The sequence below is a fragment of the Sorex fumeus genome, unplaced genomic scaffold, assembly GCF_029834395.1.
Source record: "Sorex fumeus unplaced genomic scaffold, SorFum_2.1 ptg000155l, whole genome shotgun sequence".
NCBI classification, from domain to species: domain Eukaryota; kingdom Metazoa; phylum Chordata; class Mammalia; order Eulipotyphla; family Soricidae; genus Sorex; species Sorex fumeus.
In genome coordinates this window covers 74471-217330 of record NW_026606212.1, presented here as the reverse complement: position 1 = coordinate 217330, position 142860 = coordinate 74471, and the positions used below count along the sequence as shown (strand labels likewise).

General features: G+C 53.5%; 1 protein-coding gene and 1 pseudogene across 1 annotated transcript; both read right to left on the bottom strand.

Moving 5' to 3' along the window:
- Positions 1–63633: 63633 nt before the first annotated feature.
- Positions 63634–97271, bottom strand: LOC130016460 (CAP-Gly domain-containing linker protein 1-like). Its single transcript, XM_056107174.1, is given in 16 exon segments — positions 63634–63653; positions 63745–63895; positions 64939–64993; positions 70480–70585; positions 71130–71256; positions 79775–79987; positions 81877–81936; positions 84093–84548; positions 85373–85415; positions 86012–86115; positions 86470–86489; positions 86492–86666; positions 90281–90503; positions 92273–92397; positions 95891–96432; positions 97164–97271. Coding segments are annotated over 16 exon segments (2505 nt in total). The 5' UTR covers positions 97249–97271.
- A 2404-nt stretch (positions 97272–99675) lies between these two features.
- On the bottom strand, positions 99676–139906 carry LOC130016459 (vacuolar protein sorting-associated protein 33A-like; annotated as a pseudogene).
- Positions 139907–142860: the final 2954 nt, after the last annotated feature.

Genomic DNA, 142860 nt, shown 5'->3' with positions numbered 1-142860 from the left:
AAATAAATAAAAGACACAAAATGACTAAAGATAAAATTGGTCCTCGTCCTGCTGAAAAGTCTCACCTTTGGGGGCTGGAGATAGTACCGGGATGGAGGCATTTGCCTGCAGGAGGGATATGCTTCATGTGCTTCAGCCCCTGCAGCCCCCCAAAGAACGCTGATGAGTAAGGCTCAGTTGGGGCCAGGGAGAGGCGCCAAGCTTCGGAAGCTTCTGGAGCGTGGGAGCTGACTCCCACCACAGCTGCCAGGTGAGGCTCTGCTAGCACCGCTCACCAGCCCACTGCACTGCTGCTCGCTCAAAATTTCAAGATTGACTTAAATTTGTTTTGTCTTTTTAAAAATGTTATTTTCTTTGTGAATTTTTTCAATCCTAGTGAAACACACGGAGTTGATCGTGATTGTTGGATTTCAGTCATATCATGTTCCAACACCTCTCCCTTCACCAGTGTACATCGCTCACCACCAATGTTCCCAGTCTCCCTACTCCCCCAGGCAGGCAAGGCACCTCTCTCTCCCTCCTCCTTTCTGCAGTGCTCTCTCTCTCCTCCCTCTCTCCCTCTTTTCTGTCTCCCCATCTCTCTCACACACACGCCTTTTGGTTTACAATACAGATATGGAAAGGTTATGTATATCTCTTTACCTACTTTCAACACCCAGTTCCCGTCCAAAGTGATTTCCAACCATTTCCAAGCATTATTGCCAGACTGGTCCCTACTCTATCCTAACTACCCTCTGTCCCCGATGCTTGTGGGAGCTTCCAACCATTGACCAGTCCTCCTGGCCTCCATTTTCCTAGCCTTGGATATCAATCTCCTGTATATATGTGTGTGTGTGTGTGTATATATATTATGGGCTGGAGAAATAGCACAGCGGGTAGGGCGTTTGCTTGCACGCAGCCAACATGGCCGACCCAAGTTCAATTCCTCTGCCCCTCTCGGAGAGCCTGGCAAGCTACAGAGAGTATCTCGCTCACACGTAAAGCCTGGCAAGGTACTCGTGACGTATTCAATATGCCTAACGCAGTAACAAGAAGTCTCACTATGGAGACGTTACTGGGCCCGCTCGAGCAAATCGATGAACAACGGGAGGACCGTGACCATACATATTATATTCCACGAAATGGGTGCTTATATTTGTCAAGGGAGTTGGGAACCATATCCAGCAGTGCTGAGGCTCCTCCTAACTGCGCAGGCATCACTCCTGGAGGGGATGCTAGGGACCATATGAAGTGCCAGGGAAAAGACTCTGGGTTTGCTGCTTGCTAGGCATCAGCCTTGCCCCAGGGCTCTCTCTCCAATCTACAGTTTACTGACTTACAACCTAGTATTACAGAATATTCACAGTACGATGTATTATTTGGATATCCTGCAAAGTAACCATGATTCCTGTATAGACCGTTTGAATTCCCTACCATAGATTCTAAAGTCAAGGACTGCTATTGGGGATTATGTAGGCTAAAAGTAACATTCTTGCTCAAGTTCTTTTTCCAGAAAAATCAACCTGAGGACACGTGTGCTTCAAACGTACAGGAGTTGGTGCTTATAAACATCGTTGGTTCTGTTAATTTTGGGTTAATAATATAGCAACTTCCAGTTTCTTTCCCAGACTTTAGGGATTGATGGTGTCTGTACTGCATGGTGTCCCTTTATTTTCGTCTTGTCAAATAGCTATGGAGAATCACTGAAGGTATTCATTTTAGGCTACATTGGTTATGAAGCTTTGCAATAATGCAATAGAGGTTTTATTTGTTTTGGTTTTTTTGCCTTTAAACCTCACCCAGTGGTTCTATTTTTTTTATCTTTTATAATTTTATTTATTGAATCACCATGAGAGCAGTTACAAAGCTTTCGGGTTTAAATCTTGGTTATAAAATGAAAGACCCGTACCTTCACCAGTGCCATTCTCCACCACCCAAAATCCCAGTATGCCCCCATCCCACACCCTCCCCCTACCTGTGGAGAGATGATTTTCACATTACGCTCTCTCTACTTTGATTACATTCAATATTTTGACACTGGACCCACCACTATTATTTGGGATTTTACCCCAACACTCAGAGCTGCTGAAAAGACAACAGTAGACAATTTGTTTTCTATTCCTGGTTATGAATAACATATGATGTCGCGTGGTTGTAGTAGTGGCTGCGCGATTTTGAAATTCCAAAATTTTAACAATTAAATCTGGAGGGATTTCTTGCCCAAACCTGCTGGGTTCCAAGATTTGTTCCTGAGTCTGTGGGATCATGGCCATTAAGCAGATTGATCGGGAGCCAGAAAGGCCGTTAGTGGGCGGTGACTAGGGGTCTTGCTGGGATGGGGAGGAAAGGGCTGGTCCCACCCCTATCCCGTGAGGCCCCACATGTCTCATCACTGAGGGCCCAAACCCGACTGTCCAATGGCTTCTGGAGGATGGCGGCCACCGAGCCGTCAAGGGGGAGCAGGTGGAGGGACAGCACCCTTTCCTCCCTGGAATGGCCCAGCGACAGTAACCTACTGCAGGGTTCAGATGCATTTCTGCCAAAAGCCATTGGATTCCGAGATTTGTGTCTGAGTTTCTGGGATCATAGTCATTAAGCACCTTAATCAGGACCCAGAGAGGCCGTTCATGGGTGGCGACTTGGGGTCACGTTGAGACGGGGAGGAAAAGGCTGGCTCCACCCCCATCCCATGAGGCCCCACATGTCTCATCACTGTGGGCCCAAACCTGACTGTCCAATGACCTCTGGCGGATGGTGGCCACTGATCCCCCAAGGGGGAGCAGGCGGAGGGACAGCACCCTTTCCCCCCCGGGGTGGCCCGGCAACAGTAACCTATTGTGCGAGCTGGATGCATTTCTGCCAAAAGTTGCTGAGTTTCGAGATTTGTTTCTGAGTCTCTGAGATCATGGCCGTTAAACAGCTCGATCAGAAGCCAGAGAGGCCTTTTGTGGGTGATGACTTGGGGATCTCGTTGGGGAAGAAAGGGCCAGCTCCACCCCCCATCCCGTGAGGCCCTACGTGTCTCGTCACTGTGGGCCCAAACCTGATTGTCCAGTGGCCTCTGGAGGATGGCGGCCAGCGGGCTGCCAGGGAGAACAGGCCAAGGCACGAAATCTATTCCCACCTGCGGTGGCCCAGCGCCTCTAACTTACTGCAAGGACTGGACACATCTCTGCCGAAAACCATTGGGTTTCGAGATTTGTTTCTGAGTCTCTGGGATCATGGCCGTTAAGCAGTTCAATCAGGGACCAGAGAGGCCATGCCTCTAATTATATAGCTGAACTGGAGGTGGTGTGGGTGTATCTCCCACATACCTAACTTTTCCCTGTTTACTTTCTTGGTCAACTCTGCCCCAACTTTTTGGGGTCTGGCCAAACGCACGGCAGCAATTTGGGGGTACCTGGAAGTCTGAAGGCGCCATCAGGCTGCTGATGCACTTGCCTCACAGGTACAGACTGACCTGCTGGTGGCACCATACCCCCATCCCAGTGCTTCTTAGGGTTTATTCCTGCCTCTGCACTTAGAGATTGCTCCTGCCAGGGCACAGATGACTGGATGGGATTCCTGCCATTGAACCCAGATCAGCTACCTACAAGGTAAGTACCCTACTCACTGGACTATCTCTTTAGCCCAAGATAAACGCTTTTAAGAAAATGGTTTACAGGTCCAGAGCAATAGTGCAGCTGGTAGGGCATTTGCTTTGCGGGTGGCCAATCTGGCTTCAATCCCTGACAATCCAAGTAGTCTGCCCGAGCACTGCCAGGAGTGATTCCTGAGTGCAGAGCCCTGAATAAGCCCTAAGACATCACCAGGGGTGGCACAAACATAAAGAAACAAGAAGAAATTGGTGTATCAGAATTCCATTGTAGAAACTGTTTGACTCATTTGACTCTATAGTTCTTCATTGCTAGCCAAAAATCTTTTCTAAATAAACCTGAGAATAATCAGTTATCACTGGCAAAAAATAAATAATTTTATTAAAGTAGATATAGAACACCTGTTTGCTCAAATTTTAATACTGCTTTACATAGTTTGTGAAACAATTTCAATAATGGTTATTACTAAAAATTTCAATGGATCCAGATCTTTCACTTGTCAGACAGTTGAGAATCTCCAGAGGAAAATACATCAAAATCATACATACAATTATAGAAGTTCTTATACATGTAGCCTGGATGGTACATTATTTATCACTTTTTACAGAACTAGAAAACATTCAAATAAAGAAAAATAGATTGAAACTGGATGATAAACTTCTGATTGTTGAGGTCCTTCATTCAATTTTTTTGTGGTAAGAAAATCCAAAATTAGTAATGTTGAATTTCTCATCATACATTCATCTAAAACCACAGTGAAAAACGTAAACCTTGTAAAGACAGTAAATTGGTTAGTTTAGGTGTTTCACAAGTAGCTTGTTATGTCATCCTTCAAGTGCTAGTGATTGCTGCACAGTGCAGAGAATGGGGTGGCCGGGCCGAAGTCGTTGTCGTAATTGTTGAGGTCGTTCCCATTCCCGTCGAGAGCCACCTCGGATATCATCTCCACTTTCATCTTGAGGTCCTGATTCTTTCTTTGGAGGTCCACAATCACGGAATTCAGGAAATCAATCTGTGTTAAAGGAGAGCGTGAGACGGTGAGCCATCTGCGGGAGCCATCGGAGCCCGCCACAGAGGAGGCTGGGCCCCGCTTCCAGTCCCCGCCCCAGGGTTTGAGGCAGCCAGAGCTCCCCTCTCCCTTCCTGAGCGCAAGCTCCCGGGTGCCCCAGGGAAGACCCCAGGAGGACATGCTGGGCCCCCTCGGTTCCTCTCAGAGCAGGGAGTCAAGAGGGCCTTCCCTGTCCTACAAAGACAGACTCACTTCTTTAAAATCCACGGGGGGGGGAAAAAATCCCACTTTGCAAAAGCAAGCATGACTGTAGGCACAAACATTCATGTTTCATTTAAAAACTGGCAGGTTTGGGTCTGAGTGATAGCACAGCGGGAAAGGTGCTTGCCTCGCACGCAGCCAACCCAGGTTTGATCCCTGGCATCCCACAGGGGCCAGCGGAGAGCAGCCAGGAGTGATTCCTGAGTGCAGAGCCAGGAGGAAGCCCGGAGTATCGCCAGGTGTGGCCCCCAAAGAAAGTAGAAAGAAAACCATAAAGCTGACTGATTCTTTTTCTCCCTCGGGGCAAGTTCTGATGAGGAGTCTCTGAGAGTGCCCAGGCCCTCCCACACTGGAGCCAAGAAACACAGATCTCTCTTCCTCCAGGTGAAGAAAACAAACAAACAAAAAAAAACAAATCATGGGAATGTTCAGTTCCCAACAATCCCATGCAGGGTCCACCTCCACAGCCCACATGCAAAGTTCACTTCAGCCCACATGTGCCCTTCAGGGCCTCCGGCTTTTAAGTACAGAAGTGCAGGAAGTGAGGAAGTGAGGGTGTGTGGAACTCCTCAGGGCACTGGGACGCAGATGGTCCCCTTCCTCGGAGAGGAGAGGATTCAAACTATAAAGTGTTGCAGACCCGGGTGGGATGGAAGTGGGGTTGGGGAAGGAGAGATATCAAGGAGGCCCCAAGGCTGACTCCTGCCGCAGGCCAGACCTGAGCCTGCTGATGGTAGGTGCGGGCACTGGGGTCTGCAGCCAAGTGTGCACACCCCAGAGGACCCCACCCAGCTGTCTCCCTCGACAGGAGCAAGAAGCAGGAAGGCGGCCCAGAGGACCAGACTCCCCCAGCTCTGTGCCCAGAGCATGCGCAACGTGGCCGGGACAGCCACATGTTGGTGGACGTTTCCGTTGGCAACCGGACCTTCCTGATGGGAAGGAGGCCCTCCAAAGTGGTGTTCGACTCTGGCAAAGTGAAGATTTGCCAATTTTATGGGAGCCCGAAGCCCAGGTTCTGGGAGAGCAGCAGGAGTAAGGGCAGTGGAGGGGTCTGGCTTCTCGGCTCTGGCAAGGACGTGACCCCTTGACTGAAGGGATGTGTCCTTGTCCATGGGGCCTTTCACTCCATAAGCATCACCTCTTGTGCTGGGAGCATGTGGGGATGGGGTTCCGGCAGCGTGTGCCCAGCCCCTGGTTCTCACGCGCGCCAGGTGAGCACCGCCCCTTCTTCCTCAGCTTCCTTCTTTTTGGCTTCTTTTATTGTGATTAATCAATTCATTTGGGGGGGGGCTTTTGGGTTACAACCCATCGTTGCTCAGGAGTGACTCCTGGCTCTGCACTCAGGGACCATATGAGATGCCGGAGATGGAACCTGGCTTGGCCACGTGCAAGGCAAACACCCTACCTGCTGTGCTGTAGCTCCGGCCCCACTCTCGGATATCTTAAATGGTAGATATTCCCCGACTCTTTTGAAGCATACACGCATATATACATATGTACATGTCTGTGTATGTATACACGCTTATCTATAACCTTTGTGGGTAGTCAGTTTGGTTTGTTTGGTGGGGTGGGGACTATGCCCTGGCTCTGTGCTCAGGGATCACTCCTGGCGAGGGAGGAGCAGCCCAGGCCGTCAGCAGTCACTCGAGCCCGGGAAAGTGGGGCTGTGTGGTCAGAGGGCAGTGGCTGGCCTTCTCACGGTCATCAAAGAGCCTTGAAATGCTGCGTATGTCAACACATGTGGCTTCTCTTCCTGTCCCGGCCCAGGCTCTGGGCGAGCTAACTGGGGCGTCCAGTCCCTGCCGGGCTCCTTGCTCCTCCGAGCAGTCTGGGAGTGGTCAGCTGTTCAGTGGTCTCGCCAGGGCGCCCCATGTCCCCCAGATCCTGTGTTGTCACGCCGCACAGCACCTCCCCAGGGGTCATACAGGGGTCACGCAGGGGTACACTTCCCCTCCTGTCCCATGCCAGAACCAGGGACCAATTACTCCTGGCGGTGCTCAGGGGACCATATGGGATGCCGGGGATTGAACCTGGGTCTGGCATGTGTAAGTCAAACGCCCTCCCCGCTGTGCTATCGCTCTGGCCCAGGATATAGTTTCTCTCAAGGCTGAGGCCGGGCCTACACGCCCTGGTCACCACCATCACCCACCTCATTCTGCAAGTTTGCATTGGTGTTCCTGGTGTCCTCCAGGGAGGCCAGGGTCTCTGTCTTCTCCTGGGACAGTTGCTGCATAAAATGCCTGGCATCTTCCGCTGTCTGCACAGCCTGGAGAGAGAAACCTCGTTGAGCCACGCCGGGGGGGGGGGGGGCAGGGAGGGGTTGGCAACAGTGGCACAACACAGCGCGAAACGCCCCACAAACCACCCACACCTGCCACAGTGGCTCCGGCCCCGCTGGCCGCCGGTTCATCCTACGGGGACTCGCGTCTGAGCCGCTCAGCAGCAAGACTGACACCCAGAAACAGCCCAGGGCTCCCAAGAGCCTCCATTCCTCACACAGAATAAAAATGACATGAGCGGACAGCTAAGCAGGCCTGGGTGGAAAGCGTGGGGGGGGGAAGGAGAGGAGATGTGAGCAGTGAGCACCGGTGTGGGAGTGGGAGAACGGCAAACCCTGAGTCAGCTGGGAAGAGAGAACACCTGCCCGGCACCAGGCACCCTCGAGTCCAGGCTGCCCTGCACCGGGCACACTGCTGGTGGCACAGGGCACCCCCGAGTCCCAAGTGAGCAGACTCAGGGCAACCGCTCAAAGTCCCCCCGGAAGACACTGCTTTGCTTTACAACTTAGTGCCTCTCTCATGCCTTCCCTTACGTCTTGAAGAGCCACAGTGCAATCTTCCGTGAGAACTCCCCCCGGAAATGAACATACTGTCCTTTCTCGGTTTTATTCACACCTTATGCCTTGTCCTAGAGGTCACCAGGCACGTGGTGACGAGCTGTCCCTGCGCCCGCAGCAAACAGCCCGTGACACACGGGTTCCGTGGAGGTGCACCTCTCCTTGTGCCGACAAAGAGCAATCCTCTTAACCGCTAAAAGGGGGTGCCCGGGGCCAACGGGGGTCGGGCCTGCTCCACTTTACCGTAAAAGACTGCAGCGTCTCGAGCTCTCTGATCTTGAAGGTGAGCCTGATCTTGTCCTTCTGGGCCTCCAGGAGGTTGGCCGAGACGTGGCTGCTGGTCTGGGCCAGCCGACTGACCTCTTTCTGGAGGAGGAAGTAACTGCCGGCCAGCTGCTCCTTCTCCCGCAGGATCTCGGCCACCTTCTGTTGTGACCGCGCCTTCTCCTCCAGCAGGTCCAGGTGCTCGGCCTGCAGCCCCTGGGCACGCGCCCGCAGCTCCTCCGCCTCCTGCTCCAGCAGCCCCAGGCGGCCTCGCAGCTGGCTGGCCTCGTGGGCGGCCGCCTGGGTCTCCTTGGCGCGGGCCTCCCGCTCCTGCGCCAGGGCCTGCTGTGCCGCAAGCCTGTCCTCGGCCAGCCGCCGGCACTCCTCCTGCCGCTCCGCATCGAGCGCCTCCTTGGCCTGCAGCACGCTGGCGTGTGTCTTCTCCAGGCTGCGGGCTGCGTCCCTGGCCTCCTGCAGCGCCGCCTCGAGGGCGCCCTTGCTGGCCGCCAGCCCCTGGAGCTCCTGCTGCAGCGCCTCCAGCTCGGCCTTGTGCACGGTCTTGGTGGCCTCGTCCAGCTGCGTGCGCAGGCAGCTGGCCTCGGTGCCCAGCAGCTCCTTGGCCTGCAGCGCCGCCTCCAGGCTGGCGCCCAGCTTCTCCTGCTCCTGGCGCAGCAGGTCCTTCTCGCGCTGCAGCTCCCTGTTCCTCTGGGCCAGGCCGTCACGCTCCAGCTTCAGGGCCACGCACAGGCTGTCGAGCTCCAACTGCTTCTCGAGGGCCGACTCTTTCTCGGCCGTGAGCTCCTCGATCTCTTGCACCAGCGACTTCTGATCCCAAGCCAGCTCATGATAGGAGCACTGCAGCTTCTGGATGATGTTGTCCTTGTCCTTGGCCAGGGATAGGTTCTCCAGAACCAGCTTCTTGACATGCTCCTCCAGCTGGCCCCTCTCCTCCAGGCCCTTCTTACACTCGGCCTAAATACCAGAAATGGAAATGGCAGAGTAGTCTTACCTGCACACGGTGTATACGCGCGCGCGCACACACTCACACAACACACACACACACACACACACACACACACACTCGCAGGATGGAGAGGCTCAAACACAGTTAGCTTCTTGGGCTCAACATATCTACCTGCCTATTTTGTGGATGGGGGCCCCACACCTGGTGGTGTTCGGGTCTCGCTCAGTGTTCTGTGCTCAGGGATCACTGCTGGCAGGGCTGGAGGACCAGATGGGATGCTGGGGATCAACCCCGGGTTGGCCGAGTACAAGGCAGCACCCTACCCATTCTACTATCAGCCGATTTTATTTTTGAAATGCCGTCTGAAATTATTCCTGACAGCTCCCCGGAAGTTTTAAGTACAGTTGGATCTTGACATTGGGGCATAAGATTTTTTCCCCCCACTTCAATTATTCTACTACAAAATCCATCACTCTGTCATAGAAGGGATGCATTAAAAAACTAGTTTTCAGTACAATTCAAAGAACCACAAAAAGTATTTTGTTTTTGAACTTTGTGCAGAAGGGGAAGGGAAAAGCAACCACTGGTTGTCAAACGATTTTCACAGGGACAAACAGAGGCAGGAAATGGACTTAGTCCCAAAAGTTATACACTTTATAGAAAATCCAGACTAATCCACCAGCTTTGGAGACTGAAGCCAACAGGTTTTGCTTGCCAAACACAGTAACAACAAGTCTCAAAATGGAGACATTAGTGGGCCCGCTCGAGCAAATCGATGAGCAATGGGAGGCAGTGTTTGCAGTAATTTGGGAGGGGCCCAGGGGCTCCAGGAGGAGTGGCCGCACACGGGCCAGGGTCTCCCTCACCTGCTCTCCCTGCCCGTCAGCAACGGGTTGTGCGTCTTCGTTTCTGAGTCTCAATGCACACCATAGTTTAACCGCCATGTACTTTCCAGAACTTTCTGCAGCAAGGGCTATCTTCTCTGTCCAGCTCCACGGCCATGAGCCGCAGCAGGCTACTCGCATGCACTGGGCAGCTGACCGCTGACGGTCAGGTTACCGGAATGGGACTGGCCTGAGCATGCACACGAGGCTGCTGGCCACAGAACTGGGCCGTGCAGGTGGTCCAGAGAGGAGACGTAGCCCTGGCTCTGGTGCGTGGTGGAAAGAGGCCGGGCACCAACACACACGCGGGCCATGGCCGCCACTCAGCAGCCCTGGTTTCCTCTGATGTAAGCTCGCTTCCGTTTTCTTTCCATTGGCTTATAGGTATGTATACACACACATATACATACAAGCACATATATGTATAAACTATACATGGGACCAAGCGTGTAAAACTAAAAATGTATCAAAATATGTACATATGAATTAAAATACACTTATTATATGGATATAAAGATGTACACATATGTACATGTTATGTATGTACACACATATATGTGTGTGTACATTATTTTCCTTCTTGTTTTGGGGTTCACACCCGGCAGAGGTCACGGCTTCCTCCTGGGTGCTTGGGGGACCCTGGGGGATGCTGGGGATCCCCCTGTAGGTCACGTGCACAGCAAGTGCCCTCTCACTGCACTAGTTCCAGCCCCTTTATTTCTCCCCACTGAGCTTCGAACCTTAACATTTCTTTGATACATGAAAAAATGCCTTTGAGCAATCAAGTGAAAACACGAAGGCCTGAACTTACTGAGCAAGCTAAAAACAAAACAGACAACCCAAGCTGGGGTCCCTGGGCTTCTATGTGCTCTGCCGGGCGCCCCGGGAGCAACCCCCTTCCGGCTCTCACAGGCGCCGACGGGCAGAGGAAGTGTCTGAGGCTGCAGGCCGAGGCCCCCAACAGAGCCCGACCCTGAGACGGCGGCCCTGCGCCCACACACCTTGGCCTCGTCGGCTTGCGTCTTCAGCTCGGCCACCTCCCGCAGCAGGCTCCCGTTCTCCGCCTGCACCGCCTGCAGCTTCTCCTCCGCCTGCAGCAGCAGCTTCTGCAGGGCCTGCAGCGCCTCCTCGTGCTGCGCCTGGCTCTCCGTGGTGGACTTGGCATTGTCGTCCTGCAGAGCCTGGGACTGGCTGTGGCTCACGTCCACCTTCTCCTCCTGCGGGGAGTCGGGGGCCACCGTCAGCCGCAGGCCCCCTGCCTGCCCCCAGCACACACGCGCGCGCACACACACACACACACACACACACACAAAACGCACACAACGCACACAAACACACAAACATACCCGAACACACACGGCGACTCTGCTCACCAGCACACACACACAATGTTCGTGAAAATGAACTTGCACTTAGAACATAGATAGATACTGGGGGCTGAAGGGCTGGCACAGGGTCCAGGCGCTCGAGAACAGCCAGCCGGTTAGACCCTGAGCCAGGAGTACCACCGAGTTTGGGGGGAGCCCCAATAAACATGGTGATCATCTGGGGGCTGGGAGAGAGAGAGCACTGAGTAAGGCCACTTGGCCCCGGTCTGAATCCCGGCACTAACAGGAATATCCTGAGCACAAAGCCAGGAGTCGCCTCCAAGGACTGACAGGCATGGCACTAGTCCCCCACCACCACCACCACCAAAAAAAAAAATATATATATATATATACACACACACACACCCCAGGGCCAGAGCAATAGCCCAGCGGGGAGGGTGTTCGTCTTGCACAAGGCTGACCCGCCTTTGATCCCCAGCATCCCATAGGGGATGCACCGTCAGTAGTAATTCCTGAGTGCAGAGCCAGGAGTGACCCCTGAACATCCCCAACTGTGACAAAAAAAAAAAAAACAAGAACTACAACAAGAACAAAAAACCCAGAAAACAAAAATAATCCACCCCAAACTCAGCTGTCAATGCCCAGTGTGTACCTGCCTGGCAAACACGATTGAGTTGTGCAAGTATGTATGTATTTGCTTGCATGTCCAAGGACACGTATGAGTCTGCACATGACAGGAGCCCATGTGTGTATACTGGGGTGTGTGCATGGCTGTGGATACATGTGTGTACACATGTTCTCGAGCATACACAGATAGACTGTGATGCTGCGTGTGCTGGGCCCATGCTGCCCCGGCAAGGACGATTCCCTTGGAAGCCTCCCGCAGGGTTCTGAACGGCTCCTTAAGGGCTCAGTCCCGGGTCCTGACGGGGCCCCGTCAGTACCATCTCAACGGAAAGGCCCAGTTCATCAAGGTCCAGCGCCAGAGTGATGGGAAAGTGGGGAGGGCGTTTGCCTTGCACGTGGCTGACCCAGGTTCAATCCCCGGAATCACATGTAGTCCCCCAAGCTCCGCCAGGAGTAATTCCTGAGTGCAGAGCTAGGAGTAACCTCTGAGCATCACCAGGTGTGACCAAAAAGCCAAAAAAGAAAACAAAAACAAAACAACCAGATACTTTAGGTGTTTTGCTTTGTATGTGTCCAACACAGGTTCAATCCCCAGCATTCCACGTGGTCCCCTGAGGGCCACCAGGAATGATCCCTGAGCACAGAGCCAGGTGAAGGTCTCAGCACAGCTGAATACTAAAAAACCCAAGACACAAACAAACACACACACACACACAAACATCCTAAAAAGAAAACCAGAAAACACACTTTGATCCAGTGCAGGACGGTGTCTGGAAGGTTCCAGAAAAGCAGCCTTCCCAGCGCATGTCTCTCACCCCCTCCCCTTGCTGTGAGCCCCCAGGGCTCCTGGCTGGCAGGGGAGACAGAGCCGAGGGGGCAGGGGGCACGGGAGAGGAGCCTGAGGCGCTGCTGAGGGGAGGAAGGAGCCCGACACTCCGGGAGCATCGCTGGCCACTCACTGATCAGGCAGAGGCGGAGGGCACAGCGCGGACAGAGCAGCGCACTTACCTTTGCTGCCCCAACGGGGGCTCGCGCAGCCCCTGGGGTTTCCAGCTGACACGCTCGTGAGCCCCAGAGGCGATAGGGCCGAGCTCGCCTGAGGAGGCTTCGCTTTGCCCTCAGCAAGGTGAAGATCAGCGTCCGACTCCCCTGGTACTCACCAAACTCCGAAGCTCTTTCTCCAAAGCCTCCTTCACTCGGCCGGCTTCGTTCAAGTTCTCCTGAAGACGACGAAGCGCTAGCTCCTTCCCCTGCAGCTCCTCGGCCAGGCTCTCGGCCTACCAGAGTGACAAGGATGGAGTGAATGGACCAAAAAGACGAACAGGAACAGGAAGGGGAAAACAAAACAGAAAGCACGTATGAGAAGCCCATGATCCAACACAACCCCGAAAAACAGAGGCGTGAGGTGAGCGTGATTGCCTGAAGCTCTCGAAGCCAAGGCCTTGGTGCCGTCAGTTCTGGTGATGACTGTCTAGTGGTTACGGAAAACGGCTCAAACAGAGGCGTTTTCTAGACCTAAATTTGGAGCGACCAGAAAATAAGAAAGCCTATGAGAAAGACTGACTTTCCAGGGGCGGGGAGACGGCACATAGGGCTGGACTACACACCAGGCCCGAGTTGGAACTGCAGCACCACTGGGCGAGCCTGAGATCGGTCCACAAGCTGAAAAGACCCACTACTGCTGGGCGGGAGGACCCCAGAGCCGAGAGCATGGCTTGGCGAGGAAGAAGGACGTAAGCAAGGGAGGAAGGAGGCTAAGGATACGAAGGAGGGAGGGAGGAAACAGGGAAGAAAGGGAAAGGGAGGGGAAGGAGGGAAGAACAGGTTATCTTTTTTTTTTTTTTTTGCCCGCTCGAGCTAATAGATGAACAACAGGAGGACAGTGACAATGACAGTGACCCTATGGGATCCTGGAGATCGAACTCACGTAGGCCGTGTGCAAGGCAAATGCCCTTCCCACTGTACTATCACTCTGGCCCCCAAGATTTACTTTCTTGTAGTTTCTTGTCTGTGACTTTAAAAGTCTGAGGGGTTTCAATATGAAATTTAAATTGAAGAACCTCTAATCCACTAGGCAGCAGTCACCAGAACTTGACGTTTGTTACATCTTGATGCGAACAAGTGGGTCAACTATCCCCTGCTGTGTCCTAGGAATTGATTCCGTTTGTTTCTGGAATGCCAGCTAAGGAGTCCTGAGTCCTGAGAGGAACTCCCGGGGGTCTCTGGGTCCTTCTGTTATGTCTGTCAGTCCTGTCTACAAATCCCACAGCCCTTCCAACTTGGCCAACAGAGAAGTTTCTCCAACAAAGCGCACAGCGCCAGGGGGGTGGGAGGGGGGCGGCTGGGAGGGCGCGTCTCTGCCACCACAATCCTATAGGAGGAAAAGGGCATTTCTCGGGGCCCCTTGGTGAGAACTGCAGCTTCCTCGGCTTGGCCCAGATCTCACTGTCTTGTCCTTCCCCAGGGTCAGGGCTACCATGAGAGTCCATGCCCGTGGCCAGCAGGAGGCCATGCTGGAAGGCGGACTTGGCCCAAGCACCCCTTAGAGGCTGAAAGGGCTGAAATCTCTGCAGGGCTGGGCTGGGGCTTGTGCTGCAGGCAGGGAGGGGTCGGGAATGAGAAATACCAAGATGGGCCACGTCACCAGCCCTGAGGGATCTCAGAGGTTCAGAGGCATTGAGCACCAGCTGGAAACTGAGGCACCTCGGGGAGAGGACAGCAAAGCAGTCACACGAGCAGGTGGTCAGCAAGGTCAGGGAAAGACCCCTGCGGCCAGCCTCGAGCCCAAGGGTCTGGGTGGACTCAGCGAGTACGCAGGGGGCCCAAGGCGAGGGGGCCAAGGTTTGCTTTGGGGGCTCCTATCTTGTTTTCTCACTGGCCTTGTGAAGAGTTCTCTGTTTCAGAAAGACCCCAGATGGGCCCGATTAGCCAGGGCCTAGGCTAGCATGGCATCCGGGTGCTGGGGACCAATGACCGCCCCAGAATCATGCCGACACGTTCTCAGTCCCATCAGAGGGAACCGCACGGGACGTGACCGGGAGACCTGTCAGCACCAAGCCGGAACACGGCGGCAAGTACACAGAGACACAGCATGCAGGGAGCGAGCGTGGAAGTGGGCGAGGGCGCCCGGGTACCAACCTGCCGCTCTCGGCCCGCTTTGCATTCTCTAACTCCTGAATCTGCCGCTCAGCCACCTGGAGCTGCTGCCTGAGCTTCTCCATTTCCAATTTACCTTCGGAACTGGCCTTCCAGAGCCCATCGAACTGCAAGAGCTTCTGCTGGGTGGCCTCCAGCTGTGCCGTGGCGTTGGCCAGGGCCTGGGCTTGCTGACTACACATGGCCCGCAACCCCTCCAGGTGCTTTACCTTCATCTCCGCCTCCTGCAGCTTGTTCAGGGCGTCCTCCATCTCCACCAGGTGCTGGTCCTTGGTCTGGTCGAGCTTGGCCTGCGCTGCCTCCAGGCTGTTCTTCTGCTCCTGGGCCATCCTGACCAGCCGCGACCTGAGCGTCTGCAGCTCAAAGGCGTGCGCTGCACGCTCAGCCGCCAGCTGGGCCTTCAGGCTCTCTACCTCCTGCTGGGACTCGAACTGTAGCCTCTCCATCTGCATCTTGAGCTCGGCCAGCTCGGCCGCCTCGGCGCCCACGCCCCGGCTCACGGCCGCTTTCGGCTCGCCCATGGCCTGTTGGTGCGGGGCGATGGCCGTCTCCAGCTTGGACTTCCACGGGGCGATCATGTCCACGTTCTCCTCGTTGGCATGGTCCAGCTTGGTCCTCCCCGACTCGTTCTCCTTGGCGAGCTTCTCGGAGGCCGCCTGCAGGGCCTTCACCTCCTTCTGGTGGGAAAACAAAATTTCCATGAACTTAAAACAGGAAGGAAAAGAAGCAGAAACAGAAATTATTCTTTTGCAAACTAACTGTTTGCTTCTTCTTGTTTTAAGGAATACCTTCAAAAAACTGGGGTTCTAAAGGATTTGATTTGTGCTGCTCGACTGAAAATCAAAGCTGAGGCAAACTCGTAGACCCAACTGTCAGAACGAGAGAAAAACGCTCATCAACAGCAGCCTCCAGCCCCACGGAGCAGAGGTGCCTCAGCCGGGCCCTGCCAGGTGCATGACCCCAGGTATCCCTGTCTGATTCGGAGTCTCCAGCAGAAGTGGTCCCGGCGGGGTCGGCCAGGCCACCCCGCATCCTTGCCTGCACCCTGCAAGCCTCTGGGACCTGCCCGGGCTTTACCTCCAGGTCGCCTTTGGTGATGGACTCCTCTTCGACTCGGAACTGGAGGTCCTCCACTTTCCTGTGGGGGAGAGGGAGAGTTGTGAGGGGCGTCACTGCTGCCCCCCATGAGGGCCACCACCCTGTAGATGCGCGCCCGACCCAGCCCCCGGCTCCACACACAGGAGGGCTGAGAGAGTCAGCGAGGGCCAGAGAGAGAGTACAGCGGGCAGGGCGTTTGTCTTGCACGTGGCCGACCTGGGTTCAATTCCCAGCATCCCATTATGGTCCCTTGGGCAATGCCAGGAGTAATTCCTGAGCATCGCTGGGTTGACCCAAAAAGAAAAAAAAGAAAGTCGGTGAGTCCCCTCGGCTGCGAGCACTGGGTGGGACCCGCAGGCTACAGGAGGAAGCTCTTTCGAGCCAACGCCAGGCGCAGTGTCATATCAGCCTTTTCTGCCTCGAAGCTAACAGAGGTCATTAAAGACTGACCTGGGGCGCATACTAGTTCCTGTCAGCCAGCTCCTGTCCCCACATCGGGACAACAACGGAGCCCCTGGGGGAGAAGCAGCAAACGACTCGGGGCTGGGGGGGCAGGAGGGGCTCCCAGGGGACGTGGAGTGTTCGGCATGTGCGCTGAGGAGCTGAGCCGGGCACTGGCAGTGCCCCTGGACACCACACTGCCGGAAGACCACCTGAGAAGGCGGTCTTGGCCGGCACCCCGTGTCCGTCTCTCTGCAGCCAGGCCTGAGGCCCGCGTCCATCTGTCTGCAGCCTGACCTGAGCCCTGCCTGTCTGCTGCCGTGCCCCATGGGTGCTGCGGGTTTCCTCCCGCCCAGGACTTAACCCCAGGGACTCCCACAGGGCCCCACTGGGATACGACAGTTCCCAGCCACCCAGCACAGGCCTCCGGAACACCAGGCCACGTGGACACAGCAGTGAGGGCCGGGGGTGCCTGGGCTCCAGTGAGCTCCCCCCATTCTCCCCCATGACGCCACGCTCAGGACAGGGCACCCGGTGGTTTCTGGTCCTCACAGCCCTGGAAGGCTGGGCGCGCCCCGCCCGAGGCAGTTCCCCAGCTTGGGGCACGGCCTCACCTCTTCTCCTCCTCCAGCTGGTTCAGCAGCTCCACCTTCTCCCGGTCGCTCGCTTCCAGCATGGCCCGCTGCTTGTCCATCTTGGCCCCTAGCTCCAGGACGTGCTGTGGAGGCAACTGCGCGTGAGTGTCCTCGCCCGCCCCCGACAGCCCTCTGTGGGCTGGCACCGCCACCTGCCACCGCGGCACACTGAACGCGTCTCCCACCTAAGCTGCAGCGTTTCTGGAAGGCCGGAAGGGAACCACACCACGAAAGCACCAGCAGGGACAACTTGGCGCTCCCGGAATCCCCACGGGGTGAGGATAAGGGGCATGTGATCAAACCACGCGCCGGATGCCACCGCAACGACGGCAGACGGGGACCCACGGCCTCTCCCTGCACTGCCTGCACCAAGGTCGCGCCCAGCATTTGCCGCAAGCGTCTCTTGGCCCCGGCACTGTCGTCTGCACAGACGTCACCTGGTCGTGCCCGTCCCGGCCAGGGCCAGCTCCTGCTCTATCACCCCCACATGGCTCGTGGCCTTGGCCACCTCCACCCTCTCCAGGTCCCGCTGGGCCAGCAGCTGCTGAATGTGCTGCTGCTTCTCCTTCAGTGCCTCTTGGAGGGCGGTGGTGCTGGAGATCTTGCAGGCATAGCGAGAGGAGGTTTCTGGCAACTGCAAAGGAAAAAGAGACGTGAAGGGGGTGGGGGTGGCGGACGCGGGCATGCACACGGCTATCCTCAGCAAAGCAGATGGAGCAGCGCTGCATCCGTGCATATGGGCCAGCGACTCTCAGCAGAAGCGTCTTGAAACCTTCCCGAAGATCCTTGGACAGGACCTGAGCTCCACTGACGGGCTTCGTGGGAATCCAGAGACTCTTCTGGAGAGCCGGAGGCAGCCCCCTCCACAGCCCACTCTGGCTTGAGCTTCCTTAAGGCTGAGCCCTTGGCATGAGCTTGAGGCCGGCTCCAGCATCTTCAGCCTTGTACGTCTGTCTGGGTCTCCCAGGGCAGCCTGGCCCTTCTCTCTTCCTCTTCCTTCCAGCTCACCTCGCTCTCCCCAGCACCCGCCCCAGGCCTGAATAGCACTAACCAGAGACTCTTGTCTCTGGGAATGGCCCCGTGCCCCTGAGGGTCACTGGGTGTGACCCCATAAAAGACCCCTGTGCCATCTGCCTTCGAAAGTGGGGGATGAGAGGCTAGAATGGTAAAGTTGCGGGGAAGGCGCTGGCCTTGCACGCCGCTGCCCGAGCTGGATCCCAGGTACCCACCCCATAGGGTCCCGAGCCCACCAGGAGTGAGTCCTGAGTGCAGAGCCCGGAGGAAGTCCTGAGCATTGCTGGGGTGTGGCCCAAAATCCAGGAAAAAAAGGAACCAGTGGTGGGTGAGCATGTGTGAGGGCTCACGCCCAGCGAGCAGGACCGCAAGGGCAGCTCAGGGGAAGACCAAGCACAAAGGGAAGGAGAGAAGAGGCAAAGACAGTGAGGAGGGGAGGGGGTGGGCTGGAGGGCCGCGGGGACCGGGGGTCCTGTCCGTTCTGTCCTGGGCTCGTCGTCGCTCATGGTCGCTCTGCAGACCCAGTTTCCTTGCGGCACAACGGCCCCTGCAGGCGGGGACACAGCGGGACCTGGTCTTCATTCTTCAGGCACACGGTGGCGGGGGCTGGGGCGGGGGTGGCCGAGGACGTCCGCTCCTTCTGCCCGGCCACGCCTGACCCATCGCCCTGCTCTTGCCGCTTCCCTGCATCATCTGAGCTGCTGCCAATTGCCTGCTGACTGATGGGCCCAGCAGGGCCCAGGCTGTCCACTGCTGCTTTGCCTGCTGGGAGCTCTCGAGCTACCTGGTTCTGTCCGGGGAGCGGCTCATCCTTGCCTCTGCGTAAGGATCTGGCTGTGACTTCCCAATACACTTAAAGTATATTGGTCAGATTAAAAGCCCGGCAAGCTACCGAGAGTATTCGATATGCCAGACACAGTAACAATAAAGTTTCCAATGGAGACATTACTGGGCCCACTCGAGCAAATCGACGATCAACGGGAGGGCCTTTACTTACTTTAGTTACTAAATGCTCTCCCCAGGGCCAAAGAGTCTATTGTGGGGTGGGGGGGGGGGAAGGTACTTTCAGAGGTTCAAGATCCAGCAACGTCAGGAGTGACACCACCCCCCTGCAGAGAGCCAGGAATAAGCCCTGAGCACCCCTGAGTGTGGCCCCAAAACCAAATAATAAATAAATTAAATTTCTAGGAGCACACGAGCTCTCGGGCCCAGCCATGTGCAGTGCTGCCGGGAAGTGCACTCAACTCTGATTTCAAGGGGTGGCTGGGAAGAGCTTGACAGCCTTGGGGGTCTCCAACAAGACCTGGGCTCAAACCCCTCCACCAGGAGCAGCCCCCAAGCACCACGCCTGGAGTCCCTGAGCACTGCCAGGTGAGCCCCAAAACCAAAGAGCAAAAATAAAAACTAGGAAAGGCGGGCGGCGGTGTTCCCTGAGCCTCCTGGCCTGAGCGGTGGGGCACGCACGCGCTTCCTGGGCCCGAGACAGCTCCCTGAAGAAACCAGCCCGGGAGCGAACGGCTTCTTTCAGCCAACCGTGGAGACGAACGAGACTGTGAGTTCAGGCGCCGGAGCAGAGAGAAAGCAGCACCCCTGGCATGGGGGGAGGCGGGCGCTGAGGGGCTGGGCAAGGTGGGGGCCACGAACTGAACTCAGGATGTTGATGCCAAAGCCTCTGCCCTGTGCGTGGTGTGTGAGGCCCCAGGCTCCATGCCAGCAAGGCCAGACCCTCTGTGGGAGCCTGGTACCTCAGAGAGCAACTCAGCCAACAAGCGAACCGGGAGGCTCCCACAGGGCTCGCCCGGACCTGTGTGCATGTATGTATGCATGCATGTACGTTCCTCTGGGCATGTCTACACACACCTGTGTGCACACGCGCATTGTGTCTGTGCAGGTACGTGCCTGTGTGTATACACCCATAAGCCTGTGTATATACGGTATGCACTACGTGTACATGTATGAGTCGCTGTGTGTGTGTGAACGCTTGTGTGTGCACGTATGGAATTACGTTGTCGAGGTATACTTCCATGAAGTCACACAGAATCATTCTATATTCCTGTCATATGTGCTAACGGTGATGTGCAGTGTAGCAGTGAGTTCCACCCTGCGTAAAGATATGCAAGGCAGGGGCCAAAGGGCTGGAGAGCGAAGCCCCAGCGCTGCCCAGGCTCAATCCCGGAGGCCCGCCAGGAATAATCCCGAGCACAGAAGCGAGAGAACGCCCTGGGCTCTGCCAGGTGTGACCCCAGAACAGAACAAAACAAGACAGCGGGGGGAGGCTGGAGATACGGCTCAGGCGTGGGGCTCTTGCTCGGAGGTGGGAGGCCCCGGCTCAACCCCCGCACTGCAAACGGCCCCTTGAAGCACTGCAGGGTGTGGCCCACAGTCAAGCAGAGAAACAAAACCAAATTCCACAAACGGGCTGGCTCGCGAGGGAAGGCGAGGGGCTTCTGAGTCTGCTCCCCTCCTAAATGGTGAGGCGAGGGGAAGGAGGAGTCGGACGTGAGGATGGAGGCAGGGCAGGGAAACCTGGTGGTGGTCAAGCAAGACAGGACTGGCCCCAGGCCTGTGCCCACGGCGGGTGGCCTCCTGGCTCCCGTTCCCATGTCATCTGTTTTGTATCTTCCGTTGCACACACACTCACTCCCTCCTCTTCCGCAACGAGGGTCAATGCAGGGAGCAGAGGAGGCGGCAGGAAGCGCAGCCCCCAGCAAAGCCAGCCCCCCGGGACACATCTCCATCGTGGGCCCGTTTCCCTGTGGACAATATCTCAGGACACCCTTGCACATTCGGACACACTTTAGTGTTTAGGACTCAGAGAGACGTGAGGGGAGAAGCCACGAGGCCCCAGCTTTGACTTGCGGCCCCGCAATGGACAAAAGTCGAGGCCCCTCTGTGTCGACAGGGGTGCAGAGGGACAGGAGGGAGCAGGGAGGGACGGAGAGAGCAAACAAGCAACGCCAAGCGCCAAGCGTTCCCCAGATCTCTGGGTCCCGCTCTGACCCTCCGACGCCCCCTTCAGCTCCCCCACTTCAGCCCTAAGGCGGCCTGAGCCCTGAGCACCCGAGGAAAGGCCCATCCCTGCTCCTGTCACCGGTGGTGGCTGGGAAGCCACTCGCCTGCCCCCCGGAGCTGCTCAGCCCACCCAGTCCTGCTCCGCCTCTCACCCCTGGGGCCGTGGAAGTCTGTGGGGGCCTGAGCACCGCGCGGGGTGGGGGGAGCTTCTTACTAGTCCCACGCGGCTGAGCCTGCTGCTCACGGATGAGGCCACGGAGCTCACGGAGCTGAGCGAGGAGGCCGACGGGCGGCGCTTCAGGCTGGCGGGGGTGGTGGCCATCACACGCCTCGCGGGGGCCGCCTTGGCCTTGGCCGGCGTCGTGGAGGGGAAGCCGATCTTGGTGACTTTGTGAATGGGAGCAAACAAGCCGTACTTGGGCTGACACTGGAAGTACCTGCGACAACGAGGAGGGGGGACAAAAGACCCCTTTGGCAAGAGAGACAGGCGCCGACCGAGGCGTCCACTGAGTCCCACAGTCTCACACGCCCACAGACTAACACGCTCCCACAGCCCCACACTCCCACACACTCACACCCCAACAAACACTCCCACACTCTCACACCCCAACCAACAGTCCCACACTCTCACACTCCCACTCACCCCAACAAACACACTCACACCCCAACCAACACTCCCACATTTCCACAGCACCACACTCACACACACTCACTCCCCAACAAACATCATACCCTCACACAGCCCCCCACACACACTCTCACCCAACAAACACACACTCACACCCCAACCAACACAAACTCACACTCATACCCCAACCAACACTCCCACACACTCACACCCCAACAAACACACACTCACACCCCAACAAACACTCCCACACTCACCCCAAGAAACACACACACTCACAACCCAACCAACATTCCCACACTCTCACACTCCCACCCCAACAAACACACATACCACAACAAAGACTCCCACATTTCTACAGCCCCACACTCACACATACTCACTCCCCAACAAACATCATGCCCTCCCACAGCACCACACTCACAAACACTCTCACCCAACAAACACACACACTCACACCCCCAACCAAAACTCCCACTCACACCCCAACCAACACACACTCACACTTACACCCCAACCAACACTCTCACACACTCACACTCCAACAAGTACACACTCAGCCCCCAACCAACACTCCCAAACTCTCACACTCCCACCCCAAAAAACACACACTCACACCCCAAAAAACACTCCCACATGTCCACAGCCCCAGTCACTCACACTCACTCCCCAACAAACACTCCCACACTCACCCCAAGAAGCACACACACTCACAACCCAACCAACATTCCCACACTCTCACTCTCCCACCCCAACAAACACACACACCACAACAAACACTCCCACATTTCCACAGTCCCACACTCACACACACTCACACCCCAACCAACACTCCCACATTCCCAATGTCCCACACTCACAAACACACCCCCTAAAACACACACTCACACTCACACCCCAACCAACACTCCCACAGTCCCACAGTCACACACTCATATACACACCCCTCATACATACATATCCACACCCCAACAAATACTCCCACATTTCCTCAGCCCCACACTCACACCCCAACAAAAATACACTCACACTCACACCCCAACCAACACTCCCACACTTCCACAGCCCCACAGTCACACACACGCACACCCCAACCAACACTTGCACGCGCTCAAACCAACAATGACACGCTCTCATTCCCTCACAAACATGCTCACACCCCCACCAACACTCACATGCTCATGCCCTCACCAACACTCTCACAGCCCCACACTCACACGCTCACATACACACACCCTCATACATACATATCCACACTCCGAAGCACACACATTCATACGTTCACACGCACACTCCCGCGCACGCCTCCCACCCGCACCGCGCAAACCAAGGGCGATTCCAAGCAGCCTCCCCAGAATCTGAAGGGCGACAGCAGGCCCGGGGGGTTCCTGCGGGCCGAGCACAGCTGCATGTGGGAGCCCCAGGCTGTCCCCACATCCCTGCAGGGTCCCCGAGTGCCACCGGAAGTGGCCCCGCCTAAGAAGCAAGTGAAGTGGCCTGCAGTCCCCTCAGCGCCTCCCGGGCACCGTGCATTGCCCCAGGCTGTCTGGGGGGGCAGGAGGACCCACCTCGTTCCGGCCACGGTGCCATCGTTCTTGCCCAGCGGCTTGTCCAGCTCCACGCCACACCAATCCCCCTTGGCGAAGTCCATCTCCCCGAGGAAGCGCACCACACCGGCCTTCACGCCTCCCACCTGCCGGAGGGACGCGGGTCAGGCACCCTGGACTGCGCACAGCGCCCCCACCCCCGCAAAGGAACATTCTGGCTTCAGAGTAGGGATTTCCGGAAGAAACCCCAAAGGTCAAGGTGCCACTTCCCCCCCGCAACCCCTACAGCGTGAGCAGACGCTGCTGCTCAGTGTCCATGCAAGGCAGTGGCGTTCACACCCACTCGCTGACACCGGTGGCCTGGCTGACCACACCCCCGGGAATCTCTGACCCAGGCCAGCCACCTGGTGTGGCGAGGGGGTCGCTGCCCCGTGGGTGTGGGAGCGGAGCCGTGGCAACCCCACCGCTGGAGAACAATTAAGCCAGAAACCAGCTAAAGGAAAATGACTGTTCTCATATCTTAGCGGAGTTCGATTTTCCAGTTCTCCTTCACTATGCCTTGGCTTCACGCTTGGCCCCTGGGACGCAGAGCAAAGCAGAATCACAGCGTTGGACACTGACGGGAATGCTGACAAATAGGGCTGGAGCACTGGGGGAAGGGCACTTGCTTTGTGTGCGGCCACCCTGGGTTCAATCCTCAGCACCCAAGATGGTCCCCCTAGCCCGCCAAGACTCATTCCTGAGTGCAAAGCCTGAGTGACCCCAAAACCAAAAAGTCAAAACAGAAAGGAGAGAGAGAGAGAGAGAGAGAGAGAGAGAGAGAGAGAGAGAGAGAGAGAGAGGGGAACCTCAACTAATAATGCCCGAGAGCGCGGTTTTCTTTTTTCGGGACTGGGGCAGGACTGGGTTCACGTGCTCGGGGGTCACTCGCAGCACGAGGGGTAGCAGCGTCACCCAGGACTGTCTCTGCGAGTCCTGAAGTGCCATCTGCAAAGGCCCTGGCACAGCCTCCGTGGCCAGGCGTGGGCCCTGGGCACTGTGAGTGTGACAAGGAATAAAAGAACAAGAGACAGGTGGCTGGGGTGGCGGCCCTGGGCTGAGAAGAGGCTGCAAAGTTCCTGTCTCACAGCTGGTCATCGGCGAAGAATTTGGCACAAAACATGCCGTCCCCGACCCGGAAACAGCCTCCTCTAACAGGACAACTGGAAGCCAGTCAATTCTCTCAAGACCCTGGCGTCATATCCTGGAAATATCATCTGCCCAAAACTGCTGCAAGCCTGTCTCCAGAACATTCTGTCAGAGCTCAGCTGGAGAGAAGGGAAGTGATCTCCCAAGGTCAGGAGAACCACCGCACATCAGCCCAGAGAAGCTCTTCACGGTTGGAGTCTGAGACGCCACAGGACGGACAGAGTGACCTCCCGCTCTGAGACACCATAAGACTGACCAGAGTGACTGACTGTCCCGCTCTGTGACCCCTGCCTATTTGCGAGCACAGACGGGACTTGAGGTCAGAGCTGGGCATTTCCAGTGACCCCAATGAGGGTCCCTGAGTCTCCAAAGAGAACCAAAGTAGCACAAGCATGGGGGCAACCTGTCCACTGCCAGGGATGGGGAGTGCCAGGGGCAGGGGACCGTCTTCCACAGGCCTAAGCCTGGAACAGCCATGTCAGAGCCTTTTAAGGGCTCCTCGGAGGTCAGTCCCGTAAACATTGGGGCCAGCTGGCGCAGAACCTAGACTTCCTGTGCGCAGGGAAGAATGGGGCAAAGGGCAGGAGGCCCTTTGGAGAGCCGGGAGGGCGCCAGCCCTGCATGAGAGCTTCGCCTCAGTGCCCCGAGGCCAGCCCCCACTCGCCACGGCCTCCTGACCACGGCTCCGTTAGGCCGTGGAGCGCCAAGCAAACCTTCCTTGAATTAGGAAAAAGACCAAAGAAAGTGTTTGGGTTTTCTTTTTCCCTCTTCTTCTTTCAGAAAACAGCCATTATCCTGGTTGTGGTCCCGCAAAAAAACCCTCAAAAACTTTTTTGAAAGGCGTGCTCTAGCTGAGGTATGGAGCGATGGAACAGCACAGCGGGCAGGGCGTTGGCCTTGCACACACCTGCCCGGATGTGGTCCCTGAGCACAGGGCCAGGACTCAGCCCTGAGCACCACCACCAATAAATGAATAACTGATCAGAGTTATTCACCGCAGAGCCAGTGGCGGTGTCCCCGCTCCCTTGTTCCAACGACATGGTGTCCCTGTGTCCGGGTGTGGACGGTTGTGAATGCAAGTTAAAAAAAAAGTCTTTTTTCTTCTTTGGGTCTTTGGGTCACACCTGGCGATGCTGAGGGGTGAGTCGTGGCTCTGCATTCAGGAATCATTCCTGCGATGCTTAGGGGACCCTATGGGATACCGGGGAACCCGGGTTTGCTGAGTGCAAGGCAAACGCCCTCTCTGCTGTTCTACTGCTCCAGCCCCCCAAACAGTCTTTAAACCGTGAGTCTCCTCCAGCTCCAATTCCCTCCCCGTGTTACTCTTTGGCCATCCCCGAACCCCGACCGTGACCCTCCAGGACTCTCCGAGGGCCACCCTGCGCCTGCAGGCGGGTCACCTCACTGCTCTCCTCTCCGGCCTCCACAGCTCTGACACCGGCCTGGCGGTGGCCATCCCTGTGGTCCCCGGGAAGCCACTGGCTCCGGGCCAGCCCCCAGTCTGTCCAGAGCCGCCCGCCTCAGACGTCCCCGAGGGGACTTTTCCCGGCCGCTTCCCACGGGTTCTGAAAGCGTAATTGAGTGCTTCTGCTGGGGGAGAACAGTTGTCTACAGCCAAGCGCCTCTGCTTTGGGGACCTGTGCAGAGGAATGGGCTTGGGGTGGACTGAGGATGCCACGTGCAGGGACCTGGTGACCCCCACCAGAAACTCATCTCATGGGGGTGCCCCCTCGCCCCCACCTTCCAGTAGCTGCTCAGAGAAACACAAGAGCAGGTGCTGTGTCTGAAGATCGAGCAACCAAGACAGCAAAACATACTCTTGAGAATGTTCGGGAGACGGGTCCCGACCCGTGGCCTACTCAGGGTCCATCCCCGACACCCCAGATGGTCCACTGAGCCCTACCAGGAGTGATCCCTGAGTTCACCACCAGGAGGAAGCCCTGAGCACAGCCAGGTGTGGCCCAAACACCAAACCACACACGTCTGGAGAGACGGCTCAGGGCTTGCGCACAGCCGGGCACGGAATGGCCCGAGCGGCTCGGGGTGAGCCCTGTGACGCCCCAAACACAAACATCACAAACCAGAGAAATGGAACCGATTTCCAAATTTGTTCGTTGGTTTGTTTTCTGAGTCACAGTCAGAGTGCTCAGGGCTTACTTCTGGCTTGGTGCTCAGGGATCACTACGGGATGTGCTTGGGAGACTGTACATGGGACCAAGACGTAAACCCCGGGTCAGAGGCGTGCAAAGCACGCGGCCTCCCCACGGCATGACCCCTCCATCCTGTTTTGGCTAAAAGGTAAAGGCCCTCCCGTTGATCGTCGATTTGCTCGAGCGGGCCCAGTAACGTCTCCACTGGAGACTTTGTTGTTACTGTGTCTGGCATATCCAATACTCTCGGTAGCTTGCCGGGCTCTCCGAGAGGGGCGGAGGAATCGAACTCGGGTCGGCCATGTTGGCCGCTTGTAAGGCGAACGCCCTACCCGCTGTGCTATCGCTCCAGCCCTGTTTTGGCTAAACTGGTAAAACTGGTAGCATCCCCGCACGCATCCATCACGCTGGAAACTGCAGGACCAGGCGTTCCGGCTGCTCGTCCTTCCACCCAAACCGTGAGTCTGCAAAACCTGATGGACCAGACAGGCGAATGGACACCCACCCGCGACCGCTGCCCTCGGCACTCACCAGCACCCGGTCCCCGAGCTTCAGCTCCTGCTCCCCGTTCTTGAGGGAGCCAGCCTCCGAGAGGTTGGAGATGGACTCGCTGGCCGTCCTGGTCAGGTTGCTGATGTGAGGGGTGGCCGGTGCCTCCTTTGTGGAGGGCTGGGGCGCCTTCGGGGCGGCGGCAGGGGCCGGGGAGGCTGACAGGGGCGGTGTGGCCTGGGCAGCAGGCGCTGGCTGCAGGCCGTTGGTCTCATCGTCGGCCTGCAAGCTCCTGCTCAGCTTGGACGGCCGGGTGAAGATGCCCTTCAGCGGCTCGCACTGGAAGTAGCGCACACCCGCCACCGAGCCGTCGTTCTTGCCGATGGGCTCGTCCAACACGATCCCGGCCCACTGACCAGGGGCAAACTGGGTCTCCCCGAGGAACTGGATGAATCCAGGCGTGTTCCCCTCCACCCAGACTCGTTCCCCGACCTGGAAGTCGTCCACAAACTCCTCCTGCGTCTCCGAGGAGGGGGCGCTGGGGGTTTTCTCCCCAGGCACGGACTTCTCAACGGGAGCAGCCGCTGGAACAGCAGAAAGGGTCAGAAGGGTCAGAAGGGTCAGGAAGGGCCTGTCCAGGTCCAGTTAAAGTGTGGTTGGGGGGGGGAGGGACACCCAGCAGTGCTTGGGGCTACTCCCAGCCAATGCTGGGGGCTGCTTGTGGCGAAGCCTGGCCGGGCCCGCCGTGAAGGGGCCGTGCCTACCTACTGCAGCATCCCAGGCCGCAGTCATATTTGGGCAGCTGAGGGGAAATCTTTGGACACACCCCGTGATGCTAGGGACCAAACCAGGCGAAAGCTCCAACCCAGTGTCTTATTTCTGCTGTGTCCACTGGCCCATCTTCTTTTTCTTTTAGGGGGGGAGCACCCCAGCCAGTCCGCAGGGCCTATTTCTGGCTCTGCGCTCAGGGTCACTCATGTGAGGTTGAGGCTGGAGAGTCCCATGGGGTGCCGGTTGCCCTCCCCACTGTACTGTGGCTACGGCCGGCAATGAGGCCCTTTAGTCCAGGTGAGTCCACCTCCCTCAGCCTGTCCCCAACCCGGGCGAGGGGGCTAGCAGTTAGGAGGGAGCGTGTTGGTCGCCTCAGCTGACACCAGTTGCCGTGACACTAAAGTCACAGAACGTGACACTCGTGTGTGAGAGCTGTCCCCAGAGCCATGAACGTGCCTACAGCTCAGGGAGCCCTTTCCGGGCGAGGACTCGGGAGGGGGTCCCGGGTGGGAATGAGTGTCCCCTGGCCCGGGCTGAGCGCACTTACCGGCCGAGGGCGCCTTCAGGGCCCAGCTCCCATACTTGAGGATCTTGGTGGGGGCCTTCAGCCCGCTGGGCCTCAGCAGACTCATGGTCAGGTGGTCAGACGCTGCCACGGCCACTACCGGGCCCTGACCATCGAGCCCACTGTGGGGCCTTCTGAGGCGCACTCGTTCTCAGGGATAAATCTCTGAAGAGCAGAGGAGAGAGTCTGTCTCAGGGGAGCGACCACAGCAGCTTCCGGAGCCCAGAGAGCTGCCAGTCTGACACTCGCCACCCCGAGTGCGACTCCCAGCCTCCCACACAGCCCCCTGAGCCCACCAAGTGTCACTCCTGCGCAAAAACTCAATCCCAAACAGAGAAGCAAACAATTGCAGATTCGGGGCCAGAGGGCAGAGGGGACAGGTACTTGCCCTGCGGGCAGTTGACCCTCACGCCCTCCCTGGCATCACACCCACCCCCAAACACATTCAGGAGCCAGAAATCGTCCCTGAGCACTGCGAATGTCACTGACCACCTCCCCGTCCAGACACTGACTAGCCGGGAGGCGACTCAGCAGTGATCACTGGACATGTGTGTGCGTGTGTGCGTATGTGTGTGTGAGAGAGGCCCGTGGTTACACACAGAAGCTAAGGCAAGCAACACACACTTTTTTCTATGGGCTGAGAACTGCCAGGGAAAAGGGCCCAGCAAGACTGCGCCAAAGGGGGGCTGGAGAGCGATAGCACAGTGGGTAGGGCGTTTGCCTTGCACGCGGCCGACCCAGGTTCGATTCCCAGCATCCCATATGGTCCCCTGAGCACTGCCAGGACTGATTCCCGAGTGCAGACCCAGGAGTAAATCCTGTGCATCACCAGGTGTGACCCAGAAAGAAAAAAAAATTGCGCCAAAGGGGAGCGAAGGAGGTTTTGGCGTTTCCTTCGTTCCCTGTGACGCTGCCCAAGTTTGATAACCACAAGCCAGTATTAACTCCATTTCTTAACCCACAGAACTGAGGCAGACATGTGGATGGGGGAAGCGTCGCCATGGCAATGGAACTCCGAGGAAGTCAACAAAAGCTTCATGGCCACCAAAAGACCACCTGAGGGCACGGGACCCAAGGTCTGGTCAAAATTAACCCACATTAGGAGGCCCAGAGCAGGCTGGACCCACCGAGGGAATAGGAACAAAGGCCAGGAAAGGAATTTCTAAGAGGACCTTGGGCCACTCAACTCTACCCCCTTGGCAACCACCCTAGCAACGGACTCTAGGTAGCTAGAAACTCCCACCAGGGGCAGCCTGGGGAAAACCCGAGATTAGCCACCTTGAACCAAAGGAGGTCGCTCATGTGTGCCCGAGCCCAGGGACTGCTCTTGCCTACGAGGTCGGTCATGTCACGGGCTTCTCCCCTCCTGAGGTGTGGACTTTCGGACCGAACGCAACCAGGCAACCTAACGTGTTCAGTGGCTTTCTGCGCCTCTGGAGAAGCCGCACTCTCTCTCGAGCGTGTTACTCCCTCCCTCATTTCCCCTTCCTAAAAGCCTCCAAATAAAATGCTCCTGCTTCAAGCTCATCTCCTGAAATGCTTTTCTGCGAGAAGGACAAAGGCCCGGGGGCCTGAGGAGGTCGAGGATCGACTCCCTTTCCCTGAAAAGGGCAACCCCTCACTCCTGCATGAGACCCCGGGAAGGCCTAGTGGGCGTCGTGTGGCTGGTAGGGCTCGTCGCGCTCATCAGTGCCAGCGCTCCAGCCAGTCCCGGGGGAGTGACATCTTCTCCTCTGCTTCTCATCAGCCCCCCATGAGGGCCCACTAACTTCAGAGTCATTCCATATTTAATAGAAAAGTCCGCAGGGGGCAGAGAGGCAGGACAGTGGGGAGGGCACTTGCCTTCTATCCAGTTGTCCTGGGCTCGATCTCCGTCAGCACAGGGACGTTAGCGGGCCAGGGTGACCCCTGGGCACAGCCAGGTATGGCCACCCCACCCCACCCCACCCAACCCCCAGCCCAACCCCCCAAAATATATATATAACTACTAAAAAAACTTAAACTAAAGATTAAAAACTATCATACACTAAAGAACTGTTAGAGAAAAATGCCGCCCCCACGCGGGCAAAAAGCCCTAAGACTCAGATTCACCTGTGTCACACTGCACTCGCAGCTTAGAGAACTGAGCTCTGCCAAACAGGCTCGTGCCAGTCTCCTGCAGAGACTGAAAATGGCACTTGGAGTCTAGAACGTTCCAAGGTAGAATGAGAATTCAGCAAGGAGGAGGGCATCATGGGCCCTTCTTAAAGGGGCAGGCGCCACCCTTCGTGACGCCAGGGTTCGGCTGAGGCTCCGGAGGGCTGCCCTGCAGACGCCAGCACTAGCTGGCCAATGTGCCTCTGGTCCCTGCGGGGCCCAGTTCTGGACCCCTGGGCCCTGAGAAAGTGGTTTCAGAAAACGTTTGACAAATGTTTGGCAGTTACAGATCTCCAGCTGAGGTCATTCGGCATCCCCCAAGTGGGACCTGGACCCAGTGACCGTGCCCAGGGCCCTCCTCAGGAGCCGGGCCATAAAATCTGTGGACGGGAGGGGGGGGCGAGGGGCAGGGCGACAGGGCAGAGGCCCTGAGCCCGACCCTGACAGCCCTGCTCTCTGTGACCCCAGTGCTGTGAGCAACACCTGCCGCACCGTGGCCAGGGAGTGGCCCAGCCCACTAAGGCCTGAGAGCTGTACAGAGGTGTATGGCCTGGCCTGCTCCGATTGGGAGCACAAGCTGAATGAGTGCGGGTCCCCTAGAGGATGAGTGAGCAGGAACGGGGGAGTGGTGGGGAGGAGGGGAGGGCGGAGTGACCTAACCTAGGGGCTGAGGGCCGACTCTGATGCAGTCATCGGGGCTCATCCTGGCAGGACCTGGCGGGGGGGAGGGAGGGTGACGTACAGGGTGGGGTGGGGTCAGCCACAGGCAAGGCAGGCTCCTTGGCCCTGGGCTACCCTTCTGGGCAAGGATACCTATTTTCTTTCTTTCCTTTTGTTTTTTGGGACACCCGGCAGTGCTCAGGGTTACTCCTGGGTCTGCACTCGGGAATCACTCCTGGCGGTGCTCAGGGGACCTATGGGGTGAGCCATGCACCAGGCAAGCGCCAAGTCTTGATGCCAAGGTCCCCACGAAACACAGTGTGCAACAAGGGACTCTACAGAGAACGTCAGGGCCATCAAACGCTACGAGGAAGTCAATCAATTCTGAAAAAACACAAAAAGATGCAAAAGGAGGGGCTGAAGTGAGAGCACAGTGGGGAGCAGTTTGCCTTGCTCACGGCTGACCAAGATTCGATCACCAGTCCTGAGCACTGCCAGGAGTAATTCCTGAGCATCACTGAGTGTGACCCAAAAAGCCAAAAAAAAGAAAAAAACAGTGCGAAAGAAAATGTGTTTGAGCTTCACACCCTACCGAGCGGCTCTCCGGTATGGCCACGGCCCCAGTAGCACAAGGACTTAACACAGAGAACCAGCAGCTTGGAGCAGAAAAGCAAATGGACTATGTGTTAAACCGCGCCATCATGACTGACCGGAGGGGAAAGGGTGTTGCCCCCTTCGCCCTCTCCTCTCTGGAAAGAAAGGTGGCGGCCGCACGGGAGCCTGGTGGACAGCAGGTTTGAGCCGGGGGTCGGGGGCGGCAAAAACATCACGAGAAGGGGGGCGTTCCGGCCCGTCCTTCACGCCCTACCAAGGTCGCCAGTTGCCCCCCACAAGCGGCTCTCCAGCACGGCCACGACTCCAGAGCACAGAAACCAATCTCTTAATTATCTAACATTTAATAGAAATACTTCCAGGGTTAATAAGTAAAAGAGCAGAAATCCAAACCCAGCTGTAGAAAGCAAATCATTTCACAACGCTTTTTCAGCATGTCTGATTTGGGGGGGGGGTTGTAAACTCTAAATAATAATGGTGCATCTTTTATCGAAACAATGAATCGAGTCAAAGTAGACAGAGTGTTAACTAGAACTCATCTGCCTCACAGGAATTGGGAGGGGTGGGAGGTGGGGTTCTATTGGGGTTCGCGGTTAAAAATAAGTATTGGTAAAGGGAAATGTGTTTGATATTTACACGACTGAGACCTAAACCTGAAAGCTCTGTAACTTTTCCCACAGTGATTCAATAAATAAATAAATTATAAAAAAAAAAGAAAAAAAAGAAAATGTGTTTGAGCCTCACTGTCTCCCTGAGACTTGAGCACTCAGTGCCATGTGTGAGCCCAGTAGAGTCTCCGGCCTGAACAAGTCCCGACCCCCTCACCCCCATGCTCCTGTGTTTGGACCGTGACCCTAAATCCTGTGATGGGATCAAGTGTGTCCATGACAAAGACGCTAGCAGGCTCACGCCCCAGAACGTCCCTGCTTCACACAGGCGTGGCACACGGGTCCTGGCCTGCTAGCGGCCGGCAGTGATTCGGCAGGAAGCAGAGGTGTGAGCCTGAACGTGGGTCAAGTCCGTTCCTTCAGCCTGGAGGGGAGGAATGTCCGAGAGGGGGTTTTGAGCACTGCCTCACAAGCATGAGGTCCAGAGTCCAAGTCCCCGGGGTCACACGTGCACCTGGCACAAAGCTGGCACAAACCCGGCAGCTCTGCTGTCCCAGCACCACGCAGGAAGGTGGGTGACCCCAGGAGAAGGGCCACCGAGACAGGAGGGGGACACCACAGAAAGGAGGAGGGAACACAGGGCAGGAGTTGAGGGCTGCAGGCCCAGGAGCACTGGGCAGGGAGTAGCCCTGGGGAGCAGGAGGCCAGGCGGGCGCCCCTTGTCACTGGCCACTCGAGGCAGTCGCACAAGCTGTGTGCAGACCCACGAGGCTGACAGGGCGCCAGGGACAGGGCAACCCCAGCAAGGATTTTTCTTTAAGTTTTGGGCCATGGGGCCAGAACTCTAGTACAGCGGGGAGGGCGTTTGCCTTGCACACAACTGACCCGGGTTCAATCCCGGCATCCCATAGGGACCCCAGAGCACCTCCAGGAGTAAGTCCTGAGTGCAGAGCCAGGAGTGACCCCGGAACATGTCCAGGTGTGACCCAAAAACAAAACAACAGCAGAGCAAGCGGAAGGGCCCGGAAGCTTCGAGCCACTGAAACGCCGAGGTTGGCGCCCACTCGCCCCCGCCCCCCACCAGGCCAGGCCGGCCTGGGATCAAGGTGCGCGAGCGTCTCCAGACAGGATCTGCCTCAGCGGCTCGGTGCGTTATCTCAGCCTATCACCCAACTCGACTGGGACTGACTCTGGTTATCTCCTTGACTGGCTCTCTTGGGCATCTCCGGGGCCAGCCGCCAAGCTCCGTCCTCCCACCTGGCCAGGGCGGGATCAGGTGTCAGCAGCTGGGCCCTGAACACCCCACCTGTCCGTCCAAACGCAACGCAAGCACAAAGGCCAGGCTCGCCCCCAACTCGTAGGACATGACCAAGCTAGGGGCCCCGGAGAGCACTGGGCCCGAGGACGGGTCCCAGAGATCCCCAAATTTCCCTTGCTCGACGGCCCGGCCCAGCAATCTGCATCAACCACTGGGCCCGAGCTCTCTGCTTTCCTTCTGCTTGCTCAGCGAAACGCAGCACCTCACACCTGTGTTTGGAGGGGAGGAACACCAAACTTTTTTTTTTTGGCTTTTTGGGTCACACCTGGCGATGCACAAGGGTTATTCCTGGCTCTGCACTCACAGGGGTTACTCCTGGCTCTGCACTCAGGAGTTACTCCTGGCGGTGCTCAGGGGACCATATGGATGCTGGGACTCGAACCCGGGTTGGCCACGTGAAAGGCACACGCCCTACCCGCTGTGCTATGTCTCCAGCCCCGGAACTCCAAACTTTATATAGAAAACAACGTATTTCACAATGCCTTTTCAGCCATTCTGATTGTTGGGGGGTAAATGCTAAACAATCATGGTGCATCTTTTGTTGAAATAATGAATGTAATCAATGTAGAGGAGAGTTAAGGAGAAATCATCTACCCCACAGGCATTGGGTGGGTGGGAGGTGGGGTATATTGGGATTCTTGGTGGTGAAAAATGAGCACTGGTGAAGGGTGAAGGGAAAGGAGTTTGATCATTGCATGACCGAGACTTAAATCTGAAAGCTTTGTAACTTTTCCCACAGTGATTCAATAAATAAATATAAGAAGAAAAATAATAAATAAATAAAATTATGAAAAACAAAAAAAAGTAAGGTGGAGTTCAAGCCCAGTTCAATCAGCTAATCAGTGGCTGAATAAAGAGCAGTACTCCTACATTAAAAACAAACAAACAAACAAACGAAAAACACTACTTGTGAGGCGAGTGCATCAGGAGCCTGATGGCACCTTCAGACTCCAGATACCCCAAAATTGCTGCTGTGCCTTTGGCCAGACCCCAAGAACTTGGGGCAAAGTTTACCAAGAAAGGAAACGGCCAAAAGTTAGGTATGTGGGAAACACACCCACAAGCCCCCTCCGGCTCAGCTGTATCATTGGAGGCCTCTCTGGTTCCTGATTGAACTGCTCAATGGCCATGATCCCAGAGACTCAGAAACAAATCTCGAAACCCAGTGGCTTTTCGCAGAAATGCGTCTGGTCCCTGCAGTGCTGGGCCCATGGTTTCATGCCTTGGCCTGTTCCCCCTGGCGGCCAGGTGGCCGCCATCCTCCAGAGGTCACTGGACAGTCAGGCTTGGGCCCTCAGTGACAAAACTTGTTGGGCCTCACAGGATGGGGGTGGAGCCAGTCCTGTCCTCCCCGTCCCAACGAGACCGCAAGTCATCGTCCATGAACGGCCTCTCTGACTCCTGATCAAGCTGCTTAATGACCAGGATGCCAGAGACTCAGGAGCAAATCTCGGAACCCAGCAGGTTTGGGAAGAAATCCCTCCACATTGAAGTGTTCAAATTTGGAATTTCAAAATCGTGCGGCCACTACTGCAGCCACACAACATCATAGGTTATTCATAACCAGCAATAGAAAACAAAGTGTCTACTGTTGCCTTTTCAGCAGATCTGAGTGTTGGGGTAAAATCTCAAACAATAATGGTGAGTCTGGTGTCAAAATACCGAATGTGATCAAAGTCGAGAGAGAATAATTTGGAAATCATCTGCCCAACACGTAGGGGGAGGGTGTGAGATGGGGGCATATTGGGGTTGTTGTTGGTGGAGAATGGGCACTGGTGAAGGTACGGGTGTTTCATTGTATGACCGAGACTTAGACCTGAAAGCTTTGTAACTGCTCTCACGGTGATTCAATAAATAAAATCATAAAAAATGAAAAAAACAGTTAGGTGGAGTTCATGCACAATTCAATCAGCTAATCCGTGGCTGGATAAATAGCAGTACTCCTAAATAAAAAAAAAAGAGAGAGAAATCCAGAAAAACACGGCAAATCTGTACTCCAAGCACACTCCTCCCCAAACGATCCATTTTCCCCCACCCGAGATAAAGCCGACATGCTATGGGTCACATCCTCCTGCCACTGACCCCCAAAACCCGACGCTCCCTCCTCCCACCCCGGGGACTGATGGCACAAACTCCATCTTTGTGTCACGCCGTACATGAGACATTTGTCACTAGAACCTGATGACTCACTTCAGAACCTCAACAGAAGCCACAAAGATGGGGAGCACTGCTCGGGGAGCACCATGCAGGGGCTGCTCAGACCCTCTCTGCCTCTGTCCCCCACCTGCTCTGGGGACGATGCATAGACAAGTGGCCAGGGCTTGAGAACAGAGGAACCAAGCCTGGAGGAAGCGGGTGCTTGTGTTTTGTTTTCTCTGGAGGCCTCGAACTACGGCTCCTCTTAAGAGACAAAGAAGGCCGCAAATAGGCAAACACTCTGAACTCGGTTAGCACCCAACTGATCTACCGCCAAGATCTGCTAAATGAACCTTGAAAGGGTAAGCTAAATATCTCGCAGGGAAGCAAATAACCTTAGGGGATTGTCTGCGCTGGTACTAAAAATGGGGGAAAAAAAGTCTGTTTTGTATTTCTTGAAAATGTCAGCTTGACTCAAAGCTGGGGTTTCCGAAGGCAGTTCTGTTTCATCCCGCAGCACAAATGCTTCCTCCCTGCTAGAGCTTTGGCTCACGTCTGTCCAGCGTCTTCTGGACAGGGAAACACCAGCCCTGGGAGGTGTGGCGTGATGGGACACTGGCACACAGGAAGCACCTCAATTTGGGTCATTTTCCCCCCTTAGGACTCCGAGGACCCCTTACCCCTCGGGCAGCACTGCATGACATTCTATCAGGAAGTTACATAAAAATCAGTCTTTCGTTCCAAACAAAATTTCAGGAGCTGCAGACACAGTTCGAGACTATATACAGCCTGAAGGCACAGGATATATGCAAACGGCATCTACTCACTGTCATCAGCGAGCCCCGTCACCCGCCTCATGCTGGCATTCAACTTCAAAATATCCAGATAGAGAAAATTTTTATGTTTCAGGGGGAAAAATCAGAGTTAGCAAGAGCTCGAAGAGAAGAGCAAGCCGGCAAACAGGACTGAGAGAAGGTGACCGGAGGTGAGGCCGGTCTCTGGCCTAACCCAGGTTCCCAGCCCCAGCTGCCCTGCAGAACCCGCCAAGGGACACCCCACATGTCTCGGAAAACTCACGGACACCCCACATGCCATGGAATCCCCCCAACGCTCACAGCCGCTCAGTTCTGACTCACACCCGCCCTTCCATGCAAAAGACCTGAAGGAACAAGGATCCCCAGGTCGAAGCTTCTAGTGTCGGGGCTGGAACGATAGTGCAGCGGGGAGGGCATTTGCCTTGCATGCAGCCAACCTGGGTTCAAATTCCGGCATCCCATATGGTCCCCTGAGCACCGCCAGGAGTAAATCCTGAGTGCACAGCCAGGAGTAACTCCCGTGCCTCTCCGGGTGAAAAAATTAACAATAAAAAGATAACACCGTGGAGGTGTGCAGACTGGGGGCGGGGTGCAGAGGGAGACCTCCCAGAGAGCCTGGCCCAGAGTGAGCCTAACATCCCCAAAGACCCCGGAGGATGGCTCCGCCAGGTCTGGGGTGCAGCCTCACACTTGAGTCTAAGCTACCCTGGTCAGGATGTCCAAAGAGTCCTCAGAAAAGAACCAGAAACTCTGCATTGGAGCAGACCAGAGGATGATGCAGGGGAAGGAAAGCATTAGGGGGCCTCTTTCGAACTGCTCAGGGGCCCAGGTGACGGTTCAGAGCGGGAACTGTGTCTGCCTGCGGACAGCTAAGCCGGCTCCTGCCCGGCCCTGCCCAGCCCCGAGCACCCAAACAAAACATTCATTTTTAAAAGTGGCGTATTACTACAGAGACACCTCTAACAACTCCTACCCGGCGAGGCTCAAGGGATAGGCTCTGCACTCAGGAATTATTCTGGTGGTGCTTCGGGGACCATATCGGTTGCCGGGGATTGAACCTGGGTCAGCTGCGTGCAAGGCAAATGCCCTCCCAATGTATATTGCTCCAGCCATTGTAATTCCTCTTTAAAAGCCCCTAGGGCCATATCTGGTGGTGTGTGGGTCCCTCCTGTCCTGAACTCGGGGCTCCCCAGGTGATGTTGGGGCTCTAGCCCTCTAAGCTATATCCCCACCACCCATATTTCCATATTAAAAAAATTTTTTTAATACGGAATTATGGGTGGATGTGGGGGGAATGTGGGGCCCTTGGTTCCGACCTGTCTCGGGTCTGTCTGTTGGGATGGCCCCACCCCGCCCGCACAGGGCCAGGAGCAACCCTGGGTGTGACTGAGACAGCCCCTACCCTCAGCTGGGGTGACCAAGCCGCTTCCTCAAAGCTTCCGCACTGCTGACTGGGAACAGAAGGAGCAGAGAGGCCTATCCCAGACATGCAATGACTCGCATGGAAGGTGAACCCTGAGTCCTGTCACCACATAGGGCCGGGTAGGCCCCTGTCCTGTCACCACACAAGGGCATGCAAGCCCTTCCCTGCTCCAAGACTGGGGTGGGGAGAGACCATCGGGGGAGCCCAGGAAAGTTCTGGATTCCACAGGCCGAAGCCCAGGGATGTGAGCAAACCCACGGGGAGCTGGGTGACAGCAGCCCAGAAACCAAGCGAGCCCCAGGTTCTTTCTCTTAAGGTGCTGCTGAGACCAACATGCTGAGGGAAAGGGGGCCTGGAAATCTGGTGATGCACCTGCATTCTCGAAAGGTTAAGTCTTGAGACCAGCAGTAGCAGTACCACAAATCAACTCACACGCCCAAGAACGCAGGGAAATGCGATCGTGTCTCAAACACACCTGCACAAGCTTCCAATGGCAGAGGGCGCAGAGGGCGCAGACAGGCACCAGGAGCGCTGGGGCCATGCACGGGTTCAAGCTGACAACCTAGCTTGGCACTGGGGGTCACACCAGGCGGGGCTTGGAGGACCATATGGGTTGTCAGGGAACGAACCCGGGTCTGCCAGGGGCAAGGCAAGTGCCCTACCCACCTTACTATCTCTCTGGCCCTGGCATGCCGTTTTTAGAGGACATTATCAAGCTGATGTGTTTCTCCCTTGCATCTTCCCCTTCATATGTGCTGAAAATAACCAGTAGGAAACAGGCTGGGACGGGCGTGTGGGAGAAACAGAATTTCCCGCACTCCCTGCACCCAGCCCTGAGGTCACACTGCAGAACCTCAAGAGTTTGAATGAAAAATGTAGGCAATTGTATTTCTAGAAAATGAGAATGTAAGATTAGAGTCTTCAGGTCTTGCCAAGACTCAATCAAGGGGAAAGGCGGTCACGAAAACAAAATCCCTCACAAATGGCTAACTGGAAAAACGCAGTGACAGACTTGACTATTTCTGGCTGGAGCGGCCCTGCCTTCCACTCTCGAAGCTTCCTCCACAGCCAGTCAAGTCAGGGTGGGACGGGCACAAGGACAAACATCGACCAGCAGCAGAGAAACACCAGAGATAAACACATTTAAGGACAACTGATTTTTGAGAATTCATTAAGGGCATTAACAATTTTAAGCGAATTCGTTGAAACAGGAGGGTCTCCATAAGCAAGAGGAGCAGCGGCCCGAGAGACAGCACAGGGGAAGGCGCTGGTCTTGCACGCAGCCAACCTGGGTTCTATCCCCGGCACCACATATGGTCCCCGAGCATGGGCAGGGGTGATTCTTGATCACAGAACCAGGAGTAAACCTTGAGCACTGCTGGGTGTGGCCCAACTCCCGTCTCTCCCCAAAAGGAAGAAACTGGAGGCTTCCAGGAATCACTGAAATGCCAGTGTCAGTGTCGCCATCACAAACGAGGCAGAAACGAGTGTCAAGTTCAAAGGGCAAACACTGAACTTACTCGGAAGGCGCCCTCCGACTCCATGGAGAGAAGGTCCCCGTCGAAGGGAATGAGGTCCAGGCTGTACTCGTCCCTGTGGATGAAGGAGCCCAGGACGCCCAGGTCCTTCAGCCGCTGCTCACACAGCAGGCTACGCCGGGGCACAAACAAGATGTGGAAATCTCTTGTGGGGCCACGTCTGTCTTCACTGCAAGAGAAGGACCGTGCGTTGGCCGAGGCCCCGAGGTGAGGACTGCTCCCCAGGGCCCCACCTGCGCCTGACACACAGTGGGCTCTAAAGAGACGCTTATGAGCTACCCCCCACCACTGACTCGGCCCAAGATTCTAGTTTTCTTGCTCTCTTGATTTTGATGCTTTTTCTGGAAACCGCTGACCTGTGCTCTGCCAAGGGGCAGTGTTACTTTCTCTTGGGCCATTGATGGGACATGAAAACTCTCAGGGTTGGGGCTGGAGCAACAGCACAGCAGGTAAGGCGTTTGCCTTGCACGCGGCCGACCTGGGTTGGATTCCTAGGTCCCAGCATCCAATATGGTCCCGTGAGCACCACCGGGGGTAATTCCTGAGTACAGAGCCAGGAGTAACCCCTGTGCATTGCCAGGTGTCACCCAAAAAGAGGAAAAAAAAAAAACCCTCTCAGGGTTATTGCAACGGACATCTGTTTCTTGCAGAAAAAAAGTGTTTCTATTTAATCAAGCGATGTCTCTAGGAAAATAAAAGGTTGCTCCACACCGTGCCCGATTTTGCGCAAATACCCCGCATGCTTTTAAGTCCTTAGGGGCCACGTCGATCAAACGTAATGCAGACTGGGCTGGTGCACTTCCTCCATAGATGCTGCAGCATTAAATTTTAATCAGCTTCTCCTGACTTTGCTTATGAAGTTTGAGCATATGGTATTCAGTACTTGAAAAAGAACCGTTAGCTGTTTTTCTTTTTATAAAGAAATTTGGGTCCTTCTACTGAGACAGGCCGGAGCTTTCTACTGTCCTGAGACAGGGGGTTTATGTGGTTTGCCCTGCCTCCCCAAGCCCCAATACACAAAGTTTCCCATTCTCTATTTATAGTTTTTGGGCCACCCCGGCAGGTGCTCAGGGCTAACTCCTGGCTATGCACTCAGAAGTCACTCCCGGGAGACTTGGGGACCGCACTGGGTTCCGAGGATCTATCCTTGGCTGACTGCAGAGTATCCTGCTCCTGACCCCCCATTCTCCTCCGACACACTCTCACATCTGTCCAAAGATCCACTTCCCAAAGCGCTGGCAAGCAAAGGTGTCCTGATGAGCACTCAAACCACTAGAGGAATGATTCCGTATGGACCCAGCATCAGCTCTGAGATACCTAAGCACATTTTCAGCCATTATATCCATCAGTTCTAGCCGGGGTCTGACGAAAAAATTGATATTCTTGACATCGGCTGCTGGCAAGAGGCTTCCTTTGAGTGTGAACATTTTCTCCACCTCATGTTCCTAGGAAAGCACACATACAAATAAGGTAAGGTAAATCCCGTTGATCGTCGATTTGCTCGAGCGGGCCCAGTAACATCTCCATTGGAGACTTTGTTGTTACTGTGTCTGGCATATCGAATACTCTCGGTAGCTTGCCGGGTTCTCCGAGAGGGGCGGAGGAATCGAACTCGGGTCGGCCATGTTGGCCGCTTGTAAGGTGAACGCCTTACCCGCTGTGCTAAATGGTGAACAGAATTCCTAAAACTTACCAGCTGACCCAACCTTGGGCATCACTGCAGGCAGCCAACCTGGGTTGGACTGCTGGCCTCCCACACCATCCCCAAACACCACCAAGAGTCAATCGTGAGTGCAGAGCCAGGGGTAAGCCTGAGCACTGCCAGGGGTGGCCCAAACAAAACAGACCAACAACAAAAACTCAGGTGTTGTAACACTCCCACTCCAAAGCACAGTATACTTTAGTGTTGAGTCGGAGAGTGCAGGGGTTAAGGTACATGCCTGACACATGACTGCCAACTTCGCCCCCTGGCACCACAAGGGTCTTGAGCATTGCCGTGTGCATCCCTGGAGAGGCCACTGGAGGTGCCCTGGGGCAGTGCTCAGGAGACCAGGGGCCAGGGAGAAAGTAGAGTGGGGAAGGTGCTTGCTTTGCATTCAGCTGACCCGGGGTTCTATCCCCAGCACCCCATACTGTCCACTGAGCACTGCCAGGAGTGATCCTGAGTGCAAAGCCAGGAGTAAGTTCTGAGCACTGCCTGGCACGAGCCTCCAAATAAAATTCAGAACCACTTTAGTATAAAAATTTAGATTCCCCAAAGCCAGGTGTATAAATTCAGGCTGAAGTAACCAATCCTGTGTCTGAAAAACTTTGAGCCACATGAAGTAACAATCAGAAGACATGCCGCTCCGTCGAGGAGAAGGGGGGGGAGCACACCCACCCTTGAAAGGTCCACTGAAGGCTCCTATGCTGCCCGAGCCCCTGAGCTGCGTGTGCCCATGTAGCCGAGCCAATGCGGTGCCCGCAGCTCTCCTTGACATGGGGGCTTTTGTGCTTTCCTGTCTAATCTTGGGATGTGTGTAGGGGCTCTCTCTGCCTTTGGAGAAGCCCACGGTCTCTCTTGAAATGTTACTCTCTCTCTGCTCGTCCCCTTCCTAAAAGTCACCAAATAAAAGGTTTTTTCCTTCAAATAAATAAACAAAAGGTCCACAGAAGATAAAACATTTACCACTCATAACAGTGTCAGTGATTTTAAAAGCCAGACAGAGCTGCACACCAGTTATTCCAGAAGTGGAACATCACATTACTCTTGCTAGAGTCCAGAATGGCAGTTTCAAAAAAAAAATAATAACCAAAACCCTTTTACCTTTAGAAGTGAGTACTGTGCAAGCAAGCCAAACGGTCCTGTGAGATACTCATCCCAAACTATTGCCTGCGGGAGGGAGAAGCATCCCGTTATTTGAGTGAAAGGAATTTCAATAACGGCCAGCAGCAAACAACAGCCATTTGCAAACTCTGGACAAACAAAGCTTGCAGTGAGCAACAGCTGACACACTCATATTCCGTGGCCTGAAGAAAAACAGCATAAGGGCAAGGGGCGCGACTGGCCACGGACGCACAGTCACTGTCCTCCACAAAGAGTGTGTCTGCAGGGTCCTGGGGTCAGACTGGGGTCATGAACCCGCGGGTGAACTGCCAAGGAGACCGTGGAGGAGCAGGCAGCTGGGAAAGTGGCTCCAGGGTCGCAGGCGGCGACACCCGCACGCGGGACAGCGGGGAGGGCCTGGACGCGGGGCTGCGCTCGGCCTGCCAGACGGACTCGAGTCGCCCCGTTTCCCTCCCAGGGCCGGGCCGCAGGGCGGGAGCGCAACGCCCCCTCTCTCGGGCTGCACTGGGGGCGCCCCCGGCTCCAGAGGCCGCCGCCCGCCCCGGCCCCGGCCCTCCCCTCGCTGCCCGCGCACTCGCCCGGGAATCGCGCAGGGAGTCCAGGTTCTCCCGCGCGGCCTCGGAGCCGCCCAGGCCCGCCGCCACGTGACGCGCGGGTCACGTGACCATCGTGACGCCACGCCTCCGCCGGAAGCCGGAAGCGGCCGGCGACCCCGTGCCTCTTCCGGGTCTAGGGCTCCACCTGTTGGTTCCGCCCAGCCCCGACTATCCCACCCCCGGCCCTAGGGGTGGGCGTGGCTCAGGCCAATGTGGGCGTGGTTCAGAGAGATGGGCGTGGCTCTGCCCAGGGAGGCGTGGCCCGGGCGGAGATGGGCGTGGCTCGGGTCCAAGTGGGCGGGGCCGGGGCTCGACCTCATTTCTCAGCTTCTCCAGCTCTGCTCTCCGTGAGCAAAGCACTCCTAATCCTGATGGATTTCTGCAGGGAAACTTTCTCTTCATCGGAGTCTCTTATGAACTCAGATTCTCTAAAAGACCAAATTGTTCAAAATGCCAGAAATCAAGCCAGAGAGAGGCCAGTGCACAGCTGCCCTAGAACATAAGCTCATCGGCTCCCAGGACTGTTGCAGGGGGAGGGGCCGAGGCTTTGATGCTTGCAGAAGTTTAGTGAAATTTTACTGACTGTGAGGGAGAAAAAGTTTGACTATGTGTACATGCCAGAACCTGCGTATCGTTGTGTCCATTTGAATTTAAAGAAACAAGTTAATAACTTTGGGAGATGGAGAACAGACAGAGACAAAAAGGATTTGTTGCACCCACACCCCACTCCCCCAAAAAAGAATTCTTTTGAACACCTAATCCCAGGTTGAAGTGCGATATCTTGAATAAATTATTACCAAGCTATGACAACAATTAAATCACACACACATGCAAAGCAATTATACGAATGTCTTGCAGAGCGGCTTTATGCTGGGAGTATCCATTGGTTCTCACTCATTTCAGCAACTTTCAGCAAGTTCGGAGATTTTGTTTTTGAAACCTTTCTGAGCCAGAACAGGGGCAAAGATTGTTCCGACTAATCCAACAGAGAATGATTTTCATCCAGACTCTGGAGAGGACCAAAGTGAGTTGCTCTTAAACAAAAAGGCAATTCGCAAAAGGCCAGAACAGAAAGGTGAACATGGGTTTCCGGTAGAGGATGAGAGCTCGGGACATACAGAGTGGGTGGCCTCACACCCTCAGCCAGACTCTCCTCCGGGCTGGTTTGCCGAGCAGGAGGAGGAGGACCTGGCCTGGGGAGAGAGGGCGGCAAGACAGAGAAGGAGCAAAGACACAATAGATACAACCCAACGGGTGCGTGTGTGGCTGTGTGTGTGTGTGTGTGTGAGAGAGAGAGAGAGAGAGAGAGAGAGAGAGAGAGAGAGAGACCATTTACACCACAAAAGGACGTGTGTGGGAGAGCACAGGGCGAGGACGGACGGCCAGTCAAGACTGGGCAATGCCACAGCCTGGAAAGGACATGAGAGGGGACAGAAGTGTGGCTCCTGGGATGCATATTTGGAGAGAGACAGAGGTGCGTGTGAAGTGGGGGATCTCATTAAAGTCTGGGGTCCAGGACAGCTGTGGATGTTCGTGTCAGACTCGCTGGTTCAAATCTGTGTGCCTTGGGGACAGAGGGAATGTGCAGCCCTGGGAGAAGTCGGGAGGGCCAATGGGAACTCCCTCCATCCACCTTGCGGCACTGGGTCATGCATGTTTAGATCACATGCACTGGGCCATAGCACCAGTGATGCGGGCAGGTGACACAGTGAAGGAGGCGTAACTTACAGCAACAAGCCGAGTCTACCTGGTCCACGGGTGAGTGGGTGAACGAGGAGCATGTTCCTAGGGTCGGATCCCTCCGAAAACTGACAGGAGGAATCGGAGACTGAGGCCCACGTTAGAAATGGCAGAATGTACGTCTGGCTAGTGAGATCCAAGATATCTGCACACACATTACAGAATTCTCATGGGTTTACGGCAAACGGAAATTCTCACAGAGATGAAAAGAGAACTGTGTATTTATCTCAGTGTGTGGCTCACACTTACACTCCAGATCATTAAGTAGTAAGAAAAGAATCTGAGACTAACAGAGATCTCTTGAATTCAACGCCAAGGGCTGGACGTACACCAGAAAGGGTGGACTTCTGTGCAGTTAAGCTATTACATGAGTAACACCTCGCTAGGAAATAGGATCTTGTTTAGGTGGAAAAAAGAGGGTTTTAGAGGAAAGGAAATCTCTGATGCAACCCCGTGGGTCAGGAATCTTGACTTTCCTACGGCATGTGTTTGGGGGCTGGGCTGGGGTCTACACTTCACAGACAGGAGAGCTGGGTTGGTCCCCAGCACTGCATGGTCTCTGGAGGCGGGAATGACTGCAGAGCACTGCGTCCCCAAAGCAAAGCAAAACAAACTTATTTGGTAACTGATGCCACCATAAGATTATTTTAAGAGTTCCTTGCTCTAAATCTAACACACACTTAGAAAATCTGATTTTGAATGTTTATTCAAAGTGAAGGGGTTTAAGGAAGATGAGCAGATTCCAATTTTTTGGGGGGGTGGGGTTATGCCGGGAGATCTCAGGGGTTCCTCCTGGTTCTGCACTCAGGAATTACTCCTGGCAGTGCTCAGGGGGACCATATGTGATGCCGAGGATCGAACCCAGTTGGCCGTGTGCAAGGCAACTGCTCTCCACACTGGAATGTCGCTCCAGTCCCAGATCCCCATTCTTTGGTCAGGACTATCCAACTTGCCTGAGCCAGGAGCTCTGAGGCAGGAGGAGAGGGCAGCTTCCTTGGCGTGTTCCTGACACAAGCCTGGAACATTGCACAATCCCCCGGCCGGCCGGCTGTCCATGACAGGGCATGTGTGGCGACCCCTACATGGACACGGCCAAACAGACCCCGGCAGCTGCTCCTGCTGACCAGTCCTCACGGCTAATTCCTTTGGTCTCCTCTCAGCTCTGACTTCTACCGTGCAGCCACAAGTGGCTAGAGGACATCGGGCCTCTTTACCGATGCCCGGGTCACAAATACATGGGCCCCTTTAAAGCCACACGCTTTAGAGTTGGTGTCCTGAGCAACAGCAGAGGGAGGAGAGCCGGAAGGGAGGTCTCCGGGGCCAGAAACCTTTCCCAAGGGATCACACTATCCAGATTCTTTCCTTACGACTTACATAAGAAATAAATCAGTCATGATGCAAACACCTTAAAGTGTTACTGGGCAACCTTTCAAAATGCAAATAACGAGAACCAAATATTAGAAACAGGAAGAGAAATGCAAATACAGCCAGGAGAACTAAATTGGCACTGAAGTTCTTTGCTGTGGCTTGATCTTAAAGGGTGCGTGCTTGTGTGTGTGTGTGAATGTGTGTTGTGTGTGTTGTCCAGAGTATTTTGCGAAACAAAAGCAAGACACAGAGGGACGAAGGCAGCCAAAATATAGATATACAACGACTTGGTTTACTAAAAAATATATATGAAATTTATTTATTATAACGTGGATAGACTTGCTTTAGTCTTACCATCAAAGACACAGAAAGAGAGAGAAGGAAGCAGGAGTGGGAGGGAAAAGAGAGGGTGAGGTGAGCACGGCAGCGAGCGAGCGCGGAGACAGCCAGACATCAGCACCCACAGTGAGCTCAGGACCGCGGAGACTGCCTCCCGGCCCCGCAGAGTTCCTGACCAAAGGCCGCGCCTGACATTCTGGTTCTGGTATCCGTCCTTGGCCGTCAGGGAAGTGGGGGACACAGAACAGGACCACCCCCCCACCCCGTCCGCTCTGGCTTTAGCAGTGGTCGGAGCAGTGCAGGACTGGCCCTGCCTTCCGCTGCTGGACCTGTTTTGAACCTGTCTGAAAACCTAACTTGGAGACAAGCTCCCGAGAGAAACGCTGACTTTCACAAAGTGCAGAGACACACCTTTGGCACATATCACGTGCAGCTAAGCTGGAGATAACAACAGTCTGGGGAAAACCCGCAGCAAACCCAGGGGCTGGGTGAGTGTAGCCGACTTCCTCGCTCAGAGGCAGCAGTTCTGCACCTCCCTGTGGGAGCCCAGGATGGAGAGAGCCTCCGCCATCAGGACTGCACGCCACCAAGGCCCTTGGGGGCAGGCGGCGGTTTCTGCATGAACCCAGCGAAAATGGACCTAAACCCTTCCTGGGCTTTCAACCTGAGAGCAGAGCAAATTCCTTTTAGCTCTTTATCTACCATCACACTCAGACCTACATCTGGATCCTTCACAATCTCTACCTGGCGATTAAGATCCTGGGATTAGCTACAATAGAGTCGTCTTCAGATTTCTAAATCAGACACAACTTGCCATGAATAAGGAGAAGAAACAGTTCAATATTTGAGACCACGTTTTAATTTTTTTTTAAATTTTTTAATTTATTTATTGAATCACTGTGGGAAAGGTTACAAAGCTTTCAGGTTTAGGTCTCAGTCATGCAAATATCAAACACATTTCCCTTTACCAATACTTATTTTTTACCATGAAGAACCCCAATAAAACCCCACCCCCACCCCTCCCAGTCCCTGTGGGGCAGATGAATTCTAGTTAACACTCTATCTGCTTTGATTAGATTCATTGTTTCAATAAAAGATTCACCACTATTATTTAGAGTTTACCCCCCCCCCCCAAATCAGACATGCTGAAAAAGCATTGTGAAGTGATTTGCTTTCTACAGCTGGGTTCAAGAATTAAATGTTGGTTTTGGATTGCTGCTATTTTACTTATTGACCGTGGAAGTATTTCTACTGAAAGTCAGATAGTTAAGAAATTGGTTTCTGTGCTCTGGAGTCGTGGCCATGCTGGAGAGCCGCTAGTGGGGGGCAAATGGTGGCCTCGGTAGGGCGTGAACGCCCCTCTTCCCATGAGGTTTTAGTCGCCCCCACTCCCCCGGCTCATACCTGCTGTCCACAAGGCTCCCATGCAGCCGCCATCTTTCTTTCCAGAGAGGAGAAGGTGACTGGGGCAACACCCTTTCCCCTCCGGACAGACCTGATGGCCTGGATTAACGCATAGCCCGTTCACTTTTCTGCTCCAAGCTGCTGGGTTCTGCATTAAGTCCTTGTGTTTCTGGGGCTGTGGCCGTGCTCCAAACTTAACTATGATTTTCAGAGAGAAACGTTGGGTGGTTTACTTCTCATGGATCACTTTGTATATAGAGAGATGTTGCGAGGCCGCTTATGCGGCCGCGCGGTTTTGAGGAAAAGTCCTAGTTCCTGCAGACTCGAGCTGTGCTTGTAGAGGCTTCTGGTCACCAGGGTTCCATCTGGGGGAGGCGGGATGCGGCACCTACCCCATCTGGGACTTCCCGATGATCTTGGCTCTTTTCGGAACCTTTTTTTTTTTTCCTTCGGGATCTGTGGATCCCGCCCTCCATGTTGTCCTTCTCTTCCACGTTTTAATTTTTTTTTACTCCCACACACAAAGAAAATAAAGTCATCATTTGTTCCTTAGATTCACTGTAAGTTTTCTTTCTTCAGGGTGGATGGGTGCACACCTGGCCATGCTCAGGGTTTACCCTGGCTCTGGGCTCATGGTACCACATGGGGTGCCTGGGATTGAACCCAGTTCAGGTTTGTACAAGACAAGATCATACCAGTTCTAGGACTTCCCCGGCTCCTGAAAGAGTGACTTTCCATGGATGGCCACATAAACATTCCTGGGACATCGGGGTGTGAGTGGGGGGCAGGGAGCAGAGGCGATGAGACAGCAGAGGGAAATGGACAAGTGGTTAAATGGGTCATTTATTTTTTAAAATTTATGTATTTATTTTAACCGGGGGTCACGCCCAGCGATGCACAGGGTTTACTCCTGGCTCTGCACCAGGAATTACACCAGGAATTACTCCTGGTGTTGCTCAGGAGACCATATGGGATGCTGGGAATCGAACCCGGGTCGGCCGCGTGCAAGTCAAACACCCTACCCCGCTGTGCTACCGCTCCAGCACTAAGTTACATGCCAAGACGAGTGTCTTAAAAAACAAAACCTAAATGGAACAAAAAACTGCTTCTCCTTCTGACGGATGGTTGCCTCCTCAAGCCAGGGCACCAGTCATGATTCTGGGGGGCTGTGCGCTGTGGGGAGCGCAGGGGAGGATGGGACTCTGGTGTTTGTGTGCCCCCAACGTGGGAGCTGTCTCCTGCAAATAGCACCAGGGTTGAACCGACCATTTGGGACCAGCTCTGGGGGGCTGGGAGGATGAGCAGATGGAAGGAGCTGAGACAGACGGCAACCATGGACGCGCAGCAAACCCCGACAATCGCCACTCAACAGTACAGAGGAGGGGGTCGCCCCGCAAGCAGAACTCACAGTGGGGTGGGGTGGCGGGTGCGCTGTGTCACAGGGAATTACAGCACAGTAGGTTTCATGGGAAACGCATTTCCCTTCCTTGTGTCCTCCATCTTCAGCAGCCTGGCAGTGGGCTGGCCTTGGGGATGCTCCTGGCTCCTTGCTGGGGGCTGGGTGGAGGGAGGGAACTCGGCCTCCTGCAAAGCCTGTGCTCCCTGCGGCCCCAGACTTCAGAGCAAAGCTCAGATATGCTTAGGCCCATCTGCCTTTTTCTTTTCTTTTCTTTTCTTTTCTTTTCTTTTCTTTTCTTTTCTTTTCTTTTCGGGCCACACCTGGTGATGTGAGGGGCTTACTCCTGGCGGTGCGCTCAAGGATCACTCCTATTACAGAGAGGAAAGACTTACCTAGATTCATACAAACCAACATAGTGCCATGGAGCATTAAAGAACATACTGAAGGTATAAAAGAAGAGAAGAGCAAGCATTTCACCTTACTCACGGTGAGGTGCAATCCACCCATTTGCTGTGGGTCCTAGTCAAAAGAAGCTTAAATCTGTAGCGATAAAGGATACAATTTGACATCATGTTTAAACCTTGACTTCCATTTTCTAAGAGCACTGTACCAGGAGTCTAGCCAATCTGTCCAATATCTTTTCCATAGAGCTTACCAAAAAGGCACTAGAACAATTCTGCGGGTGTAATTTAAAGTTTCTTACAACAATACAGTTTGATCAGTTCCTTTTCTTCAAACACAACCTCTAACCTTCTGCACATTCCTTAACATTCATTCTGTCCTGTAAAAACCCTCTTCACTTTCACAGGATCCCTTTCCTTTTTCCCACCTACGATATCTCCATCCATTATCTTTCTGACTTTAGACACACATCTATATTCCTGTCATCCCACAAGTTTTAACTCTTATTTTACTGACCTTAGTTCAACAAGATTTCCCAAGTTTGGACACAGCTACCAATAATCTCACTTAACATAACAAAACTGTACTCTGCAGTGCTATTTCAAAAGCATTAGATCAGTTCTAGGACTATTCAAAAAGTCTTAAAAATGCTCACAATTAAAGCTCTTACAAGGTATATTCACTGGGCGGAAGATCACTTGACATTGGAAGTTAAGCAGAAGACGTCTTAAAATTTTGATTTCCAGGAAAAAGATTAAAACACTCCTAAAATTATCAATCAACATTAAAGATTTCACACTTGTGTACAATGCTCTCTGGAGATCAGGGCTGGTGACAAGGCTTTGCATGGAATAAAGTTATCAAAATAGTAGCATGTACTTTCAAGCACTGGACAGGCTGACTCACAATATAGTTAGTAAAATTTCCCACCTTTCCCATGAAATTCTCCATTCTCAGAAACTATTACAGCAAGCTGACATCTGCGATGAACCCATTTTATAACTCTAGAAACTCATGTTGAAACGAAACCATTAGCAGCCTCCCTGACTTTGCTGGCAACGAAGTAGCAGAACCCGCATCCTAGGAGACATCCAGGCGTTCCCAAGGTCCTTTACCACACCACCAGGGCGCCCCCGGGGGCGTGACCTGTGGCTCCTGGACATGACTGTCAGCCACAGTCCGAGAAGGCTCACGCCTCGCACCAACAGTCACCATGCCAGTCAGGACCTGGCCTTACGCGATGACGATTCCTAGTTTCGGGGCGCCTTACTTACCCCGAGAAGAGCCCGTTGGAGACGGCCGGGGCAGCAGAGCAGATCTCGGTGGGACCTCCAAATGTTAGGGTCGAGACGCTCGCCGCCCGTGAAGGAGACTCCAAGAGACTTTCTCATGCAACACGCACAGGGTTTATTGTCCAAGCATGCTGGGGCTCACTACGTGTCCCGAAAACAGGACAGAGGCAGAGAGCCCCGAGCCAAAGTACAGTGGGTTTTTATAACCAAGAGTAAACAAAGGAATCTGACAGTACAGCAACCTGCAGCTTTACCAAGAACAGCGAGACACTTGCACAAGATGAACTTCTTCGGAACATCTGAGCACATGTCCCCATATCCGGCCCAGCCACAAGGTCATAGCAGGGTGTAGGTGGGAGCTACCTTATGACTCTTTTGAGCCAGCTTTTGCAGCTCTAGTTTCACAGCTTTTACAGTTCTCTGGTGAACTCTTTCCTACCACTTAACTCTTTCATGACTATTAGCCCGGGCGGCCCTTACATTTCCATCTCTGGCCTTACAATAGCACAGGGATTAAGGCATTTGCCTTGCAGGAGGGATATGCTTCATATGCTCTGCCCCTGCAGCCCCCAAAGGAACGCTGATGAGTAAGGTTCAGTTTGGGCCAGGGAGAGGGCGCCAAGCTTCGGAAGCTTCTGGAGCATGGGAGCTGACTCCACCACAGCTGCCAGGTGAGGCTCTGCTAGCACCGCTCACCAGCCCACTGCACTGCTGCTCGCTCAAAATTTCACGATTGACTTAGATTTGTTTTGTCTCTTTTAAAATGTTATTTTCTTTGTGAATTTTTTCAATCCTAGTGAAATACACAGAGTTGATCATGATTGGATTTCAGTCATATCATGTCCCAACACCTGTCCCTTCACCAGTGGACATCGCTCACCACGAATCTTCCCGGTCTCCCTACTCCCCCAGACAGGCAAGGCACCTCTCTCTCCCTCCTCCTTTCTGCAGTGCTCTCTCTCTACCCCCTCTCCCTCTTTTCTCTCTCCCCCTCTCTCTGACACACGCCTTTTGGTTTACAATACAGATATTGAAAGGTTATTATGTGTATCTCTTTACCTACTTTCAACACCCAGTTCCCGTCCAAAGTGATTTCCAACCATTTCCAAGCATTATTGCCAGACTGGTCCCTACTCTATCCTAACTACCCTCTGTCCCCGATGCTTGTGGGAGCTTTCAACCATTGACCAGTCCTCCTGGACCCATTTTCCTAACCTTGGATATCAATCTCATATATATGTATACATGTATATTATTATCATTTCTGCTCAGGGGACGCAGCTGTCAGCAAAACACCTGTGAGTGATCTCTCGCTGTGTGTGTGTCTCTCTCTTCCCAGAGTTCTGGAGCCCAGCAAGCACCGGACTGTCATCAGTGATCATCAGAGAAACTGGCTCCCTGAAGCTGCCCCATTTAGGGGCCCCTGAGAGCAAGAAAATGGGCGTTCACCCGCACCCCTCAGCTCAGAATGCCCACGCCTGGCAGGGGGCAGGGACGTCCCAGACACACAGGCATCCATCTCGGCACAGCAGCACTCGTCATGGAGGGAGGCACCCCCCCCCCCAGCACATCAGTCACACTCATGGGTGGCACTGGGATAGGCTGAGCTGGTGGAATGACAATGGTGACGGTTATTGAGGCAGCAATGGCAATGCCAAAGATTGTGGCGGTGGTGATGGTGGCAGGAATAGCTGTCGCATGGTGCTGTGGTGATGATGCTTTGGTGGTGAAAATGGCAGCTTTGTTGGGGATGTAGTTGCGGTGATGATGGTGACATGGTGATGCGGACAGAGCTGGCGGGACACTCTGCCGATCAGATCATGCTGGTGATCAGGTGATCATGGTCTGAGACTGGTCATGGTCATTTTGGTGGTGGTGGTAATCATGATGTCGGGCATGAAATGAAGTCATGCACAAGTTTGATGAATCTTGGTGACGATATGGTGAATTTGGCGATGAGATGGCAAGTTTAGTGACTTTTGGCGTGGCTATTATGGGGGCATTTCCGTTTTGGTTGACTGTGGCAGAAATTTGGTGAATTTGGCAATGCTATGGCAAATTTGGTGACTTTGGCACTAGTGCTTTTGGGGTAGTTTGGTTTTGGTTGGCTGTGGCACAAATCCGGTGACTTTGGTGATGCTATGGCAAATTTGGTGACGTTTGCCTCTGCTGTTTTTTGTATTTGTTTTGGTTGGCTGTGGCACAATTCTGGTTAATTTGGTGAACTGGTACATTCAGTGAAGCTTGGCATTGCTATTTTTTGCTATTTCTGTTTTGATTTGCTGTGGCACAGATCTGGCAAGTTTGATGATATTATGGAAAATTCGGTGATGTTTGGCACCACTATTTTGCTATTTGTGTTTTGTTTGAATGTGGCACAAATCTGGTGAATTTGGCACATTGTGGTAAAATTTGGTGAGGTTTGGCACTGGTGTTTTATATTTCCGATTTTGGTTGGCTTTCACAGATCTGGTGAATTTGGTACACTGTGTCACAAACACGGTGAATCTGGTGTTGGTATGGTGAATTTGGTAACGTTTGCCACTGCTGTTTTGGGGGAGGTGTTTCCGTTTTGGTTTGCTATGGCACGAATTTGGTGGGCTTGGTAACATTGGGACAAATTTGGTGGAATTTGGTGGCTGTATGGTAAACATGGCCATGATACTGGCAATGTCGGCAATCTAATGCAAGAATTATGATGTCTTTTTATCGAAAAAAGATTTCAATAAAATTCTTCAGTAAAATGTTTTTATTGAAAGAAAGTTAGAGATGTGAGGGGGTGAGAAAGAGATCACGGGGGGCTGGATGAAACAAGGCAGGCAGGGTCACCTGGGGGCAAAGGCAGGGGTGGTTGGCCAGATCTTGACTCCCCGGCCTTTGACTAAGCTGCAGTTCTCCCAAGCTGCCACGGGAGGGCGCGCTTCTCGCCGGCGGGGGTGATCTGGCCAGATCTTGGTTTGATCCAGCTCTTGTCTAAGCTGCAGTTCTGTCGAACTGCCACGGGAGGGCGCCCTTCTCGCTGGCGGGGGTGGCCCTGGCCTGCTTTTAATTATCCAGCTCTTGTCTGAGCTGCAGTTCTCCAAAGTTGCCACGGGAGGGCGTGCTACTCGCTGGCGGAGGTGGCCCTGGCCTGATCTTAATGTTCCAGCTCCTGTCTGTGTTGCAGTTCTCCAAAGCTGCCACGGGAGGGCGCGCTTCTCTCTGGTAGGGTGGCCCTGGCCTGATCTTGATTCTCTAGCCTGTGTCTGAGCTGCTGTTCTCCGAAGATGCCACAGGAGGGCGCCCTTCTCGCTGGCGGGGGTGATCTGGCCAGACCTTGATTATCCAGCTCTTGTCTGAGCTGCAGTTCTGCCAAACTGCCACGGGAGGGCGCCCGTCTCGCTGGCGGGGGTGGCCCTGGCCTGATCTTAATGTTCCAGCTCCTGTCTGAGTTGCAGTTCTCCAAAGCTGCCACGGGAGGGCGCGCTTCTCTCTGGTAGGGTGTCCCTGGCCTGATCTTGATTCTCTAGCCTGTGTCTGAGCTGCTGTTCTCCCAAGATGCCACAGGAGGGCGCCCTTCTTGCTGGCGGGCTGGCCCTGGCCTGATCTTGATGATCCAGCTCTTGTCTGAGCAGAGTCTCCTGCCCCCGCACCTGGCTCTCCTCACTGGGGCCCCTTGGAGGGGGGAGGGTTGAGTTTCTCCACCCCCCCGCCCCGCCCCGCCCCGCCCCAAGCAGAGCCATAGCAGCTGAGGACCTCTGGAGCCAGCCACGGCCATGCTGGGCCCACTCTCCACACGTCCGGACGGGCCTCATGCATGAAAGAACTGGCAGAGGAACCCAGGCATGCGGGTCCCGGGGCTGAGGTCTCCAAGCCTACTCAGATCGGGACTGGGCCTTCTCCACCCAAACCCCTTCCCCATCTTCCAGAAGGTAAACGCCACACCCACCAGCTGCCGCCAGCGCCAGGTTGGTCCCATCAACGGCCAAAATCCAGAGACTATAAAACCCAGCTCCCGGAATAATGACATCTTATTATCGTGTTCTTACTTTGGAGAAACCAGCACACTAACTGAAAGAATCCTGCCCATATGGCAGAGTCTGGCAAACTTCCCGTGTCCTACTCAATGTGCCAAATACCAGTAACCACGACGGGGCTCATTCTCCTAATCCTAAAAGAGCATTGAAATGGCTCTTTTAAAATCTCAGGGCTAGGAAGAAGGAGACGTTACTGGTGCCTGCTCAAGGAAATCGACGGACAACAGGATGATCCTGATCCTGATCCTGATGTATATTATGGGCTGGAGCAATAGCACAGCGGGTAGGGCGTTTGCCTTGCACGCTCCGCCCCTCTCGGAGAGCCCGGCAAGCTACCGAGAGTATCTCGCCCGCATGGCAAAGCCTGGCAAGCTACCCATGACGTATTCAATATGCCAAACACAGTAACAAGTCTCACGATGGAGACGTTACTGGGCCCGCTCAAGCAAATCGATGAACAGCGGGAGGACCGTGACCGTATATACTATAATCCACAAAATGGGTGCTTACTTATATTTGTGAAGGGACTCGGGAACCATATCCAGCAGTGCTGAGGCTCCTCCGAGCTCTGCTCAGGCATCACTCCTGGAGGGGATGCTGGGGACCATAGGAAGTGCCAGGGAAAAGACTCTGGGTTTGCTGCTTGCTAGGCATCAGCCTTGCCCCAGGACTCTCTCTCCAATCTACAGTTTACTGACTTACAACCTTGTATTACAGAATATTCACAGTACGATGTATTATTTGGATATCCTGCCAAGTAACCACGATTCCTGTATAGACCGTGTGAATTCCCTACCATAGATTCTAAAGTCAAGGACTGCTATTGGGGATTATGTAGGCTAAAGGTGACGGTCTTGTTCAAGCTCTTTCTCCAGAAAAATCAACCTGAGGACACGTGCGTCAAACGTACAGGAGTTGGTGCTTATCAACATCTTTGGATCTGTTCATTTTGGGTTAAAAATATAGCAACTTCCAGTTTCTTTCCCAGATTTTATGGATTGATGCTGCTTGCACTGCATGGTGTCCCTTTCATTTCTTCTTGTGAAATAGCTACGGAGAATCACTGAAGGTATTCATTTTAGGCTACGTTGGTTAGGAAGCTTTGCAATAATACAATAAAGATTTTGTTTTGGGTTTTTCTTTTGCTTTTTGGGTCACACCTGTCGATGCACAGGGGTTACTCCTGTCTCTGCACTCGAGAGTTATTCCTGGCGGTGCTCAGGGGACCATGTGGGATGCTGGGAATTGAACCCGGGTCCGCTGCGTGAAAGGCAAATGTCCTACCCGCTGTGCTATCTCTCCAGCACCCTGTGTAGGGTTTTTTTACCTTTAAACCTCACCAGTGGTTTATTTTTTTTCATTTTTTATAATTTTATTTATTGAATCACCATGATAGCAGTTACAAAGCTTTTGGGTTTAAGTCTTGGTCATACAATGAAACATGCGTACCTTCACCAGTACCCATTCTCCACCACCAAAACCCCTAGTATACCCCCATCCCACACCCTCCACTTACCTGTGGAGGAGATGATTTCCACATTACTCTCTCTCTACTTTGATTACATTCAATATTTTGACACCGGATCCACTATTATTATTTGGGATTTTACCCCAAAACTCAGATCTCCTGAAAAGGCAACAGTAGACAATTTGTTTTCTATTCCTGGTTGTAAATAACATATGATGTCGCGTGGTTGTAGTAGTGGCTGCGCGATTTTGAAATTCCAAAATTTTAACAATTAAATCTGGAGGGATTTCTTGCCAAAACCTGCTGGGTTCCAAGATTTGTTCCTGAGTCTGTGGGATCATGGCCGGTAAGCAGATTGATCGGGAGCCAGAAAGGCCGTTAGTGGGCGGTGACTAGGGGTCTTGTTGGGATGGGGAGGAAAGGGCTGGTCCCACCCCCATGCCATGAGGCTCCACGTGTCTCATCACTGAGGGCTCAAACCTTACTGTCCAATGACTTCTGGAGGATGGTGGCCACCGAGCCGCCAAGGGGGAGCAGGTGGAGGGACAGCACCCTTTCCTCCCTGGAATGGCCCAGCGACAGTAACCTACTGCAGGGTCTGGATGCATTTCTGCCAAAAGCCACTGGATTCCGAGATTTGTGTCTGAGTCTGTGGGATCATGGCCGTTAAAGAGCTTGATCAGAAGCCAGAGAGGCCGTTTGTGGGTGACGACTTGGGGTCTTGTTGGGGAGGAAAGGGCCAGCTCCACCCCCATCCCGTGAGGCCTTACGTGTCTCGTAACTGTGGGCCCAAACCTGACTGTCCAGTGGCCTCTGGAGGATGGCGGCCAGCGGGCTTCCAGGGAGAACAGGCCAAGGCACAAAATCTATTCCCACCTGGGGTGGCCCAGCGCCTCTAACTTACTGCAGGGACTGGACACATTTCTGCCAAAAGCCGTTGGGTTTCGAGATTTGTTTCTGAGTCTCTGGGATCATGGCCGTTAAGCAGTTCAATCAGGAACCAGAGAGGCCATGTCTCCAATTATATAGCTGAACTGGAGGTGGTTTGTGGGTGTATCTCCCACATACCTAACTTTTGCCTGTTTACTTTCTTGGTCAACTCTGCCCCAAGTTTTTGGGGCCTGGCCAAACGCACGGCAGCAAGTTGGGGATACCTGGAAGTCTGCTGATGCACTCGCCTCACAGGTACAGACTGACCTGCTGGTGACACCATACCCCCAACCCAGTGCTTCTTAGGGTTTACTCCTGCCTCTGCACTTAGAGATTGCTCCTGCCAGGGCACTGATGACTGGATGGGATTCCTGCCATTGAACCCAGATCAGCCACATGCAAGGTAAGTACCCTACTCACTGGACTATCTCTTTAGCCCAAGATAAACGCTTTTAAGAAAATGGTTTACAGGTCCAGAGCAATAGTGCAGCTGGTAGGGCATTTGCTTTGGCCAATCTGGCTTCAATCCCTGACATTCCATGTAGTCTGCCCGAGCACTGTCAGGAGTGATTCGTGAGTGCAGAGCCATGAATAAGCCCTAAGACATCACCAGGTGTGGCACAAACATAAAGAAACAAAAAGAAATGGCTAATGGTTTATTTTTTTTTGAGCAGAAATAATTTTATTGGGAATGTCCAAATAGCTTTTCTTCTGAAACTGTGAAACCAAAAATCTTCCCTCTAGAAATACACAGATGCATGGAATGTGCACGAAATGCCCAAGGTTTCAGAAGCAGATGCTGAAAGGACACACCTCATCCTTAAGTCCAGTATCCCAGACCAAAAGGGCGAGGATTCAAGAATGAAGTGAATCGAGTGTTTGGAGGATCCACTTGGGTTGTGAGATGCATACTGAAAGTAGACTATAGACCGAACACGGTGGTGAACTCAATTCCTCTTTTGAAAACCACAACATCCAAAACGAGAGAGAGAACAAAAGGGAATGTCCTACCACAGAGATGGGATGGGGGGGATGAGGTGGGGGGGATTGGGGGGGTGGGAGGGTTACTGGGATCATTAGTGACGGAGAATGGGCACTGGTGGAGGGATGGGTACTTGATCATTGTATAACTGAAATCCAAGCACAAAAACTTGTAAGTCCACAATCGTACCTCATGGTGTTTCACTAATAAAACTTTAAAAAGAAAAAGAATGAGGTGAATCTATTTAATACTCATTGCAACGAAAACTCCTATGAGCAAACAAACAAAAAAAGCCCCCATTTTATTCCTAAATGCATAAACTTAAACATAAATGCATTTTATTTATTTATTTATTTATTTATTGCTTTTTGGGTCAGACCTGGCGATGCACAGGGATTACTCCTGGCTCTGCACTCAGGAATTACTCCTGGTGGTGCTCAGGGAACCATATGGGATGCTGGGAATCGAACTCGGGTCGGCTGTGTGCAAGGCAAAAGCCCTACCCGCTGTGCTATCACTCCAGCCCCCATAAATGCATTTTAAAGAGGAAAAGAAGATGCTGAGATACTGGTCAATATTTAATGTTCAAATAAAAAAACAATCTGTCTGATTTGCGTTTTATTTTGCGAGGGATTGGGGGGTGGCCGTGCTTAGAGGCCCGGGGACCAAGTCTGGAGAGTCTCTGTCAAGACCAGGCCCGATCTCTCGATGCCACCCAGCCAACCTGCCAAACGGGCTCTTCCATCACCCCTTTACACCCGCTCTATCGGTGAGAAAGGACAGGCCTGAAATCAGCAACCTCTGACCCGAAACTGGATCCTCAGACACTCGGACACACTGCCTTCGCCTTCATGCTGACGTTGACTGGCTCTGACCCTCGTCTTCACTCTGTTCTGAGACTTTCACACACCTCAGGAGGGTTCAGAAGTGGCAAAGTGTGGGTTGGTGATGGAGCCCAACATATCAGGTGCCTCCGTGTGTATGCGTGTTGTGGGGGGGGGCGCTGGGTTCCATCCCGACCCTACACCCCAGAGACATCAAAAGATGGTGAAGTTCGTACCAATAACCGTGCCGAGAAACAGAACTCCAGCCCTTTAGTATAAAACAGACTCAGGAGCACAAAGTCATTCTTCCGGTCAAAATTCTTACTTTGGGTGGTGAGGGCAAAGTAGATTCACAATTCAACTCTTTTAACTATGAAAAGCAAAAGTGCAGTCGAGAGATGGGCTCAAGTGGTAGACTCATGTGGGGAACGGCTCCAGTGGCCCCAGAACCCCAAAGAGTAAACTTGAACCCCATGTCGGTGGAACAGTTTCCTTCTTTCCTCTTTTTTTTTCTGGGCCTCACCAGGCTGTGCTCAAAACTTGTTCCTGACTGCACTCAGGGGTCACTCCTGGAGGCCTTCAGGACCCTATGCCAGGCCAGGGATCAAAGCCCCATCAGCCTCAGGCAAGGCGAGTGCCCTACCAGCTGCTCTCCTAGCTCTCGGGCCCCCATGTTTGCATTGTCATCCACAGACAAACGCTTCGCGCGGGCAGGATGAACCTCTGGACCTCCGAGTCCAAGCTGCGCCTGGGAGCACGCAATCAGGCAGTTACGTGTTCTGGCTGCGAGGCTGATGCTGGTGGTGCCAGCTGGACTCACACGGAGACACGGTGGGAGGCGATGGGGAGGGGAGGAGTTACACCATCACAAAGCAGTAACAGGACACACTGGAAAAAGTCCCTTTTCCCTCGAAACCACTCAGGAGACAGAGAACCGCAAAGCACACGCTGACTCCGGCATGGGCCTTCGCTCACACCCAGAAGTGTCACACTGCTGAAACGAGGCCTCTGGCAGAGCTCACCACGGGCACCGCGGCTGGCCTGGGACGCGACTCCGGTTCCAGGCACAAGATGTTCTCAGACACAGCAAACACACAAGCCCACGGAATCCGGGACTCAGGCAGCTGATTTTTCTCCTGGTGCCACGGCAGCGGCGGTGGGGACACAGACAGGAGACTTATTACCAAGAGTGATGGCATTTTTGCCAAATCAGAGCCTAAACCGAGGACATGGAAAAACAGGATAAAATATCAGAGGGACTGCATTAGTTCATACTTCACCCTGAACAGAGACAAAGCTTGTTTGCTATAAAAGCCACAACTTCAGAAGTACTCGTGTAGGTCATTGAGAGAAAAGAAATGAGGGCTGAGCAGTGCCTGCCCAAACAGCCCCCCACTGCCACGCACTCCCACGGTCCGAAATTGCTGCCACGGCCCCCATGGGCAAGACTCCATCTTCGCGGGATGGACCCCGTGGAGAAATTAAATGGATGCAAACTCAGGTATACAGGATTCGTGACTGAAATCTCCAGACTTTTTCAGAGTTGGGATGGGCTACCTCCCCCTCCCCCATGTCCTTGTACTTCCAGAAGCCCCAGCAGCTTTTGGACATCCACACTCCAAAGCTGCCACCCAGACAAAACATCAACTCCAGTAGTACCTTCCCGACAAAAAGACTTAACTTTCTGACATCTCAAACTCTAAAACACTGATAAACCAGTAGTAGCACACCAGATTGGAGAAGGAACCAATCTCGGTTAACAAAACAAACACAGGAGGCTGAACCTATCACAACATTTTACAAGGACTCAATGTCTCCATAAGAAACAACAATTTATTGATTGGCCCGTGGTTGGAGGCCTGCCCCAAGCGCGGGGGAGAAGGCAGTTGGGAGAGAGAAGGGATCATAAGGACAGTGACAGTAAGAAACGATCACTGGGTAAGATCTGAGTGCTGAAAATCCCGTAAGGAACAGAACACGATGACCTCTCTGTGCCCGAATTGCAAACCATCACGCCCCAAAGGAGAGAGAAAGAAGAAAGGTGCCTGCCTCTAAGGCAGGGTGGAGGGGTGGCGGGAGGGAACTGGGTGGGAAACATACGCTGGTGGAGGGATAGGGGGCGGGAACATGGTGCGACTGAAACCGGATCTTGAACAGCTTTGCAATGGTGCATCCAATGAAAGGAACTTCAAGGAAATAAGTGAGGGCTGGGAGGGTCGGCCCCCTGGGGTTTGCATGGGGCGGGGGAGGCAGGTTCCACCCCGGCACCGCAGTAGTTCCCCCCATCACCGCCAGGGGTCCGTAGTGAGCGGAGCCAGGAGCAGTACCTGCGCTCCAGGTGTGCCCCGGTCCGCAATACAAAGAGAGAGAGATGAGAAGAGTGGGGTGGGCAGGGGAAGAGGCGACAAAAGCCGAAGAAAAACAAAACAAGAAAACAAAACAACAAAAAAACACCAAACTGCGGGAGAAAGGAAAACAGTCTGAAAGAGCCCGAGAGAGGGGGGCGCACCCTCTGCGCCCTCGGAGACCCGGGCAGGGCTCTGCACGGAGGCGCGCTTGCACGCGGGCGGGAGCGAGCCGGCCAAAGGGAAACAATGTTGCAGCGGGCCGGGCACCAGGCGGCGCTCGCGACACTCAGCTCGCGGCCCGCCAGCTCGCGGGCTCCCTCAGGGCTGAGCTCTGTCCCCACGTGGCACAGGTCAGCCCTGCGCATCCTCGCGCTGCCCCGCCTGCACTTGCACAAAGGGCCACGCTGAGCCCCCGCGAGGCCCCGCGAGCGGGCACCAAGAGGGACCGCTGGTTTCCCGACAAGAACCCAGAAAAATCCTTTCTGGTCTTCTCGGAGCAGGGACTGCGGGTGGGGAGCGAAGGGGGGTGGCAGGGGTGGGGAGGGCGGTGTTGCGGGAATCTGGGCTTTCTGCAATTTCTCCAGGAGGGTCCAAAGCCCCCACTCCCCACCCCGGCAGCCACTGGGTCAAAGTTCCCTCTCCCAGAGCAGTGGGGGGTGGCTCCCTCTCGGGGCGCCAAGGTTTGGAACTCGGAGCTCCACCTGGGAGCTGGAGGGCGAGGGCGAAGTGTCCTGAAATCAGGAAAAGTCGGGGCGGCCACCCCCCACCCCTCCTCGGGGCTGAAGCTGGGGGGCTCGCCCGCCCGCGCCCGCTCGCCCCAGGCACGCGGGGGTCACTCGGCCGGCCAGGGAGAGCGCGTGGGAATGAGCAGATGGAGCGGGAGCCCCCGCCCCCCACCCTCTGCCCCGAGGCGCGGGGAGGGGGGCTGCGCCCCGGCCCTTAACTCGGCAGCCCCGTTGGGCTATTCTTCGGGCCCATCCCGGGCGCTGGTTCCCAAGGAGGCCTGGACTGGCTCATGTTTTAAATGCTGAATGTCTTAGTCAAAAGTGAAGCGTCATGAAAACACAAGGGCCACCCTCTCACCGCCCACTTGGGGTCCTGGCTGACACGCCCCAGATCTGCCTCCGGGCACCATCTCAGGCCATCAACAGCCTTGATCCTGAGCCGCCCAAAGGAATCTCAAAATAGATTAGCTCCCTACAGAGATGTCTCTGGACCCTAACCATTTACAATTTTAGAATTCCAGAAGACCTCTCATGATATTCATAATAGGCAATAGAAAATAAATGATCTAGTATCTGCCTCTGGCAGGCAGGCTTGAATGGTGGTGGGGAAATTTGAAATAAGCGTGGTGAGAAGGTGTAATAGTGGTGGGATTGGTGTTGAAATATTGAATGTAATCAAATAATGTGAACAACCCTTTGAAACAACAAAAACAACAACAACAAAACCCAACAAGGGCCAGAAAAATAGTATAGGTATTTGCTTTGTACCCCACTGACCTGGGTTGGATCCCCGGCACCCCACATGGTTCCCCAAGCCGTACCAGGAGTGATTCCTGAGTGTAGAGCCAGGGGTAAGTCCTGAGCACCACGGGGTGTGGTCCCCAAACTAACAACAAAAATAAAACATAACATGGAAGCAACACAGCAAAGAAATATTACCTAATTCTCCTGGGCCCTTTCGTCCTCATCTGCTTGAGAATCAGAATTACCTTTCAGTTGAAAACAAAAAGAGTGAGTGTAGGTCTTTGAAAATGTGCCTTTTTGGGGCAGCAACAGTTCAGGAGGTAGGGGGTTAGATCTCTGGTCCCCTGAATGTCCCCTGAGCAGGGTGATCCCTGAGCAGAGCCAGCAGTAAATTCTGAGCACCGCAAGGTGTGACCCCAAAACCAAACTAACCCCCATCCCCAAAGTGCCTTTTCGCCTTGTTCTGGGCTCTTATTTTGGCGCCAGTGTTGCGGACCCAGGGACGCTACCTCGAGCCCATGCTCCAGGCAGGTGCCCAAGTTCACCCTCCTGTGCAGCCAGCTGGGGGAGGGGCGGCGGGGCAGGGGGGCTGGTGCCCCCGGAGGTGTGGGGGAGGGCGGAGAGCAGGCACCCCTCAGCGGTAGCATTTTACCTGCCCAGCTCTCGAGCTGCCTTTTGTTCTCTTTGAGTTGAAGCTCCAAGATTTTGACCTTGAGCTCCAGCTTCACCTTGTCAGATTCCAGGGACTGAACAACTGAATGCAAGGACTTGGCAGAGGCATTTTCTCCCCTGAGCAAGGAGACCTGCAACACAGGGGTGTGGCTTAGGCCCACGTGGCCGTGGCTGGGACCCCCATGTGGGCGTGGCCTGGGCTGACATGGGAGTGGCTCAAGCCGGAGTGGGCATGGCTCAGGCCAATGTGGGCGTGGTTCAGAGAGATGGGCGTGGCTCGGCCCCATGTAGGCGTGGCCCGGGCGGAGATGGGCGTGGCTCGGGTCCACGTGGGCGGGGCCGGGACTCGACCCCCATTTCTCAGCTTCTCCAGCTCTGCGTCCCTCTCCCTGAGCAAAGCACTGATAATACTGATGAATTTCTGTAGGGAAGCTTTCTCTTCATCGGAGTCTCTTATGAACTCGGATTCTCTAAAAGACCAAAGTGTTCAAAATGCCAGAAATCAACCCAGAGAGAGGCCAGTGCACAACTGCCCTAGAATGGACGCTCAACGGCTCCTAGGACTATTGTGGGGGGAGGGGCCCAGGCTTTTACATGTGCAAAATTTTAGTGAAATTTTACTGACTGTGAGGGAGAAAAAGTTTGCCTGTGTGTACATGCCAGAACCTGCATATCACTGTGTCCATGTGAATTTAAAGAAACAAGTTAATAACTTTGGGAGATGGAGAACACAAAGAAGAAAGAAAAGAAGGACTGGTTGCACCCCCAACCCCCCAAAAGAATTCTTTTAAACAGCTAATCCCAGGTTGAAGTGCGATATCTTGAATAAATTATTACCAAGCTATGACAACAATTAAAACACACACACATGCAAAGCAATTATATGAATGTCATGCAGAGCGGCTTTATGCTGGGAGTATCCATTGGTTCTCACTCATTTCAGCAACTTTCAGCAAGTTTGGAGAATGTGTTTTTGAAACCTTTCTGGGCCAGAACGGGGCAAAGATTGTTACGACTAATCCAACAGAGAATGATTTTCATCCAGACTCTGGAGAGGACCAAAGTGAGTTGCTCTTAAACAAAATGGCAATTCGCAAAAGGCCAGAACAGAAAGATGAACATGGGTTTCCAGTAGAGGATGAGAGCTCGGGGCACACGGAGCATGTGGCCTCACACCCTCGGCCAGATTCTCCTCCGGTCTGGCTGGCAGAGGAGATGGAGGACCTGGCCTGGGGAGAGAGGGCGGCAAGACAGGGAAGGAGCGAAGACACAACAGATACAACCCAACGGGTGCGTGTGTGGCTGTGTGTGTGTGTGTGAGCATTTACACCACAAAAGGACCTGTGTGGGGGAGCACAGGGCGGGGACGGACAGCCAGTCAAGACTGGGCAATGCCACAGTCTGGAAAGGACATGAGAGGGGACAGAAGTGTGGCTCCTGGGATGCATATTTGGAGAGAGACAGAGGTGCATGTGAAGTGGGGGATCTCATTAAAGTCTGGGGTCCAGGACAGCTGTGGATGTTCGTGTCAGACTTGCTGGTTCAAATCAGTTCAATATTTGTTTTAAAATTTGTTAATAGTTTTAAAATTTTTTACTCCCACAAAAAAAAAATAAAGTCATCATTTGTTCCTTTGATTCACTGAACTTTTTTTTCTTTGGGATGGATGTGAGTACACCTGGCCATGTTCAGGGTTTACCCTGGCTCTGGGCTCAGGGTACCACATGGGGTGCCAGGGATTGAACCCAGCTCAGCTGTGTACAAGACAAGATAGTACCAGTTCTACGACTTCCACGGCCCCTGAAGGAGTGACTTTCCATGGATGGCTGCATAAACATTCCTGGGACATAGGGGGGCAAGGGGAACAGAGGTGATGAGGCAGCAGAGGGAAACGGACAAGTGGTTAACTGGGCCATTTATTTTTTAAAATTTATTTATGTATTTATTTTAACCGGGGGTCACGCCCAGCGATGCACAGGGGTTACTCCTGGCTCTGCACTCAGGAATTACTCCTGGTGTTGCTCAGGTGACCATATGGGATGTTGGGAATCGAACCCGGGTCGGCCACGTGCAAAGCAAACGCCCTACCCCGCTGTGCTACCGCTCCAGCACTAAGTTGCATGCCAAGACGAGTGTCTTTAAAAACCAAACCAAAATGAAACAAAAAACTGCTTCGCCTTCTGATGGACGGTTGCCTCCTCAAGCCAGGGCACCAGTCATGATTCTGGGGGGATGTGCGCTGTGGGGAGCGCAGGGGAGGATGGGACTCTGGTGTCTGTGTGCCCCCAACTTGGGAGCTGTCTCCTGCAAATAGCACCAGGGATGAACCGACCATTTGGGACCAGCTCTGGGGGGCTGGGAGGATGAGCAGATGGAAGGAGCTGAGACGGGCGGCAACCATGGACGTGCAACAGACCCCGACAACCGTCACTCAAGAGTACAGAGGAGGGGGTCTCCCCGCAACCAGAACTCACAGTGGGGTGGGGTGGCGGGTGCGCTGTGTCACAGTAATTACAGCACAGTAGAATTCATGGGAAAAGCATTTCCCTTCCTTGTGTCCTCCATCTTCAGCAGCCTGGCAGTGGGCTGGCCTTGGGGATGCTCCTGGCTCCTTGCTGGGGGCTGGGTGGAGGGAGGGAACTCTGCCTCCTGCAAAGCCTGTGCTCCCTGCGGCCCCAGACTTCAGAGCAAAGCTCAGATATGCTTAGGCCCATCTGCCTCTTTCTTTTCTTTTGTTTTGGGGCCACACCTGGTGATGTGAGGGGCTTACTCCTGGCGTTGTGCTCAAGGATCACTCCTGGCGAGGGGAGGATCCACCTGGATGCCGGGGATCAGGGATGGACCCTGGGTTGGCCTCCAACAAGGCAAGTTCCCTGCCTGCTGTTCTATCCTGCAGCTCCCCTATTTGTCCTTTTCATTCTGACTTTCGTTTGCATTTCTGCAGCAAGTTCAAATTCTGGGCTTCTCTGCTCCACCTCAGTTCAAGATGTTTTCCATCCTGTGGAACTATGTCTTTTTCTCCTGGTACTCTGGTTGAAGTTTTTGTTCTCCTGAGTCGTAACAGTAAATGCAGAAAACGAATCTGTAACAAGATAGTTCTTTTTGTTTGGTGGCACATTTGGCGGTGTTCGGGGCTTACTCCTGGCTCTGTGCTCAGAGAGCGCTCCTGGCGGTGCTCGGGAGACCATACGGAGTGCGGGAATCACACCTGAGTCAGACAAAAAGCAAGGCAAGAGCCTTCCCGCTGTGATATCACTCCAGCCCCATAGAGTGATGAAAGTGAAAAACAACAACAACAACAATGTTTTCACATGCAAGGGAATATGTAGTTTTTAATTAAAATAACACTAGCACGTTACTCATTTTTTTATTTTATTTTATTTTGGCTTTTTGGGTCACACCCGGCGAAGCTCAGGGGTTACGCCTGGCTCTGCACTCAGGAACTACTCCTGCTGGTGCATGGGGGACCATATGGGATGCTGGGGATTGAATGTGCAAACGCCCTAGCCGTTGTACGTTGTACTATCATTCCAGCCCCTAGCATGTCATTAAAAAAAAAAGAAAGAAAAATTTGTGACAGAAAAGTGGTTATTTTCTTCCCCTTCCAGATCTGGTCACTGCAGAATTTTTGGTCGTCGCTTTTTTGGTTGGTCGTACGGTCTTCTTACTGAAGTAATAAGACTGCAGATTCTACTGCTGCCACTGGGTTCAAAAGTCTGTATTGCTAAATAATGTTTGACTTACGAATTTTTTTTGCTTCTGTTTATGGGTCCTACCTAGTTGTGCTCAGGGCTTACTCCTGCCAGTGCTTAGGGACCACATGGGACGCCGGGGATTGAGCCCAGGTCAGCCTCAGGCAAGGCTGGGCCCTCCCCGCAGTGCCATGGGTTCTGCCCCACGTTTAGACTTTTATTCCCGTCTTAGGCATCCGTTGTGCTGACTCTCCTTTCCTCTGCTCTTCCAGTACAATTGTCCAAAGGCTTTGCTTGGCAGTGTTTTAGCGCAGGGGCTGTTTCAAGAGCAGATGAATTTGTAGATTGCAATGCCAGACATCAAACCACGTGGGGCGGTGGGCGGGGTTATCGGTACTCCCACCCCCACGGTCCATGTTCCCTGACCCCAAGGTGCCGGGAACAAACTCAGGAATGTCTCGCACTTCCCCCATTGCTGCAAACAGAGGCTCTTTTCCAATAAATTAAGCCCATTTGTGTCAAACTCTTGTCCTGGGGCCCCACGGCAAAGCCAATGGGGTGAAGGGGTGAAGGTTGTTTCTGCAGCTCAGGGTCTTGGGGAGGGGGAGGGGCACTTTAAAGAGGAGTGAATCTGAGGGTTAGTTTGTTCTTTTTCTTGAGGGCCACTCCAGGTGATGCACCAGGCTTCCTCCTCCTGGCTCTGCACTCAGGGGTCACTCGCCGTGATGCTTGGGGGACCATGTGGGGTGGCAAGGATGGAACCCGGGTTGGCCGCATGCATGGCACACACTTTCCCCTGTACTGTACTATCGCTCCAGCCCCAAATTTGAGTATTTCTTAACTTAAAAAGAAGAAGGGAGACGGTAGCCCTGGCCTCCTAGCTTTGCGGCCTAGGTAAAACAATCCTTAAGCAACCGAGTAGATTTCTCTGCAAGGACAGCGCAGCCAGCGTTACCATGGAAATAGGCAGCCCAGCCAGCAGAAACCGATGCGGTCACATGCCTGATGGCATCCATCATATCAGCAGGCGGGGTTGGGCCGCTGCGTCCCACACGGCCCACAGCGTGACGCCTTTTTAAGCGAGTGACACCCTTCACTCGTGCACCCCGCCTGGAGAGCATTCCTACTGCTCGAGAGGGGCCGGGGCGGGGGCTGGCGCTGGGCCTGTCTGGGTCTGTGGAGCTCAGGAACGCTCCATGCTGAAAATGGGGATATTCTGCACCCCAGGAGAATTTTTTTTCTTTCGGCAAAAATAAACTGTCCTATTTGCCACTGTCTGTCCACTGGCCAGACTGCACCTGACTCAGGTGAAACGCCTGAAGGAAAGGCTGTCAGCTCACTCCCCAGCAGGTGGGTGCCAGGGTGGAGTCGGGAAAAGTACCTCCAGGAGCCTGGGCCAGAGCACAGCGGGGAGGGTGTTGGCCTTGCACACAGCAGACCTGGGTTCCATCCCCGGCACCAGAGAGGACCCCCCCTCAACCCCACCAGGAGTGAAACCTGAGCGCAGAGCCAGGAGTAAGCCCTGAGCACAGCCAAGTGTAGCCCCCCCCCCAAAAAAAAAGTAAAATAAAACAATGATTTAAAAGAGAGACCCTGCAAGGCCAATGCACGCAGATCCAATGTGAACAGTGTAAATAAATTCAATCAGCCTCCCATTATTGGTTATTTCAAAATACACATCCCAAACTATTGGGGGTGGGAGTGGCATACACACAGCTGTGCTAGGGGTCAGGCCCAGGGTGGCCGCACGCAAGGCAAGTGCCTTACTCACTGTAGTGTGTCTTGGCCCCACTCCTCCCAAACTACTGTTCTTACAAGGATGTTACAAATACTTCATATGAGGGTTGCATTTCTGGTTTATGCCATAAAAGGTTGCGGTGACGGTGAGACTGTCTGTGTTGGCTGAACCCCATGCGAGCTGTCACGCTGACTGTGTGCCGATCCAGTCACCGAGGGCTGGATCCATCTGTCATGCCTGAACACAACTATTTTTAACCTGCAGAGTCTAATGGGTGGTGGCGTTCGTTCGGCCCCTTTCAGTTCTCTTGATTTGTTAATTCCCATCCCCCATACTTTGCACACTAGGGTGACCCCATGAAGATTTAGGGGGTCAAATCCACATCAAAATGCTCTCAATGATTAAATGAGGCATGTTTCAGAGCTATTTATTTAGTGATGGGGGGGAGGTATTTCAGGCCTGAGCTAATTAGTCATTTAGGAGCTGGGAGATTTAATTTTAATTATGGATGAAAAATCTCCCTCCCTCCCTTTCTCTCTCCCTATCTCCATCTCCTGACAAATGGGCAGCTTTCACTTAGCAAATGGTCACCAGCAAACCTGGTTGCAGGCGGTGCCTGCTTTGGGGAGACTGCTCAGTCTCCCGTGGGAGCCACACAGTGACTCCCGATCCACTTGCAGTTCCAGAAGGATCTTTGGGTCCCCAAGGCCACCAGTCATCCCCTCAGCCACATTCGTGTCTCTACTTCGCACGGAGCTCTGCTCCTGAACGCCCACGGGGAAGGCTGCCAGCGCCCCCACAGGTGTGGGGGGATGGGAACTGTCCATTCCACTTTACGAACCTCCCATATATATTTTTAAAAAGCAGCATTGGAGCTGGAGTGGCAGTAGGGCAGGCAGGGTGCTTGCCTTGCAGGCTGCAAACGCGCGTTGGACCCCTGGCACCCCATATGGTCCCCGAGCCGGCCAGGAATGGTCCCTGAGCACTACTGGGTGTGTCCCCCCCCCAAAAAAACAAAAAAAACGCAGCAATTGCTTTCACTTTTGCTGCCTAAAATAAAGTGTTTTTTTCTCTTTTTTGGGTCACACCCAGCGATGCTCAGGGGTTACTCCTGGCTCTGCAATCAGGAATCCATCCTGGGGGTGCTCGGGGGACCACATGGGATGCCAGGGATTGAACCTGGGTCAGCCACTTGCAAGGCAAACGCCCTACCGGCTGGACTATGGCTCCGGTCCACACTGAAGTGATTTAATTAAGCAATTTCTCTCATAGGACATAAACTTACATTTCTTTCTTGAATTCTTCCATCTCTTGATTCTCTACAGTCAGACGCTCTTTCGATTTCTTCAGCTCTTCCACATTCTTCAAGTTGTTTTCTTTAAGGGATCCGACTTCGAGACCAAGAGAAAAGAAACCTGGTCAAATGCTTCTGTTTTCCAGTGGCATGGATGGGGACACAAATCAGACGTGAAGACGCAAGTTTGAATAGCAAAGGGCCGGAGACACGCGGCTCAGGGGCGTCCTGCAGCGCACCCGTGCAGGAAGCCCCGTCTGTAGGAAGCAGACCCTGAGCACTGTTGGTGGTGGCTTAAAAGACCGAAAAAGAACGGACACTAGAGGCTCCTGACAGAGACAAAGAGGACTCGGAATGAAGAATGCCCCTCCCAAGCCCTGAGTGTAATCGCTGAGTGACTAAGGATATGGTTTTTCTTTCTTTTCTTTTAGGGTCACACCCAGCAATGCACAGGGATTCCTTCTAGCTCTGCACTCAAGGAATTACACCTGGCAGTGCTCAGGGGATCATATGGGATGCCGGGGATTGAACCTGGGTCTGCCGTGTGTGAGTCAAACGCCCTCCCTGCTGTGCTATCGCTCTGGCCCAGGATATGGTTTCTCTCAAGGCTGAGGCCAGGCCTACACAGCCCTGGTCACCACCATCAACAACCTCACTCTGCAACTTCGCATTGGTGTTCCTGGCGTCCTCCAGGGAGGCCAGGGTCTCTGTCTTCTCTTGGGTCATTTGCTCCATGAGCTGCCTGGCATCTTCCGCTGTCTGCACAGCCTGGAGGGAGAAACCTCGTTGAGCCACGCTGGGGGAGCCAGGGAGGGGTTGGCCTCAGTGGCAGAGCACAGCACGAAACGCCACACAAACCTGCCACAGTGGTTCCGGGCCCCACTGGGCGCCGCTCACCCCGTGGGGAGTCGCTGGGCGAGCCTGAGATCGGTCCACAAGCTGAAAAGACCCACTACTGCTGGGCGGGAGGACCCCAGAGCCCAGACCATGGCTTGTTGAGGAAGAAGGAAGTAAGCAAGGGAGGAGGAAGGCTAAGGATAGGAAGGAGGGAGGGTGGAAACAGGGAAGAAAGGGAAAGGGAGGCGAGGGAGGGAAGAAAATGTTATCTTTTTTTTTTTTTGGCCCGCTCGAGCTAATCGATGAACAACGGGAGGACAGTGACAATGACAGTGACCCTATGGGATCCTGGAGATTGAACTCACGTAGGCCGTGTGCAAGGCAAATGCCCTTCCCACTGTACTATCACTCTGGCCCCCAAGATTTACTTTCTTGTAGTTTCTTGTCTGTGACTTTAAAAGTCTGAGGTGTTTCAATATGAAATTTAAATTGAAGAACCTCTAATCCACTAGACAGCAGTCACCAGAACTTGACGTTTGTTACATCTTGATGCGAACAAGTGGGTCATCTATCCCCTGCTGTGTCCTAGGAATTGATTCCGTTTGTTTCTGGAATGCCAGCTAAGGAGTCCTGAGTCCTGAGAGGAACTCCCGGGGGTCTCTGGGTCCTTCTGTTATGTCTGTCAGTCCTGTCTACAAATCCCACAGCCCTTCCAACTTGGCCAACAGAGAACTTTCTCCAAGCCGGGGGGGGGGGGGGGTCTGGGAGGGCGCTTCCCTGTCACCACAATCCTATAGGAGGAAAAGGGCATTTCTCAGGGCTCCTTGGTGAGAAATGCAGCTCGCTTGGCTTGGCCCAGAACTCACTCTCTTGTCCTTCCCCAGGGTCAGGGCTACTGATGTGGGCAAGTAGACAGGGAAAGGCCCTTTGCAATGAAACACAGTTTCATGGAAGAAGAATTCTAGGAAGGATCCACCTGTGGATACAGAAAGCAAAGGCCTGATAAGACCATCCACAGACCCTCAGGACATGGGCCTCCCCATGAAATTCCTCTTTTTGGACCTCCCTGGTAATCTCCTTAGCAACAGACTTTTACCCGGGAAGAAGCTCCACGTGGTGACAGGCTGGAGAACCCTATAAAGGCCACCTGGAAGAAAGGCAGGGTGCGCACATGCTGCCTGAGCCCATGTGCGGTACGTCCACGTGGCTGAGCACATGTGGTGCCTGAGCACATGTGTCGCCCGCATCTCCCCTCTTGAGATGTGTACTTTCATGCTTTCGTGTCGAATGCTGGGATGTGTGGAGGGGCTCTCTCCACCCTCGGAGAAGCCCGCGTTCTCTCTGGACGCGTTACTCTCTCTCTTACTCTCATTCCCCCGCTTATCTGCTTATCCCTTTCTCTCCCTCTCCAAAAATCCTCCAAATAAAATCTATTTGTTTCACTGCTTGTCTACTCCTGAAATTCCTTTCTGTGAGGCGAGACAAGTACCCAGTAACCCTGGGTCCCGGGTGGCACAGGCGGGTGGGGAGAAAGTGACCGTCTTTCTCCTCCCCGCTTCACTAAGTCACCCTTGGGGCCCACCGATATCACTACCATGAGAGTCCATGCCCGTGGCCAGCAGGAGGCCATGCTGGAAGGCGGACTTGGCCCAAGCACCCCTTAGAGGCTGAAAGGGCTGAAATCTCTGCAGGGCTGGGTAGGGGCTTGTGCTGCAGGCAGGGAGGGGCCGGCAATGAGAAATACCAAGATGGGCCACGTCACCAGCCCTGAGGGAGCTCAGAGGTTCAGAGGCATTGAGCACCAGCTGGAAACTGAGGCACCTCGGGGAGAGGACGGCAAAGCCAGTCACATGAGCAGGTGGTCAGCAAGGTCAGGGAAAGACCCCTGCGGCCAGCCTCGAGCCCAAGGGTCTGGGCGGAGTCGGCGAGTATGCAGGGGGCCCAAGAGGGGGGGGCAGAGGTTTGCTTTGAGGGCTCCTATCTTGTTTTCTCACTGGCCTTGTGAAGAGTTCTCTGTTTCAGAAAGACCCCAGACGGGCCCGATTAGCTGAGGCCAAGGCTAGCACGGCATCCGGGTGCTGGGGACCAATGACAGCCCCAGAATCATGCCGACACGTTCTCAGTCCCATCAGAGGGAACCGCACGGGACGTGACCGGGAGACCTGTCAGCACCAAGCCGGAACACGGCGGCGAGCACACTGACACACAGCATGCAGGGACCGAGCGTGGAAGTGGGCGAGGGCGCCCGGGTACCAACCTGCCGCTCTCGGCCCGCTCTGCATTCTCTAACTCCTGAATCTGCCGCTCAGCCACCTGGAGCTGCCGCCTGAGCTTCTCCATTCCCAATTTACCTCGGAACTGGCCTTCCGGAGCCCATCGAGCTGCAAGAGCTTCTGCTGGGTGGCCTCCAGCTGCGCCGTGGCGTCGGCCAGGGCCTGGGCTTGCTGACTACACATGGCCCGCAACCCCTCCAGGTGCTTTACCTTCGTCTCCGCCTCCTGCAGCTTGTTCAGGGCGTCCTCCATCTCCACCAGGTGCTGGTCCTGGGTCTGGTCGAGCTTGGCCCACGCGGCCTCCAGGCTGTTCTTCTGCTCCTGGGCCGTCCTGACCAGCTGCGACCTGAGCGTCTGCAGCTCAGAGGCGTGCGCTGCACGCTCAGCCGCCAGCTGGGCCTTCAGGTTCTCCACCTCCTGCTGGGACTCGAACTGCAGCCTCTCCATCTGCATCTTGAGCTCGGCCAGCTCGGCCGCCTCGGCGCCCATGCCCCGGCTCACGGACGCCTTCGGCTCGCCCATGGCCTGTTGGTGCGGGGCGATGGCCGTCTCCAGCTTGGACTTCCACAGGGCGATCACGTCCGCGTTCTCCTTGTTGGCATGGTCCAGCTTGGTCCTCAGTCACTCGCTCTCTTTGGCGAGCTTCTCGGAGGCCGACTGCAGGGCCTTTGCCTACTTCTGGTGGGAAAACAAAATTTCCATGAACTTAAAACAGGAAGGAAAAGAAGCAGACATAGAAATTTTTCTTTTGCAAACTGACTGCTTTGTTAGGGTCGGAGCTCAGGACAGCCTCACCTGTCAAGGAAAACTCTGAGAGACCAAGTCCACGCAAAAGCAAGAGGTTTATTCGAGCATGCTCGGGCTCACAGCATGAACGCAAACCGTCAGTGGCTGAGAGCCCCAAGCCTCTTCAGAGGGAACTTTTTATAGAGCAACTTCCCGCCGTCTCAGAAAAGCCAGCGCACAAATCACCCAATACCTTCGAATGATCACATTAGATGCTGCACGCAGGCAGCCAATCAGGCCTTCTCTGGCCCCATGACCTTATTTGATGAATTCCAGGGGCAACAAGAAGATGGGGGTCCTTGGTGCTATCAACAGGACGCAGCTGCAGGGCAGGATATGGGCTGGGACTTGCTTTTCTAGGGCCCAATTGTCATGGAGCTATCTTTCAGGTATTCAATTATGTAGGCTAAAAGTAACGTTCTTGCTCAAGTTCTTTTTCCAGAAAAATCAACCTGAGGACATATGTGCTTCAAACGTAAAGGAGTTGGTGCTTATAAGCATCTTTGGTTCTGTTAATTTTGGGTTAATAATATAGCAACTTCCAGTTTCTTTCCCAGACTTTATGGATTGATGGTGTCTGTACTGCATGGTGTCCCTTTATTTTCGTCTTGTCAAATAGCTATGGAGAATCACTGAAGGTATTCATTTTAGGCTACATTGGTCATGAATCTTTGCAATAATGCAATAGAGGTTTTATTTGTTTTGGGTTTTTTGCCTTTAAACCTCACCCAGTGGTTCTATTTTTTTTTTCATCTTTTATAATGTTATTTATTGAATCACCATGAGAGCAGTTACAAAGCTTTCGGGTTTAAATCTTGGTTATAAAATGAAAGACCCGTACCTTCACCAGTGCCATTCTCCACCACCAAAACCCCCAGTATACCCCCATCCCACACCCTCCCCCTACCTGTGGAGAGATGATTTTCACATTACGCTCTCTCTACTTTGATTACATTCAATATTTTGACACTGGACACACCACTATTATTTGGGATTTTACCCCAACACTCAGAGCTGCTGAAAAGGCAACAGTAGACAATTTGTTTTCTATTCCTGGTTGTAAATAACATATGATGTCGCGTGGTTGTAGTAGTGGCTGCGCGATTTTGAAATTCCACAATTTTAACAATTAAATCTGGAGGGATTTCTTGCCAAAACCTGCTCGGTTCCAAGATTTGTTCCTGAGTCTGTGGGATCATGGCCGGTAAGCAGATTGATCGGGAGCCAGAAAGGCCATTAGTGGGCGGTGACTAGGGGTCTTGCTGGGATGGGGAGGGAAGGGCTGGTCCCACCCCCATCCCGTGAGGCCCCACATGTCTCATCACTGTGGGCCCAAACCTTACTGTCCAATGGCTTCTGGAGGATGGCGGCCACCGAGCCACCAAGGGGGAGCAGGTGGAGGGACAGCACCCTTTCCTCCCTGGAATGGCCCAGCGACAGTAACCTACTGCAGGGTTCAGATGCATTTCTGCCAAAAGCCACTGGATTCCGAGATTTGTGTCTGAGTCTCTGGGATCATAGTCATTAAGCACCTTAATCAGGAGCCAGAGAGGCCGTTCATGGGCGGCGACTTGGGGTCACATTGAGACGGGGAGGAAAAGGCTGGCTCCACCCCCATCCCATGAGGCCCCACATGTCTCATCACTGTGGGCCCAAACCTGACTGTCCAATGACCTCTGGCGGATGGTGGCCACTGAGCCCCCAAGGGGGAGCAGGCGGAGGGACAGCACCCTTTCCCCCCTGGGGTGGCCCGGCAACAGTAACCTATTGTGCGAGCTGGATGCATTTCTGCCAAAAGTTGCTGAGTTTCGAGATTTGTTTCTGAGTCTCTGAGATCATGGCCGTTAAACAGCTCGATCAGGGACCAGAGAGGCCATGCCTCTAATTATATAGCTGAACTGGAGGTGGTGTGGGTGTATCTCCCACATACCTAACTTTTTCCTGTTTACTTTCTTGGTCAACTCTGCCCCAACCTTTTGGGGTCTGGCCAAACGCATGGCAGCAATTTGGGGGTACCTGGACGTCTGAAGGCGCCATCAGGCTGCTGATGCACTCGACTCACAGGTACAGACTGACCTGCTGGTGGCACCATACTCCCAACCCAGTGCTTCTTAGGGTTTACTCCTGCCTCTGCACTTAGAGATTGCTCCTGCCAGGGCACAGATGACTGGATGGGATTGCTGCGATTAAACCCAGATCGGCCACATGCAAGTACCCTACTCACTGCACTATCTCTTTAGCCCAAGATAAACACTTTTAAGAAAATGGTTTACAGGCCCAGAGCAATAGTGCAGCTGGTAGGGCATTTGCTTTGGCCAATCTGGCTTCAATCCCTGACATTCCATATAGTCTGCCCAAGCACTGTCAGGAGTGATTCCTGAGTGCAGAGCCATGAATAAGCCCTAAGACATCACCAGGGGTGGCACAAACATAAAAAAACAAAAAGAAATTGGTGTATCAGAATTCCATTGTAGAAACTGTTTGACTCATTTGACTCTATAGTTCTTCATTGCTAGCCAAAAATCTTTTCTAAATAAACCTGAGAATAATCAGTTATCACTGGCAAAAAAGAAATAATTTTATTAAAGTAGATATAGGACACTTGTTCGCTCAAGTTTTAATACTGCTTTACATAGTTTGTGAAACAAATTCAATAATGGTTATTACTAAAAATTTCAATTGATACAGATCTTTCACTTGTCAGACAGTTGATATTCTCCAGAGGAAAATACATCAAAATCATACATATAATTATAGAAGTTCTTATTATACATGTAGCCTGGATGGTACATTATTTATCACTTTTGACAGAACTAGAAAACATTCAAGTGAACAAAAATGATTCAAACTGGATGATAAACTTCTGATGGTTGAGGTCCTTCATTTAATTTTTTTGTGATAAGAAAATCCAAAAGTATTAATGTTGAATTTCTCCAGAACCAGCTTCTTGACATGCTCCTCCAGCTGGCCCCTCTCCTCCAGGCCCTTCTTACACTCGGCCACCAGGCCGCTCTTGCTCATCTGCAGCTCCTCCACCAGGGCCTGCAGCCCCACCTTGGCGACCTGCAGTGACCTGCAGTGCTTCGTTCTCTGTGCGCACCCTCTGGAGCTCCTCCTGCACCGCCCTGCCCAATTCCAGCACTTTCTCTTTCTCCGCCTCGAGGGCTTCTTGGCGGAGCCGCTCCTCCTGCCAGAGCTTCTCTGCGGCCCGCCTGGCCTCGATGACCTTCTCTTTTTCTAATTGAATCGCTTGGCTCAACAGCCAGAGCTTCCCCTGCTCTTCCCGCAGCGAAGAGTTTTTGGCCTCGGCTTCTGTTTGCTTCAGTAGCAGTGACCCTCTCTCTGACTTCAGAGAGAGCTTCTCCTTCGCCAGCAATTGATTCTCTGACCTCAGGGCCCTGCGATCCTTCGACATCAGCTCAATTTCCTCTGATGTTATTGGGTAAGTTAATGACTACAGAAACAAAAGCGGGGAAGAATGGAAACAAGAATGAGATCAAGCAGGCACAAGCAAGCCAAGCACTTAATGTGGCCTAAACACCAGAAATGAAAATGGCAGAGTAGTCTTACCTGCACACGCGTGTATACGCGCGCGCACGCACTCACACACACACGCACACACACATGCAGGATGGAGAGGCTCTGACACAGTTAGCTTCTTAGGGTCAACATAACTACCTGCCTATTTTGTGGATGGGGGCCCCACACCTGGTGATGTTCGGGTCTCGCTCAGTGTTCTGTGCTCAGGGATCACTGCTGGCAGGGCCGGAGGACCATACGGGATGCTGGGGATCAACCCTGGGTTGGCCGAGTACAAGGCTGCACCCTACCCATTCTACTATCAGCCAATTTTATTTTTGAAATGCCATCTGAAATTATTCCTGACAGCTCCCCGGAAGTTTGGACAGTTGGATCTTGACATTGGGGCATAAGATTTTTTCCCCCCACTTCAATTCTTCTATTATAAAATCCATCACTCTGTCATAGAAGGGATGCATTCAAAAACTAGTTTTCAGTACAATTCAAAGAACTACAAAAAGTATTTTGTTTTTGAACTTTGTGCAGGAGGGGAAGGGAAAAGCAACCACTACTTGCCAAACGATTTTCACAGGGACAAACAGAGGCAGGAAATGGACTTAGTCCCAAAAGTTATACACTTTATAGAAAATCCAGACTAATCCACCAAGCTTTGGAGACTGAAGCCAACAGGTTATGCTTGCCAAACACAGTAACAACAAGTCTCAAAATGGAGACATTAGTGGGCCCGCTCGAGCAAATCGATGAGCAATGGGAGGCAGTGTTTGCAGTAATTTGGGAGGGGCCCAGGGGCTCCAGGAGGAGTGGCCGCACACGGGCCAGGGTCTCCCTCACCTGCTCTCCCTGCCCGTCAGCAACGGGTTGTGCGTCTTCGTTTCTGAGTCTCAATGCACACCATAGTTTAACCGCCATGTACTTTCCAGAACTTTCTGCAGCAAGGGCTATCTTCTCTGTCCAGCTCCACAGCCATGAGCCGCAGCAGGCTACTGGCGTGCGCTGGGCAGCTGACCGCTGACGGTCAGGTTACCGGAATGGGACTGACCTGAGCATGCACACGAGGCTGCTGGCCACAGAACTGGGCCGTGCAGGTGGTCCAGAGAGGAGACGTAGCCCTGGCTCTGGTGCGTGGTGGAAAGAGGCCGGGCACCAACACACACGCGGGCCATGGCCGCCACTCAGCAGCCCTGGTTTCTTCTGATGTAAGCTCGCTTCCGTTTTCTTTCCATTGGCTTATAGATATGTATACACACACATATACATACAAGCACATATATGTATAAACTATACATGGGACCAAGCGTGGAAAACTAAAAATGTATCAAAATATGTACATATGAATTAAAATACACTTATTATATGGATATAAAGATGTACACATATGTACATGTTATGTATGTACACACATATATGTGTGTATACATTATTTTCCTTCTTGTTTTGGGGTTCACACCCGGCAGAGGTCACGGCTTCCTCCTGGGTGCTTGGGGGACCCTGGGGGATGCTGGGGATCCCCCGGTGGGTCACGTGCACAGCAAGTGCCCTCTCACTGCACTAGTTCTAGCCGCTCTATTTCTCCCCACTGAGCTTCGAACCTTAACATTTCTCTGATACACTAAAAAATGCCTTTGAGCAATCAAGTGAAAACACGAAGGCCTGAACTTACTGAGCAAGCTAAAAACAAAACGGACAACCCAAGCTGGGGTCCCTGGGCTTCTATGTGCTCTGCCGGGCGCCCCGGGAGCAACCCCCTTCCGGCTCTCACAGGCGCCAACGGGTGGAGGAAGTGTCTGAGGCTGCAGGCCGAGGCCCCCAACAGAGCCCGACCCCGAGACGGCCGCCCTGCGCCCACACACCTTGGCCTCGTCGGCTTGCGTCTTCAGCTCGGCCACCTCCCGCAGCAGGCTCCCGTTCTCCGCCTGCACCGCCTGCAGCTTCTCCGCCTGCAGCAGCAGCTTCTGCAGGGCCTGCAGCGCCTCCTCGTGCTGCGCCTGGCTCTCCGTGGTGGACTTGGCGTGCTCGGCCTGCAGAGCCTGGGGCTGGCTGCGGCTCACGTCCACCTTCTCCCCCTGCGGGGATCCGGGGGCCATCATCAGCCACAGGCCCCCTGCCTGCCCCCAGCACACACGCGCACACATGCGCGCACACACACACACACACACACAACGCACACAAACAAACATACCCGCACACACATGGCGACTCTGCTCTGCTCACCAGCACACACACACAATGTTCATGAAAATGAACTTGCACTTAGAACATAGATATTGGGGCTGAAGGGCTGGCACAGGGTCCAGGTGCCCGAGAACAGCCAGACGGTTAGACCCTGAGCCAGGAGTACCACCGAGTTTGGGGGGAGCCCCAATAAACATGGTGATCATCTGGGGGCTGGGAGAGAGAAAGCACTGAGTAACGCCACTTGGCCCCGGTCTGAATCCCGGCACTAACAGGAATATCCTGAGCACAAAGCCAGGAGTCGCCTCCAAGGACTGACAGGCATGGCACTAGTCCCCCACCACCACCACCAAAAAATATATATATATATATACACACACACACACACACACCCCAGGGCCAGAGCAATAGCCCAGCGGGGAGGGTGTTTGTCTTGCACAAGGCTGACCCGCCTTTGATCCCCAGCATCCCATAGGGGATGCACCATCAGTAGCAATTCCTGAGTGCAGAGCCAGGAGTGACCCCTGAATGTCCCCAGCTGTGACCCAAAAAGACAAAAAACAACAAGAACTACAACAAGAACAAAAAAACCCAGAAAACAAAAATAATCCACCCCAAACTCAGCTATCAATGCCCAGTGTGTATCTGCCTGGCAAACACGAGTGAGTTGTGCAAGTATGTATGTATTTGCTTGCATGTCCAAGGACACGTATGAGTCTGCACATGACAGAAGCCCATGTGTGTATACTGGGGTGTGTGCATGGCTGTGGACACACGTGTGTACACATGTTCTCGACCACACACAGATAGAATGTGATGCTGCGTGTGCTGGGCCCATGCTGCCCCGGCAAGGACGATTCCCTTGGAAACCTCCCGCAGGGTTCTGAATGGCTCCTTCAGGGCTCAGTTTCGGGTCCTGACGGGACCCCGTCAGTACTGTCTCAATGGAAAGGCCCAGTTCATCAAGGTCCAGCGCCGGAGTGATGGGACAGTGGGGAGGGCGTTTACCTTGCACGTGGCTGACCCAGGTTCAATCCCCGGAATCCCATGTAGTCCCCCAAGCTCCGCCAGGAGAAATTCCTGAGTGCAGAGCTAGGAGTAACCTCTGAGCATCACCAGGTGTGACCCAAAAAGCCAAAAAAGAAAACAAAAACAAAAACAACCAGATACTTTAGGTGTTTTGCTTTGTATGTGCCCAACCCAGGTTCAATACCCAGCATTCCACGTGGTCCCCTGAGGGCCACCAGGTGAAGGTCTCAGCACAGCTGAATACTAAAAAGCCCAAGACACAAACAAACAAACACACACACACACACACACACACACACACACACACACATCCTAAAAAGAAAACCAGAAAACACACTTTGATCCAGTGCAGGAAGGTGTCTGGAAGGTTCCAGAAAACCGGCCTTACCAGCACATGTCTCTCACCCCCTCCCCTTGCTGTGAGCCCCCAGTGCTCCCGGCTGGCAGGGGAGACAGAGCCGAGGGAGCAGGGGGCACGGGAGAGGAGCCTGAGGCGCTGCTGAGGGGAGGAAGGAGCCCGGCACTCCGGGAGCATCGCTGGCCACTCACTGATCAGGCAGAGGCGGAGGGCACAGAGGGGACAGAGCAGCGCACCTACCTTTGCTGCCCCAATGGGGGCTCACGCAGCCCCTGGGGCTTTCTAGCTGACACGCTCGTGAGCCTCAGAGGCGATAGGGCCGAGCTCGCCTGAGGAGGCTTCGCTTTTCCCTCAGCAAGGTGAAGATCAGCGTCCAACTCCCCTGGTACTCACCAAACTCCGAAGATCTTTCTCCAAAGCCTCCTTCACTCGGCCGGCTTCGTTCAAGTTCTCCTGAAGACTACGAAGCGCTAGCTCCTTCCCCTGCAGCTCCTTGGCCAGGCTATCGGCCTACCAGAGTCACAAGGATGGAGTGAATGGACCAAGGGGACGAACAGAAACAGGAAGGGGAAAACAAAACAGAAAACACGTATGAGAAGCCCATGACCCAACACAACCCCAAAGAACAGAGGCGTGAGGTGAGCGTGATTGCCTGAAGCTCTGAAAGCCAAGGCCTTGGCGCCATCAGTTCTGGTGATGACTGTCTAGTGGTTACTGAAAACGGCTCAAACAGAGGCGTTTTCTAGACCTAAATTTGGAGCGACCAGAAAATAAGAAAGCCTATGAGAAAGACTGACTTTCCAGGGGCGGGGAGACGGCACAAAGGGCTGGAGTACACACCAGGCCCGAGTTGGAACTGCAGCACCACTGGGCGAGCCTGAGATCGGTCCACAAGCTGAAAAGACCCACTACTGCTGGGCGGGAGGACCCCAGAGCCGAGAGCATGGCTTGGCGAGGAAGAAGGACGTAAGCAAGGGAGGAGGGAGGCTAAGGATACGAAGGAGGGAGGGAGGAAACAGGGAAGAAAGGGAAAGGGAGGGGAAGGAGGGAAGAACAGGTTATCTTTTTTTTTCTTTTTGGCCCGCTCAAGCTAATCGATGAACAACGGGAGGACAGTGACAATGACAGTGACCCTATGGGATCCTGGAGATGGAACTCACGTAGGTCGTGTGCAAGGCAAATGCCCTTCCCACTGTACTATCACTCTGGCCCCCAAGATTTACTTTCTTGTAGTTTCTTGTCTGTGACTTTAAAAGTCTGAGGTGTTTCAATATGAAATTTAAATTGAAGAACCTCTAATCCACTAGACAGCAGTCACCAGAACTTGACGTTTGTTACATCTTGATGCGAACAAGTGGGTCAACTATCCCCTGCTGTGTCCTAGGAATTGATTCCGTTTGTTTCTGGAATGCCAGCTAAGGAGTCCTGAGTCCTGAGAGGAACTCCCGGGGGTCTCTGGGTCCTTCTGTTATGTCTGTCAGTCCTGTCTACAAATCCCACAGCCCTTCCAACTTGGCCAACAGAGAAGTTTCTCCAACAACGCGCACAGCGCCAGGGGGGTGGGAGGGGGGCGGCTGGGAGGGCGCGTCTCTGCCACCACAATCCTATAGGAGGAAAAGGGCATTTCTCGGGGCCCCTTGGGGAGAACTGCAGCTTCCTCGGCTTGGCCCAGATCTCACTGTCTTGTCCTTCCCCAGGGTCAGGGCTACCATGAGAGTCCATGCCCGTGGCCAGCAGGAGGCCATGCTGGAAGGCGGACTTGGCCCAAGCACCCCTTAGAGGCTGAAAGGGATGAAATCTCTGCAGGGCTGGGCTGGGGCTTGTGCTGCAGGCAGGGAGGGGTCGGCAATGAGAAATACCAAGATGGGCCACGTCACCAGCCCTGAGGGAGCTCAGAGGTTCAGAGGCATTGAGCACCAGCTGGAAACTGAGGCACCTCGGGGAGAGGACAGCAAAGCAGTCACACGAGCAGGTGGTCAGCAAGGTCAGGGAAAGACCCCTGCGGCCAGCCTCGAGCCCAAGTGTCTGGGCGGACTCGGCGAGTACGCAGGGGGCCCAAGGTGGGGGGGCCGAGGTTTGCTTTGGGGGCTCCTATCTTGTTTTCTCACTGGCCTTGTGAAGAGTTCTCTGTTTCAGAAAGACCCCAGATGGGCCCGATTAGCCAGGGCCTAGGCTAGCATGGCATCCGGGTGCTGGGGACCAATGACCGCCCCAGAATCATGCCGACACGTTCTCAGTCCCATCAGAGGGAACCGCACGGGACGTGACTGGGAGACCTGTCAGCACCAAGCCGGAACACGGCGGCAAGTACACAGAGACACAGCATGCAGGGAGCGAGCGTGGAAGAGGGCGAGGGCGCCCGGGTACCAACCTGCCGCTCTCGGCCCGCTCTGCATTCTCTAACTCCTGAATCTGCCGCTCAGCCACCTGGAGCTGCCGCCTGAGCTTCTCCATTCCCAATTTACCTCGGAACTGGCCTTCCAGAGCCCATCGAGCTGCAAGAGCTTCTGCTGGTTGACCTCCAGCTGCGCCGTGGCGTTGGCCAGGGCCTGGGCTTGCTGACTACACATGGCCCGCAACCCCTCCAGGTGCTTTACCTTCGTCTCCGCCTCCTGCAGCTTGTTCAGGGCGTCCTCCATCTCCACTAGGTGCTGGTCCTTGCTCTGGTCGAGCTTGGCCCACGCGGCCTCCAGGCTGTTCTTCTGCTCCTGGGCCATCCTGACCAGCCGCGACCTGAGCGTCTGCAGCTCAGAGGCGTGCGCTGCACGCTCAGCCGCCAGCTGGGCCTTCAGGTTCTCCACCTCCTGCTGGTACTCGAACTGCAGCCTCTCCATCTGCATCTTGAGCTCGGCCAGCTCGGCCGCCTCGGCGCCCACGCCCCGGCTCACGGCCGCCTTCGGCTCGCCCATGGCCTGTTGGTGCGGGGCGATGGCCGTCTCCAGCTTGGACTTCCACAGGGCGATCACGTCCGCGTTCTCCTTGTTGGCATGGTCCAGCTTGGTTCTCAGCCCCTCGTTCTCCTTGGCGAGCTTCTCGGAGGCCGCCTGCAGGGCCTTCACCTCCTTCTGGTGGGAAAACAAAATTTCCATGAGCTTAAAACAGGAAGGAAAAGAAGCAGAAACAGAAATTATTCTTTTGCAAACTGTTTGCTTCTTCTTGTTTTAAGGAATACCTTCAAAAAACTGGGGTTCTAAAGGATTTGATTTGTGCTGCTCGACTGAAAATCAAAGCTGAGGCAAAGGCGTAGACCCAACTGTCAGAACGAGAGAAAAACGCTCATCAACAGCAGCCTCCAGCCCCAAGGAGCAGAGGTGCCTCAGCCGGGCCCTGCCAGGTGCATGACCCCTGGTATCCCTGTCTGATTCGGAGTCTCCAGCAGAAGTGGTCCCGGCGGGGTCGGCCAGGCCACCCCGCATCCTTGCCTGCACCCTGCAAGTCTCTGGGACCTGCCCGGGCTTTACCTCCAGGTCGCCTTTGGTGATGGACTCCTCTTCGACTCGGAACTGGAGGTCCTCCACTTTCCTGTGGGGGAGAGGGAGAGTTGTGAGGGGCGTCACTGCTGCCCCCCATGAGGGCCACCACCCTGTAGATGCGTGCCCGACCCAGCCCCCGGCTCCACACACAGGAGGGCTGAGAGAGTCAGCGAGGGCCAGAGAGAGAGTACAGCGGGCAGGGCGTTTGTCTTGCACGTGGCCGACCCGGGTTCAATTCCCAGCATCCCATTATGGTCCCTTGGGCAATGCCAGGAGTAATTCCTGATTGCCGAGGCAGGAATAACCCCAGAGCATCGCTGGGTTGACCCAAAAAGAAAAAAGAGAAAGTCAGCGAGTCCCCTCGGCTGCGAGCACTGGGTGGGACCCGCAGGCTACAGGAGGAAGCTCTTTCGAGCCAATGCCAGGCGCAGTGTCATATCAGCCTTTTCTGCCTCGCAGCTAACAGAGGTCATTAAAGACTGACCCGGGGCGCATACTAGTTCCTGTCAGCCAGCTCCTGTCCCCACATCGGGACAACAACGGAGCCCCTGGGGGAGAAGCAGCAAACGACTCGGGGCTGGGGGGGCAGGAGGGGCTCCCAGGGGACGTGGAGTGTTCGGCATGTGCAGCTGAGGAGCTGAGCCGGGTACTGGCAGTGCCCCTGGGCACCACACTGCCGGGAGCCCATCTGAGAAGACCGTCTTGGCCGGCACCCCGTGTCCGTCTGTCTGCAGCCTGGCCTGAGCCCTGCCTGTCTGCTGCCGTGCCCCATGGGTGCTGCGGGTTTCCTCCCGCCCAGGATTAACCCCAGGGACTCCCACAGGGCCCCACTGGGATACGACAGTTCCCAGCCACCCAGCACATGTCTCCGGAACACCAGGCCACGTGGACACAGCAGTGAGGGCCGGGGGTGCCTGGGCTCCAGTGAGCTCCCCCCATTCCTCCCCATGAGGCCACGCTCAGGACTGGGCACCCGGTGGTTTCTGGTTCTCACAGCCCCGGAAGGCCGGCGCGCCCCGCCCGAGGCAGTTCCCCAGCTTGGGGCACGGCCTCACCTCTTCTCCTCCTCCAGCTGGTTCAGCAGCTCCACCTTCTCCCGGTCGCTCGCTTCCAGCATGGCCCGCTGCTTGTCCATCTTGGCCCCTAGCTCCAGGACGTGCTGTGGAGGCAACTGTGCGTGAGTGTCCTCGCCCGCCCCCGACAGCCCTCTGTGGGCTGGCACCGCCACCTGCCACCGCGGCACACTGAACGCGTCTCCCACATAAGCTGCAGCGTTTCTGGAAGGCCGGAAGGGAACCACACCACGAAAGCACCAGCGGGGACAACTTGGCGCTCCCGGAACCCCCACGGGGTGAGGATAAGGGGCATGTGATCAAACCACGCGCTGGATGCCACCGCAACGACGGCAGACGGGGACCCATGGCCTCTCCCTGCACTGCCTGCACCAAGGTCGCGCCCAGCATTTGCCGCAAGCGTCTCTTGGCCCCGGCACTGTCGTCTGCACAGACGTCACCTGGTCGTGCCCGTCCCGGCCAGGGCCAGCTCCTGCTCTATCACCCCCACATGGCTCGTGGCCTTGGCCACCTCCACCCTCTCCAGGTCCCGCTGGGCCAGCAGCTGCTGAATGTGCTGCTGCTTCTCCTTCAGTGCCTCTTGGAGGGCAGTGGTGCTGGAGATCTTGCAGGCATAGCGAGAGGAGGTTTCTGGCAACTGCAAAGGAAAAAGAGACGTGAAGGGGGTGGGGGTGGCGGACGCGGGCATGCACACGGCTATCCTCAGCAAAGCAGATGGAGCAGCGCTGCATCCGTGCATATGGGCCAGCGACTCTTAGCAGAAGCATCTTGAAACCTTCCCGAAGATCCTTGGACAGGACCTGAGCTCCACTGACGGGCTTCGTGGGAATCCAGAGACTCTTCTGGAGAGCCGGAGGCAGCCCCCTCCACAGCCCACTCTGGCTTGAGCTTCCTTAAGGCTGAGCCCTTGGCATGAGCTTGAGGCCGCCTCCAGCATCTTCAGCCTTGCAGGTCCGTCTGGGTCTCCCAGGGCAGCCTGGCCCTTCTCTCTTCCTCTTCCTTCCAGCTCACCTCGCTCTCCCCAGCACCCGCCCCAGGCCTGAATAGCACTAACCAGAGACTCTTGTCTCTGGGAATGGCCTCGTGCCCCTGAGGGTCACTAGGTGTGACCCCATAAAAGACCCCTGTGCCATCTGCCTTTGAAAGTGGGGGATGAGAGGCTAGAATGGTAAAGTTGCGGGGAAGGCGCTGGCCTTGCACGCCGCTGCCCCAGCTGGATCCCAGGTACCCACCCCATAGGGTCCCGAGCCCACCAGGAGTGAGTCCTGAGTGCAGAGCCCGGAGGAAGTCCTGAGCATTGCTGGGGTGTGGCCCAAAATCCAGGAAAAAAAGGAACAAGTGGTGGGTGAGCATGTGTGAGGGCTCACGCCCAGCGAGCAGGACCGCAAGGGCAGCTCAGGGGAAGACCAAGCACAAAGGGAAGGAGAGAAGAGGCAAAGACAGCGAGGAGGGGAGGGGAGTGGGCTGGAGGGCCGGGGGGACCGGGGGTCCTGTCCGTTCTGTCCTGGGCTCGTGGTCGCTCATGGTCGCTCTGCAGACCCAGTTTCCTTGCGGCACAACGGCCCCTGCAGGCGGGGACACAGCGGGACCTGGTCTTCATTCTTCAGGCACACGGTGGCGGGGGCTGGGGCGGGGGTGGCCGAGGACGTCCGCTCCTTCTGCCCGGCCACGCCTGACCCATCGCCCTGCTCTTGCCGCTTCCCTGCGTCATCTGAGCTGCTGCCAATTGCCTGCTGACTGACGGGCCCAGCAGGGCCCAGGCCGTCCACTGCTGCTTTGCCTGCTGGGAGCTCTCGAGCTACCTGGTTCTGTCCGGGGAGCGGCTCATCCTTGCCTCTGCGTAAGGATCTGGCCGTGACTTCCCAATACACTTAAAGTATATTGGTCAGATTAAAAGCCCGGCAAGCTACCGAGAGTATTCGATATGCCAGACACAGTAACAATAAAGTTTCCAATGGAGACGTTACTGGGGCCACTAGAGCAAATCGACGATCAACGGGAGGGCCTTTACTTGCTTTACTTACTAAATGCTCTCCCCAGGGCCAAAGAGTCTATTGTGGGGTGGGGGGGGTGGGGGAAGGTACTTTCAGAGGTTCAAGATCCAGCAACGTCAGGAGTGACACCACCCCCCTGCAGAGAGCCAGGAATAAGCCCTGAGCACCCCTGAGTGTGGCCCCAAAACCAAATAATAAATAAATAAAATTTCTAGGAGCACACGAGCTCTCGGGCCCAGCCATGTGCAGTGCTGCCGGGAAGTGCACTCAACTCTGATTTCAAGGGGTGGCTGGGAAGAGCTTGACAGCCTTGGGGGTCTCCAACAAGACCTGGGCTCAAACCCCCTCCACCAGGAGCAGCCCCCAAGCACCACGCCTGGAGTCCCTGAGCACTGCCAGGTGAGCCCCTCAGTACCAAAGAGCAAAAATAAAAACTAGGAAAGGCGGGCGGTGGTGTTCCCTGAGCCTCCTGGCCTGAGTGGTGGGGCACGCACGCGCTTCCTGGGCCCGAGACAGCTCCCTGAGGAAACCAGCCCGGGAGCGAACGGCTTCTTTCAGCCAACCGTGGAGACGAACGAGACTGCGAGTTCAGGCGCCGGAGCAGGGAGAAAGCAGCACCCCTGGTATGGGGGGAGGCGGTGCTGAGGGGCTGGGCAAGGTCGGGGCCACAAGCTGAACTCAGGATGTTGATGCCAAAGCCTCTGCCCTGCGCGTGGTGTGTGAGGCCCCAGGCTCCATGCCAGCAAGGCCAGCCCCTCTGTGGGAGCCTGGTACCTCAGAGAGCAACTCAGCCAACAAGCGAACCGGGAGGCTCCCACAGGGCACGCCCGGACCTGTGTGCATGTATGTATGCATGCACGTACGTTCCTCTGGGCATGTCTACACACACCTGTGTGCACACGCGCATTGTGTCTATGCAGGTACGTGCCTGTGTGTACACACCCATAAGCCTGTGTATATACGGTATGCACTACGTGTACATGTATGAGTGGCTGTGAGTGTGTGAACGGTTGTGTGTGCACGTATGGAATTACATTGTCGAGGTATACTTCCATGAAGCCACACAGACTCATTCTATATTCCTGTCATATGTGCTAACGGTGATGTGCAGTGTAGGAGTGAGCTCCGCCCTGCGTAAAGATATGCAAGGCAGGGGCCAAAGGGCTGGAGAGCGAAGCCCCAGCGCTGCCCAGGCTCAATCCCGGAGGCCGCCAGGAAGAATCCCGAGCACAGAAGCGAGAGAAAGCCCTGGGCTCTGCCAGGTGTGACCCCAGAACAGAACAAAACAAGACAGCGGGGGGAGGCTGGAGATACGGCTCAGGCGTGGGGCTCTTGCTCGGATGTGGGAGGCCCCGGCTCAACCCCAGCACTGCAAACGGCCCCTTGAAGCACTGCAGGGTGTGGCCCACAGTCAAGCAGAAAAACAAAACCAAATTCCACAAATGGGCTGGCTCACGAGGGAAGGAGAGGGGCTTCTGAGTCTGCTCCCCTCCTGAATGGCGAGGCGAGGGGAAGGAGGAGTCGGACGTGAGGATGGAGGCAGGGCAGGGAAACCTGGTGGTGGTCGAGCAAGACAGGACTGGCCCCAGGCCTGTGCCCACGGCGCGCGGCCTCCTGGCTCCCGTTCCCATGTCGTCTGTTTTGTATCTTCCGTTGCACACACACTCACTCCCTCCTCTTCCGCATCGAGGGTCAATGCAGGGAGCAGAGGGGGCGGCAGGAAGCGCAGCCCCCAGCAAAGCCAGTCCCCCGGGACACATCTCCATCGTGGGCCCGTTTCCCTGTGGGCAATATCTCAGGACACCCTTGCACATTCAGACACACTTTAGTGTTTAGGACTCAGAGAGACATGAGGGTAGAAGCCACGAGGCCCCAGCTTTGACTTGCGGCCCCGCAATGGACAGAAGTCGAGGCCCCTCTGCAAGTCGACAGGGGTGCAGAGGGACAGGAGGGAGCAGGGAGGGACGGAGAGAGCAAACACGCAACGCCAAGCGCCAAGCGTTCCCCAGAGTCCCTGGGTCCTGCTCTGACCCTCCGACGCCCCCTTCAGCTCCCCCACTTCAGCCCTAAGGCGGCCTGAGCCCTGAGCACCCGAGGAAAGGCCCATCCCTGCTCCTGTCACCGGTGGTGGCTGGGAAGCCACTCGCCTGCCCCCCGGAGCTGCTCAGCCCACCCAGTCCTGCTCCGCCTCTCACCCCTGGGGCCGTGGGAGTCTGTGGGGGCCCGAGCACCGCGCGGGGTGGGGGGAGCTTCTTACTAGTCCCACGCGGCTGAGCCTGCTGCTCACGGATGAGGCCACGGAGCTCACGGAGCTGAGCGAGGAGGCCGACGGGCGGCGCTTCAGGCTGGCGGGGGTGGTGGCCATCACACGCCTCCCGGGGGCCGCCTTGGCCTTGGCCGGCGTCGTGGAGGGGAAGCCGATCTTGGTGACTTTGTGAATGGGAGCAAACAAGCCGTACTTGGGCTGACACTGGAAGTACCTGCGACAACGAGGAGGGGGGACAAAAGACCCCTTTGGCAAGAGAGACAGGCGCCGACCGAGGCGTCCACTGAGTCCCACAGTCTCACACGCCCACAGACTAACACGCTCCCACAGCCCCACACTCCCACACACTCACACCCCAACAAACACTCCCACACTCTCACACCCCAACCAACAGTCCCACACTCTCACACTCCCACTCACCCCAACAAACACACTCACATCCCAACCAACACTCCCACATTTCCACAGCACCACACTCACACACACTCACTCCCCAACAAACATCATACCCTCACACAGCCCCCCCCCACACTCTCACCCAACAAACACACACTCACACCCCAACCAACACAAACTCACACTCATACTCCAACCAACACTCCCACACACTCAAACCCCAACAAACACACACTCACACCCCAACAAACACACACTCACATCCCAACAAACACTCCCACACTCACCCCAAGAAACACACACACTCACAACCCAACCAACATTCCCACACTCTCACACTCCCACTCCAACAAACACACACACCACAACAAACACTCCCACATTTCTACAGCCCCACACTCACACATACTCAGTCCCCAACAAACATCATACCCTCCCACAGCCCCACACTCACACACACTCTCACCCAACAAACACACACACTCACACCCCCAACCAAAACTCCCAAACACTCACACCCCAACCAACACACACTCACACTTACACCCCAACCAACACTCTCACACACTCACACCCCAACAAGTACACACTCAGCCCCCAACCAACACTCCCAAACTCTCACACTCCCACACCAAACAAACACACACTCACACCCCAAAAAACACTCCCACATGTCCACAGCCCCAGTCACTCACACTCACTCCCCAACAAACACTCCCACACTCACCCCAAGAAGCAAACACTCTCACACCCCAACCAACACTCCCAAACTCTCACACTCCCACCCCAACAAACACACACACCACAACAAACACTCCCACATTTCCACAGTCCCACACTCACACACACTCACACCCCAACCAACACTCCCACACTCCCAATGTCCCACACTCACAAACACACCCCCTAAAAAACACACTCACACTCACACTCCCACAGTCACACACTCATATACACACCCCTCATACATATATATCCACACCCCAACAAATACTCCCACATTTCCTCAGCCCCACACTCACACCCCAACAAAAATACACTCACACTCACACCCCAACCAACACTCCCACACTCCCACAGCCCCACAGTCACACACACGCACACCCCAACCAACACTTGCACGCTCTCAAACCAACAATGACACGCTCTCATTCCCTCACAAACATGCTCACACCCCCACCAACACTCACATGCTCATGCCCTCACCAACACTCTCACAGCCCCACACTCACACGCTCACATACACACACCCTCATACATACATATCCACACTCCGAAGCACACACATTCATACGTTCACACGCACACTCCCTCGCACGCCTCCCACCCGCACCGCGCAAACCAAGGGCGATTCCAAGCAGCCTCCCCAGAATCTGAAGGGCGACAGCAGGCCCGGGGGGTTCCTGCGGGCCGAGCACAGCTGCATGTGGGAGCCCCAGGCTGTCCCCACATCCCTGCAGGGTCCCCGAGTGCCACCGGAAGTGGCCCCGCCTAAGAAGCAAGTGAAGTGGCCTGCAGTCCCCTCAGCGCCTCCCGGGCACCGTGCATTGCCCCAGGCTGTGTGTGGGGGGGGGCAGGAGGACCCACCTCGTTCCGGCCACGGCGCCATCGTTCTTGCCCAGCGGCTTGTCCAGCTCCACGCCACACCAATCCCCCTTGGCGAAGTCCATCTCCCCGAGGAAGCGCACCACACCGGCCTCCACGCCTCCCACCTGCCGGAGGGACGCGGGTCAGGCACCCTGGACTGTGCACAGTGCCCCCACCCCCGCAAAGGAACATTCTGGCTTCAGAGTAGGGATTTCCTTAAGAAACCTCAAAGGTGAAGGTGCCACTTCTCCCCGCAACCCCTACAGCGTGAGCAGACGCTGCTGCTCAGTGTCCATGCAAGGCAGCGGCGTTCACACCCACTCGCTGACACCGGTGGCCTGGCTGACCATACCCCCGGGAATCTCTGACCCAGGCCAGCCACCTGGTGTGGCGAGGGGGTCGCTGCCCCGCAGGTGTGGGAGCGGAGCCGTGGCAACCCCAACGCTGGAGAACAATTAAGCCAGAAACCAGCTAAAGAAAAATGACTGTTCTCATATCTTAGCGAACTTCCATTTTCCAGTTCTCCTTCACTATGCCTTGGCTTCACGCTTGGCCCCTGGGACGCAGAGCAAAACAGAATCACAGCGTTGGACACTGACGGGAATGCTGACAAATAGAGCTGGAGCACTGGGGGAAGGGCACTTGCTTTGTGTGCGGCCACCCTGGGTTCAATCCTCAGCACCCAAGATGGTCCCCCTAGCCCGCCAAGACTGATTCCTGAGTGCAAAGCTTGAGTGACCCCAAAACCAAAAAGTCAAAACAGAAAGGAGAGAGAGAGAGAGAGAGAGAGAGAGAGAGAGAGAGAGAGAGAGAGAAAGAGAGAGAGAGAGATATCTCAACTAATAATGCCCGAGAGCGCGGTTTTCTTTTTTCGGGTCTGGGGCAGGACTGGGTTCACGTGCTCGGGGGTCACTCGCAGCACGAGGGGTAGCAGCGTCACCCAGGACTGTCTCTGCGAGTCCTGAAGTGCCATCTGCAAAGGCCCTGGCACAGCCTCCGTGGCCAGGCGTGGGCCCTGGGCACTGTGAGTGTGACAAGGAATAAAAGAACAAGAGACAGGTGGCTGGGGTGGCGGCCCTGGGCTGAGAAGAGGCTGCAAAGTTCCTGTCTCACAGCTGGTCAACATGCCGTCCCCGACCCGGAAACAGCCTCCTCTAACAGGACAACTGGAAGCCAGTCAATTCTCTCAAGACCCTGGCGTCATATCCTGGAAATATCATCTGCCCCAAACTGCTGCAAGCCTGTCTCCAGAACATTCTGTCAGAGCTCAGCTGGAGAGAAGGGAAGTGATCTCCCAAGCTCAGGAGAACCACCGCACATCAGCCCGGAGAAGCTCTTCACGGTTGGGCTCTGAGACGCCACAGGACGGACAGAGTGACCTCCCGCTCTGAGACACCATAAGACTGACCAGAGCGACTGACTGTTCCGCTCTGCGACCCCTGCCTACTTGCGAGCACAGACGGGACTTGAGGTCAGAGCTGGGCATTTCCAGTGACCCCAATGAGGGTCCCTGAGTCTCCAAAGAGAACCAAAGTAGCACAAGCATGGGGGCAACCTGTCCACTGCCAGTGACAGGGAGTGCCAGGGGCAGGGGACCGTCTTCCACAGGCCTAAGTCTGGAACAGCCATGTCAGAGCCTTCGAAGGGCTCCTCGGAGGTCAGTCCCGTAAACATCGGGGTCAGCTGGCGCAGAACCTAGACTTCCTGTGCGCAGGGAAGAATGGGGCAAAGGGCAGGAGGCCCTTTGGAGAGCCGGGAGGGCGCCAGCCCTGCAGGGGAGCTTCGCCTCAGTGCCCCGAGGCCAGCCCCCACTCGCCACGGCCTCCTGACCCCGGCTGCATTAGGCCGTGGAGCGCCAAGCAAACCTTCCTTGAATTAGGAAAAAGACCAAAGAAAGTGTTTGGGTTTTCTTTTTTCCCCCTTCTTCTTTCAGAAAACAGCCCTTATGCTGGTTGTGGTCCCCCAAAAAAACCCTCAAAAACTTTTTTTTGAAAGGCGTGCTCTAGCTGAGGTATGGAGCGATGGAACAGCACAGTGGGCAGGGCGTTGGCCTTGCACACACCTGCCCAGATGTGGTCCCTGAGCACAGGGCCAGGAGTCAGCCCTGAGCACCACCACCAATAAATAAATAACTAATCAGAGTTATTCACCGCAAAGCCAGTGGTGGTGTCCCCGCTCCCTTGTTCCAACGACACTGGTGTCCCTGTGTCCGGGTGTGGACGGTTGTAAATGCAAGTTAAAAAAAAAAAGTCTTTTTTCTTCTTTGGGTCTTTGGCTCACACCTGGCGATGCTCAGGGGTGACTCCTGGCTCTGCACTCAGGAATCATTCCTGCGATGCTTGGGGGACCCTATGGGATACCGGGGAACCCAGGTTTGCTGAGTGCAAGGCAAACACCCTCTCTGCTGTTCTACTGCTCCAGCCCCCCAAACAGTCTTTAAACCGTGAGTCTCCTCCAGCTCCAATTCCCTCCCCGTGTTACTCTTTGGCCATCCCCGAACCCCGACCGTGACCCTCCAGAACTCTCCGAGGGCCACCCTGCGCCTGCAGGCGGGTCACCTCACTGCTCTCCTCTCCGGCCTCCACAGCTCGGACACTGGCCTGGCGGTGGCCATCCCTGTGGTCCCCGGGAAGCCACTGGCTCCGGGCCAGCCCCCAGTCTGTCCAGAGCCGCCCACCTCAGACGTCCCTGAGGGGACTTTTCCCGGCCGCTTCCCACGGGTTCTGAAAGCGTTATTGAGTGCTTCTGCTGGGGGAGAACAGTTGTCTACAGCCAAGCGCCTCTGCTTTGGGGACCTGTGCAGAGGAATGGGCTTGGGGTGGACTGAGGATGCCACGTGCAGGGACCTGGTGACCCCCACCAGAAACTCATCTCATGGGGGTGCCCCCTCGCCCCCACCTTCCAGTAGCTGCTCAGAGAAACACAAGAGCAGGTGCTGTGTCTGAAGATCGAGCAACCAAGACAGCAAAACATACTCTTGAGAATGTTCGGGAGACGGGTCCCGACCCGTGGCCTACTCAGGGTCCATCCCCGACACCCCAGATGGTCCACTGAACCCTACCAGGAGTGATCCCTGAGTTCACCACCAGGAGGAAGCCCTGAGCACGGCCAGGTGTGGCCCAAACACCAAACCACACACGTCTGGAGAGACGGCTCAGGGCTTGCGCACAGCCGGGCACGGAATGGCCCGGAGCGGCTCGGGGTGAGCCCTGTGACGCCCCAAACACAAACATCAGAAACCAGAGAAATGGAACCGATTTCCAAATTTGTTCGTTGGTTTGTTTTCTGAGTCACAGTCAGAGTGCTCAGGGCTTACTTCTGGCTTGGTGCTCAGGGATCACTATGGGATGTGCTTGGGAGACTGTACATGGGACCAAGACTTAAACCCCAGGTCAGAGGCGTGCAAAGCACGCGGCCTCCCCAAGGCATGACCCCTCCATCCTGTTTTGGCTAAACTGGTAAAACTGGCAGCATCCCCGCACGCATCCATCACGCTGGAAACTGCAGGACCAGGCGTTCCGGCTGCTCGTCCTTCCACCCAAACCGCGAGTCTGCAAAACCTGATGGACCAGACAGGTGAATGGACACCCACCCGCGACCGCTGCCCTCGGCACTCACCAGCACCCGGTCCCCGAGCTTCAGCTCCTGCTCCCCGTTCTTGAGGGAGCCAGTCTCCGAGAGGTTGGAGATGGACTCGCTGGCCGTCCTGGTCAGGTTGCTGATGTGAGGGGCGGCCGGTGCCTCCTTCGCGGAGGGCTGGGGTGCCTTCGGGGCGGCGGCAGGGGCCGGGGAGGCCGACAGGGGCGGTGTGGCCTGGGCAGCAGGCGCTGGCTGCAGGCCGTTGGTCTCATCGTCGGCCTGCCAGCTCCTGCTCAGCTTGGACGGCCGGGTGAAGATGCCCTTCAGCGGCTCGCACTGGAAGTAGCGCACACCCGCCACCGAGCCGTCGTTCTTGCCGATGGGCTCGTCCAACACGATCCCGGCCCACTGACCAGGGGCAAACTGGGTTTCCCCGAGGAACTGGATGAATCCAGGCGTGTTCCCCTTCACCCAGACTCGTTCCCCGACCTGGAAGTCGTCCACAAACTCCTCCTGCGTCTCCGAGGAGGGGGCGCTGGGGGTTTTCTCCCCAGGCACGGACTTCTCAACGGGAGCAGCCGCTGGAACAGCAGAAAGGGTCAGAGGGTCAGAAGAGTCAGGAAGGGCCTGTCCAGGTACAGTTAAAGTGTGGTGGGGGGGGAGGGACACCCAGCAGTGCTTGGGGCTTCTCCCAGCCAATGCCGGGGGCTGCTTGTGGCGAAGCCTGGCCAGGCCCGCCGTGAAGGGGACGTGCCTACCTACTGCAGCATCCCAGGCCACAGTCATATTTGGGCAGCTGAGGGGAAATCTTTGGACACACCCCGTGATGCTAGGGACCAAGCCAGGCGAAAGCTCCAACCCAGTGTCTTATTTCTGCTGTGCCCACTGGCCCATCTTCTTTTTCTTTTGGGGGGGAGCACCCCAGCCAGTCCGCAGGGCCTATTTCTGGCTCTGCGCTCAGGGTCACTCATGTGAGGTTGAGGCTGGAGAGTCACATGGGGTGCCGGTTGCCCTCCCCACTGTCCTGTGGCTACGGCCGGCAATGAGGCCCTTTAGTCCAGGTGAGTCCACCTCCCTCAGCCTGTCCCCAAGCCCGGGCGAGGGGGTAGCAGTTAGGAGGGAGCGTGTTGGTCGCCTCAGCTGACACCAGTTGCCGTGACACTAAAGTCACAGAATGTGACACTCGTGTGTGAGAGCTGTCCCCAGAGCCATGAACGTGCCTACAGCTCAGGGAGCCCTTCCCGGGCGAGGACTTGGGAGGGGGTTCCCGGGTGGGAATGAGTCTCCCCTGGCCCGGGCTGAGCGCACTTACCGGCCGAGGACGCCTTCAGGGCCCAGCTCCCATGCTTGAGGATCTTGGTGGGGGCCTTCAGCCCACTGGGCCTCAGCAGACTCATGGTCAGGAGGTCAGACGCTGCCGCGGCCACTACCGGACCCTGACCATCGAGCCCACTGTGGGGCCTTCTGAGGCGCACTCGTTCTCAGGGATAAATCTCTGAAGAGCAGAGGAGAGAGTCTGTCTCAGGGGAGCGACCACAGCAGCTTCCGGAGCCCAGAGAGCTGCCAGTCTGACACTCGCCACCCCGAGTGCGACCCCCAGCCTCCCGCACAGCCCCCTGAGTCCACCAAGTGTCATTCCTGCACAAAAACGCAATCCCAAACAAACAAACAACTGCAGATTCGGGGCCAGAGGGCAGAGGGGCCAGGTACTTGCCCTGTGGGCAGCTGACCCTCACGCCCTCCCTGGCATCACACCCACCCCCAAACACATTCAGGAGCCAGAAATCGTCCCTGAGCACTGCGAGTGTCACTGACCACCTCCCCGTCCAGACACTGACTAGCCGGGAGGCGACTCAGCAGTGATCGCTGGTCTTGTGTGTGCGTGTGTGCGTATGTGTGTGTGTGAGGCCCGGGGTTACACACAGAAGCTAAGGCAAGCAACAGGCACACTTTTTTCTATTGGCTGAGAACTGCCAGGGAAAAGGGCTCAGCAAGACTGCGCCAAAGGGGGGCTGGAGAGATAGCACAGTGGTAGGGCATTTGCCTTGCACGCGGCTGACCCAGGTTCGATTCCCAGCATCCCATATGGTCCCCTGAGCTCTGCCAGGACTGATTCCGAGTGCAGACCCAGGAGTAAATCCTGTGCATCACCAGGTGTGACCCAGAAAGAAAAAAAAAATTGCGCCAAAGGGGAGCGAAGGAGGTTTTGGCGTTTCCTTCGTTCCCTGTGAGACTGCCCAAGTTTGATAACCACAAGCCAGTATTAACTCCATTTCTTAACCCACAGAACTGAGGCAGACAGGTGGATGGGGGAAGCGTCGCCATGGCAATGGAACTCCGGGGAAGTCAACAAAAGCTTCATGGCCACCAAAAGACCACCTGAGGGCACGGGACCCAAGGTCTGGTCAAAATTAACCCACATTAGGAGGCCCAGAGCAGGCTGGACCCCCCGAGGGAATAGGAACAAAGGCCAGGAAAGGAATTTCTAAGAGGACCTTGGACCACTCAACTCTACCCCCTTGGCAACCACCCTAGCAACGGACTCTAGGTAGCTAGAAACTCCCACCAGGGGCAGCCTGGGGAAAACCCGAGATTAGGCCCCTTGAACCAAGGGAGGGCGCTCATGTGTGCCCGAGCCCAGGGACTGCTCTTGCCTACGAGGTCGGTCATGTCACGGGCTTCTCCCCTCCTGAGGTGTGGACTTTCTCGAACCGAACGCAACCTAGCAACCTAACGTGTTCAGTGGCTTTCTGCGCCTCTGGAGAAGCCGCACTCTCTCTCGAGCCTGTTACTCCCTCCCTCATTTCCCCTTCCTAAAAGCCTCCAAATAAAATGTTCCTGCTTCAAGCTCATCTCCTGAAATGCTTTTCTGCGAGAAGGACAAAGGCCCGGGGGCCTGAGGAGGTCGAGGATCGACTCCCTTTCCCTGAAAAGGGCAACCCCTCACTCCGGCCCGAGACCCCGGGAAGGCCTAGTGGGCGTCGTGGGGCTGGCAGGGCTCATCGCGCTCATCAGTGCCAGCGCTCCAGCCAGTCCCGGGGGAGTGACATCTTCTCCTCTGCTTCTCATCAGCCCCCCATGAGGGCCCACTAACTTCAGAGTCATTCCATATTTAATAGAAAAGTCCGCAGGGGGCAGAGAGGCAGGACAGTGGGGAGGGCACTTGCCTTCTATCCAGTTGTCCTGGGCTCGATCTCCGTCAGCACAGGGACGTTAGCGGGCCAGGGTGACCCCTGGGCACAGCCAGGTATGGCCACCCCACCCCACCCCACCCAACCCCCAGCCCAACCCCCCAAAATATATATATAACTACTAAAAAAACTTAAACAAACTAAAGATTAAAAACTATCATACACTAAAGAACTGTTAGAGAAAAAAGCCGCCCGCACGCGGGGAAAAAGCCCAGAGACTCAGATTCACCTGTGTCACACTGCACTCGCAGCTTAGAGAACTGAGCTCTGCCAAACAGGCTCGTGCCAGTCTCCTGCAGAGACTGAAAATGGCACTTGGAGTCTAGAACGTTCCAAGGTAGAATGAGAATTCAGCAAGGAGGAGGGCATCATGGGCCCTTCTTAAAGGGGCAGGCGCCACCCTTCGTGACGCCAGGGTCCGGCTGAGGCTCCGGAGGGCTGCCCTGCAGACGCCAACACTAGCTGGCCAATGTCCCTCTGGTCCCTGCGGGGCCCAGTTCTGGACCCCTGGGCCCTGAGAAAGTGGTTTCAGAAAACGTTTGACAAATGTTTGGCAGTTACAGATCTCCAGCTGAGGTCATTCGGCATCCCCCGAGTGGGACCTGGACCCAGTGACCATGCCCAGGGCCCTCCTCAGGAGCCAGGCCATAAAATCTGTGGACGGGAGGGGGGGGCGAGGGGCACGGCGACAGGGCAGAGGCCCTGAGCCCGACCCTGACAGCCCTGCTCTCTGTGACCCCAGTGCTGTGAGCAACACCTGCCGCACCGTGGCCAGGGAGTGGCCCAGCCCACTAAGGACTGAGAGCTGTACAGAGGAGTATGGCCTGGCCTGCTCGGATGGGAGCACAAGCTGAATGAGTGCGGGTCCCCTCGAGGATGAGTGAGCAGGACCGGGGGAGTGGTGGGGAGATGGGGAGGTCGGAGTGACCTAACCTGGGGGCTCAGGACGGGACACCTGGACGGGACACCTGGACGGGACACCTGGCGGTGCTCAGGGCCGACTCTGATCCAGTCATGGGGGCTCATCCTGGCAGGACCAGGGGGGGGGGGGTGACGTACAGGGTGGGGTGGGGTCAGCCACAGGCAAGGCAGGCTCCTTGGCCCTGGGCTACCCTTCCGGTCAAGGATACCTATTTTCTTTCTTTCCTTTTGTTTTTTGGGACACCCGGCAGTGCTCAGGGTTACTCCTGGGTCTGCACTCGGGAATCACTCCTGGCGGTGCTCAGGGGACCTATGGGGTGAGCCATGCACCAGGCAAGCGCCAAGTCTTGATGCCAAGGTGCCCACGAAACACAGTGTGCAACAAGGGACTCTACAGAGAACGTCAGGGCCAGCAAACGCTACGAGGAAGTCAATCAATTCTGAAAAAACACAAAAAGATGCAAAAGGAGGGGCTGAAGTGAGAGCACAGTGGGGAGGGGTTTGCCTTGCTCACGGCTGACCAAGGTTCGATCACCAGTCCTGAGCACTGCCAGGAGTAATTCCTGAGCATCCCTGAGTGTGACCCAAAAAGCAAAAAAAAAAAAAGAAAAAAACAGTGCGAAAGAAAATGTGTTTGAGCTTCACGCCCTACCGAGGTCACCAATTGCCCCCCACGAGCGGCTCTCCGGCACGGCCACGGCCCCAGAAGCACAAGGACTTAACACAGAGAACCAGCAGCTTGGAGCAGAAAAGCAAATGGACTATGTGTTAAACCGCACCATCATGACTGACCGGAGGGGAAAGGGTGTTGCCCCCTTCGCCCTCTCCTCTCTGGAAAGAAAGGTGGCGGCCACACGGGAGCCTGGTGGACAGCAGGTTTGAGCCGGGGGTCGGGGGCGGCAAAAACCTCACGAGAAGGGGGGCGTTCCGGCCCGTTCTTCACGCCCTACCGAAGTCGCCAGTTGCCCCCCACAAGCGGCTCTCCGGCACGGCCACGACTCCAGAGCACAGAAACCAATCTCTTAATTATCTAACTTTTAATAGAAATACTTCCAGGGTTAATAAGTAAAATAGCAGATATCCAACCCAGCTGTAGAAAGCAAATCATTTCACAACGTTTTTTCAGCATGTCTGATTTGGGGGGGGGGGGGGGTTGTAAACTCTAAATAATAATGGTGCATCTTTTATCGAAACAATGAATCGAGTCAAAGTAGACAGAGTGTTAACTAGAACTCATCTGCCTCACAGGAATTGGAAGGGATGGGAGGTGGGGTTCTATTGGGGTTCGCGGTTAAAAATAAGTATTGGTAAAGGGAAATGTGTTTGATATTCACACGACTGAGACCTAAACCTGAAAGCTCTGTAACTTTTCCCACAGTGATTCAATAAATAAATAAATTAAAAAAAAAAAAAGAAAAAAAAGAAAATGTGTTTGAGCCTCACTGTCTCCCTGAGACTTGAGCACTCAGTGCCGTGTGTGAGCCCAGTAGAGTCTCCGGCTTGAACAAGCCCCGACCCCCACACCCCCATGCTCCTGTGTTTGGACCGTGACCCTAAATCCTGTCATGGGATCACGTTTGTCCATGACAAAGACGCTAGCAGGCTCACGCCCCAGAACGTCCCTGCTTCACACAGGCGTGGCACACAGGTCCTGGCCTGCTAGCGGCCGGCAGTGATTCGGCAGGAAGCAGAGGTGTGAGCCTGAACGTGGGTCAAGTCCGTTCCTTCAGCTTGGAGGGGAGGAATGTCCGAGAGGGGGTTTTGAGCACTGCCTCACAAGCATGAGGTCCTGAGTCCAAGCCCCCGGGGTCACACGTGCACCTGGCACAAAGCCGGCACAAACCCGGCAGCTCTGCTGTCCCAGCACCACGCAGGAAGGGGGGTGACCCCAGGGGGAGGGCCACCGAGAGAGGAGGTGGACACCACAGAAAAGAGGAGGGAACACAGGACAGGAGTTGAGGGCTGCAGGGTCGGGAGCACCGGGTAGAGAGCAGCCCTGGGGAGCAGGAGGCCAGGCGGGCGCCCCTTGTCACTGGCCACTCGAGGCAGTCGCACAAGCTGTGTGCAGACCCACGAGGCTGACAGGGCGCCAGGGACAGGGCAACCCCAGCAAGGATTTTTCTTTAAGTTTTGGGCCATGGGGCCAGAACTCTAGTACAGCGGGGAGGGCGTTTGCCTTGCACACAACTGACCCGGGTTCAATCCCGGCATCCCATAGGGACCCCAGAGCACCTCCAGGAGTAAGTCCTGAGTGCAGAGCCAGGAGTGACCCCGGAACATGTCCAGGTGTGACCCAAAAACAAAACAACAGCAGAGCAAGCGGAAGGGCCCGGAAGCTCCGAGCCACGGAAACGCCGAGGTTGGCGCGCACTCGCTCCCGCCCCCCGCCAGGCCAGGCCGGCCTGGGATCAAGGTGCGCGAGCGTCTCCAGACAGGATCTGCCTCAGCGGCTCGGTGCGTTATCTCAGCCTATCACCCAACTCGACTGGGACTGACTCTGGTTATCTCCTTGACTGGTTACCTTGGGCATCTCCGGGGCCAGCCGCCAAGCTCCGTCCTCCCACCTGGCCAGGGCGGGATCAGGTGTCAGCAGCTGGGCCCTGAACACCCCACCTGCCCGTCCAAACGCAACGCAAGCACAAAGGCCAGGCTCGCCCCCAACTCGTAGGACACGACCAAGCTAGGGGCCCCGGAGAGCACTGGGCCCGAGGACGGGTCCCAGAGATCCCCAAATTTCCCTTGCTCGACGGCCCGGCCCAGCAATCTGCATCAACCACTGGGCCCGAGCTCTCTGCTTTCCTTCTGCTTGCTCAGCGAAACGCAGCACCTCACACCTGTGTTTGGAGGGGAGGAACACCAAACTTTTTTTTTTTGGCTTTTTGGGTCACACCTGGCGATGCACAAGGGTTATTCCTGGCTCTGCACTCACAGGGGTTACTCCTGGCTCTGCACTCAGGAGTTACTCCTGGCGGTGCTCAGGGGACCATATGGATGCTGGGACTCGAACCCGGGTTGGCCACGTGAAAGGCACACGCCCTACCCGCTGTGCTATGTCTCCAGCCCCGGAACTCCAAACTTTATATAGAAAACAATGTATTTCACAATGCCTTTTCAGCCATTCTGATTGTCGGGGGGTAAATTCTAAACAATCATGGTGCATCTTTTGTTGAAATAATGAATGTAATCAATGTAGAGGAGAGTTAAGGAGAAATCATCTACCTCACAGGCATTGGGTGGGTGGGAGGTGGGGTATATTGGGATTCTTGGTGGTGAAAAATGAGCACTGGTGAAGGGTGAAGGGAAAGGAGTTTGATCATTGCATGACCGAGACTTAAATCTGAAAGCTTTGTAACTTTTCCCACAGTGATTCAATAAATAAATATAAGAAGAAAAATAATAAATAAATAAAATTATGAAAAACAAAAAAAAGTAAGGTGGAGTTCAAGCCCAATTCAATCAGCTAATCAGTGGCTGAATAAATAGCAGTACTCCTACATTAAAAACAAACAAACAAACAAACGAAAAACACCACTTGTTAGGCGAGTGCATCAGCAGCCTGATGGCACCTTCAGACTCCAGATACCCCCAAATTGCTGCTGTGCCTTTGGCCAGACCCCACAAACTTGGGGCAAAGTTTACCAAGAAAGGAAACGGCCAAAAGTTAGGTATGTGGGAAACACACCCACAAGCCACCTCCGGCTCAGCTGTATCATTGGAGGCCTCTCTGGTTCCTGATTGAACTGCTCAATGGCCATGATCCCAGAGACTCAGAAACAAATCTCGAAACCCAGTAGATTTTGGCAGAAATGCGTCTGGTCCCTGCAGTGCTGGGCCCATGGGTTCATGCCTTGGCCTGTTCCCCCTGGCAGCCAGGTGGCCACCATCCTCCAGAGGTCACTGGACAGTCAGGCTTGGGCCCTCAGTGACAAAACTTGTTGGGCCTCACAGGATGGGGGTGGAGCCAGTCCTGTCCTCCCCGTCCCAACGAGACCCCAAGTCATCGTCCATGAACGGCCTCTCTGACTCCTGATCAAGCTGCTTAATGATCAGGATGCCAGAGACTCAGGAGCAAATCTCGGAACCCAGCAGGTTTGGGAAGAAATCCCTCCAGATTGAAGTGTTCAAATTTGGAATTTCAAAATTGCGCGGCCACTACTGCAGCCACACTACATCATAGGTTATTCATAACCAGCAATAGAAAACAAAGTGTCTACTGTTGCCTTTTCAGCAGATCTGAGTGTTGGGGTAAAATCTCAAACAATAATGGTGAGTCTGGTGTCAAAATACCGAATGTGATCAAAGTCGAGAGAGAATAATTTGGAAATCATCTGCCCCACACGTAGGGGGAGGGTGTGGGATGGGGGTATATTGGGGTTGTTGTTGGTGGAGAATGGGCACTGGTGAAGGTATGGGTGTTTCATTGTATGACCGAGACTTAGACCTGAAAGCTTTGTAACTGCTCTCATGGTGATTCAATAAATAAAATCATAAAAAATGAAAAAAGAAGTTAGGTGGAGTTCATGCACAATTCAATCAGCTAATCCGTGGCTGGATAAATAGCAGTACTCCTAAATAAAAAAAAAAGAGAGAGAGAGAAATCCAGAAAAACACGGCAAATCTGTACTCCAAGCACACTCCTCCCCAAACGATCCATTTTCCCCCACCCGAGATAAAGCCGACATGCTATGGGTCACATCCTCCTGCCACTGACCCCCAAAACCCGACGCTCCCTCCTCCCACCCCGGGGACTGATGGCACAAACTCCATCGTTGTGTCACGCCGTACAAGAGACATTTGTCACTAGAACCTGATGACTCACTTCAGAACCTCAACAGAAGCCACAAAGATAGGGAGCACTGCTCGGGGAGCACCATGCAGAGGCTGCTCAGACCCTCTCTGCCTCTGTCCCCCGCCTGCTCTGGGGACGATGCATAAACAAGTGGCCAGGGGTTGAGACCAGAGGAACCAAGCCTGGAGGAAGCCGGTGCTTGTGTTTTGTTTTCTCTGGAGGCCTCTAACTACGGCTCCTCTTAACAGACAAAGAAGGCCGCAAATAGGCAAACACTCTGAACTCGGTTAGCACCCAACTCTGATCTACCGCCAAGATCTGCTCTAAATGAACCTTGAAAGGGTAAGCTAAATATCTCTCAGGGAAGCAAATAACCTTAGGGGATTATCTGCGCTGGTACTAAAAATGGGGGAAAAAAAGTCTGTTTTGTATTTCTTGAAAATGTCAGCTTGACTCAAAGCTGGGGTTTCCGAAGGCAGTTCTGTTTCATCCCGCAGCACAAATGCTTCCTCCCTGCTAGAGCTTTGGCTCACGTCTGTCCAGCGTCTTCTGGACAGGGAAACACCAGCCCTGGGAGGTGTGGCGTGATGGGACACTGGCACACAGGAAGCACCTCAATTTGGGTCATTTTCCCCCCTTAGGACTCCGAGGACCCCTTACCCCTCGGGCAGCACCGCACGACATTCTATCAGGAAGTTACATAAAAATCAGTCTTCCGTTCCAAACAAAATTTCAGGAGCTGCAGACACAGTTCAAGACTATATACAGCCTGAAGGCACAGGACATATGCAAACGGCATCTATTCACTGTCATCAGCGAGCCCCGTCACCCGCCTCACGCTGGCATTCAACTTCAAAATATCCAGATAGAGGAAATTTTTATGTGTCAGGGGGGAAAATGAGAGTTAGCAAGAGCTCGAAGAGAAGAGCAAGCCGGCAAACAGGACTGAGAGAAGGTGACCGGAGGTGAGGCCGGTCGTCTCTGGCCTAACCCGGGTCCCAGCCCCAGCTGCCCTGAAGAACCCACCAGGGGACACCCCACATGCCTCGGAAAACTCACGGACACCCCACATGACATGGAATCCCCCCAACGCTCACAGCCGCTCAGTACTGACTCACACCCGCCCTTCCATGCAAAAGACCTGAAGGAACAAGGATCCCCAGGTCGAAGCTTCTAGTGTCGGGGCTGGAACGATAGTACAGCGGGGAGGGCATTTGCCTTGCATGCAGCCAACCTGGGTTCAAATCCTGGCATCCCATATGGTCCCCTGAGCACCGCCAGGAGTAAATCCTGAGTGCACAGCCAGGAGTAACACCCGTGCATCTCCGGGTGAAAAAATTAACAATAAAAAGATAACACCGTGGAGGTGTGCAGACTGGGGGCGGGGTGCAGAGGGAGACCTCCCAGAGAGCCTGGCCCAGAGTGAGAATAACATCCCCAAAGACCCCGTAGGATGGCTCCGCCAGGTCTGGGGTGCAGCCTCACACTTGAGTCGAAGCCACCCTGGTCAGGATGTCCAAAGAGTCCTCAGAAAAGAACCGGAAACTCTGCATTGGAGCAGACCACAGAGGATGATGCAGGGGAAGGAAAGCATTAGGGGGCCTCTTTCGAACTGCTCAGGGGCCCAGGTGACGGTTCAGAGCGGGAACTGTGTCTGCCTGGGACAGCTAAGCCGGCTCCTGCCCGGCCCTGCCCAGCCCCGAGCACCCAAACAAAACATTCATGTTTAAAAACGGCGTATTACTACAGAGACACCTCTGACAACTCCCACCCGGCGAGGCTCAAGGGATAGGCTCTGCACTCAGGAATTATTCTGGTGGTTCTTTGGGAGCCCCCCAGCGCCTTGAGCCCAATCTAACTGCTCACATGACACACGCCAGGGTGCCCAAGTTCTGGGGTCCCTCGAGCAGAATACCCGGAGTGAGGGCCACTGCGAGCAGCTCAGGTGAGCAGAGCCATGGCTACCCCCGCCGGGATGCTGACTTGGGGGCCATCGTGGGTCAGGGTGGGAGAGAAGGCGTGAATGCAGCGTCCACGGGGGGATGTGGGGCCCTTGGTTCCGACCTGTGTTGGGTCTGCCTGTTGGGATGGCCCCACCCCGCCCGCACAGGGCCAGGAACGACCCTGGGTGTGACCGAGACAGCCCCTACACTCAGCTGGGGTGACCAAGCAGCTTCCTCAAAGCTTCCGCACGGCTGACTGGGAACAGAAGGAGCAGAGAGGCCGCTCCCAGACATGCAATGACTCGCGTGGAAGGTGAACCCCAAGTCCTGTCACCACACAAGGGCATGCAAGCCCTTCCCTGCTCCAAGACTGGGGTGGGGAGAGACCATCGGGGGAGCCCAGGAAAGTTCTGGATTCCACAGGCCGAAGCCCAGGGACGTGAGCAAACCCACGGGGAGCTGGTTGACAGCAGCCCAGAAACCAAGCGAGCCCCAGGTTCTTTCTCTTAAGGTGCTGCTGAGACCAACATGCTGAGGGAATGGGGGCCTGGAAATCTGGTGATGCACCTGCGTTCTCGAAAGGTTAAGTCTTGAGACCAACAGCAGCAGTACCACAAATCAACTCACACGCCCAAGAACGCAGGCAAATGCGATCGCGTCTCAAACACACCTGCACAAGCTTCCAATGGCAGAGGGCGCAGAGGGCGCAGACAGGCACCAGGAGCGCTGGGGCCATGCACGGGTTCAAGCTGACTCCCTGGCTTGGCACTGGGGGTCACACCAGGCGGGGCTTGGAGGACCATATGGGTGCCAGGGAACGAACCCGGGTCTGCCAGGGGCAAGGCAAGTGCCCTACCCACCTTACTATCTCTCTGGCCCTGGTACGCCATTTTTAGAGGACATTATCAAGCTGATGTGTTTCCCCCTTGCATCTTCCCCTTCATTCCGGTATTTATTTTCCCTTTCCCTCCCTTTCTCGCTGAGGCTGAGGGTCGCACACTCTAGGTGGTGGTTACCCACTTTGGGGGGGGGAGGTTTCCACTCGGCCTGCCAGAGCTCCAGCCATGCCCACTTTTCCCTATTTCCAGTGAAAAGTACGTCATAGGAAAAGCATCTGGTTGAAAACTCACATAAATCAATGCTTTTGGGTCCAGAGATTGTCTTAAGGGACTAAGCATGGAGAAACCTCACCGCACAGAAGAAAGAGCCAGAGTTCTGGCCCGGGCGCCCCTAAGAGCCAAGCTGACACTTTGAAAGAGAAATATTTCAGAAGTGCTCCCTGACATAAAGATAGTAAAGAAAACATATAAAATCATATTTGCAAACAAAAAACCACCTTTCAGAAAAAGACAACATTTAAAAAAGAAATAGTCCGGGGGGCCAGATAGATAGTTCAGTGAGAAGCTGCTTCCCTGGCATCAAAGAGTCAAATATGGACCCCTGAGGACCCCCAAGAGTAATCCCTGAGCATCACCAGGTGAGGCCCCAAGCAAAAACCAAAGCAAAGCAAACAAATAAACATGTGCTGAAAATAACCAGTAGGAAACAGGCTGGGACGGGCGTGTGGGAGAAACAGAATTTCCCGCACACCCTGCACCCAGCCCTGAGGTCACACTGCAGAACCTCAAGAGTTTGAATGAAAAATGTAGGCAATTGTATTTCTAGAAAATGAGAATGTAAGATTAGAGGCTTCAGGTCTTGCCAAGACTCAATCAAGGGGAAAGGCGGGTCACGAAAACAAAATCCCTCACAAACCTGTTTCTTCTGCAGGCCCGTGGGCAGCGGCTGCGCTCCTCAAAGTGGGGGCCCGGGAGAATGTGCAGAACTTCCTCGATTCTGCGCCAACCAGGCCGGGAGAGCAGCTGGGCCAGCCGCATGCTGAGGGGGGCATAGCCGAGATGTCCGTGGGGTTCTGCGGAGGATTCGAGAGGGACACCTGGAGTCAAGCAACTCCTCTCTGCCTAATGGGCCATGGGATCTTTTTTTTTTTTTTTGGCGGAGGCCATACCCTGCGGTGCTCAGGGCTCCCTCCTGGTGCTGCACTCAGGGATCACAACCTGGGTTGGCCGCATTAAAGGCAAATGTCCTCCACGCTGCCGTCCTGGATTTGACTTTGGGGAGGAACACAGTGTGCTCCAGCCTACCCCGCTGAGCCCTGCCATCTCCACCCTCTACCCAATTCCCAATCTCTCTCTTCTCTCCTTCTCTCTCTCCCCCCCACCCCCACCCCTACAGCTTTATTCATCAGACCTGGTGGTGCAGAGCTGACGCATGGCTCTGCCCTCACCTCTCCTGGCCCTGAGTCCTTTTGTCTCAAACCAATCTCAGAAAGCTGCTTGGTGTCCCTGTGTGCTGGAAGGTGCCAGTGCCCGGCAGCCCGTGCAGAGGGCAGGGGCGTGGCCAAACCCCAGCACCGCTGGGTCTGAACATTCAACGGTCTGCCCGGGAAAGATTCCATCCGACCCCCACAGAAGAAAAACTGTTCATCGATTTGGTGAGAAACTTCTCCTATGGAAACTTGGCCCACTGGGGGGAGGGAATGTGGAGAGCTCTAAGCCCAGCCAAGCTACTCTCAGGCATTCTTCCAGGGGCCGAGGCCCCAGGGCACAGCCACGCCCAAATCTCCCAAGGGTGAGAGTGACAGACCCTAGCATCACAGTTACCCCCAGTCTGAAACCCCCCTCTCTCACAGTGACTCTGAGTGCAGCAGCCCCAACTGCCCACGGTGAGTCAGTTGTGTTGGTCCCCAATCCTCTTACTTGAGGCTGGCCTTTTCGCTGACCAGAGGCTTCCTTGAGCCCAGACCAGCCTCCCCCGCCCTGAGGCCTAAGTGGACAAGGGCCCCCGCTTCCCACCCCCAGCCCCCATCTTCAAAAAGTGTCCCCCAACAAGCCCCACTCAGTCCTGGCTTCTGCAAGGGCAGCGCCTTCCCACCAGCAAGACGCCACACCACTGGGGAAATGTGTGTGTGTCTATGTACGTGTCTGTGTGTGTGCTGGCGCGCGTGCATGTGCGTGAAGGCTCGGCTCGCCTATTAGATGGCGTGCATGTGACTGCGTGTGCTCGAAGACTCCGCTCACCTGCTCATTCACATCGTCCATCCAGAGGCGCAGGGTCTTCCGGATGGTGGGGTAGCTGTTCCTGCCCCCCTGCTGGGGCCGCAGCAGCCCGGCCTTCTCCAGGTTCTGTAACGTCAGGATGTGCTCGTAGCCGTATGTCTGCAAGAGAAGTTGGGGAGCCTGCTAGATCTCCCACTTCCGAAGAGGGAGCGAACATTTTCACTCTCATTTTGATACTACTGTTTTTGAGTCATACCTGGCAGCATGCAAGACAAGTGCCTTACCCCTTTCTAGCTCTTGGTTTGTTTTTGTTTTTTTTTTCTTTTCGGGTCACACCCGGCGATGCTCAGGGGTTACTCCTGGCTTTGCACTCCTGGAGGTGCTCGGGAAACCATATGGGATGCTGGGAATTGAACCAGGGTCGGCTGCGTGCAAGGCAAACGCCCTACCCACTGTGCTATTGCTGCAGCCCCTTTCGAGCTCTTTGGACCCCACATTTTCACTTTAAAGCCAGAATGCATGGGCCCAAGGTAAGGAAGATAGATGACAGTGTACTCAAATAACTGAGTAAGAAAAGGAGGCCAACCACACCTCCTGCCGTGCTATTTTCCAGATGTCTCCTTTGTTTTGTTTGCTTTTGCCCCCCCACTTCCTGTGCTCAGGGATAAGTGCTGGTGGGGCCCAGGGGACCCACATGGGTGCCGGGGATCAAGCCTAGGTGGGCCACGTGCAAGGCCAACTGCCTTTTTAAAAAGTGTCTCCCTTGGCAAATGAGTCACTTAGAAACACTGACCTGGAGAATTTCTCTTTTGTAATAATCCAGAACCTTCTGCTTGACCCCACTGTTGCACACCGACTGCAGGCAAATGAGCCTGAGCACCTTGATGAGCGGATGCTTCTGGGCGATGCAGTCCTCGATATAACTGTTGACCTAGAGTCATGGCAGGTTTGTGCGTGAGCGCCGGGTCTGGGCCTGCAGGCCTGGGAGTTCCCGGGCCCCTGAGAGGCCCAATCAAGGAGAGGCTGGAGACTGGCTCACGCTCCTGCCCACACTCCCTGGACAACCTAAGCTCCAGGGGCTGCGGGCGGGTGCAACTGTCCCACTTGTCAGCGACACCTCAGCAGCATCAGTAAAGTAGCAGGGACTGTGGGGAATTTGGGCGCTTGCTTGCTGCAAGTGAGAATGCGGGATTTATTGACGGGCAGACAGGAAAAGCGATCATATAACCCACGCTCTTATATTATCCGTGATGGGCTTCAATAGTCTTAGGCTTCAGGGCTGGGTCTTGTTTCTCTGAGGACAGCGAACAGCAATGGAACACATGCACACACACACGCAATGGAACACACACACACACACACACACATACACACACACACACACACACACACACACACACACACACACACACACCACCCCCGGTCAACAGAAACCTATCCCTTGGCAGAATCTCTTTCCGCACATTTTGCTCTGCCCTGGCAGGTATTTAGGCCAGACACGGAAATCAAAGTGATTCCTTTCCTACCTCGAGTTCTGTTTGCCAATCTGGTTAACTATCGGCTAAAACGGTTTTATTGTTCACGTACCTTATCAGTGTCTATTCCGGACATAAACTCCTGCTCCACGGTTAACTGATCAAAGAAATCTTCAGACGCTGAAACATAATTAACGCACGAGCATTTCAGAAGTGGGAGAAATGCTCATTTCTCCCAGAGGCATGCAAAGTAGCAAGCAAGCACCAAGTTTAAGACATCACCGGGAAGGCACCTTCCAAAACAGTGAGGCTGATAGCCTGTGCCCCGAGGTGCGCCTAGACACAGAGCCCCGGGGCCTGGGCCCTAGCAGCTCCCCCTTCACACTAATTAAAGCAATTTCCCAAGGGCATTTTACTTTGGTTCGTTTGGGGGCCACCCCCGGTGGTGCTCAGGGATCACTCCTGGCAGGCTTCGGAGACCATATGGGACTCCGGGATCCAACCTGGGCCGGCTGTGTGCCAGGCACTGCAGTACCGCTGCAACTCCAGCTCCTTGCAACATCCGACTGAAACCAACCTCAGCAAGTAGTGCCAGGTCTGGCGAAGCAGTGCTGGCGCCACCCGGAGCCTGGGAGAGCCCTGCTGCACCACCCGACCCCGCAGAACCCAACAGTCACACTCGGAACATTTCTGCGAGGACACAGCGGCTAGCACAGGGAACAATGCACAAGTGAAACAGTAGCCGGGGCCCCCAGAAGTAGCAGGGAGCCAGTGACACACCCTGAGCCTGAGCCCGGGACAGGGCACTCACTCGTCACGTCCTGGATGAGCTCGGCGATGGAGGTGTGGTTGGCCAGGGAGCCCCGGGCCGCCTGCATGTGGGGTAGCTGGGAGACGAACTGCTTGATCTCGCCCACCGTCTTGGCGTTGTGCCTTTCCTGAGGGAGGGGAGAAGGTCACGACAGAACTGGGGACAGCACTCAGGGCCTCGCGCACACACACACACACACACACACACACACACACAGGGCGTGCCCCAGTCACAGCCACAGCAGTGCTGGGAAGGTACCCAAGGCCACACACACACACACACACACACACACACACACTGTGCCTCAGCCCCAGCCCTGGCTGCCAAGAGTGCATTTCTAAGAGTTTAGGTCTTTGGGTTGCCCAGGGCACGTTTGAATCACGTGCAAGGCAGTGCCCCGGGCTTCCTCCTGGCCTGGAGCTCAAGGATCACTCCTGGCCTGCACCGGGACCACATGGAATGCTGGGGAATGAACCCAGGTCAGCTGCATGCAAGGTAAGCGCCTGGCCCGTCGTGCTATCCCTCCGGCTCCCCCAAATTAATTTTTAGTGTGAGAAACGGACACAAAACGAATTAGGCTATAACCAGATCCCACAGCCACACGAAAATAGAAAAGGCAGGTTGGTGGGTCCAGGGACTCCGACAGCCACTTCCTGCAGCACTGGGAGACCATGTGGACAGGGAGGGAGCCCAGGGCCCACGCAGGCCACACCTGACAATGCATGGTCCCTGCCAGGGATGTGGAGCTCAGCAAACTGCCTTGAAGCCACAAAAGCTAACGCTCGTATAGCCTGAGACCTCAACAACAGCAAATCAAGTGTAAAACGTTTCCTGGGTCCAAGCTATACAGTGGGGGAGGCGCTTGCTCAGTCCCCGGCCTCCCCACAGAACCCCGAGGCCTGCCAGGAGCCAGCCCTGAGCACTGGCAGCGGGAAAGGAGGGAACTGGACACCACGGCGAGCTCGGAGCTGGCACAGTGAATGCCCGACACTTCTTATCCATAGCTTTATAAGTCACGGTGAGGAAATAAAAAATTGAGGAACAAAACCCAAGTGAGACAAAAGCAGCTTCAGAAATACAACAACCATGGGGTCAGAGTGACAGAATAGTGGCGAGGTGCTTGCCTTGTATGCGGCCAGACTGGTTTCGATCCCCAGCATCCCATGGGGTTGCCTCAGCCCACCAGAAGTGATCCCTGAGCGCAGAGCCAGGAGTTACCCTGAGCACCTCTGGGTGTGCCTCCCCTAAAAAACAACAACAACAACAACAAAAAACCCCAAAGAAATACAAATACTGATACAGTAGAGATAACTCCTAAAAAAGATGAAATCAGGAAATCCGTCCTTCAAGGGAAAAAGTGATTTTTAAAAACTTCCCCAGAGTTAAAAAATTCAGCTTCTATCATTTTACTGATTCAGGTTTCAAAAGTGAGCTGAACCCGGAATAAAGAGCAGCAGGAGGGCGCGAGGTGCTAAGGAAGCTGGGGGCCGGGGACTGTGCTCTCAGTATCACTCGCCGTCCCAGCCTGTTCGGGCTGATCCCGGATTCCCTAGATGCAGGAGCTAGCGGAGATGCCGCCACCGCCAGTGGCTGGGAGGAAGGAGAGAGGGACAGGGAGTGCGGACGGTGACTGGCAAAGGACCTGACACCAGGAGAGGGCCTGGCACCACCTTTCCCCAGGCGCCCGCAGCCCACCTGCCACCTGGCCCCAGGCCCCAGTCACCTCAAAGGCGGCCGAGATGACCTTGGCCTTCTTGCTGAGTGCGGCGCCCACGGCGTTGAAGTTGCGGTCTCGGATCTCGGCGTGGAGCTCCTCGGCTGAGTTCAGCGGCAGCTTCTTGGCCTCTGTGGGCAGGTCCTGCCCATCACCCTGCCTCTTCGGGGCGAATTTCTCGGGCGGCAGCTTTACATGACCTGCACGGGAGGGGACACCCCAAGTGAGACTCCAGAGACTTCCTTTCAGGGGAGAGCACTGGGCTTTGAGTCACTAGCTGCGCACAAGTGCAGGACGCTCACGCTTTTCACGCACGGGTTCCCTGGCCTGGCCCGTGGACCGCCTTCTGCCACTGCCAGCTCGAACCGAACTCAGGATGGGGCCACCCGAGGAAACATGCCCCAGGGCGGCCCACTGTCTGTCCTGCTGGCGTGTGCAAGTGCATGCAGTCTACACCGACATCTCAACAAGCCAAGAGGAGCCCAGGATGGGGCTGGAGTGATAGCACAGCAGGGAGGGTGTTTGCCTTGCACTGGGCAAACCCTGGTTCGAGTCCCAGCATCCCATATGGCCCCCTGAGCACCGCCAGGAGTAACTCCTGAGTGCAGCGCCAGGAGTAACCCCTGTGCATTGCCGAGTGTGACCCCTGTCACTGTCCTCCCATTGTTCATCGATTTTGCTCAAGCGGGCCCAGTAACGTCTCCATTTTGAGACTTGTTACTGTGTTTGGCATATCGAACACGTCACGGGTAGATTGCCAGGCTTTGCCGTGCGGGCAAGATACTCTTCGAAAAAGAAAAAGAAAAACAAGATCCCAGGAATCACCTCAGCATGGAAGTATGCATGAGGGCGGGAGACAGCTCCGAAGGCTTCTTTCCTTTCTTTTTCCTTTCTCTGATATTTGGGCCACACCTGTCAGTGCTCAAGGCTTATTCCTGGCTCTGTGCTCTGGGCTTATTCTTGGCAGTGACTGGGGGAACCACATGCGGTCCTGGGGACCAAACTCACCCTAATTGCTGCACTGCCTCTAGCTCCAAGTTGGTTCCTTTTAAAAAAACATCTCCTCCAGTTTCAACACAAATCCCGACGTGTCTACACACCATCAGCTCCCCTGCTGTGGGTCCAGAGAGACGGGTCATCGGGGGCAGCTCACGCTCAAGTCCAGCTGTCTTCCTCTGAGCACTGCCCCGTGTGGGCCCTGAGCACTGTGGGGTGGGTGCTGAGAATCATAAAGCAACAACAAGAACTCCTGCACTGGAAAATGTGGGGAGAGAACGGGACCGACGGAAGAAAAACACTTCTCGGATGCTTTCCAAATCCTAAGCCGCTCCGAACAGCCCGGGCGCCAGCGTCTGGAGACAGCACGCCACGGTGGCCGTGGGACCCAGGGCCTGAGCACATGCTGAGATACACGAGGTCGGCAAGACCTCGCATTCCAGCTCAAAGCTGAGGGGCAGCCGCTGGCCCAGGCAGCCGGCACGCAGCTCCTGCACGGGCCTGCCATCGCCCTCGGTCCAGCCACGGGCACAGAGCTGGGGGGTTATGGGGAAGCCCAATTTCCCCTTGTTTTTCAGATTTCTCTTAACGGTTTCTTTTGGTGGGGGGGGGGGGGGGGTTACACCCAGCGATGCACAGGAATTACTCCTGGCTCTGCACTCAGGAATTACTCCTGGCGGTGCTCAGGGGACCATATGGGATGCTGGGAATAGAACCCGGGCTGAGCCGCGTGCAAGGCAAACGCCCTACCCGCTGTGCTATCACTCCAGCCCTCTCCCTTAATTAAATGTTTGATCAGCAGGAAGTGTGTGATGTGAAGAGACTGTGAGTTTCCGAAACTCCTTCCTCCCGGAGGCACACCTCGAGCCCCATCTCTCACACCTCCGCACCCCCAACCCCAGCACCTCTGCCAGATCCCCCGAGAGACTTGCAGAAGCACCAGGAGGTGGGGACCCCTCGCCGGGGTGCTCCTGTGCCAGTGACAGCTCGGAGCAGGAATCTGGGGAGGGGCTGTGTGTGTGGCATCACCCCCCAGCTGCTGTCAGGCACAGCCCCAGTGGCCCCAGGGCCACGGACTGGCCCCACAGAGCAGAAAATCACCGAGATCAGCCCCACAGTCCCTTGGGCACTGCTTACGAGTGTCCTCACAGAAGGAAACAACTTAAGAAGTTATCCTTCGGAACAACTGGTAAAAAACAAAACGGAAACACCTCCATAATTATTAAAGAGCAGGGAAACACTTTGTTGTGTGGAAATGCCTCCACGTGTGGTCCTGTTCTGCTTCCCTGGCCGCTGTCACTGAGCCATGCATTCACCACTGCAGTGACATACACACTAACACACATGAACACACACACACACACACGCCATCGCAATTCACTCTGCGATAACCAGCTTGGCACACTGGACAGACAGCACTGTCCGGACTCGGCCAGCACTCAGCAGCTGCAGGGCTCTGTGTCCCCAGAGAGACCCCATGCAGTTAGCTGCATCCCCGTCCTTTCAGACCGGGGCTCTATCCCCAGGGCTGTTCCCGGCCAGGGCCACTCCTAAAGGCGCTGGAGTTACCCCTCTTGCGGCCTGGGGCTCCCTGTTCTGAAGAAAAGACACGAATCAGACTGTGGGAAACTTCTCGGACTGTATCCCAGCAGGAGCTACTCCTGGCTCAGTGCTCACCGGACAAGGCAGGAGCGCAGATGGAACCGAGCGCTGGCTGTGCGCCTGGCACTAGCCCCGTGAGCTTTCCTGGCCCCCACTCAGATCTGAAGTGCTACAGAATCTAACATCCGGGGCCAAACCCCCCTGACCTCGGACCCAGGCACCCCTCAGAAACGCTCTATTCCTCACGCCTCCTTGGACGGCCTGAGCAGCGGGGCTGCACACCGCATGGACCTCTTCACAAGGCCTGCCTCGGTTTCCCCGATGGTGTCCTGGCTCGAGCTCACTTTAACCTTGGGCTGAAAGTCAGTGCCTGACATTTTCAAGTATTCTGACTTACACACAAAGGCCGCACCTTCGAAAACAGACACTTTTGAGATTGATTTTACTCAGCTAACCTATTAGTAACTGATGTCACTTCACTTACTGTTCTGGATGCCATAAATTTCATCGATGAGTCCCTCGTATGTCAGCTGAGTCGCAAGGGGCGTTAATAAATCCACATTTCGATCAAGCAACAAGAGGTTATCAAAAACAGGAAATATGGAATTCTGGCTTCCTGTAAACTCTCTCTTCATCCTGATCATCATATTGGCCACTTGCTGGAAACAAAGTACAGAACCAGGCAGAGCCTTTTTAGCAATGGGCGGATTTTAAAATGAAGCTAAAAAGAGCCCGGCAATCCAAAATTTAAAAATAAGACGGAAAAAAATCGAACAATAAAATAAAACAAGACAGGCCTGAGACAGTATGGTGGGTAGGATGCTTGCCTTGCAGGTGGCTGACCGAGGTTCAATTCCTGGCACCACATACGATCCCTCAAACCCTGCCAGGAGTGAGCCCCGAGCACTGCTGGGTATGGAGAGGGTGGGAGGAGGGAGAGTGCGAGAGAGGGAGGGAGAGTAGGGATGGAAAAGAAAAGATAAAGAACAGAAAAGAGAAAAGGAAAGAGGGCTGGGAGACAGCAGAGGGGCCAGGGGTCACGCCTTGCACGCAGACAGCCTCCGTTTGGTGGCCCGAGCACAGAGCCAAGAGCACTGCGAGGTGGAGCCCCAATCCCCACCCGCAGGAGAGAGGCCCCCTCCCCGCCCTGGCTCACCCTGGCACACTCGCCCTTGCCGAAGATCTGGGGGATGGTCCCGTACAGGGCCTGCAGCGTCATCAGGCCCTTGGCTGCGTGGTACAGTCTCGTCTGGTCGCTGTCCAGGTAGCACTCCTGTGGGAGAGGGCCGGGCGCGTGGGCACAGGCTCTGCGAGTCAGCACCGAGGCCCCAAGGCAGCGCCTCTACTGGGGGCGAGCATCGCTGGGCGGGCGAGGAAAGGCTGGCCTCTGCATGCCCGCGTGACCACACAGCACAACACGCTGGGCTTGCAGAAGGGCAGGCAGCCTCTCCCACTTACAGCAGCGAGTGTCACAGGGGACAGGAGGAGGGCAGCCACGGTCTCGGAGAAGGGCCACAAGGTCCATTTAACACACAGACAAAAAGAAACATCTTTGGCCCAGAAAGAGGGAAGAGCACGCACGCGCCCCCAGCCGGGCGGTTCAGCAGGGCTGACAGAGCATACACGGTCCCCAGCGGGCCCTCAAGATCACTCCTGCGCCTCAATCCCTTCATCCAGCAAGTGCAGAGAGCAGAGGAGGGAAACCACGCAACGCGCTTCACCTGCACTCCACCTGATGGGGCGGCACTGCTGGTGCCCATCGCGGGACTCTCTTTATTTTTTTCTTTTTGGGTCACACCTGGCAATGCACAGGGGTTACTCCTGGCTCATGCATTCAGGGACTACTCCTAGTGGTGCTCGGGGGACCATATGGGATGCTGGGAATTGAACCCGGGTCGGCCGCATGCAAGGCAAACGCCCTACCCGCTGTGCTCTTGCTCCAGCCCCTCATCGTGGAATCTTTGACCCTGTCTAAGGCAGCGGCCTGCGGGAGTGCACCCCAAAGGCGTGAGGACGAGGGGTGCAGACTGGGGGCAGGGTGCAGAGGGAGACCTCCCAGAGAGCCTGGCCCAGAGTGAGAACAGTATCCCCAAAGGTCCCATAGGATGTCTCTGCCAAGTCTGGGGTGCAGCCTCACACTTCAGTCCAGAACACCCTGGTTGGGATGTCCAAAGAGTCCTCAGAAAAGGACCAGAAACTCCGCATTGGAGCAGAGCAGAGAGGAAGATTCAGTGGAAGGGAAGCATTAGGGGGCCTCTTTCGAACTGCTCAGGGGCCCAGGAGACTGTTCAGAGTGGGAACTGTGTCTGCCTGCGGACAGCTAAGCCGGCTCCTGCCCGGCCCTGCCCAGCCCCGAGCACAAAAACAAAACATTCATTTTAAAAAATGGTTTATTACTACAGAGACACCTCAAACAACTCCCACCCGGCGAGGCTCAGGGGATACCCCTGGCTCTGCACTCAGGAATTATTCTGGTGGTGCTTTGGGGACCACATGGGATGCCGGGGATTGAACCTGGGTCAGCTGCGTGCAAGGCAAATGCCCTCCCAATGTATATTGCTCCAGCCCTTGTAATTCCTCTTTAAAAGCCCCGAGGGCCATATCTGGTGGTGTGTGGGTCCCTCCTGTCCTGAACCCGGGGCTCCCCAGGTGATGCTGGGGCTCTAGCCCTCTAACCTATATCCCCACCACCCATAATTCCGTATTAAAAAAATTTTTTTTGAAGTTAACCACAGGGGCTGATGGCACAGCGGGTAGGGCGTTTGCCTTGCACATGGCCTACCCGGGTTAGATTCCTCCGTCCTTCTCGGAAAGCCCGGCAAGCTACCGAGAGTATCCTGCCCGCACGGCAGAGCCTGGTAAGCTCCCTGTGGCATATTCGATGTGCCAAAAACAGTAACAACAAGTCTCAGAATAGAGACGTTACTGGTGCCCGTTCCAGCAAATCGATGAACAATGGGAGGACAGTGCTACAGTGCTAACAACAGAGGCCAGAGCGATAGTGACCAATGCCAGGCTACTAGAGTGCCAGGAGTACCCTCTGAGCATCGCCAGATGTGTCACTCACACACACACACACACACGTTAACAACACATGTCTACCCTGCATGCTCTGCTCTGCTGTAACTGGGAGTGGGGTGAACCTTTGCATTATCAGCCGAGTTCTAGTCTTCTCAGTGGATTTCACAGGGCCGTTCAGCCCCCAGGGCCATTTGCGAGGGCCCAGCGCTAAACCCACTGATACTACATACACATTTTACTCAGTCCCGCCTCTATGAGCGGCACCGGGAGCATTGGGGCTGGGCACGTTTTCAGGCTGACTCCCTGGCTTAGTACTGGGGGTCACACCAGACGAGGCTTGGAGGACCATATGGGGTCCCGGGAATGAACCCGGGTCGGCCGGGGCAAGGCAAGTGCCCTACCCACCTTACTATCTCTCTGGCCCTGGTACGCCGTTTTTAGAGGACATTATCAAGCTGATGTGTTTCCCCCTTGCATCTTCCCCTTCATTCCGGTACTTTTTTTCCCTTTCCCTCCCTTTCTCGCTGAGGCTGAGGGTCGCACACTCTAGGTGCTGGTTACCCACTTGGGGGGGGGTCTCACTCGGCCTGCCAGAACTCCAGCCATGCCCAATTTTCCCTATTTACAGTGAATAATATGTCATAGGAAAAACATCTGGTTGAATGTGTAAACACACAAAAAATCAAAGGGCCGGCGGTCTATCTCTCCCACAGCCCATGTTCGGTGGTCTCAGGCTGTTTCCTCACTACGGGGAGGTGGATGGCATTGGTCAGGTGAAGGAAGGAAACGGGGACCAGGCTGGTTGGTCTTAGCAGCAGTTTATTACAGGGAAGAGATGTATGTCATGGAGGCCCCAGGATCTCTCAAGCATGTGCTCCTTTGTTCTCTCAGCTTCTGTCCTCAGCCCCATCTTCCCAGGTTCTCTGATGCACATGTCCCCCCAGAGAGCCCTTAAATCTCCCTTATATAGATCACAGTACCTCTAAAGGGCGCAATATAGTGATGTCATCAAAAGGAGTTACAGAAAGAACATTGAGGCAGCAAACCATACATTGTTTCTTTACATCCACATTGTTTCAGGAATCCTGGCCTCACCTTTTACAAGCTACAAGCACTTGGATTAGCACAACAAAGACCAGGCCCTAGAGCTTGGAATCTACATCAGCCTGCCTGGAGCCAGGCATCTACATCCCAAAGAGCAGGCCTGGCTTAGCACCTGGGATCTGCATACCTAAGGCCAGCTAGGTTCCTGTGAGCTAAGGGAAACTGCCTCAATATACTGAAATCATTTACTGAAGGCAGTCTGAAGGGGAGAAAGTTCAGTCTCATCCAAGCTAGTCAGGACACACAGGAAAACTGCTTCTAGGACCTGTTTCTCCTCTCCTTGTCCAACCAACATATAAGCATACATAATATTAATCATTTTGAATGGACACAGTAAGAAATACTGTGAGCTTATAGAATTGCTCTCCTAGGGCCATCTCGATCTCAGACTGCAGTGCTCAGGCCAGATATCTTTCCTATTCCTAGCAGCAGGGTCCTAGTCTCGTCGTTACTTTTGGATCATGACAGCATTTGCCTATGATCAAACTCTTAACTTATAGTTAAGAACCGTGGCACCTTGGCCTGGCCCATCGCGATGCCAGGGTAGCACATAACTTACTGGCTTGCCCTGGTTCCATCCAGTCCCTCCTCGGGACCCTGCCCTTGGGGTAATAGGAAGTGAGGGCAACTGAGGCTTAAGTTGAGAAAGCAGATGCCCGGGAGCAAATAATATCCAAAGCCAATTAAATTCTAAGTTATAAAGCATAATATGAATTAATTGTCTTCCTGTATCTATACAAAAGGACACTGCATTAAAGTAAACTGCTCAAAAGACATAAGGAGAGGAGAAAGGCAATATTAACTTACAGTACAGCTTCAGTGTCTAAGAAGGATGAGACCTTACAAATTGGTTGGGGAAGAGAGCATAGAAGTGGTTACGGACAAAGTAATGGGAGAGACTCGGGAGCACTGTGATGGGTGCAACCTGATAAACCTAAGCTCCGTGTACTCCAACAGTTGAAAACTCACATAAATCAATGCTTTTGGGTCTACAGATTCTCTTAAGGGACTAAACATGGAGAAATCTCACCCCACAGAAGAAAGAGCCAGAGTTCTGGCCCAGGCGCACCTAAGAGCCAAGCTGACACTTTTAAAGAGAATTTTTTCAGAAGTGCTCCCTGTCATAAAGATACTACACAAAACATATAAAATCATATTTGCAAACAAAAATCCACTTTTCAGAAAAAGGCAACATTTAAAAAAGAAAAACTCCGGGGGGCCAGATAGGTAGTTCAGTGCAAAGGTGCTTCCCTGGCATCAAAGAGTCAAATATGGACCCCTGAGGACCCCCAAGAGTAATCCCTGAGCATCACCAGGTGAGGCCCCAAGCAAAAACCAAAGCAAAGCAAACAAATAAATATGTGCTGAAAATAACCAGTAGGAAACAGGCTGGGACGGGCGTGTGGGAGAAACAGAATTTCCCGCACACCCTGCACCCAGCCCCGAGGTCACACTGCAGAACCTCAAGAGTTTGAATGAAAAATGTAGGCAATTGTATTTCTAGAAAATGAGAATGTAAGATTAGAGTCTTCAGGTCTTGCCAAGACTCAATCAAGGGGAAAGGCGGTCACGAAAACAAAATCCCTCACAAATGGCTAACTGGAAAAACGCAGTGACAGACTTGACTATTTCTGGCTGGAGCGGCCCTGCCTTCCACTCTCGAAGCTTCCTCCACAGGCAGTCAAGTCAGGGTGGGACGGGCACAAGGGCAAACATCGACCAGCAGCAGAGAAACACCAGAAATAAACACATTTAAGGACAATTGATTTTTGAGAATTCAGTAAGGGCATTAACAATTTTAAGCGAATTCGTTGAAACAGGAGGGTCTCCATAAGCAAGAAGAGCAGCGGCCCGAGAGACAGCACAGGGGAAGGCGCTGGTCTTGCACGCAGCCAACCTGGGTTCTGTCCCTGGCACCGCATATGTTCCCCGAGCATGGGCAGGAGTGATCCTTGAGCACAGAACCAGGAGTAAACCTTGAGCACTGCTGGGTGTGGCCCAACTCCCGTCTCTCCCCAAAAGGAAGAAACTGGAGGCTTCCAGGAATCACTGAAATGCCAGTGTCAGTGTCACCATCACAAACGAGGCAGAAACGAGCGTCAAGTTCAAAGGGCAAACACTGAACTTACTCGGAAGGCTCCCTCCGACTCCATGGAGAGAAGGTCCCCGTCGAAGGGAATGAGGTCCAGGCTGTACTCCTCCCTGTGGATGAAGGAGCCCAGGACGCCCCGGTCCTTCAGCCGCTGCTCACACAGCAGGCTACGCCGGGGCACAAACAAGATGTGGAAATCTCTTGTGGGGCCACATCTGTCTTCACTGCAAGAGAAGGACTGTGTGTTAGCCCGAGGCCCCGATGCGAGGACTGCTCCCCAGGGCCCCACCTGTGCCTGACACACAGTGGGCCCTAAAGAGACGCTTATGAGCTACCCCCCACCACTGACTCGGCCCAAGAGTCTAGTTTTCTTGCTCTCTTGATTTTGATGCTTTTTCTGGAAACCGCTGACCTGTGCTCTGCCAAGGGGCAGTGTTACTTTCTCTTGGGCCATTGATGGGACATGAAAACTCTCAGGGTTGGGGCTGGAGCAACAGCACAGCGGGTAGGGCGTTTGCCTTGCATGCGGCCGACCCTGGTTGGATTCCTAGGTCCCAGCATCCCATATGGTCCCTTGAGCACCACCGGAGGTAATTCCTGAGTACAGACCCAGGAGTAACCCCTGTGCATTTCCACGTGTCACCCAAAAAGAGGAAAAAAAAAACCTCTCAGGGTTATAGCAACAGACATCTGTTTCTTGCAGAAAAAAAAATGTTTCTATTTAATCAAGCGATGTCTCTAGGAAAATAAAAGGTTGCTCCACACCGTGCCCGATTTTGCTCAAATACCCCGTATGCTTTTAAGTCCTTAGGGGCCACGTCGATCAAACGTAATGCAGACTGGGCTGATGCACTTCCTCCATAGACGCTGCAGCATTAAATTTTAATCAGCTTCTCCTGACTTTGCTTATGAAGTTTGAGCATATGGTATTCAGTACTTGAAAAAGAACCATTAGCTGTTTTTCTTTTTATAAAGAAATGTGGGTCCTTCTACTGAGACAGGCCGGAGCTTTCTTCTGTCCTGAGACAGGGGGTTTATGTGGTTTGCCCTGCCTCCCCAAGCCCCAATACACAAAGTTTCCCATTCTCTATTTATAGTTTTTGGGCCACCCCGGCAGGTGCTCAGGGATAACTCCTGGCTATGCACTCAGAAGTCACTCCCGGGAGACTTGGGGACCGCACTGGGTTCCGAGGATCTATCCTTGGCTGACTGCAGAGTTTCCTGCTCCTGACCCCCCATTCTCCTCCGACACACTCTCACATCTGTCCAAAGATCCACTTCCCAAAGCGCTGGCAAGCAAAGGTGTCCTGATGAGCACTCAAACCACTAGAGGAATGATTCCGTATGGACCCAGCATCAGCTCTGAGATACCTAAGCACATTTTCAGCCATTATATCCATCAGTTCTAGCCGGGGTCTGACGAAAAAATTGATATTCTTGACATCGGCTGCTGGCAAGAGGTTTCCTTTGAGTGTGAACATTTTCTCCACCTCATGTTCCTAGGAAAGCACACATACAAATGGTGAACAGAACCCCTAAAACTTACCAGCCGACCCAAACTTGGGCATCACTGCAGGCAGCCAACCTGGGTTGGACTGCTGGTCTCCCACACCGTCCCCAAACACCACCAGGAGTCAATCGTGAGTGCAGAGCCAGGGGTAAGACTGGGCACTGCCAGGGGAGGCCCAAACAAAACAGACCAACAACAAAAACTCAGGTGTTGTAACACTCCCACTCCAAAGCACAGTATACTTTAGTGTTGAGTCGGAGAGTGCAGGGGTTAAGGTACATGCCTGACACATGACTGCCAGCTTCGCCCCCTGGCACCACAAGGGTCTCAAGCATTGCCATGTGCATCCCTGGAGAGGCCACTGGAGTGGCCTGGGATATCCCTGCCACCACAGCACCAAGCATCATCGAACTGCTAAGAATCACCACCAGGAGGTGCCCTGGGGCAGTGCTCAGGAGACCCGGGGCCAGGGAGAAAGTAGAGTGTGTAAGGTGCTTGCTTTGCACTCAGCTGACCCTGGGTTCTATCCCCAGCACCCCATACTGTCCACTGAGCACTGCCAGGAGTGATCCTGAGTGCAAAGCCTGAGCACTGCCTGGCACGAGCCCCCAAGTAAAATAAAAAAACCACTTTAGTATAAAAATTTAGATTCCCCAAAGCCAGGTGTATAAATTCAGGCTGAAGCAACCAATCCTGTGTCTGAAAAACTTTGAGCCACATTACGTAACAATCAGAAGACATGCCGCTCCATCGAGGAGAAGAGGGGGAGTACACCCACCCTTGAAAGGTCCACTGAAGGCTCCTATGCTGCCCGAGCCCCTGAGCTGCGTGTGCCCATGTAGCCGAGCCAATGCGGTGCCCGCAGCTCTCCTTGAGATGGGGACTTTTGTGCTTTCCTGTCTAATCTTGGGATGTGTGTAGGGGCTCTCTCTGCCTTTGGAGAAGCCCACGGTCTCTCTTGAAATGTTACTCTCTCTCTGCTCGTCCCCTTCCTAAAAGTCACCAAATAAAAGGTTTTTTCCTTCAAATAAATAAACAAAAGGTCCACAGAAGATAAAACATTTACCACTCATAACAGCGTCAGTGATTCTAAAAGCCAGACAGCTCTGCACACCAGTTACTCCAGAAGTGGAACATCACATTACTCTTGCTAGAGTCCAGAATGACAGTGTCAAAAAAAATAATAATAACCAAAACCCTTTTACCTTTAGAAGTGAGTACTGTGCAAGCAAGCCAAACGGTTCTGTGAGATACTAATCCCAAACTACTGCCTGCGGGAGGGAGAAGCATCCCGTTATTTGAGTGAAAGGAATTTCAATAACGGCCAGCAGCAAACAACAGTCATTTGCAAACTCCGGACAAACAAAGCTTGCAGTGAGCAACAGCTGACACACTCGTATTCCGTGGCCTGAAGAAAAACAGCATCAGGGCAAGGGGTGCGACTGGCCACGGACGCACAGTCACTGTCCTCCACAAAGAGTGTGTCTGCAGGGTCCTGGGGTCAGACTGGGGTCATGAACCCTGCGGGTGAACTGCCAAGGAGACCCTGGAGGAGCAGGCAGCTGGGAAAGTGGCTCCAGGGTCGCAGGCGGCGACACCCGCACGCGGGACAGCGGGGAGGGCCTGGACGCGGGGCTGCGCTCGGCCTGCCAGACGGACTCGAGTCGCCCCGTTTCCCTCCCAGGGCCGGGCCGCAGGGCGGGAGCGCAACGCCCCCTCGCTCGGGCTGCACTGGGGGCGCCCCCGGCTCCAGCCGCCGCCGCCCGCCCCGGCCCGGCCCTCGCCTCGCTGCCCGCGCACTCGCCCGGGAATCGCGCAGGGAGTCCAGGTTCTCCCGCGCGGCCTCGGAGCCGCCCAGCCCCGCCGCCACGTGACGCCCGGGTCACGTGAACGTCGTGACGTCACGCCTCCGCCGGAAGCCGGAAGCGGCCGGGGACCCCGTGCCTCTTCCGGGTCTGGGGTTCCGCCTCTTGGTTCCGCCCAGCCCCGACTATCCCACCCCCGGCCCTAGGGGTGGGTGTGGCTCAGGCCAATGTGGGCGTGGTTCAGAGAGATGGGCGTGGCTCGGCCCAGGGAGGCGTGGCCCGGGCAGAGATGGGCGTGGCTCGGGTCCAAGTGGGCGGGGCCGGGGATCGACCTCATTTCTCAGCTTCTCCAGCTCTGCTCTCCGTGAGCAAAGCACTCCTAGTACTGATGGATTTCTGCAGGGAAGCTTTCTTTTCATCGGGGTCTCTTATGAACTCGGATTCTCTAAAAGACCAAAGAGTTCAAAATGCCAGAAATCAACCCAGAGAGAGGCCAGTGCACAACTGCCCTAGAACCGAGGCTCAACGGCTCCCAGGACTGTTGCAGGGGGAGGGGCCGAGGCTTTGATGCTTGCAGAAGTTTAGTGAAATTTTACTGACTGTGAGGGAGAAAAAGGTTGCCTATGTGTACATGCCAGAACCTGCGTATTGTTCTGTCCATTTGAATTTAAAGAAACAAGTTAATAACTTTGGGAGATGGAGAACACAAAGAAAAAAGAAAAGAAGGACTGGTTGCACCCCCACCCCCCAAAAAGAATTCTTTTAAACACCTAATCCCAGGTTGAAGTGCTATTTCTGGAATAAATTATTACCAAGCAATGACAACAATGAAAACACACACATGCAAAGCAATTATACGAATGTCTTGCAGAGCGGCTTTATGCTGGGAGTATCCATTGGGTATCACTCAGTTCAGTAACTTTCAGCAAGTTCGGAGAATGTGTTTTTGAAACCTTTCTGAGCCAGAACAGGGGCAAAGATTGTTCCGACTAATCCAACAGAGAATGATTTTCATCCAGACTCTGGAGAGGACCAAAGTGAGTTGCTCTTAAACAAAAAGGCAATTCGCAAAAGGCCAGAACAGAAAGATGAACATGGTTTCCGGTAGAGGATGAGAGCTCGGGACATACAGGGTGGGTGGCCTCACACCCTCGGCCAGCCTCGCCTCAAGGCTGGCTTGCAGAGGAGGAGATGGAGGACCTGGCCTGGGGAGAGAGGGCGGCAAAACAGAGAAGGAACAAAGACACAATAGATACAACCAAACGGGTGTGTGTGTGGCTGTGTGTGTATGTGTGAGAAAGAGAGAGAGAGAGCATTTACACCACAAAAGGACGTGTGTGGGGGAGCACAGGGCGGGGACGGACGGCCAGTCAAGACTGGGCAATGCCACAGCCTGGAAAGGACATGAGAGGGGACAGAAGTGTGGCTCCTGGGATGCATATTTGGAGAGAGACAGAGGTGCGTGTGAAGTGGGGAATCTCATTAAAGTCTGGGGTCCAGGACAGCTGTGGATGTTCGTGTCTTACTCACTGGTTCAAATCTGTGTGCCTTGGGGACGGAGGGAATGTGCAGCCCTAGGAGAAGTCGGGAGGGCCAATGGGAACTCCCTCCATTCACCTTGCGGCACTGGGTCATGCATGTTTACATCACATGCACTGGGCCATAGCACCAGTGATGCGGGCAGGTGACACAGTGAAGGAGGCATAACTTACAGCAACAAGCTGAGTCTCCCTGGTCCCCGGGTGAGTGGGTGAACGAGGAGCATGTTCCGAGGGTCGGATCCCTCCAAAAACTGACAGGAGGAATCGGAGACTGAGGCCCACGTTAGAAATGGCAGAATGTATGTCTGGTTAGTGAGACCCAAGATATCCGCACACACATTACAGAATTCTCATGGGTTTACGGCAAACTGAAATTCTCACAGAGATGAAAAGAGAACTGTGTATTTATCTCAGTGTGTGGCTCACACTTACACTCCAGATCATTAAGTAGTAAGAAAAGAATCTGAGACTAACAGAGATCTCTTGAATTCAACCCCAAGGGCTGGACGTACACCAGAAAGGGTGGTGCAGTTAAGCTATTACATGAGTAACACCCCGCTAGGAAATAGGATCTTGTTTAGGTGGAAAAAAGAGGGTTTTAGAGGAAAGGAAATCTCTGATGCAACCCCGTGGGTCAGGAATCTTGACTTTCCTACGGCATGTGTTTGGGGGCTGGGCTGGGGTCTACACTTCACAGACAGGAGAGCTGGGTTGGTTCCCACCACTGCATGGTCTCTGGAGGCGGGAATGACTGCAGAGCACTGCGTCCCCAACGCAAAGCAAAACAAACTTATTTGGTAACTGATGCCACCATAAGATTATTTTAAGAGTTCCTTGCTCTAAATCTAACACACACTTAGAAAATCTGATTTTGAATGTTTATTCAAAGTGAGGGGGTTTAAGGAAGATGAGCAGATTCTGATTTTTTGGGGGGAAGGGGGGTTATACCGGGAGATCTCAGGGGTTCCTCCTGGTTCTGCACTCAGGAATTACTCCTGGAAGTGCTCAGGGGGACCATATGTGATGCCGAGGATCGAACCCAGTTGGCCGTGTGCAAGGCAACTGCTCTCCACACTGGAATGTCGCTCCAGTCCCAGATCCCCATTCTTTGGTCAGGACTATCCAACTTGCCTGAGCCAGGAGCTCTGAGGCAGGAGGAGAGGGCAGCTTCCTTGGCGTGTTCCTGACACAAGCCTGGAACATTGCACAATCCCCCGGCCGGCTGTCCATGACAGGGCATGTGTGGCGACCCCTACATGGACACGGCCAAACAGACCCCGGCAGCTGCTCCTGCTGACCAGTCCTCACGGCTAATTCCCTTGGTCTCCTCTCAGCTCTGACTTCTACCGTGCAAGCCACAAGTGGCTAGAGGACATCGGGCCTCTTTACCGATGCCCGGGTCACAAATACATGGGCCCCTTTAAAGCCACACGCTTTACAGTTGGTGTCCTGAGCAACAGCAGAGGGAGGAGAGCCGGAAGGGAGGTCTCCGGGGCCAGAAACCTTTCCCAAGGGATCACACTATCCAGATTCTTTCCACAAGACTTACATAAGAAATAAATCAGTCATGATGCAAACACCTTAAAGTGTTACTGGGCAACCTTTCAAAATGCAAATAACAAGAACCAAATATTAGAAACAGGAAGAGAAATGCAAATACAGCCAGGAGAACTAAATTGGCACTGAAGTTCTTTGCTGTGGCTTGATCTAAAAGGGTGCGTGCGTGTGCGTGTGTGTGAGTGTTGTGTTTGTTGTCGAGAGTATTTTACGAAACAAAAGCAAGACACAGACGGACGAAGGCAGCCAAAAAATGTATATACAACGACTTGGTTTACTAAAAAATATATATGAAATTTATTTATTATAACGTGGATAGACTTTCTTTAGTCTTACCATCAAAGACACACAGAGAGAGCAAAGGAAGCAGGAGTGGGAGGGAAAAGAGAGGGTGAGGTGAGCACGGCAGCGAGCGAGCGCGGAGACAGCCAGACATCAGCACCCACAGTGAGCTCAGGACCGCGGAGACTGTCTCCCGGCCCCGCAGAGTTCCTGACCAAAGGCCGCGCCTGACATTCTGGTTCTGGTATCCGTCCTTGGCCGTCAGGGACGTGGGGGATGCAGAACAGGACCACCCCCCCACCCCGTCCGCTCTGGCTTTAGCAGTGGTCTGAGCAGTACAGGACTGGCCCTGCCTTCCGCAGCTGGACCTGTTTTGAACCTTTCATTTCCCTTCCTTGTGTCCTCCATCTTCTGCAGCCTGGCAGTGGGCTGGCCTTGGGGATGCTCCTGGCTCCTTGCTGGGGGCTGCGTGGAGGGAGGGAACTCTGCCTCCTGCAAAGCCTGTGCTCCCTGCGGCCCCAGACTTCAGAGCAAAGCTCAGATATGCTTAGGCCCATCTGCCTCTTTCTTTTCTTTTGTTTTGGGGCCACACCTGGTGATGTGAGGGGCTACTCCTGGCGTTGCGCTCAAGGATCACTCCTGGCTGGGGGAGGATCCACCTGGGATGCCGGGGATGGACCCTGGGTTGGCCTCAAACAAGGCAAGTTCCCTGCCCGCTGTGCTATCCTGCAGCTCCCCTATTTGTCCTTTTCATTCTGACTTTCGTTTGCATTTCTGCAGCAAGTTCAAATTCTGGGCTTCTCTGCTCCACCTCAGTTCAAGATGTTTTCCATCCTGTGGAACGATGTCTTTTTCTCCTGGTACTCTGGTTGAAGTTTTTGTTCTCCTGAGTCATAACAGTAAATGCAGAAAACGAATCTGTAACAAGATAGTTCTTTTTATTTGGTGGCAATTTGGCGGTGTTCGGGGCTTACTCCTGGCTCTGTGCTCAGAGAGCACTCCTGGCGGTGCTCGGGGGACCATATGGAGTGCGGGAATCACACCCGAGTCAGACAAAAAGCAAGGCAAGAGCCTTCCCGCTCTGATATCACTCCAGCCCCATAGAGTGATGAAAGTGAAAAACAACAACAACAATGTTTTTACATGCAAGGGAATATGTAGTTTTTAATTAAAATAACACTAGCACGTTACTCATTTTTTTATTTTATTTTATTTTGGCTTTTTGGGTCACACCCGGCGAAGCTCAGGGGTTATGCCTGGCTCTGCACTCAGGAATTACTCCTGCTGGTGCATGGGGGACCATATGGGATGCTGGGGATTGAATGTGCAAACGCCCTAGCCGTTGTACGTTGTACTATCATTCCAGCCCCTAGCATGTCATTAAAAAAAAAGAAAGAAAAATTTGTGTACAGAAAAGTGGTTATTTTCTTCCCCTTCCAGATCCGGTCACTGCAGAATTTTTGGTCGTCTCTTTTTTGGTTGGTCGTACGGTCTTCTTACTGAAGTAATAAGACTGCAGATTCTACTGCTGCCACTGGGTTCAAAAGTCTGTATTGCTAAATAATGTTTGATTTATAATTTTTTTTTTGCTTCTGTTTATGGGTCCTACCTAGTTGTGCTCAGCGCTTACTCCTGCCAGAGCTTAGGAACCACATGGGACGCCGGGGATTGAGCCCAGGTCAGCCTCAGGCAAGGCTGGGCCCTCCCCGCAGTGCCATGGGTTCTGCCCCAGGATTAGACTTTTATTCCCATTTTAGGCATCCTTTGTGCTGACTCTCTTCTCCTCTGCTCTTCCAGTACAATTGCCCAAAGGCTTTGCTTGGCAGTGTTTTAGCGCAGGGGCTGTTGCAATTTGTAGATTGCAATGCCAGACATCAAACCACGTGGGGCGGTGGGCGGGGTTATCGGTACTCACACCCCCACGGTCCATGTTCCCTGAACCCAAGGTGCCGGGAACAAACTCAGGAATGTCTCGCACTTCCCCCATTGCTGCAAACAGAGGCTCTTTTCCAATAAATAAAGCCCATTTGTGTCAAACACATGCCCTGGGGCCCCACGGCAAAGCCAATGGGGTGAAGGGGTGAAGGTTGTTTCTGCAGCTCAGGGTCCTGGGGATGGGGAGGGGCACTTTAAAGAGGCGTGAATCTGAGGGTTAGTTTGTTCCTTTTCTTGAGGGCCACTCCAGGTGATGCACCAGGCTTCCTCCTCCTTATTATTCCACAATTTTGGACTGGTACTTTTATTTCTTGTGTGGATTGGTTTGTGGATTATACCTGGTGTTCAGGGGCTACCACCAGCTTGATGCTCTGGGAGTCAGTCCCAGGAGTTCTTGAGGGGAACATGGGGTGCTGGGAATCGTACCCGGTCTCCCACATGCAAAATATGTGCTCCAGACCTTTGGGCTATTGTCCTGGCCCTAGACTTATTTAAAAAGATCATCCCATTGCAGGAAAAATATTTAATGCTAGAGAGCCTGTCTGTTTTTGCACTTCTGTACTAACTTTTCGTGCTAACTCATTTCGTTGTGAAGCTTCTGGAAATGATGTTGGAGACAATAGAAGTAATTGCTATTTTGATGGAAATACTTAGAAAGCTGTAATTTATTTCAATTTCTCTTTCAAAAAAAGTATAATCCTCAGCCTTGCAAGCAACTGCAAAGAAACTACCATTTTTCTCCAAATTGCTGCCTCAGACTTATTCCTTATCGTTTTCTCTTCATATTTTACAGCCAGGATTTTCAGTCTCACCATTCACTAAAGTGCGACCTTTATAAGCACCCCCTCATAGTTGAACAGCATACAGCACTCCCATTTTCCACCTAAATTCCCAATGACTGTGGTTGGATAAAGAAGCTGGGCTAGATATACTCAAAGGCAAACTAATGAATTTGTGCCATTTGGGACAAAGCAGATGGAACTTGAGGTGATTATGCTAAACTAAATACATAAGAAGGTCAAAGACAATTAAGGAATAGTTTCACAAATAGGTAGAATAGAAGTAACTAAAGCCAATGAACTGGCAGAAGAATACAACAAGTTCCTGGACTTGGTGAAAATTACAGTGGCCAATAAGATGAGGTTTGATTCTAAACAGCAAAAGCAACCAGTGCTGGCATGGATGTAGGGGAAAAGGGACGCTCTTTCACTGTTGGTGGGAATGCCGACTGCTCCAGCCTTTCTGGAAAACAGTACAAACATTCCTTCAAAAACTAGAAATTGAGCTTCCGTATGACTCCACAATACCACTTCTGGGAATATATCCCGAGAGTGCAAAAAAGCACAGTAGTAATGACATCCGCACCTATACGTTCATTGTAGCACTGTTCACAATAGCCAAAATCTGGAAACAACCTGAATGCCCGAGAACAGACGACTGGTTAAAGAAACTTTGGTACATCTACACAATGGAATACTATGCAGCTGTTAGGAGAAGTTGAAGTCATGAAATTTGCTTACAAGTGGATAGACATGGAGAGTATCATGCTAAGTGAAATGAGTCAGAAAGAATGGTATCGACATAGAAGGACTGCACTCATTTATGGAGTATAAAACAAGATAACATGAGACTGACACCCAAGGACAGTAGACACAAGGGCCAGGAAGATTGCTCCACAGTTGGAAGCCTGCCTCATGGTGGGGGGAGACGGAGGGGGAAGGCAGCTGGAATAGAGAAGGAATCACTAAGAAAATGATGGTTAGAGGGATTGGTCGGGATGTGAGATGTGTGCTGAAAGTAGATAAAAGACCAAACATGCTAACCTGTCAGAATTTGTATTGCAAACCATAATGCCCCAAAGTAGAGAGAGAGTATGGGGAAACGGTCTGCCATGGAGGCAGGGGGAGGGTGGGAAAGGGGGGATGTACTGGGGCGATTGGTGGTGGGGAATGTGCACTGGTGGAGGGTTGGGTGTTTGATCATTGTATGATTGTAACGCAAACATGAAAGCTTGTAACTCTATCTCATGGCGATTTAATAAAATAAAATAAAATAATTGAAAAACTATGAAGCTTGGCTGGCCATTCTGGACTGGCCCTGATCCTGCGTGCTCTACCAAGTACTCCCAGGGGTGCAATGGATTAATTTTTTTCTTTTTTCTGAAAGGGGACGACAGGTCAAATTAGTATAGAAACCCTTGTTATAATATACCTTTATTAATATAGGACCCTTTGTTAAATTAGTATAGAAACCTTGTTAGTATGAAAATCTTTGTTTAACCATTCCAAAGCCTGCTGGGCAAAGAGTGGGCATAAGACCCAAGAGAGGCCAATCTTAGCTGATTGATTGAAATCTGAATCTTCAAAGGATGATGGAGGACTCCGCACAGAGAGCAGCTAAAATGCAGCCTCTCTAATATTCAGGCCTTGGAGAAAACTTTGTTGAGTTCTTAGTTCCTCAATCCTTGGGTCTGTGTTGTCTTTTCCAAAATCTGATTAAAAGCCTTCCTTTGGAAAAAAAATCTTCCTTTGTTTCCATTCCATTTGCAATATTCATTTCTGCTGCAATTGGCCAAGATGAATAATTTCTGTTGTTTATGTTACAATTATGCTGAATGGACAGAACTCCTAAAATCAAATCACGCAGTAACTTTATATTTGTTTAATATCTCATTATTTCTCTCTCTCTTTAAAGTTATTTATTGACTCATCATGAGAGCAGTTACAAAGCTCTTGGGTTTAAGTCTCGGTCATACAATGATGAAACACCCGTCCCTTCACCAGTGCAAATTTACCACCACCATAACCCCCACCCACTATACCCCCCAGCCCACATCCTCCCCCTATCTGTGTGGCAGATGGTTTCTTCATTACTCTCTCTCTCTCTATTTTGATTACATTCAATATTTCGACACCAGACCCACCATTATTATTTGGGATTGTACTTACATCTGCGGAAAAGGCAACATTAGGCAATTTGTTTTCTATTGCTGATCATGAATAACGATTTTGGATTTCTGAAATCTTAACAATTAGATCTGGAGGGATTTCTGCCAAAAGCCGCTGGGTTCCAAGATTTGTTTCTGAGTCTCTGGTATCATGGCCAAAGCAGTTTGTTGAGTAGCCACAGGGTCCATTTGTGGGCGGTAACTGGGGTCTCTTTGGGCTGTGGGAGGGAAGAGGCAGCCTCACCCCATCCCATCTCATTATCTCTTTATAGCTACTCGTGAGCCTTGCTCTTCTCTGACTCCTATAGAGCTACTCCAGAATTTGAGAGAGATGGCTCTGTAGTCAAGATTTTGGGCTCCATTTCTAGCTCCTTCTCCTCTTAACTATGTGAGTAAGATGATGCACCCCAACCTCAGTTTCCTCCCCTGCAAGATGGAGAAGAACAATACCTACATTTTTAAGTCATTATAAAACGTATATGAATTTCCAAAGGTGAACTGCCAGGGCTCTTGGCACACAGTTCAGTCCTGAGAAGTGCTTATGGAGATGATGGCAGTGGTAGTGAAGCGAAGTTGCCTGGCTTAGGAGGCCATGATTGCTCTCAAGGATCTTTTCTCTCCTTATCTAAATCCCTGGAAAGAGTTCAAGCACCACCATTTCCATAAGGTTCACACAGGTCTGCCAAGTGCACATTCAACTAACACTTGACTTGCAGAAATTATAATCTGGCGCAGACCCATGATTGTGAAAAGTGTGTAAAACATCACTACCCCAATGATAAAATCATTCCTTGAAGGTAAGAATGTTATTTTACATATTGAGAGGTTGGGGGTGGAGAAGCCTCCCAAGCAATGCTCAGGGGACACTCCTGATAATATCAATCAAGTGTGTAGTATGGGGCTGTGCTTGGACTCAGGAATACAGCTCTTCACAGCTATTTCTCTTCACGTGGTAACTATTATTGGGTTCACCCTGTACCCAAGAGGTCTAGAACACTGAACTTACAGTTACAGACTCCCCGAAGTTCTTCCCAGATGAAAGAAAAAATAAATTGAGAAATGGTAACAGTTTCCAATAACAGAAGAATTTAAAGAATGTGTTCTATGTACGGTGACTATTTAGATATTTTATATGTATGTATTAACACTTTTACAACAAATGAGGGTCAGAGAGACATAGTATAGGTTTCCTCTGCTCAAGCATGAGGTAACTCTGGATTCAATCCCCAGTACTGCAACCCTCAGATTATCACCAGGATTGAAACCTAAAGTAATGGGCTGGGAGTAGGTCCTGAGTTTCGGAGACTGCCCAAAAAAACATATTAAAAAATAATAAACAAGTTCATTAAATGAACTCAACCCAAAATTCAAGACAAATAGCAATGTTCAGTGCTTTTTAAAGAATGAACCTGAGTTCTCACTCCCAAATTCATCATTGGGGTTTTTTACAATTTTTACAATTACAATAATCACACTCAGCTCCTGGGAGAGAACAAGGCAGAGTCTCCTACCCTATGCCTGACTGTCTCCACCAGGGTCCAACAGCTGAAGACCACCGAGGCCCAGCCAAGGCCATACTGAGACCACTCTCCACACACTTGGATGAGCCTCACGCATAAAAGAACTGACAGAGGAACCCAGGTGTGTGGGACCCGGGGCTGAGATCTCCAAGCCTGCACAGTTTGGGACTGGACCTGCCAGTAACTAGACAGTTACACCCACCAACTGCCGTGTAACTCCAACAACGGCCAGGATCCAGAGATTATCACACTCAGCTCCTGGGAGAGAGCAAGGCAGAGTCTCCTACCCTATGCCTGACTGTCTCCACCAGGGCCCAACAGGCCGCGTGACATCTTATCATCTCATTCCTCATTTGGTCAAACTGGCAGGCTACCAAATGTAACATGCCCACACGGCAGAGTCTGGCAAACTCCCCGTGGTATACCCAATATGCCAAATACCAGTAACAATGATGGGTCTCATTCTCCTAACCCTGAAAAAGCCTTGAATATGGCACTTTAAAAAAAAAATCTCAGGGCTAGGACGAAGAAGACGTTACTGGCACCTGCTCGAGGCAATCGACGAACAACAGGGTGGTCGTGATCGTGATCGTGATTATTATTTTTACTTTTGGGGTCACACCTGGTGCTGCTCAGGAGCTATTCCTGGCTCTGCACTCGAAATTATTCCTGGTGGTTCTCAGGGGACCATAGGAGATGCTGCGGATCGAACTTGGGTTGGCCATGTGCGAGGCAAACTCCCTGCCTGCTATACTATTGCTCTAGCCCTAACTTGATCATTGTTTGGAAGATTATCATTCCAACAGTGAACAGAACTACCCACAACACAACTTTCCCTTGTACAATTCAGAAAACAAAACCTGGGAGACTTAGGGGCTGGAGCGATAGTACATCAAGTAGGGCAAATGCTTGCATGTGGCTCACCCAGGTTTGATCCCTGGCACCCTTGATGGACACCTCAGCCTGTCAGCAGTGAATCCTGAGTGCATAGCCAGTTATGGCCCCAAACAAAAAACAGACAAAAAAGATGGTGGACTTAGACGTTGATAGAAATATTGCTATAATTCAGGCCCAGCTGGTCTTCTCCTCAATGCTTATGCTTTCCCCCTTTCAGTAAGTAAAGAACAACTTCTGAACCTGCAAATCTATTTCCCTCCAATGATAAATACTCAACTAATATGTTGGCATCTATAAGGTGAAATGATTTTTATTCACAAAGCAGCACTGCAAATAGGATTAACAAATGTCACTATTGCCTTGCTCAATAGCACAGCGGGTAGGGCATTTGCCTTGCACATGGCCGACATGGCCGACCCGAGTTCGATTCCTCTGCCCCTCTCGGAGAGCCTGGCAAGCTACTGAGAGTACACACAAGGGCCAGGAGGATTGGTCCGTCGTTGGAAGCCTGCCTCAAGTGCTCTGGGAGAAGGCAGCTGGAATAGAGAAGGGACCACCAAGTCAGTGATGGTTGGAGGATCGCTTGGGATAGGCGATGTGAGCCAAAAGCTGACCAAGGACCAAACATAATGGCCTCTCAGGAATTGTATTGTAAACCATCATATCCCAAAGTAGAGAGAGAAAGTAAGAAGGAAACTACCTGCCATAGAGGCAGGGGTGTGGTGGAGTGGGGGTGGCGGGAGACATATTGGCAACACTGGTGGTGGAAAAGCTACACTGGTGTAGGAATTGGTTTTCGATCATTGTGTGACTGAAGCTCTAACATTAAAGCTGTCACTATCTCGTGGCAATTTAATAAATAAATTAAAAACCTAAAACTCTCAACAAGCCAGTCATAAAGGAACAGACCTCAGGTTCATCACCTATAGGAAACCCATGTCTAACATTATGTTCAATCACAAAATAAATTAAAAAAATAATAAAAGTAATCACTTTATTCATCTGAACTCAGAGCCACTACAGAACATAAAAATAACCACCATGTCATGTCTTCTAATGTGTAGCTTATTGTCATAGAGAGCACTGTTAACTTGGTTGCATACCTACATAACAAACCAACAGGTCGAGTTTACAGTTTTTTCACTTTTGTCATCTTCCTAACCATTCAAACATTATTGATTTCAATGACATCTTCCATGTGAGAATTTTCTAACTCAGCACCATCATTCCATTACTCTATCGTCCCGCTGATCTCCTTAACAGACAAACATCAGTTGGTACATCTGCTAATAATTGGAATATCTTTGACTAAATTTGAACATACGTTGTTTTCTTTAACATATTTGTTCTAAGGGTTTGGAGTGATAGTACAGTGGGGAGAGCATTTGGCTTTCATGCAACCGACCCAGGTTCTATCTCTGGCAGCCCGTACAGACTCCTGAGCACACCAGGAGTACTTCCTGAGCACAGAGCTACGAGTAACCCCTGAGCACTGCCAAGTATGACCCCAAACCAAAAATAATAAAATAATATATTTGTTCTAGTGTGCCAGAGAGCTGGGATCCCCAACACTAAGATGTGACAGGTGCTCAGTAACTGTGTTAAATAAATATTCAATCCATATCATTCAATCCAATATATAATAACTTATATATTCAACCAAAATTTAATCAATATATAAAACATTTCAGGTTCCATATTGGACAAAAGTACAAAGAAAAATAAAGGTACAAAGAAAAATAAGCCACAGCCTTACCTTCAAGAGAATCTAAAATAGCCAGAGAAATAGTGCAGAGGTTAAGCCATTCACCTTGAACAAGGCTGATCCTTGTTCTTTTCCTATAAACTCCTTCTTGTGCACATGCAGACAAGGTTGTTGCTTTTAGGCCACAGTTACAGTATCTTCCTATCTGTAGGCCTGTTGCTAAAAGGTCCTTTTACTCGACCCACTCAAAAAGATAGGTTTCGGGGTGCATACATTTTCACTAGAACAAATGGTTGGATGGGAGTAGGAAAGGGCAGGTTTTGGAAGGAATGCACACATTTTGGCTTGAGCATAAATTTGACCTATTTTCAAGAGAGCTATCAGCGAAAGCATCCAATGAGTGGCTTGTTCTGAGTTCAAAGAATAGTCTGATAAAGAAATTGAAAGCCACTGGATCCTTTGTTGTTTATTTATAATATAAATTATTTATTTATTTATTTGACATTTGGGGTCACATCTGGAAATGCTGAGGGGTACTCTTGGTGGTTCTCGGGAGACCATATAGGATGTTGGAGATCCAATTCAGGTCAGCTGCGTGCCAATGCCCTACCCGGTGTACTACCACTCCAGCCCCACAAAAATGACTTAAAACGTTGAGGGCAGAGACACAGCTCTAAATATGAGCACATGGTTTGAAAGCAGGAGGCCTGGGTTACATCCCAATATAGCATGGTCCCCTGAGCACTGAGAGGAATGATCACTGACTGCTGACCACTGAACCATGATTACCCTTTGAACACTTGCGGTAATGAACCAGAAAAACAATAAAGTTCTGAGACTTTCAAAAATAGCTGAGTGGAAACTTTTTGAAAGATCTCACAGGATGGACAGCAAAGAGTAGAGAATCTAGAGAACAGTTATTTCAAGCTCTCAGTTGTTATTATGGCAGAGTCAGGCGAACTCCTGCTAAGATTATACACATAAGGTGAATAGATTTACCTGATAAAAATGTGATTTTAACTACTCCCTATTCATTCAAACCACATTTACTTGTATCTATCACATTTATGGATACTTGCTATCTACTAAAGGCAAAGAATGGCTATTTCATTTAATTTTTACCATTAAAATAAGTCTAGGAAATTATTTTCTATGTATCATCTAATAAGCACTCCCTTTTAGTATTTTATAGAGTTAATTTCAACTGATGATTTGTCATTTGCTTTGTGAAGAACCAACTGAAACTTAACCTATAATAAGGGAAAAATACAGTAATACATTCAATACTCTACACACACACGTCTATGTAGGTATATGAATTTTGGTGCAAGGAACTGAACCCAGATCTTTTGCATGCAAGGTATATTATAGTTTACCATTAAGCCACATCACCAGCTTTGAGGTTATACTTTTATATAATATCTTCCATTTATATCTTTGACCTATCCCTAGGTGAATTAGGAAATAAAGATATCTTTACTATCTAGTTATCAGCTTCACTATCTAGTCATACCTTTCCTATCCAGTCACAGCTCAGTTTGGAGACGAGGGCTTTTAAGAGTGGTTATTAGTTATTTATGGGCTTCTCTTCTCATGGATGTCTTCATTTCAAAAGCTGAGTTCAAATGTTACCTCCATGGTGGGGGCAATTTTGTTGCACCAATTATTATTTTGGGGGGTGTCACACCTGGCAGTGCTCAGGGGTTATTCCTGGCTCTGCACTCAGGAATTAGTCCTGGCAGTGCTCAGGGGACCATATGGGATGCCAGAGATTGAACCCAGCTTGGCTACATGCAAGGCAAAGGCCCTACCCGCTGTACTATTGCTCCAGTCCTGCATCAATTATTATTCTTCAGTTCTTCATTTCATTTAAGTAATGCCTTGGAAGCAAGCTCGTTTTAGGCACTGGAAAGAGAAAGACAATCCTCAGCAAGTGGCAGTTGGTTCTCCCATGAAACCACCAACGTTCATCAACTCATGAAAACAAGCACCTCTTGTTTAAGGGAAGCCTGGGTCTCATAAACAGTTTTTCAGGTATGTATGCAGATAGGTCACCCAGTGACTATGTGATGTGAAAAATTCATGCCAGATTAGCAGCCAGAAACTAGGAGGAAATGATTTGTACTGTACTACCTCCACCATCTCGCCAGAAATTCCGACTTTATCCTTTCCCCCCGTTCATTCCACTCTATTTATGTTTTAGATTCCTCACGGACGCCAAATATGCTCTGTCGTAGAGTCCTGCTTTTGTTGTTTGTTTTGGGGCCACATCTTGTGATGCTCTGGGGGAACGCCTGCCTCTGCACTCAGGAACCACCCCTCGCAGTGCTCAGGGGACCATATAGGATGCTGATGATAGAACCTGGGCTGGTCATGTGCAAGGCAAGTTCCTTACCCGATGTACTCTCTCTTCAGACCCAGCCCTGCATTTTCTATTCTCAGTGATCTGATAGGACTTCACCCAGAAAGCCAAGGGGCGTACAGCTTTCCATTCAGATTTCTACTCAACTTCTTCATCAGTAAGTTTTCTTGGACCGTTTGATAAAAGAGCACCCGTTCCTCCTCTTCAACACTCCTCCCTTGGAGTCCTTTTTCTATTTACTCTTTGAAATTCTTTTTCTTTGTTTTTTGCTTTTTTGGGTCACACCCGGTGTTGCACAGGGGTTGCTCCTGGCTCGTGCACTCAGGAACTACTCCTGACAGTGCTCAGGGAACCATATGGGATGCTGGGAATCAAACCGGAGTCAACCATATGCAAGGAAAACACCCAACCTGCTGTGCTATCACTCCAGCCTCACTCTTTGAAATTCTTATCCATATGTAATGTACTGCACACTGACAGGAGGATTTTTTTCCCTCAGTGCTAAATCTACCTAGCCCAGAAACTTCCTTACTCTTGCTAGACTCGGCAAAATTAGTTTTTTTGAATAAAGAAAAGGGAGGAGGTGAAATTTTATAAGGTTCACAAAATAGATAACACATTAGCGGACTTAAGACAGATGAAAGGTATTAAACAGGGTGGACAGAATAGCCGTAAAAGGGGTGTTCAAAGGCAATGCAAACTAAAACCACATAATTTACTTAACACAATCTGTGTATTAGAGGGTAGGGAAACTGTGAGTCTCAATTATGGCATAAATCTTTCATAGTAAAGATTTAATTAACACACTTTAAAAAACGGAGAGTTCTTTAAGGGCAGCGATCATGTTTTACTCTTTCTTTGCTTAGTTCTAAATAATCAGCAGTTATTATACATAAAATAATTGCAGATACTCGGCAATTAGTAAATGCATATTATTAGCCAGCAAGTAATCCCATTGGTTTTTAAAACCTAAGGTGAATATTTTTTTCATTGAAAAGTTAGTACACTTTTTAAAAAAAAAAATTTAGATCCAAAGGGACCAAGAGATCATCAAATTCAGCTTTTCTACAACTTAAATGTGAAAACTGAACTATAGTGAGGTTGATTACCTGAGAATGGAACCAGATGGTTTGCAGTTAAGAACTAGAACAACTACTTTGACTCATTTTGTGCCATTTTCTTGAAAGAAGAGTTCTCAAAACTCATCTATTGAAATGATAACCACTCATGCATTTTGATGTATCTTCGAGAAACCCTGATCCAAATCTTGTACAAGAAATCCTTACAGTAAGAAGTTTAAATTAGAAAATAATTTTAAGTGAAATGTGAAAGCAGTCTACGTACGTATAAATAGGAATATAACCACATTCATTTTGTGATCGCCATATCGTAGAATAGTATGAAGCACTTAAAAATGAACACAATTTGATATGTACTAACATAGAACCTTTACCACACTGTTAAAAAAAGGGGGCGGAGGGTGCAACGCGGTTAGCAGAATGACACACATAGGACGACTGTATCTTGAAACCTGCTAGCAACTTGGTTTTCGTGCCTAACAATACACACCTGAAGCAAATACCCAGAAAACGGCGGGACCCGCACACCTCACAGAAAACAAGGGCTGCCCCTGGAAAAGTGGAGGTGTTTGACTGTGTCTGTAATGGTCTAACAGGGAGAACGCATCCATCATATCTCAGTTTCTTGTCTTAGTTGGATCTTGAATCTCTCCAGTAGCCTGGAGTGATGATTTCAGTCACGAGACACGAGACTTTCCTGACAGCTCTGTGTCAAGCCACGCGGATTCCAAGTGAGGAACAAAGCCAAATCTTTCGGGAGGATGAAAACAAAAAGAGGAAAAGAAAAGAAAAGATAGGAAATGGAAAGGAAAGGAAAGGAAGGAAAAGAAAGGAAAAGGAAAGGAAAGAAAGGAAAGGAAAAGGAAAGGAAAGAAAGGGAAAGGAAAGAAAAGAAAAGAAAGGAAAAGGAAAGGAAGGAAAAGGAAAGGAAAGAAAAGAAAAGGAAAGGAAAGAAAGAAAAGGAAAACAAAAGGAAAGGAAAGAAAATAAAGGAAAAGGAAAGGAAAGAAAGGAAAGGAAAAGGAAAGGAAAGGAAAGAAAGGGAAAGGAAAGAAAAGAAAAGAAAGGAAAAGGAAAGGAAGGAAAAGGAAAGGAAAGAAAAGAAAAGGAAAGGAAAAAAGAAGAGAAGAAAGGAAAACAAAAGAAAAGAA